Genomic DNA, 144,179 nt, shown 5'->3' on the forward strand with positions numbered 1-144,179 from the left:
TGGTTTTGCTTTTACCTTTACATAAACATTGCACTATATCAAATCTCATTTTCCATATTTTTTCTTCAGATGTCTCCTACTCCATCAGTTTCTCTTTAATTTGAGGGTGCATTGTTCCATCATACTGCGACATTACCAACTCCTTCACTTTTCAGGTAATCCATAACTTCATTTTCTATTTGTTTAACTTTTACTTTAATAATCCTCTGTTCTACATTCCTCCTTTGTTTTCTTAATTTTTTTGCATTATGAAATTTTCCATATTTGGGTGTCTTTGCCTGTATTTCTTTTCAAATATCTTTGCAGTTGTTTGTTTTGTATTGATTCATTTGGTTTTCTCCTTTGCATAAATATTGCACCATATCAGAGCACCTTTTTTCCATGTCTATGTTTCCTTTTTATACTTTTCAAAAATCTGTGGGTTTTGTTCTTTATATTGTTGCACGTCTTCTGTCACTTCTTTTTCCAGGCAGCCCAAAGTTTCTTCATCTATGCCATGTCATTCATTAATCTGATGTATTAATGAACACAAATTTGCATTTGACATTTTGACAGTTTTTCTTGTGCAATTATTTTTCGTTCCTCTAGTTTCTTTCTTAATCTTTCTGAATATCTTCTATTGGGAAATTCTGGGCTTCTTGTGTGGCAGTAACTATGCATATTTTTTTTTCCTTATCCTTAATAGTCTACTCTGTCATCAGTATGGCTGGTTTTTTTTTTTTTTTTTTGGCCTGTCAGTTTTTGTGGACTGCTCCTTCCTTCTACATCACAAGGGCCATCCTCCATCTGAGCCTGGCCTAACTTCTTTGTAGAAATGTTTCAGTGTCTTGAGAATTCTATACTACCATTTTTTCCAATCCTGGCACCAGTGCATTCACCAGGTTTGGGCACTTTTTTATCTTGTCCAAAATGTAAAAACAACCATACAGCTGGGATGAAGTTGTCACACCAGTACATAAGAAACAAGACCTGTTGAGGTCAATGTGAAAGCACTTACTAAGGGATAATAAAAGCTTTTTTATACATTTTACATAGCCGTGTTTGTTGTCACAGTTTTTATTCTGGTTTTATTTTTTTATCTTGGGACCTGGACACCTAGCTATCTTTTTTATTTTTTAATCTACCTCTTTCCTTAATATATGCTGTATAAATACAGTCTATATATCAGTGAGTGTCGTCTTGGTGAGATTTTGTGAAAACAGGGTCTACCACGTGAAGGTACTGACCAAAACTTGAGGAAGAATTCAGTTGCTGCAGTAATGTTCTCCTTTTTTTGCTGATTTTTCAACTCTCCATCAGATCCCTTTCTAACTTTTTAATTTCTCCAAGTCTTTTGGGTTTCTAATACCATGGTGGAAATGGACCCCATTCCTAAGTAAAAGTACATTTAAAGTTCATGAAATTAGTATTGTTTCAATCTTTATAACAATGAAGGATTACCAGTGCAGTGTAAGGGTAAAGTGTCTCTTGACTCATAGATTCATACTAAGTTCACTGCCCTTGTGGGCCAATTTAAGCCTAGCCAATTATCCCATATGAGAATCAAACCCTGCACCTTGTGTCTGTAAGGTAAACACCTTAACCATTATGCCAACCTCCCACCCAGCATCTAGATATGTCAACCATATATTGGTTTAGGTGACTACTAGACTGTGAGAAGAGGAGAATGAACTCAAAGTGTACTAAGCACATGCCCATTCTAGGTTCAGGTTATGAATTTGGGCAAATTTAATATAGGTTCATCGGTTATACCAGGATAATGACCACCAGGGTCTTTACAAGCCTAGTTGTGCAAGCCAACCCAGTTTTGTCCAAGAGTTTCTTGGATGCCTATATGGTGGGATATGTTATTAAAGAGGTAGCTATAAAGGTTATGTTAGTTGGGGATTAATTTACTTACTGTGGACTTCTGCCCATTAAAGACATGGTGGCCAGACCAGGATGAATTTGCGACTTCCCATCCAATGATCAAGGTTTTTTTTTAAATAGAATCAGGGATGGACTCTACTTCATGTAGATGGGGATCTTATCCCATAGTGTAGGGTTCCTTTAAGGCACATATTGGTCCCTCCAGAAGGTTCTACTTATGTTGCAGACAAAGTTCAGGTCCTTGGGTCTAGTGTCTGTGGTGATGATTGTCTTGTGGATGTGCAAGAGATCCATAAGATCCAAATCTGAGGAAGCCTTATATGCCCAGCACAGAGCTCCTCTCAGTAATCTATAGGAAACTGAATACATTGATGGGATCTTAAGGTCATCTGTGTAGGACTGGGTATTCATACCCTACCCTGGATTCTTTGGTGAGGAATCTTTGAGAGTGTTCCAACTGTTCTAAGTGCTTGGCTAGGTACACGCCAAAATGGGGTCATTGTACTCAATGATGGGTTTGATAAGGGTTGAGTAGAGTGGTACTATTACTTCCTTGGACCTGGATGCCATACCCTTGCTTATGGGTTGAGTGACATATAATGATTTTTTTTTACTATCTTGGCTATGTTTTGGTTGAACTCCAGACTGCTGTCTACATATGTTCCCTAATATACAAAAATATCGGGTCAACTCTTAAGGGTGTTTTATCAATGAAGCAATTAGCTTGGGTGAATGGTTTCTGAAAGGACACTATAATGCATTTCTTTGCACTGAGTTTTAATCCATGGCTTTCACACCAGTCATTTGTCTGTGTTAGACACTCTTGTAGGATGTTGGTGTCGTGGGGGGAAATCTATGATAGCTCCTAATTTGCAGTCATCTGCGAACTTGGTGAGCCAGAGGCCTTTGACATTAGCCTTGACTTCTGAGAAATAGATGCCAAACAGGAGCAGGCCCAGTAAAGAGCCCTGGTGTACTCAGCTGGCAATCCAACAAGTTATGTAGGGATTTATGCCTAGTTCTGAGAGTTTGTCAACAATGCTCTATGCCTCTCATCCTTTCCTAGATAATCTCTCTTTAATATCTTAGTTACTAAGTAAATAATACCTATTCATTCTACTATTCTACCTGCTGTGTTTTTGTAAGACTACATATTGACTGCAACGTAAATGATTTTTCTTTGTTATTTCAATATGTTATGTAACTTTGTAATGTGGTAATTCTATATCTTATGTAACTTGTTTTGTGGACCTTTTCTCCCCAGGCCTCCACTGAAAACGGTCTCTCTAGCCCAGTGGACCTCCCCGGTCACCAAACTGGAATAAATAAATAAATAATAAATAAATACCTATGAGGGATATTGTATCGAATGCCTTGGTGAGGTGAAGGTAGGTGGCATGGATCGTTTCCCCATCATCCACAGTCATAGTGACCCTTTTGAAGAAGTCTGCCAGGTTAAGTAGGCAAGACCTTCCCTTAACAAAGCCAAACTGGCATGGGTCCAGTGCTTGTAGATTGCCAATGTACTTGTTGATCTTTTTGATGAAAATTTGTTCCATGGCTTTGCATATTAGACGTCAGACTGAGGGTCTGTATTTCCTGAAGTCACCCTGGTAAGTGAAGATTGTGATATTTACCACCAGTTCTGCACACTGCTGAGTACTACCTTTAAGATTCCTGACATAGCTGAAGAAGGCCTTGTGATTTTCCTTAGTCTGAGAGGCTATCCTGACTTTGTAACTGCCCTTGCTGGACTTTATTAGACCGCTTAATTTTTTGTTTAATTGAATCAACGAGCTCTTGTCTCTGTAAGAGTTGAGCTTTCTGATTTTGGCCATGAATTTTTTCCTTTTGTTACATAGCCTATTAAGGTAAGGATTCCACTAGCGTGGTTTGTTTTTGGTGTAAGATTTGGGTTTACATCTGGTAGGTATGGTAGCCTCAATGCAGCAATTCACCTGTTTGTACAGGGCATTCTGTAAATAATTCTTTGACAAACCTTCGCTTTTTAGGATGTAGATTGCTTTAGTATAGTTCCTGTTATAGGTTTAGTTGGTTTTCCAGGTTGATTGTTATTTCAAGGGAGACAGCTTTGTGGTCCAACTTCACCAGTGACATGGGGGGAGGGTGTGCAATGATCTCTCATGTTGGTGAGTACTAGGTCCAATATGTTTGAGTCTGTGGTAGGAAAGTGCACTATCTTACTCAAGGTGTTTGTGTTGATAAAGTCCAGGAAATGTCACTTGTGAGTTAGATGCTGTCTACATTTCCCAGTCTATAGATGGGTTGTTAAAGTTTCCTATGAAGAGGGCATTTCGTTGGACGCTGAACACATTTAGTAGGTCTAGGTAAGAGTTGTAAGATTCATTTGTCATAGAAAGCGACTTGTAGCTGGCCAGTACATGGAAGGAAACCTCAGAGACTTGGACATGGATGAACTCTAGGGCATCAATTTAGACCCTCAGTCTGACAAGTCTACTATGCAACCTAGAGTTGTGTTTGCTGCTAACGTAGATAGAGACACCTCCAGCTTTAGTCTCTGACTATGCTGCTGTTGGTCTAAATGTGTAAAAGGTACTATAACCTTCCACTGCTGGAGTACTTTCTGAGGCTTTAAACCAAGTCTCACTGACAGCAGAGATGTCTACACTCTCCAGAGTGAGGAGAGCTTCTATGGTGTGGAGTTTTGTGTTTAGACTTCTAGCACTGAACAGCAACACCTTAAGGTTGCTTTGAGGTTTTTTTTTTGCTACATTGTTAGTTGACATTGCCTAAAATGTTGTAAGGGGATGGGCACATTTTTTGCCAATATCCAAAAGCCCAGGCTAAGCCATTTATTAAAATCAATCATTTTCTGTTCATACTATGGCATCATCCTTGGTGAAGGTAGAATGCTGCTCAATGCAAGGCACATACCTGTCTGTGACACATACTCAGAGAGATCCATAACGTCTCTTTTCATATAGTCCAGTGAGGTATGTCTCAGGTCATTTACACCTACATGGACTATGATAGAATCATGTTGGTACCTTCTTTGCAGTTACTTGAGTGTGTGTGTGTGTGTGATAATGCAGATCCTAGCTCCAGACAGGCAACTATCCATTATTTTCTCCTAGTCCAGCCTTGTGAAAGGATTATCTGGGTGTCATACAATAGGACCCCCTGTGACAAGAGTACCATGTAAAATGTTTTCTTGCCTTATGGGCTTCGTTCTTGAGGCATCATTGGATGTAAGCTTATGTGTAGCATTAGGTGTTGTTTTCGGTGTGTGCTTTAGTGATTGCTGAGGGTTGGTGTTATAATTTAACAGCTTTGGAGGTCTTTGAGGTTTGGAGAGGTTTCTTTTAAGAGCTTCAGCATGAGAAGGTCTGCGTGTTTTTGACAACCTTGTCTGAAAGTGAGATTTTTGCCTCTAAGAAAGTTATGCATGTACATTTCTCACATACTGTGTTTGTTTCTTTAAGGATCAAAAAGTTGTTTAATAGATGAGACAATTACTACATTGTCTCAGGATGCCCATATCTACCAAACTGTGCACAGAGACATTAGGAAACTACAAATCCATGTTGTCAGGACCTGTATTGGGTACTCCTGCCTGGGATGGTATATTTTGTTTACATCACTGAATAAGTGATGTTTGACTGAATCGGTCTTATTCTTTTATATATTATTTGGAACAAGGCACTAGTGCAGCAAACTCAGCCGATTTGCATAATGTACAGCCCAATCACTCACTAGGATCGATATTGCCAGCACTGTAATATGCTTGACATAACTGATTTTGTTCCTTAAATCTTGTTTTATAATAGCTTTTATGTGAATTAAGGATGCTGAGGCCGCTTTGCCAGCTACAATGCATCTCTTTACATTATTTAGGGGTCATGGAGTGTTATTTATCAAAATGTAACGCATTAGTTATAACAAGGGAAATGACTTTGCACTTTAGTTGTGCAACTGACACGATCTGCAGGTTAATTTTCATAGTTATAAGTAAAAATCAAACAGTTACACAAATTGTGCATGATCATTACCACTTCCTTGATGATGGCATTGTGCCTTGTTGCCGTTGCTACCGCTCTGCCATCAAGTAATACCCATCTGCCCACAAAATGGTTACAACACAGAGCTGCAGGACATTCAACAAACATGGTGACTTACCCAGGCACAGAGGCTTCTACCTGGCATGACATGCACAGACTGACAGAACAGAATAAGTGATGAAGTCAGTAGAAGCTATAGACAACTGAATGGTGTGAAATATGGAAAAGTTTAAGTATTATGCAGGGTTGTGACATGTGAAATTTATCCTAGTAAGTACTATATGCACATTATTGCACAGGGTGCCCTATGCTGATTTTTATTTTTCTCTTCATTAATTTCTTCACTCATTTACAACATGTAATACTTTTTTCTTTGCTTATACTAGTTATCTCAACAGGACATATCTGGCTGTCCTGAATGGGATAAACTGAGTCCTCCAATTAGGGTTGGTGCCTCCTAAACCCAATTACTGGTTGGGATAAGAGAAACATGTACTGTAGTAGTATGTTTGATTTCAGAAACAAGGAGAATTCCCCTCTACCATACGTACAAGCAGAAAGGTACAATGTTTCAGTTGCCTGTATACTGCATTTGTGCTGCCTGTATTACCTCACTTCAGAATTAGAAAAGAGGTGCATGGATGGGTTCCTCTACATTTCCGAGTTTCAGCTACCCGAAGCTCTAACCAGATGAAATAAATGGGGACATTTCAGACCACTGAAACCACAACATTTTTTGCTGGGGGGGGTGCTGATGGAGGTGACTGGAGCCTCAAACTAGCTTGCAATGACTACAGACCTGCTTCAATAAGCAGAAAGAGACTTAAAGAAATATGCTTTGGTTATCGTAGATTTTGAGCAGCTTAAAGACAGGCAAATAGATCAGGAAAATAGAACTTGCAGGAAAAGTAATTCAATCGTTGGTGTATCAAAGTAAGAGGAATATTTGGAATGAGTTGCTTTATTCAACAAAAATTGGCATTCTTAACGAACTTACAGGAGAGTTAAAGATTAAATGGACTTACTGTTCTTTATACCTTGTGATGTCTGCAGCTGATATGTTAGACAAAGTTTGTTTTGTTTTGAGATTTACCAAATTGACGTTTTAGGTTTGACTTTGTTATGTTGACATGGAAAGACATATCATTTGGGAGATAAGCACATTTTATGATAATGGCTGTTGTGCCAGACGAGGAAAATAGCAGGTAATGTTTGCTACATTTGTTTGATAATATAATCTGAGGAAACCTTGATTTTGCTTATTATATTCTCCATTGTTTAGTGTACTTTCCAATGGGATATTAGTTTTTCCTTGGCTATGAGGAAGATTTGAGGGCTATAAGGTACTATGTTCCCCAGATATGCAGAGGAGACTTTTATATGGGAAGGAAGGTATGGGAGGTGAACCAGATGAGATAAAGAACGTTATTTCAAAAAAAAAAAAAAAAAAAAAAAGATGGTGCAAGCAAACTCAGGCTTTGAAATAAGTGACTGATAAAAAAGAGGCCTTTCTGATTTCCAGAAGAAATAACACAGCAGCAGCAGCAAGCACTGAAAGTTGATGAATCCCCGTTTCATTAGAAATGTGGTAACACCCTCTTCCTCCTATCTCAGCACCCTATAGATTTTTACAATAAATGCACAAAGTCTAAACAAGAAAGTACACCAATTTCATGCTTGGTTAAGCCGTAACAGCCATCTCTAAAACCTGGCTCAAGCCCTTTATCTCCGACTCTGAGAATCTGCCCCCAGGATTTCATTGTCTCAGACATGACTGACTAAATAAAAAAGGTGGAGGCACTGCCCTAGTCTACTCCAACCTTCTTACCTTAATTCCCCTCCAAATTCCAATTCCTGAATTCCAGAACACTGAACTGACTGCTGGAATTCTAAAATTAAATAAACATAAAATATCTGTATCATTGCCCTATATGTCTCACCTGGTAACAATATCTCTACACTCGAAAATATTCTCCTATGGGCCTCTACTGAAATTAACTATGAAACTTATATCCTTGGTGATGTGAATATTAACTGGAATAAAATCAATTGCTCCTCTCCCTCCCTATCCATTAACCTCTATAACTTCACTCAAATAATCCTCTCCATCACTCGACCTAACAAAATAAACCCTCCTGGATCCATTATAGATTGGATCCTAGTCTCAGATCCAAATAAAATAACCAATTCTGGCACAATTCCTGATACCTTTGGCAACCACCTCCCAGCCTTCATGCATCGCTCAACTAGTTCCTCCCCACTCCAGCATCAGTACATTCAAACTCGTAACCTCAGTAGCTTCAACCCAAATACTTTCTCAAATACTTTCAAACAAATGAACTAGGAAATTCTAAACATCCTTCCTCTTGACAAGGCTATAGAATACTTCAACTCTGTCTTCCTTGACACTTTAAACTCACTAGCCCCACAAAGAAACAAAAGGATAAAAACTAAAACTGCTCCTTGGCTATCCAAAGAGACAAAACAGATTATGCACCACAGAGACAAACTATGGAAGCTTTGCCAAGACAATAAACTGGCCAATACCTTGTTCCAATATAAACAGCTCCACAACCGTGCAAAACGACTAATCACCAAATATCAAACTTCAGTCCAATAACAATAAAACCCCCCAAAAATTCTGGAACTCTGTAAACTCACTCCTCAATCCAGGCTCCAAGAATAATCTCTGTCCTGACCCAAGTAAATCTGATCTCGAACTAAGCTCTGAATTTAACTAATTTTTCATAGACACTATTACTACCTTCACCAAGACATTTCCCAATAATAACACAACTGCTCTACACTCTCCCGCTTCGAACTCACCTCATCTGTTTGAACTCAAACCTATCTCCACTAACTTTATAAAAAAACTTTTGTCCAAACTTAAACCTTGCTCTAACGCTCCTGACAATATTCTCTCTTCCTTCCTAAAATGTGCTGCTGATGGCATTGCACTCCCAGTCAGCATCATTATCAATTGATCCATAAAAGAATCATACATCCCCAAACTCTGGCGCTCAGCTTATATTCTTCCTCTTCATAAAGGAGGCAAAAATACCAGCATCTCAAACTTTTGCCCTATTGATTTGCTCTCACCAATCTCCAAAATCCTAGAAAAATGCATCCACGTCCAACTTATGCCTTTCCTGACCCAAAACAATCTTCTCACTCTTACCCAGCATGGCTTCTGTCCAGGCCATAGCACAATAACCACTCTACACTCTTTCCTAGAAACTGTCAATCAAGCCCGAGATTCAGGCCACTTAGTTTCTACTGTTTTACTCGATCTGTCTAAAGCCTTTGATACTGTTTCCCACAAGCACCTTCTCTGTCATCTCTCAAACCTTAATCTCTCACATAATGCTTTATCCTGGTCCTCCAGCTATATATCAGACAAATCACAGGCAGTCAAATGGAAGAACTCCATCTCTTCCTTCCTACCTACCCCAAATGGCATACCACAGGGATCCATCCTTGGGCCAATGCTTTTTAACATCTTCATCAATAACTTTCACACTGCTATTCCTGATGCTAAAATCATTCAATACGTAGATGATTCAACCTTAGTCTGCGCTGCCTCAAACCTCTCTGAAATGCTGACTAAAACCCAAACTGCCTTCTCAAAAACTGAAAACTGGATGTGCCAAAACCACCTCTCTATCAATGCAAATAAATCAAAGATTCTACAATTCCCTCCCACAAAGACCCTCTCCTATGATAAAAACAACTTCAAAGTCTATAGTCAAACCAGCTCACCTATAGAAGTAGTCCCCTCTGCCAAACTACTTGGCATTACTGTAGATGAACACCTCAAGTTTGATATTCATATTCAACAAAATATTAAGCAAACCCACCAAAAGCTAGGTATGCTGTATAGGAATAATTGCTTTCGCTCCGACTCTACCAGGCAAACTCTGGCCTCGACTTATCTTCTTCCTTCCTTATTATACGGAGCCCCTCTCCTAACCAACCTGTCCTCCTCTATCACCTCTAAACTTTAAAACTGCTACAACAAAATCTCCAAATTTGCCTCTAAATCTAAAAATAACACCCATCACTGCCTAACCCTACAATCCCTGAATTGGCTTAAACTCCCAAACTATCTAGACTATCTCCAACTCACTACTGCACATAGATTCATGTTTCACTCAACAAAATGTCCCGCTCTAACTAACATCCTTCCCCCTTATACACCCAATAGAGCTCTCAGATCTGAAAATCAGAACTTAATTACTATCCATAAACCTAAACGTCCTGCTGGCCAACTTCTCCTATCTTTCTCACTAGGTAAAAAATGGAATTCCATTCCCTCCACACTAAGAACCATACCAAACTCAGAAAACCTCAAAACCCAACTATTTAAACACCTGTCCACTAAATGGAAATGTACCTTGCCTTCACTCAACCTAATCCAAGGGGGTTCTCGCTTTGGTTTCCAAGCTCTACACTCTCATAGTTATCTTCCTATGAGCCTATCTAAGCTCTCAACAATTTCTATAGCTTCTCTTTAAGCTCTCACCTCCTACAGCTACCCTCACACAGCCTAACCTTGTAAATATTGTAAATAGCATTCTACTGTTGATGTGTGTATGTAAAGTGTATTTACATTTTCTTAAAAGGTTTATATGTGAACTGTTTCCACACCTAACCCATATCTGTTTTCCACAAATGAAACTGTGTGATCCCTACCTTCAAGCTTAATGAATTTAACTATGCATGATATTGAATGTATTTATGAGTAACTATTCTACATAAGATCTTTAATATTAACTATCATTTGTCTCTAAATTGTATAATGCATCTTGGAGCTTTTCTCCCCGGGCCTCCACTGAAAATGGGTCAGTTCGGCCCAGTGGACTTCCCCAGTAATCAACTTGCAAATAAATAAATAAATACACTTGCTTGCATTGTGCAGTGCATAAACTCCACGTTTAGATGTTGTAGGCTGTGATATAAAAAGGATACAGTTGTGGTGGGCTATTTCAAAGTTATGTAAAATCATATAAAACTGGACCAACCACGAACAGCAGTAGAACTTTATTGAAACGGTGAGCCCTTTCATGCCCAACAGAGCACTTCTTCATATCATATTTAAATAGTAGTACATCAATATAAAACAAGTCACATTATTGCATCAATGAGGTCATTTAAATAAATTACGAGCTTTAAGAAATGGTTTTAACGGAACTTTTCCATTTAAACCTGGGTGCCTATTTGATTGAAATCTAATGATCCATTGTGTTTCATGCTGTTCAGTGACATTTTTGATGTCACCAAGACGTTTACTGTCATTTAGACATTCTAACACTTTAAACTTAAAAGTGTGAGATAGACCATTCTGTTGTACATGTTTAGCCAAAGCATTCCTTAAATCTGCTTTCTTGATGGCAGTGGTGTGTTTTCTGATTCTCTCCTTCAGTATCCTGTTTGTCTTCCCTATATAAAAGGAAAAACAAATGCCACAGCATGCTATGTACACCACATTTAAAGTAGTTCAATCAGCTCTAGTCTTAATACTGAACATCTGATTAGTTACTGGATGTTTAAAATAAACATTCTTATCTATCAGTGAACAAAAATTACTCCTCCCACATGGCTTTGTACCTGGCTCAGTGTCCCTACTTATATCTCTATTATTGCCATAGCATAATAGTCTCTTAAGCAATTTTTTGTTCTTGAATGTAAAATGTGGGTATTTCTCTACAATACAACTACTTTTGTCATCAGATAATAATACCGACCAATTTTTCTTAATTATCTCACAGAATACATTTACGTTGTTAGTATAGTGTAGATAGAAGTTCACCCTTGAAATAAGGTGTTACTTGTGGCAACATCCCTATCCCTTCCATGGCTTGAGAAATAGGGTTGGGCATGTCCCCTTCTTAACATCCTAGTGTTGGTCATCATATTTTCAACTTCTCTACCACTGTAACCCATTTCTCTAAATTCTTGTTGAATCTGGTGTAATTTAGATTCAAACACATTATCTACATTGTAAATAAATAAGTAGAACCTTGTCTTGCTTCAGGTTAGCGCTAGGGTTTTCCAAAAACAAATCGATTAACAAAGACACAACGAAATCCCCAGCGTTAGCAGGTGCTGTAGTTCTGAATGGTATAATCCAACAAGGCACTGAAAAAGTGAGTAAAATCACTATTTATTCAGAAAATAAAACATCAGATAAGCGCTTTTGCATTACTGCTTCATCAGATCAAGGACAAATCAACATTAAACTCACTGCATTAAATACTATAGCAGTCAATCAATCATTGAATAAACAGTATAAAACCCATTAGCATTTCAAAGGGCAATGCTCTTGAAGGATTTAAAGCATTCATGCGGTGCATATACTTGTCAAGCATGAACATGAAATCAAACACTCAATTAAAAAACTATAAAAAACTATAGAAAGACTATATATATATGCCATTATTAAAAGAATTCTACATATAAAAATTGAATGCATGAAGTATACATGAAATAGTAGATTAAAATATGTGAAACAGTACAAAGATAACACATGCTGCCCTGTGTTGCTTGTGGTACAAGAAATGTATACAAACAAAATCACTGATAGGGAAAAAGTGCATATGATAAAGGGGATATACAAGGGACAGGACACTGGTTATCCTACACTTTTATTTAACATTTCTCCTTTGCCTCAACTTGGGTCTAATTGAGGCTCTCTCATTTAAACCTGAACCTTTGTCCGCTTTCAATGTTATTATCCATTCTGTTTCTTTCCCTTCAGTGTATGTTCTAATATCACCCCTCTCGGATTGGGATATATCACTTCCAATGCTTTAAAAGAAAATTTGTGTTGTGCATTTGTCATAATGATATGCTTGGCCAAGGCATTTTGCGTGGTACCCTTCTTCATGTGATAAATATGTTCCCTCATCCGATCCCTGAGGGGGCGATTAGTTTTGCCAACATAAAAAGAAGTGCAAAGTTGGCATCTAGCTAAATAAATAACATGTGATGTCATGCAATCAGCTGTAACAGGTGTTTGGTAATACTTTCCATTGTCTGGATGAAGAAAACCAGGTGTACTATCTATGTAGCAACAAAAATTGCAACGCCCACATGGTTGGGTATAACCATCTCTCATGTTAATACCACTGTTAACAGTGTGACAAAGTCTCCTTTTCAAATTATTCTTGTTTTTGTATAGGAATCTTGGTTTGTCTCCTACTATACTTTTAATGTCATCATCTGTACATAATATTTCCCAATGTTTACTTATTACCTCTCTGAGTTCAAAATAGTCAGAGGAATAATAAGTCGGAAATTTAAGGCCTTGAGTGACGCCAGTGTCGACAACTGGCGAAGATACTAACTCAGCCGGTCCAAAGTATGGTAACCCTTTGGTGGATCTTAATTCTGACACATCGCAAAGATGTCTATTAACTTCTTTATTGCTATAGCCTCTAAGAGACAGTCTATTTCTCAGGTCATTCAATTCTGTCTCAAACCCAGAATCCAGAGGATTGAGCCTCGAGGCTCTGATGGCTTGTCCTCTAATTATGTTTCTAAAAACTTGGGGAGGATGCATACTCGATCTAATAAGTAGGTTGTTGCTATAACAACTCTTCCGAAATACACCTGTATTGATATTATTATCATCAATCCTCTCTATGTACATATCAAGGAAATCTATTCTGTACTGTGAGTGTTTCATAGTAAATTTAAGACAGGTGGTAAGACCATTCATGGTTATAAAGAATGTTTCTAGTTGTTCCAAAGTGCCTCTCCACAAAACAAACAAATCATCAACAAAACGACGATAAAAAACTACATGCTGTTATAATAATTCTTCTTTGAATAGAACATGTTCTTCCCAGTAAGCCAAATACATATTGGCGTAGCTGTTGGCACAAGGAGTGCCCATAGCTACGCCGTCTTTTTGTTTACATACACAATCGTTAAATGTGAAAAGATTATGTTCCAAGACCAACTCAAGAAAACAAGTTACCAAATCAATGTTCACAGAGGTGTAATTGCTATGTTCCCTTAGGTAATCAGTGACATATGATAACCCTGTACTGTTCGGTATGACTGTGAATAAGGATTGAATGTCAAATGTGACAAAAAAGTAATCAAATGTAATACTCATATCTTTAACACAGTCATATAAATCAAGTAAAAACTGTTTGGAATCTTTTAAAATAATTCTGCAATTTCTTAAGGCTGGCTCTTTCTCTGTATGTAAGGTTGTCTCTTTTGAGATAGCGTTTATTAATGACTCTGTTCTCATAGTAACTAGATTTTTTTCTTAGTGAATACACGCCTATTAACCACCCCTTAGTTGAGGCATATATGAGACTTACTGAAGAAGAGCTATATAGCTACTATGAGAACAGAGTCATTAATAAACGCTATCTCAAAAGAGACAACCTTACATACAGAGAAAGAGCCAGCCTTAAGAAATTGCAGAATAATCCAGACATCATTATTAGACCTGCAGACAAAGGTGGGAAGGTAGTTGTTATGGACATCTCTGATTACACTGCACGGATGACATCTATGTTAAGTGATGATTTCTATGTAAAAACTACATCACAGAATGTGGAATTAACTATCAGATATGTACATGACACTATACAAGATATATTTATGGGGAAGTTAATAGACAAGGACCTATACGAGTACCTTATAATCCATCACCCCATGACACCCACTATACATGGTCTCCCCAAAATACATAAGGACTTAGCCAACCCACCCATGAGACCGATAGTGTCAGGTCGAGGCTGGGTGACTGAGCACTTATCTGTTTATGTAGAAAAGCATCTTAGACAAGTGTTAAACTTTAACAGAATTATTTTAAAAGATTCCAAACAGTTTTTACTTGATTTATATGACTGTGTTAAAGATATGAGTATTACATTTGATTACTTTTTTGTCACATTTGACATTCAATCCTTATTCACAGTCATACCGAACAGTACAGGGTTATCATATGTCACTGATTACCTAAGGGAACATAGCAATTACACCTCTGTGAACATTGATTTGGTAACTTGTTTTCTTGAGTTGGTCTTGGAACATAATCTTTTCACATTTAACGATTGTGTATATAAACAAAAAGACGGCGTAGCTATGGGCACTCCTTGTGCCAACAGCTACGCCAATATGTATTTGGCTTACTGGGAAGAACATGTTCCATTCAAAGAAGAATTATTTCAACAGCATGTAGTTTTTTATCGTCGTTTTGTTGATGATTTGTTTGTTTTGTGGAGAGGCACTTTGGAACAACTAGAAACATTCTTTATAACCATGAATGGTCTTACCACCTGTCTTAAATTTACTATGAAACACTCACAGTACAGAATAGATTTCCTTGATATGTACATAGAGAGGATTGATGATAATAATATCAATACAGGTGTATTTCGGAAGAGTTGTTATAGCAACAACCTACTTATTAGATCGAGTATGCATCCTCCCCAAGTTTTTAGAAACATAATTAGAGGACAAGCCATCAGAGCCTCGAGGCTCAATCCTCTGGATTCTGGGTTTGAGACAGAATTGAATGACCTGAGAAATAGACTGTCTCTTAGAGGCTATAGCAATAAAGAAGTTAATAGACATCTTTGCGATGTGTCAGAATTAAGATCCACCAAAGGGTTACCATACTTTGGACCGGCTGAGTTAGTATCTTCGCCAGTTGTTGACACTGGCATCACTCAAGGCCTTAAATTTCCGACTTATTATTCCTCTGACTATTTTGAACTCAGAGAGGTAATAAGTAAACATTGGGAAATATTATGTACAGATGATGACATTAAAAGTATAGTAGGAGAAAAACCAAGATTCCTATACAAAAACAAGAATAATTTGAAAAGGAGACTTTGTCACACTGTTAACAGTGGTATTAACATGAGAGATGGTTATACCCAACCATGTGGGCGTTGCAATTTTTGTTGCTACATAGATAGTACACCTGGTTTTCTTCATCCAGACAATGGAAAGTATTACCAAACACCTGTTACAGCTGATTGCATGACATCACATGTTATTTATTTAGCTAGATGCCAACTTTGCACTTCTTTTTATGTTGGCAAAACTAATCGCCCCCTCAGGGATCGGATGAGGGAACATATTTATCACATGAAGAAGGGTACCATGCAAAATGCCTTGGCCAAGCATATCATTATGACAAATGCACAACACAAATTTTCTTTTAAAGCATTGGAAGTGATATATCCCAATCCGAGAGGGGGTGATATTAGAACATACACTGAAGGGAAAGAAACAGAATGGATAATAACATTGAAAGCGGACAAAGGTTCAGGTTTAAATGAGAGAGCCTCAATTAGACCCAAGTTGAGGCAAAGGAGAAATGTTAAATAAAAGTGTAGGATAACCAGTGTCCTGTCCCTTGTATATCCCCTTTATCATATGCACTTTTTCCCTATCAGTGATTTTGTTTGTATACATTTCTTGTACCACAAGCAACACAGGGCAGCATGTGTTATCTTTGTACTGTTTCACATATTTTAATCTACTATTTCATGTATACTTCATGCATTCAATTTTTATATGTAGAATTCTTTTAATAATGGCATATATATATAGTCTTTCTATAGTTTTTTATAGTTTTTTAATTGAGTGTTTGATTTCATGTTCATGCTTGACAAGTATATGCACCGCATGAATGCTTTAAATCCTTCAAGAGCATTGCCCTTTGAAATGCTAATGGGTTTTATACTGTTTATTCAATGATTGATTGACTGCTATAGTATTTAATGCAGTGAGTTTAATGTTGATTTGTCCTTGATCTGATGAAGCAGTAATGCGAAAGCGCTTATCTGATGTTTTATTTTCTGAATAAATAGTGATTTTACTCACTTTTTCAGTGCCTTGTTGGATTATACCATTCAGAACTACATTATCTACATTGTTCAGTCTGGAAACCCTCATTCCCTGTCCTCTTAATACATTCCTGAAGACTCTGGAGGGATGCATGCTGTCTCTCCTTAATGTTGTGTTCATATGGCATGGTTTCCTATATAGCGTAGTATTGATAGTAGTGTCTTCAGATCTGTAACTCTCTACTTCCAAAACTCCATGATTTCCATGGAACTTTTAAAGGTAAATCTCAAGAATGAGGTTGTGCTATGTAAATAATCAATAAAATCATGGCTTCACTAGGACCTGCCCACAATAGAAAAATATCATCCACAAATTTCTTAAAGAATTTGATATACTGTGAAAACCTATTCCCTTTCAAAACAAAAGTGTCTTCCCAGTAAGCCATCACTAAGTTGGCATAACTGCTGGGACAGGATGTGGCCATGGCTATACCCCGTTTCTGCCAATAATACTTTTATCCAAATAGGAAGACATTGTTATCAAGAGTTAATTTAATGAAATAACAAATTAAATCAATCTTTCTATCACTAAAATTACTATATTTCTCCAAATAAGCACTTGTAAAGTCCCTATATTATTGGGAATGCAAGTGAACAAAGTCTGTATGTCCAAAGTAATCAAACACTAACTAACACCCAACTAAATCCCTAAAAAGCCCTCTGGCCGATGAAACAATCTCACTTTAAGCCTCCCTGTGCTTTTCCCAACTCAGACTGACCAGGCTACTTTACTACTGCACTAGATTAATAGTCCCAGGCTTCTTAATGTAAAAACACACTTTTGTTGACCAAAAGTGAAAAGGTACCAACTAGCTACCACAAGTAATTGTCACTTTAAGCACCCTTGTATGTTTCCCAGCTTGGACACACCAGGATGCCTTTCTACTCCCACTAGAATTGCAGTCCTACCCTTCTTAATGTAAAAACACACTTTAGTTAGCCAAAAGTGAAAAGATCTTGGAAACAAATCTAATAACAAATACCAAAAGATTGCCAAATTCTGGTAATCACGGCCACACAGGTAGCAACCACACTCTCCAAAGCTAAGAATACAGCATCCATGGGACCAGATGACATCCCGGGGGCTGTGTGCTACATGAACTACAAAATGAACTGGCACTTCACTTAAGTGTCATGTTTAATCATAGCCTCACCTCAGGCTTCATGCCCACTGAGTGGCACACAGCTACAGTTATCCCACTCCACAAGGGGAGAGCCACCTTGGATCTTGTGAACTACTGTCCTATCAGTCTGCTGAGCCTGATCTGCAAAGGCATGGAACGCATTATCATGGAACTTATAAACAAATACATTGGCAACCTTCAAACACTGGACCCCACCCAGTTTGGGTTCGTGAAGGGCTGATCTTGTCTCCTGAACCTGATTGACTTCTTCTAATCAGTCTCCAGAGCTGTGGACTAGGGTAAAATGGTCCACACAGCCTATCTGGACTTTGCCAAGGCCTTCAACACCATCCCCAACTCTGGAATAATAGATAAACTTACTAAGCTGGGCATAAATCCCTACGTCACTCAATGCGTGGACAACTGGCTTACTGACAGAACCCAGACTGTAAAAGTCGTCAACTCCAAATCCAGCTCCAGACAAATGACAAGTGACAAGTGCAGTACCTCAGGGTTCAGTCCTGGGACCACTCTTGTTTGGCATCTATTTCTCTGAAGTACAGGCCAACACTAAGGGGCTCTGGCTAACAAAGTTCACAGATGACTGCAAACTGGGAGCCATAATTGAATCCCCAAATTATGTGGATACTCTACAAAATGGCTTTACAGAAACAGATGCTTGGTGCCAGAGCCATGGGCTCAAGCTTAATGCCAAGAAATGTATAGTTATCCCCTTTGGGAAAAAACACATGCCCATGAATTACCTCATAGGTGGCAGTACACTAAACACCGAAAGTGTGATGAGAGACTTAGGGACACAGGTGGACAGTGGTCTCACCTTCGATAACCACATCACCACAACAGTCAGGAAATCCTTTTATGTGGCACACCTCATCACTAAGGGCTTTTCATCCAGAAAAAAGGAGGTTATTGTCCCACTGTACTCATCCTCATTAGACCCATTATAGAGTACAACGCCCCATTTGGTATGTACTTCACAAGACATCTGCAACAGCTGGATAGGCCGCAGAAATACCTCACTAAAGGAATCACAGGCCTAAAGCAGATGCCCTATGCTGACCATCTAATAAAACTCCAGATATACTCTGTGGCATATCGTCTACTCAGAGGTGATCCCTGCTTAACATACAAGGCCATGTCAAACCTTGAGCTGCTGGATATGCTCCACTTAAAGAAATCCCAATCCCTCATTGCCACACGCTCCAGGGATCTAAAGCTTGTCACCACAATAAACAAAACATGCTGGAGGGATAGGTTCCTGACCCAGAGACTCCCCATACTCTGGAATAGACTGCCCATACATGTCAAGCACAGTGTCTCCTTGGCCCTCTTCAAAAGGAACGTTGATGATTGGATGGGAGATAGGAAATTCACCCTGGGGATCACTTCAGTCACCCTGCTAGACAGGGATCCAGGGAAGTAAATATTGTGGGAAGAATTATCCAAGGAATTGTAATGGCTAGGCTTGTATAGGTCCTAGGGCCGATAGCCTAGTACCAACCTATGAACCTATGAACTAGCTACAAAAAAATATTCTCACTTTAAGCCTCCCTGTGTGCTTTCCAACTCTGACAGTCCAGGCTGCCTCACTACTCCCACTAGAATTGCAGTTTGAATCTTCTTAATGTAAAAACACACTTTAGTTAGCCACAAGCAGAAGCAAGTCTAACAACTAGCTACAATTAATTACGAGGCTATTCAAAGGCAGACAAGTCAGCAATGAGGAGCACATACTTCAAGGCAATTTCAAAGTACACTAACAGTCTAAGGGAGGGCTTTCCCAGTTTCTTATAGGTTCATAGGTTCATAGGTAGGTAATAGGCTATCTGCCCGAGGGAATTTATAAGCCTAGCCAGAGTGTGTCAGCTTTCGCCACCCCATTGATTAATTAACTGAGTCTCTGTCAAGAAAAGCCAATGAAGTGATCCCAGGGGTGTATTTTCTGTTACCCATCCACTCATCAAGGTTTCTCTTGAAGAGTGTTAGTGAGGGGCTCTGCCTAATGTAGTTAGGAATTTTGTTCCAAAGCATGTGGAGTCTCTGTGACAGGAATCTATCCCTCCAGCATGTCCTATTTATTGTTGTGGCGAGGTTTAGCTCACTAGAGTGAGTGGCTCGCAGTGACTTGGATTTCTTTAGGTGGAGCATGTTCATCAATTCTGAGTTGGACATGGCTTTGTAAGTCAGGCAGATATCACCTCTGAGTAAGCGATATGCCACAGAGTACAGCTGGAGTTTTTCCAGTCGGGCTGCATAGGACATATGTTTGAGACCAGTAATCCTCTTGGTGAGGTACTTTTGTGGTCTTTCCAGCTGTCGGAAGTGTCTTGTGAGCTACATCCCAAACGGGACATTGTACTCTATGATGGGTTTGATGAGTGACAAGTAGAGGGGCACTATAACCTCTTTATTTCTAGATGTGAACCCTTTAGTAATTAGATGGGCTACAAAGAAGGATTTCCTAACTACTTTGGTGATATGATTGCCAAAGGAAAGATTACTATCTACCTGGGTCCCCAGATCTCTTATTAGATCTTCTGTATTAAGGGGGCTGCCACCTATGTGGTAATTCATGGGTGTTTTGTTTTTCCCAAATGGGATGACTATGCATATTTTAGCATTTAGTTTGAGACCATGACTTCGACACCAGGTGTCCATCTCAGTAAGGCCCTTTAGGAGAATGTCTGTGTCAGCCGGTGAGTCAATTATGGCTCCCAGTTTGCAGTCATCGGCGAACTTGGTTAGCCATAGTCCTCCTGTGTTTGCCTGTACATCTGAGAAGTATATGCTTCACAGTAGGCATCCCAGGACCGAGCCTTGTGGGACACCACTTGTGACTGGTTTAGAGTCGGACCTGGAGCCTGCTATTCTTACTGTGTGAGTTCTGTCTGTAAGCCAGTTGGCAACCCATCTCGTGATGCAGGGGTTTATGTTCAGGATGGTGAGTTTTTCTATAATTCCCAAGTGGGGAATGGTGTCAAAAGCATTGGCAATGTCAAGGTAGGATAGGTGAACTACCTTCCCCTCATCTATGGCCTTGGTGACTGCCTCGAAGAAGTCATCCAGGTTTAGTAGGCATGATCTGCCCTTAACAAAGCCGAACTGGGTCGGGTCAAGTGTTCGGAGGTTTCCAATGTCTTTGTTAATGAGTTCCATGATGATGCGCTCCATAGCCTTGCAGACCAGGCTAGTCAGGCTTATGGGGTGATAGTTACCAGGGTCAGTTGTGGCCCCTCCTTTGTGGAGTGGAATAACTGTTGCTGTGCACCATTTTATGGGCATGTAGCCTGTGGAGAGGCTGAGGTTGAACAGTGTGTTTAGCTGGGGGGTTAGTTCATTCTGTAGTTCATGCAAGACGCAGCCTGGGACACCATCTGGCCCCATTGACGCTGTGTTTTTGGCTTTTGAAAGGGCTGTTTTCACCTGTGCATCTGTGATTTCTGGGACACTGTACTTTTCCGGTATTGTTGTGGGCCCTTTTGGGGGTGAGAAGGGGGTGTAGTTTGCACATAATCTATCTGCCAGGATGTTGGCAATATCAGTAGGTTCAGTATATTTTGTGCTATTTTGCACTAGCTCAGAGGGTTTACTATTAAAATTTCGAACGTCACTACGTCGACTGTACTATAGTCGAACACGGAAGTTCGAAAATAGTAATGTCGACGACAAAAAAACAATCTAGGACTGTGTTTTAACATGGGTCGAGGTAGGGGAGATGTTTGTAGTTCTGAATAATACTGAACACCTACCTCGACCCATGTTAAAACCATTCCTAGATTGCTTTTTTGACGTCGACATTACTATTTTCGAACTTCCTTGTTCGACTATAGTACAGTCGACGTAGTGCCGTTCGACATTTTAATAGTAAACCGCTCAGAGCATATCTGCAAGTTGCCACTTAGATTCTTGACATAGCTAAAGAAGGCTTTTTGTCTATCTTTCGAAACCTTGGCTATTTTTCTTTCGAAGTTAGCCTTGGAGGATTTTATGAGGGACCTTAGTTTCTTATTGATACTGAGCAGGGATGTCTTTCCTTCTTGGGATTTGCTTTTTTTCTGAACTAGTTTCCTCCTTCTATTGTGTAGCCTGTTTATGGCAAGGGTCCACCAGACTGGCTTCCTTCTCTTAGGGGAGTGAGTCTTGGTTTTGCTAGGGGATGGCATGATCCATGCATACTTGTAGGTGCTCATATAGTGCATTTGTAAAGGTTTCTGCAAATTGGGCAGCATTATCCTTTAGCGGGGGGGCTGTGAAACTTACCACCTCTGTCTTAAGTAAGGTGAAGTTTGCTTTAGAAAAGTTTTTTTACTGTGGTTTCCTTAGTTGTGGGTGGTGGTGAGGTGTGGACATCCAGAGTGATTAGTTTATGGTCTGATCTAACCAGTGATGGCTTGACCTCTGGTGTGGAGCACTTGTCACCCATGTTGGTGATGACCAGGTCCAATATGTTTTCACCTCTGGCAGGGGAGTTTACCAACTGATCCAGTGCATTTGAGTTCATAAATTCCAGCAAGCGCTGGACCTGGGAGTTTGTACTTGAGTAGTTTTCCCAGTTAACGGTAGGGTAATTGAAATTGCCCAATATGAGGGTGTTCGGTAGGACCTTCATGTTTTCCAGTGTCTTCAGAAAGGCGGAGTGGTGGTCCTGGGTCATGCAGGATGATCTGTAGCAGGCCACAATTTGCATTGCAGATTTGCCTGATGTTAGTTGCACATGGATGATCTCAGAGGTATCATGCTGTGCCACTAACCTGGAGGTGTAGGTATCCTTGACGAATATGGATACACCCCCACCTTTTGTTTTTCGGTCCATGTTCTGTGTCTGAAATGTGTGGTATGAGTTGTAGCCCGGTAGTGCTGGGGTGCTCTGTGGAGCCTTGAACCAGGTTTCAGTTACTGCACAGATGTCGACATTCTCCATACTGAGGAGTACTTCGAGCGCATGCATTTTGAGATTTATACTCCTGGCATTGAGTAGCATAACCCTCATTTTTTTATTTGTGCTGTTTACAGAGGTGGGTTTGACTTTTGAGCCTTGCCTAAAAAGGCACTATGGAGGCAGCAAGAGCCTTGGATAGTATTCGAAAGCCTAGGGGTGACAGGTGCAATCCGTCTCTTGTGAAGCAATGAGGCCTGTCGAGCATGTCGTCCTAGGCTGACAGACACTGGATCCCCTTTGAATGACACCAGAAGCTTAGCCAATTGTTGAAATTGATCATTTTTCTTTTTACTGCGGTATCATTCTTGGTGAGGGCAGGATGCTACTCAGGGTCAGGGTCATACCCACCTGGGCTACATGATCAGAGAGCTCTTCCATGTCTCGTTAACTAGTAAAACAAGCAGATAAGATAAGACTGGGAGGAGCTTCTAGGATTAGGTGTACAGAAGATGAGACTGGGATAGGGCCAGCTGTATAGTAGGGGCAGGAAACTCAAAAGTTTCAAAGTTTAAAACAACTGGAATAGGGAAGCTGGGAAAGAACACCTAGGCCTAGTAGAGAAACCAAAGAGCAACACAGACTATAAATAGGCATTATATAAATAGCTTTAACTTCAGATAAAGAGCAAAAAGCACATAAAACTGATTTAAATAATAAGATTAGTGCAATTATAAATGTACTTAAAATGTTTTTCTCTGAATGTAAAAATGTAGTCCAAAAGATGGCAGACTGCACATGTTGTGTAAAATGCCAAGTATATGTGTTTGTGGGAGTGGAGCTGGTTAATTACCACAGAATCTAATTACACTTAGCTACAACAAAATCAGAAAAATGCCTAGGCTCACAAAGAAACCAAAAAGTAATGCAGGCTATAAAAATGCCTTACATTAGTAGCTTTAACTTCAGATAAAGAGCAAATAACACGCAAAACCGATTTAAATGATAAGTGCAATTATAAATGTACTTTTCTGAATTGAAAAAAATGTAGTTCAAATGCTTTTATCAAGCTTGTAGCAGTCTCAAGATGAGAATATATTCTGAGGGGTAGTCCATTCCATCCATTCATTCAAATCCATCCATCTAGCTATCCAGACATCCATTCATCCATCCACCCAGCTAGGCATCCAGCCATACATCCAGCCATCCAGCCATCCAGCCACCAATGATGTTGATGTATTTATTATTTTTGCTGCAGTTTTTGCCTTGTTACTTGCTGTGTAGGTGTTGTCATGCTGGCAAATTTGAATGTGTTTGCTTTCTAGGCTTTTTGCATTGGTAATTATAGATTTCCTTGGGTCAAAAGGCTCAATTTAACCAATGAAATTGCCAAGTTTAGTTTGTTTTTGTCAAATAGCACATAATTTCCTATTCATTAACTTGCAAGTGATCAACCCTGAATGAAGAGAGTTTGTAGGTTTATAGGTTCATAGATAAGTATTAGGTAATCATTCTGCAAACCATTATAAACCTAGCCAAATGCCCTTTTTAAAATTTCCCACAAGCCTCAAGCAGACTAAGATAAGCTAGATCAAGGGAACAATTTGAGAATGCCATATAATTATCTAGGCTTATCTTGAAGATGGCAGCGGTGCTACTCTGCTTGACAAGTAGTGGACATTTGTTTCAGGTGTAAGAATACCCTGGGATGTGAATCTAGCTTACCAATGTATCTTATTCATCTGATGATGGAGTTTTATTTCCTTTAATAGGTATTTGAGGTGCTATTTATTCTGTGAAGGAACAGGAAGTCAAAGAAGGTTGGATATTTCATGGCTCAAAAGGTTAGACACAGATCTCCATGGAGGAGTCTATAAGAGACTAAGCACAGAGAGAAGGCTGCCAGTCTGTTCTGATAACTAAGATTTTTGAGGCCACTGATCAATTTTCGTTGTGAATCTCAGGGGTCTCTCAAGCTGATTAATATACTTAGACAAATATATGCCAAAAGGTGCATTATTTTTAATATTGGGTCTGATGAGAAACTGGTAAAAGGGAATTAAGGCTGCTTGGATGTAATGAAGATGCCTTTGGAAATTAGATGAGCCATGTGAAAGGCTTTCTGAACTACTGTAGAGACTTGACGGTCAGATGATGAGGAATAATTGACAAGAGTGCCTAGATCTGTTATGACAATGTCTGATTGGAGGGATGTATAACTTACATGGTATGCAAAAGTCTTTTGTTTATCAAAATGAGCTATACTACATTTGTTTTTGCATTTAATTTGAGACCCTTATCCTTGCACTAACTGTTAACGTAGTCTAACCTGTGCTAGAGCAATTATGAATCAGTACAGGATAGAATTATAGCAACTAGATTACAGTTGTCTGCAAAGTTAGATAACCATAGAGCAAAACAGTTGCCCTGGAGATCTGAGATATATTCGAAATAGAAGAGGGCCCAACACTGTGCTCTGTGGTGTACCACGCTTTTTTTTTTTTTTTTTTTTTTTTACTTTCAGTGAAGCATTTTAAGAAGTTCAGGCATTTATTCTGGCTCAATAAATATCTATAAACACTGTTCTTGTATGCTTTTTCTTGGACAGATTCTTTAGTTAAAAGGCAAGGCATCTTGTTTCAAAATTTTATGCCTAAATAAATATATATATATATATATATATATATATATATATATATATATATATATATATACATATATATATTAGTTTTTTTATTATTGTTTTGGATACATTTAGTGGTAATCTTGAGATCTCTAATCATAATTAAATCTTAAAAAAATCTTGGTTTGTTTTTTTACTGTCAGCTTGAGATATAATGCTGGAATCATCTGCATTTTGAAGAAGGAACACAACTTTACAGTGAATTGAAGTCTATTTCACATGTACAATAAAAAGAAGAGGACCTAATATAGATCCTTATGGACCACCTTTTCATGCAAGAATGCGTACTTCTGTTTATATCTGTAGATTCTTCCGGGAAGCAATCCTTAACTCGTTCCATCTACTAAAGATCTTGAAGTTGGGGGCAGAGCCTAGATGGCTAACTGAAAGCAATGAATTTTGAGAGCTCCATAAACTAATATAATAATATAGGAACATTTTATTATTTTCAAGTTGAAAACATCAGAAATCTATAGATTAACTACTAAACTACATAAATATCAATTTTGGTGGAGATATACACAAATTTTCCTGTCAAGTAACTTGGAGATATATTGAGTCACTGAATATTAACAACTCAAGGAATTCTAAACCAGATGCTGCTTTGAAAAAGTGACTGAAATTGATGACATCTACCTTACAAAAACTATCTTTGAAGATAGATGGCTTTAAAAATGACTTAGAAAACCTCAAATTTAAATTCTCAAAAATAGACTGATACTCTTAAGGAGCTATTAGAGAAACACCATACAAAAATAACAAACATAGAGACTTCTCTAAATTACATTGAAGGGAGACTCAAAGAGGAAGAATTCCAAAAAGAATTTCTGCTTAAACAGATTACATGGCTGCTTAACAAAATAGATGACTTAGAAAACAGGGAAAGGAGAAACAACATAAGGATCTTTGGTCTGCCTGAAAACACTGAAGGAGAAGACATTATTTCATTCTTAACCTGGATTAGTGAATGTTTAGACTTGAAAGAGGGACTTTCATCTGGAATTGAAAGGGCGCATAGAGCACTGAGGAAACCTGCTTCTAACTCAACAAATACTCCACCTAGATCCATAGTTATAAAATGTCTTTCATTTCTGGACAAGGAACTAATATTAAAATCTGCTTGGAGAAAACCACCCTTAAAATACAATCAAAGCCTGATAAGGTTTGACAATGATTATTCTTCCAGAATACTAGAACAGAGGAAAAAAGTCTGGCCAATAATAAAACTGTTGAAACAAAACAACATCAAAGCACAGCTTGCCTTTCCAGCCAAGATAAAAATATTTTTTGCCAATGAGATGAGAACCTGTAATGACTTAGAAGAAGCTACTATATTCATCAAAAACAACATAGTGTCTATCCCAGAAGCAATGGAATGGATGGCCCTTACTCTTAAAAGAATAAAAGAAACAAATCCTTAGACTGATGCTAGAAAGAAGAAACAAAAAACTGATTCCAAGATAGCTGTCCCAAAAAAATAACTCTTACAACTACATCTCTCAAAGTATCAACTGATATGGTACATCACTTGTCACCTGTTCTATTTTTTAAAATAGGAGGGATTCTTAAACAAATGAGAAACAGTAATGATTTATTCAGAATGTTCAAAGAGTCCAATAATTCTTCACAAGCAAAGGTAGGTCAAGATGGGCTACTATTTACATTATATATAAGCCAAACAAAGCAACATATAATACAAACACAGACAGTTCTATTCCCCTAGTTGAACTCAATGAATACTTATCTTGTTCATTTTTCATTAATTTTACTTATAATAATTTAAGTAATTGATTAATTAACTAATTCAACAAGGTACCATTCATATTTAAAATGTATTTTGGTCCAGTCATATTAAGGACTTACATAAGAGTGGAAGTCTGAGTTACTGTAAAAGACTAAGAGTACTTGGTGTTGTGCAGTACCCTTTGCATTGGTCTGTGAGGTGAGCTTGCTTGGACGTATTGGGCATATGGGGATTGATGATTCTAGTGGTGTTTGGGGTTGCTTGGAAGTGCTAGAGAGTCATCAGATTTCCTTTGTGGAAATATCTGTGGGAATGGAAGGTGTGTTGAGTGGTTCACTGGCAGTGGCCACTGCATGGAACAGGCTGGTAAAATGGAACAGGACAAATATTGGTTGGGATATTTTAAGAACAGCCTGGAAACACACCATATGAATTAATGAATGGTATTCTGGCAAAACTGATATGTGTGTATGTAAGGATGGAAATATACTTATAGGTTCATAGGTTCATATTAGGCTATCTGCCCTAGGGCATTTATAAGCCTAGCCAGTGTGTGTTTGGCTTTTGCCACCCATTTTACATTAATTTTGCTACGCCCTTTTTCGAGGTTAGTATACTGTGCCTCTGTCTAACAGTGACACAGAAGTAATACCCAGGGTAAACCTACGATCTCCCATCCACTCATCAAGATTCCTCTTGAAGAGAGTCAATGAGGGACTCTGCCTAACCTGGACTGGGATTTTATTCCAGAGTGATGGGAGCCTCTGGGTTATGAATCTGTCCCTCCAGCATGTCCTATTTATTTCAGTACTGAGGTTCAAGTCTCTCAAGCGCGTAGCTCAATGGGATTTGGATTTTCTGAGGTGCAGCATGTCCATTAATTCCGGGTTGGACATGGCTTTATACGTCAGGCACAGATCGCCTCTGAGCAGGTGCTATGCCACTGAGTAGAGCTGGAGTTTCTTTAACCAGGCAGCATGTGGCATCTGTTTGAGCCCTATGATCCTCTTGGTGAGGTACTTTTGGAGTCTTTCCAGTTGCTGCAGGTGTCTGGTAAGGTACATCCCAAAAGGGGCATTGTACTCAATTATGGGCCTGATGAGGGATGAGTAAAGAGGCACGATGACCTCCCCTGATCTAGATGTGAATCCCTTCATGATTAGGTGGGCTATATAAAATGTTTTTCTAACCACTTTGGCCACGTGGTTGTCAAATGAGAGATTGCTATCAACTTGGGTCCCCAGGTCCCTAATTACTTCTTCTGTACTTAATGGATTACCACCTATGTGGTAATTTGTGGGCACTTTATTTTTGCCAAAGGGGATGGCTATACACTTTTTGGTGTTTAGCTTGAGGCCATGGCTCTGGCACCAGTTGCCTGTTTCTATGAGGATCTTTTGGAGGATGCTTGTGTCAGCTGGAGAGTCGATTATGGTGCCCAGTTTGCAGTCATCTGCGAACTTGGTCAGCCACAGTCCTTCCGTGTAGGCTTGTACCTCCAAGAAATATATACCGAACAAGAGAGGTCCCAGGACTGAGCCTTGTGGGACGCCACTTGTAACTGGTTTGGAGTCTGACATGGCTCCAGCAATTCTAATCATGTGGGTTCTGTCTTTGAGCCAGTTTGCAACCCATCTAGTGATGTAGGGGTTTATATTTAAGCTGGTGAGCTTATCTATAATGCCTGAGTGGGGTATTGTATCGAAGGCTTTTGAGAGGTCCAGGTAGGCTGTGTGGACCACCTTCCCCTCGTCAATGGCCTTGGTGACTGTTTCAAAGAAATCAACCAGGTTTAAGAGGCAGGATCTGCCCTTAACAAAGCCGAACTGGGTAGGATCCAGTGTCTGTAGGTCCCCAATATCTTTATTTATGAGGTCCATGATGATCCTTTCCATAGCTTTGCAGACTAAGCTAGTCAGGCTTATGGGCGATAGTTTCCAGGATCCGTTGAGGCACCACCTTTGTGGAGAGGGACCACTGTTGCTGTACGCCACTCTTTGGATACATATCCTGTAGTAAGGCTAAGATTGAACAGTAGTTTTATGTTTGGGTTTAGCTCTTCTTGGAGTTCATGTAGGACGCAGCCCGGGACACCGTCTGGTCCCATTGATGCTGTGTTTTTTGCTTTGGAGAGGGCAGCTCTTACCTGAGCATCTGAGATGTCAGGGGGGCAGCACTCTGCTGGGATAAATATTTGCCCTTTTGGTGGGGAGGGGGGGAGAAGTTTGCGCTGAACCTGTCAGCTAGGATGTTGGCAATGTCTGTCGGTTCGGTGTATTTTTTGCCATTTTGGACTAATTCTGAGCATATCTGGGAATTCCAACCCAGGTTCCGAACATAACTAAAGAGAGCCTTGTGATTATCTTTAGTGTCCTGTGCAATTTTTCTGTTGAAGCTGGCCTTAGACAATTTTATGAATGCCCATAGTTTTTTGCTAATACTGATCAGAGATGCCTTCCCTTTATGAGGATTTTGCTCTATCATGTAGTAGCTTCCTCCTTATAACAAATAAGAAACTAGAAGGGTCTCATAATTTAAAGCCTATGGACTGTATAAACATGCTTAGAAGGAGCTAATAATAAGAATAAACATTACAGCTTGTGGTCTCTCAAATAACTAAGCAACAGCCAAAAAAATAAAAAAAACACACACACAATAGTTATGCAATGTATGATTGTATGAATGTATAAAATATATCATCATCATATAAGATAAAACAGTCTGCTGAATTTACATATCAAATACAGGATTTAATAACACGGGCTTGTGTATAATAACACTACTGTCTTAACTTGTCACAAATGACATAAATTACATTGAATATCAAGGGGAAGCATGATGATCTTCTTATATAAGTAAATATACATAACAAGTCATGTAATTGCGTTAACTTGAATTGTAGTTTTTGTAACCCATCTTGACCATATATAATACTTAAGCGGTTACCAAGATAACTAATGTTTTATACATGACATCAAACTGACAAAGTTGTTTAAGGGGATCAGTAGAAGCCTGAACTAGGAATGCCACAGAATGTAACAATCACATTCTGAACAAATAGTATTAAATTGACAATAATCACTCAGTTTAACCTCTGCTGATTATACAAAATAGAATGTTGCCATTTAAATCTAAAAACTTTCAGTATATGCCATAACATGGCAGTTTATGAATATGGAAAGTGAACTTGTAATCATTAATCACAATAAGTGAATTTGTTGCTTTTAACCTATAATTTCACTCATTTTATAATAAGAAATGACAGATATGAAAATCGTTATGTGCAGGAAAGGAGAGGAAGAGGGATGCACTGATAATTAAAATGCACTAACTTTCATTCATGTTTACATAAAACAAACTTGATGCTTTAAGTAAGTTAGCAACAAAGTGATTACTTAAATGCTGGCAAACAATGAAATATAACTTCTGATATATCCAGTAAAATACATTGTATTATAAACATTAGGTATAAATATTATTACTATCCATTTATATTAAGTAATACGTTTTGAAAGACTTCATCAATAAGGGTGAATATGTTAAATAGTTATGTGCTATAATCTTTTACTGAGGCTTTATTTATGATACATCCTACTTTACTATGATTGAATTGCTTGTCATCTATCTTTCATGTAAATATTAATTGCTTATACAATCAGTAGACATTTATATTGTATTAAAATTCTGTCCAATCTACAATAGTACTATATCTGTTCAAAATAATATAAATATTGCTTATTCCTATTACAAATATTCTCCATATGATAATTAAATTTATAGAGCTCAGATGTTCTGGATTGTCAAGGTATGATTGATAATTTGATGGACTTAGGTTTATCTATCAGATTAGGAATGATTTTCATTCCATGTCTTGTGCAGATCTTAGTTTTGTTAACATTTATTAATTTAAATTTATTTCATAAAACATTTTTAGTATGCCTGACCAAAACATTACTTTATTGGTAAACACTCATAGTATAAAACTGATTTTTTTTTAAAAGCTCAAACATATACTTTATAGTTATCAGAGGAAAATGTTTAATAGTCACAATAAAACAAAAAAATACATAGTCTAAATAACCTGAGATGGGTTTAACGTTATTATCTTTAAATACCAATGGCTAAAAAAACCCTAGCAAAAGATCAAATCTACTGAAATATTTAAAACTGAACAAAGCACAAACTGTCTTCCTTCAAGAAACTCATTTCAAAACAAATGACAATTATCAATGGAATCCTAAGGAATATAGGATATTGGTGCAATCCACTTATAAGACAAAGGTAAAAAGGGTAACAGTTTTATGGAAAACAAATGTGATTAACCCAGAAATCATTTATAAGTATAAAGCTAAAGAAGGCCTTATGGGATTCGTAATAGTTAAATATAATAACAGAATATGGACCCGAGCCAATCTATACTGGTTCCCAGGCATTGGATCAGGAACTGTTAAAAACACTTCAATTTCATTTCCAATAATTATAAAGGCAACGTAATATTAGGAGGAGATTTTAACTGCATATTTGATATTTCTGAAACTACAAATAAAAGACTGCTGTGTACATCTGCTGTATCAAAAGCTTTAAACAAGTGGGTAGAATAATTTCATCCTGTAGATACTTTCAAATTTAAAGAAGATAAATCTTTGTTGTTTTCCCATCAAGATCACAGATTTGGTACCCAAACTAGAATAGATAAAATATTTGCTGCCCATGACTTACACTCTAAAATCATTAATTTCTCAATCAATCACTCCCTGCCCTTTTTCAGACCACAGTTCATTGATACTAAAACTTCAAAATAGGTACAAACCATTAATCTTTAACGTCAGAATTCCAGCATATATAACTAAAATTAAAGAGTTCAAACCCTGGTTATTATCTGAATTACAGTTCTTCTTAGATATTAATTACACCACAGAGATAAATAAAATATTGACATGGGACTCATTAAAAGCTTACATATATGGTAAAACCCTAATTTGGTATAAAAAAATCAGAGAATGGGATTATGAATTATTAGATCTACAATCCAAACTTTTGTCAGTAAAAGCTGAAAAAAATCAAAATCATTTGGAGATGAAAAAGAAAGTAGAAGTATTAAACAATAAATGCAACTAAATTTGAACACATAAAACTGGTTTAGTTTTAGAAAAACTAAAAATTAATACCTTGGCCACTTCTCACAAATAGCTACATAATTTATCCATGAGAATTAAAATACAATCAAAAGCTAATAACATTAAAAGTATCTTCCATGAAAAGAAAGGGGAAAATGTCTCTGATATTGGTGACATTCCTGATGCCTATAGAAATCACTATATGGAACATTTCCAAAAAGAAAATATACATATCAATCAATTAAATCTAGATAAAAATGTTCTAATAAAAAAAAAAAACAGAAAAATTAAAACTAGATCTGCAAGCACCCATATCCTACAAAGAAATTACAGATACAATAAAAGAGGGTAAAAATAATAAAGCTCCAGGTACAGATGGCATAATTATGGAATTATATAAACTTTTTCCTTCAAAGATACTATCTCTCTTCCATGAAACCCTATTAGAAATTTAGTTACAAGCTTTAATGCCACCCTCTTGGAGATATTCCTTAATCACACCAATCCTAAAAGAAAACAAATCCCTAAACCTCTGTGCCTCATATAGACCTATATCATTATTAAATAATGACTATAAGATATTTATGGCAATATTAACTAACAGAATGAAAATACCACTATCCAAAACAATAAATAATGATCAAACTGGATTTATATATCATAGACACACACATGACAATATTAAAAGGATAATTTCTCTTATAGATTATTTTAATAAAGAAAATAAACACTCATAATTGGCTTAGATATAGAGAAAGCCTTTGATTCCCTAAATTGGGACTATTTATTCAACATTCTGGTGTTATTTGAATTTCCTCCTTCCTTTGTTCTTCTACTAAAGAATATATATATATATATATATATATATATATATATATATATATATATATATATATATATATATATATATATATATATATATATATATATATATATATATATATACAAATACAAATAATTTAGTGTATGTTAAGCTATGTCCTTTCGCCTCTGGATCTATAAATATAACAAAGGGTACTAAACAAGGATGTCCCATGTTACTGATTCTATTTGCTTTGGCTATTGAAATATTGGCAAATTCAATATGCAACAATACTAAAATCAGAGGGGTAGATGTTTATGAACAATATAATTCTAAAGTAATGCTCTTTGCAGATGACATATTATTAACATTATCCAATACAAAAGAGACATTAGAAGAATTAGATATTTTAATTGACACATTTTACAGGACTTCAGGACTCCATTTCAATAAATCAAAATCAAAATATTTATTTTTAAATAATAAAAAAAAAGAATTGCAGATGAAAGGGAATCACATTATAGGGAAACAAGAATCTACCTTAAAATATTTAGAAATTGAGTTATGTAAGTATTATAATGAATTTGTCTCAAAAAGTACAATAATATCATCAATACAATTAAAATCTCTGTGGAAAAGTGGAATAAAATAATATTAACATTTGAAGATAGACTACAGTTAATAAAAATGGTTTTACTACCCAAGATTATATATATAGCGTTGGCAATACAACTGTTACCAGAAAGGAACATACTCAAAGACATAAACTCATGCCTAATAACATTTTTATGGTTTCCCAAAAGAAACAGAATAGCTTTAATACATCATATCAGACCAGGGAGGATTAAACTTTCCTGATATAGAAACATATATAAAAGCATCAATATCTAAAACAATCTCAGATTGGATAAATCCAAGTTATTCTCCAAATTGGAAAGAATTACTAACTGTAACATCAATAAATTAATTTGATGTACAAAAACATTTCAAATGACAGATAAAAACAATTTGCCATGGCACATATGTATTATTATGCAATATAATATAACTAAGCCCACTAAAACTCATATGATTAATTATTACATTGACTCATTTAGGAAAATTATAATGCAAATGTAGATTTAAAAATCAGGTTTGATCTTTCAACACCATTCATTGTTACAAAGAGTTATCCACATGAAATATATAGAGAAATAATTAATTCCTGGGAACAGAAAGGATTTGTTTGCTGGTTTCAATGTATCAAAGAACTAAAAGTTCTGGATATGCAAACAATAGAAACAACATACAAAATTTCACAACAAGATTGGCTAACTATGCAAAGCATTCTGACGTATTCGCAAGATTTATGCAGAATAATTAGTAATTCCTCATTTAAAGAAATACCTAAACTTATGAAATACCTATATGAAATCATATATAATGATTATGGCATGGGAAATCATATTTTGAAATTTTACAAGATAGTGATAAATTATAAAACAACACCTAAATCCTCATATTGGAATTATATAACAAAACGACACTCATTACAGCTAACTGAAGAAATTAAATCAAATATTTTATTATCAATAAAACATACATCCTTTACACAATACTGGAAAGTTTTTAATTGGAAATGCTTGAACAGAGCATTCTTAACTCCAGATAGAATTATTAAAATTAATTCTTCCACAAAGGGAATATGTTGGAGGTGTGATCAAATACACAATGCATATTGGAATCACATTTTTTTGACTATGTTAAAATTAAGCCATTTTTGAATGGTATTAAAAACTTTTTTCAAGCTTTATTTAATGAATTGTTTAACGTATCTAAAGCTCTAGTATTATTAAATGTGTACAAAGGTCCTCATTTGAATGAGTCAAATATGTATCTAGTATAGACAATATTTGCAATCTCAAGGAAGTGTATAACAAGAAGATGGAATACAAACACAATACCAACTTTGGAAGACTTCTACAGCCTACTGAAGACCACAGCATTGTTGGAAATTAAAATTAAATTAAATAATTGTGGATTCATCCTAAGCCATTTATTAACAATTCATGGAAAAAGTCTTATCCTTGATTGACACTTTACAATAACTGAACAGATACACTCTGATAACTGGATTGTTATACCAAAGTAATTGTATATATATTGAGCTCTGTTATAGTGTCAGGCTGATTTAAATAGTGTACATAGTTATTTAAGATGTTATATACAAATATTATAGAATTGATTCAACTGTATTTGAAAAATAAAAATTTTTTTGGGAAAAAAAAAGATCTTGAAGTTTTTATTCTGTCTTCCGGTGTCTACATCCTGACTCTTTTGACAAAATTTAGTTATAGCCTAACAGTTCAAACAAATAGTCCTATCTCTAGAACTGTAACTGTTAATAAAGAAGTGCAAACAGCAAGATGGTCTGCGCAAACTAATCTTTACATATTGGTCACATATATTAGATTCTAACACTTAAAATGAATTTATAAGTCACGATAAATACATTAAATATTAAGTTCAGATTTTTTGTAAACAAATTCCACTATATCAGAAGCCACTCATGCTGTAAATGTACTGCCAACATTTTGTGTATCCAGCTACTTGCTTTTGTACAGGGTAAACAGACATTTTTGTGCCTCTTCACTCTTGAGATATTTAAAGAATGATGAAAATTATTACAGATAAACAGCACATGAACAACAGTCCATATCAATTTATCTGTGCTAAGCAGAGGTCGAGTATCAATGCATCAAGCTGTCAGGGGATATCTTTCAACAGCTTGTACATTGTATGCATTTAGAATTAATAATGCAAATATGAACAGGTAATATCTGACATTCAGAGGCATCGTAAGGATGACCCTAGAGAAACACCTGTAGGTATCATTAGAGTTTACTGAGTTAATGTATATATATTCATGCCTTGAACAGTTCCTGCTAACAAATGTAATATGGATGGTGTTAAAGGATTTGGACAACTTGAGGAAAATGTCTGTTCTGATTTGACAAACCTGTATTTAGGAAAATTCTAATGCGCTCACAATAGTTCTGAAGATGAAGAGTTAATCCTGTTAGAGCTGAGAAAGTTCATAAGCTGGGAGTTAATTATCCTTTCAAAGGTTTTTATATGGAGAGTTTAATATGAAACTACATCAAAAGTTAAATACCTTAAAAAAACGTGATGACTTTGTGTATTGGAACAACAAAAGATTATTTCCACAAATTAAGAAGTGTCTCTTCTGAGATGCTTCTGTTTATTATTTTTGTCACAGGAATAGCTAAGGAATTAAAAAAAACATCTTTATGAACATGGCCCATATTTATTTAGTTTTGCTACCAAAAGAACATTCATGATTTACCGTAGATAAATGTTCTTGATTCCCCAATACATTTTTTCTGTTTAGATGGAAACTGAGTTGTGCTAAGTTAATGTATTCAAGAGAGTTGTTTTCTGATGGAGTGGGGAAAATGTGGCACTCCTAAATTAAATTCTTCAACAAGTTTGCTACCTTTTCATTTTTTAGAATCAGCTAAAGTGAGTGCAAAAGTAATATGCTCTTTTCCTGAATTCTTTGGATAAGGCATGTTTATTCTGCTTTGGTAAAAAGTAATTACATTTACTAGATCTGGCAACAGCCTTCCACTAATATCTTAGTTCTCTGTACAAAATTTTGAAGTATCCAGCATCACAAGAAAAACTATTAACTCTTGTGTTATAACAGCTCAGTCTGACATTGCTGTGTTGACTTGTACAGGAAGCAGATTAGCTCACAGCTGTTTGAGATTTATAAAAACACAGCAACAAAAAAAATAAGCAGGTTGTATATCTGTCTATATATCTATATCTATACCTGTGTGTGTGTGTGTGTGTGTGTGTGTGTGTGTGTGTGTGTGTGTGTGCGTGCGTGCATGTGTGTGTATGTGTGTGTGTGTGTTTGTATATATATATATTTATATATATATATATATATATATATATATATATATGTATGTATATATATATATATATATATATATATATATATATATATATATGTGTATGTATATATATATATATATATATATATATATATATATATAGATATGTGTGTATGTATATATATATATATATATATATATATATATGTATATATATATATATATATATATATATAGGTCCACTATAGAATTTCGAAATTCCACAGTCCCTGCATTCTAAATACTGATGCTCAGAACCTCGAGATTGTGGAATCTCAAAACCTGTAAATTAAGATCGCCATACAGTGCGGAACGAGAACACTACTATTCTCTTCACTGTACTGTAATCTTGGAGTTAGTATATTTAAGTTGCAGCAGGTGTGGGGGTTGCAAGGGGGCTTGCCTCCTGCAACAACGTGTTTTTTATATGTTCTTGTTTGCATTTTTTCTTTTTAATTTCAAGATTCCACAATCTCGGGGTTCTGAGCATTGGTATTTCGAATGTCGGGATTGTAAAATTTTGAAATTCTATAGTGGACCTGTATATATATATATATATATATATATATATATATATATATATATATGTAGAGAGAGAGAGAGAGGAAGACACACAACATTATATTATATTATATTATATTATTTTATATTATATTATATTATATTATATTATATTATATTATATTATATTATCATAGGTGACTCTATAGTCAGGCACACTGATGTCCCACTCACCAGGCTAAATAAGGAGAAAGTTATTGTCAGCTGCCTGTCGGGTGCCAGGATCCGCCACATAACCCAAGCACTCAGGTCAATCCACAACAAGTACAAATATGACTCTGTCATTGTCCATGTTGGTGTGAATGACCTGAGATGTACCTCCCTGGACTACATGAAAAGAAACATGGAAGAGCTCTCCAATCTTGTAGCCCAGGCAGGTATGACCCTAGCCCTGAGTAGCATTCTGCCATCATCCAGAATGATACCGCAGTACAAGGACAAAATGATTGACTTCAACAATTGGCTAAGCTTCTGGTGTCATTCTAAGGGGATCCAGTATCTGTCTGCTTGGCATGACATGGTGGATAGACCACAATGCTTTGCCGCAGATGGCCTGCACCTGTCGCCCCTGGGATTCCGGATACTATCTAAGGCTCCTGCTGCCCCTATAGTGCCTTTTTTTAGGAAGGATTCAAATAACAAATTCACCACCATAACCGGAACAGGCAAGCAAAAACTGAGGGTGATGCTACTCATTGCCAGAAGTCTAAATCTCAAAATGCACTCACTCGAGGCACTCCTTAAAATGGAGAACATCGATATCTGTGCAGTGATTGAGACCTGGTTCAAGGCTCCAGAGAGCACCCCTGCACTACCAGGCTATAACTCATACCACACTTTTTGGCCATGTAACCTGGTCCGAAACACCAAAGGTGGAGGTGTGTCCATATTTATTAAGGATCTCCACACCTCCAGTCTAGTTGCTCAGCATAATGCATCCAAGGTTATCCAAGTGCAACTAAATCTGGGCAGAACTGCAATCCAAGTTGTAGCTTGCTACAGATCCCCCTCCATGCCCCAGGATTCCCACTCCTTTTTTCTTTATGTACTGGAAAATATTAGGGTTTAACCAAACACCCTAATAATGGGTGAATTTAACTACCCCACCATTAACTGGGAAAACTACTCATATGCCAACTCCTTAGCTCAACGCTTTCTGGAATTCATAAACCCCAATGCCCTATATCAACTTATCCACACCCCCAGCAGGGCAACAATATCCTAGACCTAGTCATTACCAGCATGAGTGACCGGTGTTCCACACCTGATGTCAACTCCTCGTTGGTCTGATCAGACCATAGGCTTATCAACCTTGATATCCACATCCCACCCCCACCCCCCATTAAGGAATCCACAGTAAAAAAATTCTCCAAAGCCAACTTCCTGCTTCTTAAGACAGAAGTGGTGAACTTCATGACACCCATGCAGATGGACAATACAGTTACAACTGCTGAATCCTACACAAATGCACTGTATAAGCACTCACACAAGTGCATGGATCGTGCTATCCCAAACAAAACCAAGATGCTATCCTCCAAAAAAAGGAAGCCAATCTGGTGGTCCCCTGCCATAAACAAGCTATACAACAGAAGAAAAAAAACTGTTGCAAAAGAGAGTAAAATTCCATGAGTGGAGGAGCTCTCTGGTCAGCCTCAGTAAGATGCTGAGATCCCTTATAAGATCCTCCAAAGCTAGCTACAAAAACAAAATCACCAAAAAATCCAAAGACAACCACAAAGCATTCTATAGCTATGTCAAGAATCTAGATGGCAACACACAGATCTGCTCTGAGTTACAGCACAAAGGCACGAAAATTACAGAACCAACTGATATTGCCAACATCCTGGCAGATAGGTTCAGTGCTAACTTTACCCCCCCCCCATAAAGGGCCCATATCTATACAGGAAGAATGCAGAGTCCCTGTAATCACAACTACGGAGGTAAAAGCTGCACTCTCTAAAGCCAAAAACACAGCATCCATGGGACCGGACAACATCCCAGGCTGCGTTTTACATGAACTTCAGAACAAACTGGTTCCCCACTTAAGCACAATGTTCAATAATAGCCTCACAGCAGGCTTTGTACCCACTGAATGGAGCACAGCAACAATTATCCCAATCCACAAAGGGGGAGCCACCACTGATCCCGGGAACTATCAAACTATTAGCCTGATGAGCCTGGTCTGCAAAGCCATGGAATGTATCATCATGGAACTCATAAACAAAGACATTGGTAACCTCCAAACTCTGGATCCCACCCAGTTCGGGTTTGTGAAAGGCAGATCATGCCTCCTGAACCTGATCAACTTCTTTGAGGCAGTCACCAAATCCATGGATGAGGGTAAGGTGGTTCACACAGCCTATCTTGACCTCACCAAGGCATTCAACACCATCCCCCATTCTGGAATTATAGCTAAACTCACTAAACTAGGTATAAATCCCTATGTCATAAGATGGGTTGCCAACTGGCTCACTGACAGAACCCACACTGTAAAAGTTGCAGACTCCAAATCTGACCTCAAAGCAGTGACAAGTGGAGTACCACAGGGTTCCATCCTGGGACCTCTCCTGTTTGGTATCTACTTCTCTGAAGTACAGGCTAACGCAGAAGGCCTCTGGCTAACAAAGTTTGCAGATGACTGCAAACTAGGAGTCATAGTTAAGTCCCCAAATGATGTGGACATCCTACAGAAGGGCCTCACTGAGACAGATGCCTGGTGTCAGAGCCATGGCCTCAAGCTCAATGCCAAAAAGTGCAGTGTCATCCCCTTTGGTAAAAACTCTGTACCCATAAACTAGCACATAGTCCTTCTATGTAACCCATCTGATCACGAAAGGGTTCACATCAACATCTAAGGATGTAATGGTGCCCCTCTATTCTTCCCTCATTAGACCCATTATTGAGTACAATGCACCAATTGGAATGTACCTGGCAAGACATCTCAAGCAGCTGGAGAGACCACAGAGGTACCTAACCAAGAGGATTACTGGCCTCAAACAGTTGCCCTATGCAGCACGATTGAAAAAGCTAAGACTGTTCTCTGTTGTATACCACTTTCTCAGAGGTGATCTCTGTCTAACGTACAGAGCCATGTCCAACCCAGAATTATTGAACATGCTCCATCTTAGCAAAACCAAATCTACTCGAGCTACACACTCTAGGGATATAAACCTCAAAACAACAATGAATAGAACATGCTGGAGGGATAGATTCCTTTCACAGAGACTTCCATTACGAAAAGAGCAAGTATCTATCCCGGCAGAGTGCAGCGTCCCAAACATCTCTGATGCTCAGGTGAAGGCCACCCTCTCCAAAGCAAAAAACACTGCTTCCATGGGACCAGATGGTGTCCCGGGTTGCATCCTACATGAACTCCAAGAAGAACTAATCCCTCAAGTAAAACTGCTGTACAATCTCAGCCTCACTACATGATATGTGCCCAAAGAATGGTGTACAGCAACAATGGTCCCACTCCACAAAGGTGGCGCCTCTGCGGACCCTGGAAACTATTGCTACATAAGCCTGACTAGCCTAGTCTGCAAAGCTATGGAGAAGATCATCATGGAACTCATAAATAAAGACATTGGGGACCTACAGACACTAAATCCTACCCAATTTGGCTTCATCAAGGGCAGATCCTGCCCTTTGAACCTGGTCGACTTCTTCGAAACAGTCACCAAGGCCATAGATGAAGGGAAGGTAGTCCACACAGCCTATCTGGACCTCGCAAAGGCATTTGACACAATACCGCACTCGGGCATCATAGATAAGCTATCCAGCCTAAATATAAACCCCTATGTCACAAGATGGGTCGCAAACTGGCTCAAAGACAGAACCCACAGAGTCAGAGTTGCTGGAGCCATGTCAGACTCGAAACTGGTCACAAGTGGCATCCCACAAGGTTCAGTCCTGGGACCTCTGTTGTTCGGTGTTTACTTTTCTGAGGTACAGGCCAACGTGGGAGGACTATGGCTCACCAAGTTCGCAGATGACTGCAAACTAGGCGCCATAATCAACTCTCCAGCTGACACAAACATCCTTCAAAAAGGTCTCGCAGAGATGGATAACTGGTGCCAGAGCCATGGTCTAAAGTTAAATGCCAAAAGTGTATAGTCATACCCTTTGGCAAAAACAATGTGACCACAAATTACCACATAGGTGGTAACCCATTAAGTACAGAGAAAGTAATTAGGGATCTGGGGACCCAAGTTGATAGCAATCTCTCCTTTGACAACCACATTGCCAAAGTGGTTAGAAAGACCTTCTACATAGCCCACCTCATCATGAAAGGATTCACATCTAGATCAAGAGAGGTAATTGTGCTCCTTTATTCATCCCTCATCAGGCCCATCATAGAATACAATGCCCCCTTTGGGATGTACCTTACCCGAAACCTGTAGCAATTAGAAAGACCCCAAAAGTACCCCACCAAGAGGATCAAGGGACTCAAGCAGATGCCATATGCTGCTCGGTTAAAAAAACTCCAGCTCTAATCAGTTGCATACTGCCTACTTAGAGGCGATCTATGCCTGACATATAAAGCTATGTCCAACCCAGAATTAATGGACATGCTCCACCTCAGTAAATCTAAATCCCTTAGAGCCACGCGCTCGAGGGACTTGAACCTCAGCACAGAAATAAATAGAACATGCTGGAGGGACAGATTCATAACCCAGAGGCTCCCTTCACTCTTGAATAAAATTCCAATTAATGTTAGGCAGAGCACCTCACTGACTCTCTTCAAGAAGAATCTTGATGAGTGGATGGGGGATCATAGGTTTGTCCCGGAGATTACTTCCGTGTCACTATTAGACAGAGGCTCAGTAAACTAAACTTTAAAAAGGGCACAGTATACTCAAATCAAGGGGTGGCGTAAGCCAAACACAATCGGGCTAGGCTTATAAATGCCCCAGGGCAGATAGCCTAGTATGAACCTATGAACCTATGAACCTATGAACCTATGGAACAGGGTCCCGATCTACATAAGATAGAGCCCCTCACTATCACTCTTCAAGAGGAACCTTGATGAGTGGATGGGTAACAGAAAGTTCACACCGGGGATCACAACAACAGCACTACTAGATAGGGGCCAAGGTTACTAGCTGCTAGTACAAGGATCTAGGGAACTACTAAAGGGGCAGTGAATACCGCACAAAGTGGCTGGGCTAGTATATGCCTTCGGGCAGATAGCCCAGTACCAACCTATGAACCTTTGAACCTATAGGTAGCAATCTAATTAACACCAAATGTGTGATAAGAGACCTTGAGACCCAGGTGGACAATAGTCTCTCTTTTGATAGTCACATCACCACAGTAGTCAGAAAGTCCTTCTACGTGGCACACCTCATCATAAAAGGGTTCATATCCAGAAAAAAAGAGGTCATTGTTCCTCTCTACTCATCACTCATTAGACCCATTATAGAGTATAACGCCCCTTTTGGAATGTACCTCACAAGACATCTGCAGCAGCTGGAAAGGCCACATTAGTACCTCACAAAGATGATTACTGGCCTCAAACAAATGCCCTGCATTGACTGCCTCAAAAAACTCCAGCTTTACTCCGTAGCATATCGCCTACTCTGAGGTGATCTCTGCCTAACATATAATGCTATGTCAAACTCAGAGCTGTTGGACATGCTACACCTAAAGAAATCCCAATCCCTCCAAGTTACACATTCTAGGGACCTAAACCTTGTCATCACAATAAACAGGACACGCTGGAGGGCTAGATTCCTGTCCCAGAGACTTCCTATACTCTGGAACAAGCTACCCATCTATGTCAAGCAAAGTTCTTCATTAGCACTCTTCAAGAAAAATCTTGATGAGTGGATGGGAAATAGGAAATACACCCCTGGGATCACTTCTGTGTCTCTGCTCGACATTGGCACAGGAAAATAACTTTCTCGGCTGGCGTAAGCCATGGAACATTGCTGGCTAGGCTTATGTTGGCCCTTGGGCCGATAGTCTAGTACCTACCTATGAACCTATGAACCTATGTGATGGTTTAGCCTATGAGTTTCATACACAGTGGTATGGTCTGCAGTGAGAAACCGTAAAGGTTTCTGGTGCCACTTCTCAGGTACTTCTGCCTGGGATGGTATATTTTGTTTACATCACTGAATAAGTGATGTTTGACTGAATCGGTCTTATTCTTCTATATATTATTTGGAACAAGGCACTAGTGCAGCAAACTCAGCCGATTTGCATAATGTACAGCCCAATCACTCACTAGGATCGATATTGCCAGCACTGTAATATGCTTGACATAACTGATTTTGTTCCTTAAATCTTGTTTTATACTAGCTTTTATGTGAATTAAGGATGCTGAGGCCACTTTGCCAGCTACAATGCATCTCTTTACATTATTTAGGGGTCATGGAGTGTTATTTATCAAAATGTAACGCATTAGTTATAACAAGGGAAATGACTTTGCACTTTAGTTGTGCAACTGACACGATCTGCAGGTTAATTTTCATAGTTATAAGTAAAAATCAAACAGTTACACAACTTGTGCATGATCATTACCACTTCCTCGATGATGGCATTGTGCCTTGTTGCCGTTGCTGCCGCTCTGCCATCAAGTAATACCCATCTGCCCACAAAATGGTTACAACACAGAGCTGCAGGTCATCCAACAAACATGGTGACTTACCCAGGCACAGAGGCTTCTACCTGGCATGACATGCACAGACTGACAGAGCAGAATAAGTGATGAAGTCAGTAGAAGCTATAGACAACTGAATGGTGTGAAATATGGAAAAGTTTAAGTATTACGCAAGGTTGTGACATGTGAAATTTATCCTAGCAAGTACTATATGCACATTATTGCACAGGGTGCCCTATGCTGATTTTTATTTTTCTCTTCGTTAATTTCTTCACTCATTTACAACATGTAATACTTTTTTCTTTGCTTATACTAGTTATCTCAAGAGGACATATCTGGCTGTCCTGAATGGGATAAACTGAGTCCTCCAATTAGGGTTGGTGCCTCCTAAACCCAATTAATGGTTGGGATAAGAGAAACATGTACTGTAGTAGTAAGTTTGATTTCAGAAACAAGGAGAATTCCCCTCTACCATATGTACAAGCAGAAATGTGCAATGTTTCAGTTGCCTGTATACTGCATTTGTGCAGCCTGTATTACCTCACTTCAGAATTAGAAAAGAGGTGCATGGATGGGTTCCTCTACATTTCCGAGTTTCAGCTACCTGAAGCTCTAACCAGATGAAATAAATGGGGACATTTCAGACCACTGAAACCACAACATTTTTTGCTGGGGGGGTGCTGATGGAGGTGACTGGAGCCTCAAACTAGCTTGCAATGACTACAGACCTGCTTCAATAAGCAGAAAGAGACTTAAAGAAATATGCTTTGGTTATCGTAGATTTTGAGCAGCTTAAAGACAGGCAAATAGATCAGGAAAATAGAACTTGCAGGAAAAGTAATTCAATCGTTGGTGTATCAAAGTAAGAGGAATATTTGGACTGAGTTGCTTTATTCAACAAAAATTGGTATTCTTAACGAACTTACAGGAGAGTTAAAGATTAAATGGACTTACTGTTCTTTATACCTTGTGATAAGTCTGCAGCTGATCATGTTAGACAAAGTTTGTTTTGTTTTGAGATTTACCAAATTGACGTTTTAGGTTTGACTTTGTTATGTTGACATGGAAAGACATATCATTTGGGAGATAAGCACATTTTATGATAATGGCTGTTGTGCCAGACGAGGAAAATAGCAGGTAATGTTTGCTACATTTGTTTGAGAATATAATCTGAGGAAACCTAGATTTTGCTTATTATATTCTCCATTGTTTAGTGTACTTTCCAATGGGATATTAGTTTTTCCTTGGCTATGAGGAAGATTTGAGGGCTATAAGGTACTATGTTCCCCAGATATGCAGAGGAGACTTTTATATGGGAAGGAAGGTATGGGAGGTGAACCAGATGAGATAAAGAACGTTATTTCAAAAAAAAAAAAAAAAAAAAAAAAGATGGTGCAAGCTAAACTCAGGCTTTGAAATAAGTGACTGATAAAAAAGAGGCCTTTCTGATTTCCAGAAGAAATAACACAGCAGCAGCAGCAAGCACTGAAAGTTGATGAATCCCTGTTTCATTAAAAATGCGGTAACACCCTCTTCCTCCTATCTCAACACCCTATAGATTTTTACAATAAATGCACAAAGTCTAAACAACAAAGTACACCATTTTCAAGCTTGGTTAAGCCGTAACAGCCATCTCTAAAACCTGGCTCAAGCCCTTTATCTCCGACTCTGAGATTCTGCCCCCAGTATTTCATTGTCTCAGACATGACTGACTAAATAAAAAAGGTGGAGGCACTGCCCTAGTCTACTCCAACCTTCTTACCTTAATTCCCCTCCAAATTCCAATTCCTTAATTGCAGAACACTGAACTGACTGCTGGAATTCTAAAATTAAATAAACATAAAATATCTGTATCATTGCCCTATATGTCTCACCTGGTAACAATATCTCTACACTCGAAAATATTCTCCTATGGGCCTCTACTGAAATTAACTATGAAACTTATATCCTTGGTGATGTGAATATTGACTGGAATATAATCAATTGCCCCCTCCCTCCCTATCCATTAACCTCTATAAATTCACTCAAATAATCCTCTTCATCACTCGACCTAACAAAATAAACCCTCCTGGATCCATTATAGATTGGATCCTAGTCTCAGATCCAAATAAAATAACCAATTCTGGCACAATTCCTGATACCTTTGGCGACCACCTCCCAGCCTTCATGCATCGCTCAACTAGTTCCTCCCCACTCCAGCATCAGTACATTCAAACTCGTAACCTCAGTAGCTTCAACCCAAATACTTTCTCAAATACTTTGAAACAAATGAACTGGCAAATTCTAAACATCCTTCCTCTTGACAAGGCTATAGAATACTTCAACTCTGTCTTCCTTGACACTTTAAACTCACTAGCCCCACTAAGAAACAAAAGGATAAAAACTAAAACTGCTCCTTGGCTATCCAAAGAGACAAAACAGATTATGCACCACAGAGACAAACTATGGAAGCTTTGCCAAGACAATAAACTGGCCAATACCTTGTTCCAATATAAACAGCTCCACAACCGTGCAAAACGACTAATCACCAAATATCAAACTTCAGTCCAATAACAATAAAACCCCCCAAAAATTCTGGAACTCTGTAAACTCACTCCTCAATCCAGGCTCCAAGAATAATCTCTGTCCTGACCCAAGTAAATCTGATCTCGAACTAAGCTCTGAATTTAACTCATTTTTCATAGACACTATTACTACCTTCACCAAGACATTTCCCAATAATAACTCAACTGCTCTACACTCTCCCGCTTCGAACTCACCTCATCTGTTTGAACTCAAACCTATCTCCACTAACTTTATAAAAAAACTTTTGTCCAAACTTAAACCTTGCTCTAACGCTCCTGACAATATTCTCTCTTCCTTCCTAAAATGTGCTGCTGATGGCATTGCACTCCCAATCAGCATCATTATCAACTGATCCATAAAAGAATCATACATCCCCAAACTCTGGCGCTCAGCTTATATTCTTCCTCTTCATAAAGGAGGCAAAAATACCAGCATCTCAAACTTTCACCCCATTGCTTTGCTCTCACCAATCTCCAAAATCCTAGAAAAATGCATCCGCCTCCAACTTATGCCTTTCCTGACCCAAAACAATCTTCTCACTCCTACCCAGCATGGCTTCTGTCCAGGCCATTGCACAATAACCTCTCTACTCTCTTTCCTAGAAACTGTCAATCAAGCCCGAGATTCAGGCCACTTAGTTTCTACTGTTTTACTTGATCTGTCTAAAGCCTTTGATACTGTTTCCCACAAGCACCTTCTCTGTCATCTCTCAAACCTTAATCTCTCACATAATGCTTTATCCTGGTCCTCCAGCTATATATCAGACAAATCACAGGCAGTCAAATGGAAGAACTCCATCTCTTCCTTCCTACCTACCCCAAATGGCATACCACAGGGATCCATCCTTGGGCCAATGCTTTTTAACATCTTCATCAATAACTTTCATACTGCTATTCCTGATACTAAAATCATTCAATACGCAGATGATTCAACCTTAGTCTGCTCTGCCTCAAACCTCTCTGAATTGCTGACTAAAACCCAAACTGCCTCCTCAACAACTGAAAACTGGATGTGCCAAAACCACCTCTATCAATGCAAATAAATCAAAGATTCTACTATTCCCTCCCACAAAGACCCTCTCCTATGATAAAAACAACTTCAAAGTCTATAGTCAAACCAGCTCACCTATAGAAGTAGTCCCCTCTGCCAAACTACTTGGCATTACTGTAGATGAACACCTCAAGTTTGATATTCATATTCAACAAAATATTAAGCAAACCCACCAAAAGCTAGGTATGCTGTATAGGAATAATTGCTTTCGCTCCGACTATCTCCAACTCACTACTGCACATAGATTCATATTTCACTCAACAAAATGTCCTGCTCTAACTAACATCCTTCCCCCTTATACACCCAATAGAGCTCTCAGATCTGAAAATCAGAACTTAATTACTATCCATAAACCTAAACGTCCTGCTGGCCAACTTCTCCTATCTTTCTCACTAGGTAAAAAATGGAATTCCCTTCCCTCCACACTAAGAACCATACCAAACTCAGAAAACCTCAAAACCCAACTATTCAAACACCTGTCCACTAAATGGAAATGTACCTTGCCTTCACCCAACCTAATCCAAGGGGGTTCTCGCTCTGGTTTCCAAGCTCTACAACTCTCATAGTTATCTTCCTATGAGCCTATCTAAGCTCTCAACAATTTCTATAGCTTCTCGTTAAGCTCTCACCTCCTACAGCTACCCTCACACAGACTAACCTTGTAAATATTGTAAATAGCATTCTACTGTTGATGTGTGTATGTAAAGTGTATTTACATTTTCTTAAAAGGTTTGTATGTAAACTGTTTCCACACCTAACCCATATCTGTTTTCCTCAAATGAAACTGTGTGATCCCTACCTTCAAGCTTAATGAATTTAACTATGCATGATATTGAATGTATTTATGAGTAGCTATTCTACATAAGATCTTTAATATTAACCATCATTTGTCTCTAAATTGTATAATGCATCTTGGAGCTTTTCTCCCCAGGCCTCCACTGAAAATGGGTCAGTTCGGCCCAGTGGACTTCCCCAGTAATCAACTTGCAAATAAATAAATAAATAAATAAATAAATACACTTGCTTGCATTGTGCAGTGCATAAACTCCACGTTTAGATGTTGTAGGCTGTGGTATAAAAAGGATACAGTTGTGGTGGGCTATTTCAAAGTTATGTAAAATCATATAAAACTGGACCAACCACGAACAGCAGTAGAACTTTATTGAAATGGTGAGCGCTTTCATGCCCAACAGAGCACTTCTTCATATCATGTTTAAATAGTAGTACATCAATATAAAACAAGTCACATTATTGCATCAATGAGGTCATTTAAATAAATTACGAGCTTTAAGAAATGGTTTTAACGGAACTTTTCCATTTAAACCTGGGTGCCTATTTGATTGAAATCTAATGATCCATTGTGTTTCATGCTGTTCAATGACATTTTTGATGTCACCAAGACGTTTACTGTCATTTAGACATTCTAACACTTTAAACTTAAAGTGTGAAATAGACCATTCTGTTGTGCATGTTTAGCCAAAGCATCCCTTAAATCTGCTTTCTTGATGGCAGTGGTGTGTTTTCTGATTCTCTCCTTCAGTATCCTGTTTGTCTTCCCTATATAAAAGGAAAAACAAATGCCACAGCATGCTATGTACACCACATTTAAAGTAGTTCAATCAGCTCTAGTCTTAATACTGAACATCTGATTAGTTACTGGATGTTTAAAATAAAGATTCTTATCTATCAGTGAACAAAAATTACTCCTCCCACATGGCTTTGTACCTGGCTCATTGTTCCTACTTATATCTCTATTATTGCCATAGCATAATAATCTCTTAAGCATTTTTTTGTTCTTGAATGTAAAATGTGGGTATTTCTCTACAATACAACTACTTTTGTCATCAGATAATAATACCGACCAATTTTTCTTAATTATCTCACAGAATACATTTACGTTGTTAGTATAGTGTAGATAGAAGTTCACCCTTGAAATAAGGTGTTACTTGTGGCAACATCCTTATCCCTTCCATGGCTTGAGAAATAGGTTTGGGCATGTCCCCTTCTTAACATCCTAGTGTTGGTCATCATATTTTTAACTTCTCTACCACTGTAAACCATTTCTCTAAATTCTTGTTGAATCTGGTGTAATTTAGATTCAAACACACTATCTACATTGTTCAGTCTGGAAACCCTCATTCCCTGTCCTCTTAATACATTCCTGAAGACTCTGGAGGGATGCATGCTGTCTCTCCTTAATGTTGTGTTCATATGGCATGGTTTCCTATATAGCGTAGTATTGATAGTAGTGTCTTCAGATCTGTAACTTTCTACTTCCAAAACTCCATGATTTCCATGGAACTTTTAAAGGTAAATCTCAAGAATGAGGTTGTGCTATGTAAATAATCAATAAAATCATGGCTTCACTAGGACCTGCCCACAATAGAAAAATATCATCCACAAATTTCTTAAAGAATTTGATATACTGTGAAAATCTATTCCCTTTCAAAACAAAAGTGTCTTCCCAGTAAGACATCACTAAGTTGGCATAACTGCTGGGACAGGATGTGGCCATGGCTATACCCCGTTTCTGCCAATAATACTTTTCTCCAAATAGGAAGACATTGTTATCAAGAGTTAATTTAATTAAAGAACAAATTAAATCAATCTTTCTATCACTAAAATTACTATATTTCTCCAAATAAGCACTTGTAAAGTCCCTATATTATTGGGAATGCAAGTGAACAAAGTCTGTATGTCCAAAGTAATCAAACATTAACTTTCACAACCATTTCCTTGATTTATACAACTATAAAGATCCTGTAAAAACTGTTTTGTATCTTTTAAAATAGTTTCAGACCTACCAACTAGTGGTCTTACTTCCTTTTTTACAAAAATTGAGAGACGTTTCATTAAGCACCCCTTCCCTGAAACAATAGGCCTCATTGGTGGCCTGCATAGATTTTTATGCAGTTTTGGCAACCCATGCAGAACAAGTATGAAAGCCATGCTAACTTTAAAATAGCTAAACAACTCTAGCGTAAGAAAATTAGGACTTAAATAGTCCTTTAACACATGATGAACAGAGGCTATTAAAAATTGCACTTTACAAATATCAATCACTTTATAAACACAATTATCAGACAGTATTTCATACATTAATTCAAAATAAAAATATTTATATAATACAACTGGGGAACCACCTTTCTTGGCAGGGTGAAAGGTGAGAGTCTCATCTGTTTGCAACTCAGAAAGGACTTTCCACTCAACATCTATTAATTTATAAAAGGTACCTCGTGTATAGCCATGATTAAAGGCTTCCCTGTATCACTATCACACATCCGACAGAACACCTCTAAAACAGAGTCTAAAACTGGCATGAAAGTGCTTGTTTTTTTATAAATACAAATCCAAGAGTTTACAGGAAATACACTCTTAAGCATCACATTGTGAGCAAACAGTTTTAAGTTAAATATAATATCTGTTAATGACATACCCCTAGCTGAAAGCGTCTATATCATAACATCAACAGCTTAGGTTGTCAAATCCTAAAACATTGACACCTAAGTGTCGAAAGCTATTAATAGTGAATGGCCACACATCGAATTCTTTCCTCGGGAAAGAATTCTGGTGGCCGTCCGTAAACAAAATAAACAAACACACCCAAACATAGTGGGGGGGGTTCGCCCCCACACCCCCGCAACTAAATATATCAAATCTGAGATTGCTCTACATTGGAGAAAGGGCAAATCCCCAATAATGGCCACGCAAATTCTTTCCCGAGGAAAGAATTCGATGATGTGGCCATTCACTATTGTAATCGTTTGACACTTAGGTGTCGATGATTAAGCGTTCAACAACCTAAGCTGTCAACAATTAAATAGGAACCCAGCTGGAATATATGTCAAGCCCTTCTGTAACAGTCAAAGTTGTCCTTCCATTAAAGTTTTAGAGGATAAATTAAATATTAGCTGTCTATCTGGCTTTGCTACATCTTCTTCATCGTTTGATAAGTCCCGGATTCTTGTCCTGAATGCTGCAAGTGGTGTTTCCTCACTCAACTCTGAGAACGATTGCATTTTGGTGAATCCATCTTTCTGATGGGGAGAAGAAAAGAAGGAAAAACCGAGGTGGGTTCCTTCTGTGAACCATCAGCCTTCCTCCTAACCACTGGTTGTTGTTGATTCATTGATGGAGAAGGTATAACTGCAGCTACTTCTTGATTCATCAGTTGTGGAGAATTGTCATGAGTTGTTGGAGAATTCAAAGTGTTAGTATTGAGTCACTTCACTACCCCATGTCCCAAGTGTGTGTCTCAATCCAACTGCTTTCACTCTACAAAACGTTAAACAAGCACAATATTCGTTCTGCAGCAGCAGCAGTAGTCAGACTTATCAATAGGGTTGCCAGCTGCCTGTTTTTTGACCGGACTGTCCGGTTTTCTGACAAATTGTCCGGTTACCAATTTCATTCAAAACCATACACGTGAAGTCCAGGTTTTGCGCCACTGCCACATCAAAGTGGACAGACTAGCGGTATCACAAAATAAATTATATACCAAAATGATCCATCCTTGCTTTAGTCGTTCACACACTGTGCTGTACAGACAAGTGTGTGAATGACTAAATGACTAAAGCAAGGATGGATTATTTAGTTTACAGTGTGGTATATAGTCATTGCACAAATGCACAGTCTGTACACAGCAGTACAGTTGGCCAGTCACTCAGATAAGTTAGGTCAGCTGCAGCAGCATCTTGAACTAGTGAGGTGACGTCAAGGCAAGCCGACGTTTGTTCATGTAATCCCGTGGCATGGTACTCGCAAAAGTAGTTGGCAGCCAGCATGCCACATTTACCTATAACCCCTCAGGAGTACTTGAGATGGGTGCAGTGAGTTTTCCTGTTTTGTTTCTACTTTGCAAAGTCCATTTCTACAGCTAGTTAACTCAGTTGTATGTCAGGGAAATTTTAGGCAGTGCATTCCCCTTCCTTAACTGGTATAATCATACACTCATGGCTTATAAAAAGCACTTACTTTTAAAGTCACTGTTTCAGCACTTGTTAACTGTTTTGTAATAGCATACTTTACTCACTTGTAACAAATGAAAGTCGACGTAGTCGCACTTTTTCATCAAATGCAGTCATATTAAAACCAAAACAAACAAACCAGCAGCTGACGTCAACCGGTGACTGAAATATAAAAGGACATATCATGCATACCTCTCAAGTAGGGTTGCCACCCCTCCGTTTTTTTCTCTGGTATTCTGTTTCAAAAAGGAAACAGACTACTGGAGTTTGTAAATCGGCTGATTTACTATGCTTTTTTTATAGAAAAGCATAGTAAGTCAGCCGAAAGCACGCAGCAAGAATGGAAAAAAAAGAGGGCGTTCCCTGCCAGGTTATGTCATCATGATGTCACAAAATGAGCGGAATGTGGGTGGGAGAGGGGGTAGGATGTGCGGGGTTACTGGTGACACGAGGGGTGTGGCTTTACTCTGGTTTTAGCCACGAAGAAAGGTGGCAACCCTGTTATCATATCACACTACCTAAAGGACTTGCACAGCTGAATTTCACCTGCAGTTGGCATGAAATACACAAGCAACAAATAAAGTTAAGTCTATGTAAGGCAATATGCAATAGCTAGTGTGCATTGTTTTGTAGTGTTGAATCTGCTGGAAGGATATCCCCACCCCTGCTAACTCACCCACACTCATAGGCCTTTAACTGCTGAAGGTGAAGCTACATTAACACTTCAGTATATTTCAGTCTTATTAGTGTAATATATCCCTGGAAAGACATTGAAAAGCCCATAACTATAAAATTAGATGCTGTGACTAGAGACAAGTGTTTAGAGTTCACACAGCTTGTCTTTTGTATCCATGAACATCCTACCTCACTGATTGTTTATGTTGGTAAACCATCTGGGGGGGAGAAACTGCTTTCCACTCAAGGAACTGAATGCTTCTCCCTGCATCATAGCTGTTCTCCCACTAAATTTGGCACTGTGGCTCCAACTTCAGAGTCACTTCACTACTCCATGTCCCAAGTTTGTGTCTACATCCAGCTGCTTTCATTCTACAAAAAAGGTACATTGAATTCTTGTGTTTTCGTAATCACTATGGTTTATTTCATTTTGGTTCAAACTTGTATTAGAAATATATAACTAAGATGTCACTGTGTTTAATTGTGGCTAAGTGTTGTGTCTTTGCTGTTAATGTGCAGTACATTTATCGGTACGTCTACTGACTTTTTACTCTAGGTTGCAGTAATAGCATCAAAGTTTGTCTTTCTGCTATTAATGTGTAGTAGTTGAATTAGTGAGTTTCTACTGGCTGGGTGTTTTACAGTAGGATTCAGTGAAACCATCAACATTTTTCTTGTTGTTTGTACTGCAGTTACATCAAGTAAGTCTATAGTCTGTTTCCATCTGGCTACGTGTTCTTTCTTGTTTTTCTCTTTTCTTTCTCCCTGCTAATCTGTAGTACATATGTTTATGTTATGTATATATGTTTCCACTCACTTATCCTGAAGGCTTCTATTGTAATACCTGATTTTTAGTTTGTATGAACAGCACAGTTACTGGATAATGTAGGTGATTATTAGTATATAGGTTCATAGGTTCATAGGTTGGTACTGGGCTATCTGCCCGAAGGCATATATTAGCCCAGCCACATTGTGAGGTATTCACCGCCCCTTTAGTAGTTCCCTAGACCCTTGTACTAGCAGCTAGTGCCCTTGGCCCCTATCTAGTAGTGCTGTTGGTCTGATTCCTGGTGTGAAGTTTCTGTTACCCATCCACTCATCAAGGTTCCTCTTGAAGAGTGATAGTGAGGGGCTCTGTCTTATGTAGATTGGGACCCTGTTCCATAGTAAGGGAAGTCTCTGCGAAGGGAATCTATCCCTCCAGTATGTTCTATTCATTGTTGTGTTGAGGTTTATATCCCTAGAGCGTGTAGCTCGAGTAGATTTGGTTTTGCTAAGATGGAGCATGTTCAACAATTCTGGGTTGGACATGGCTCTGTATGTTAGACAGAGATTGCCTCTGAGAAAGCAGTATGCAACAGAGAACAGTTTTAGCTTTTTCAATTGTGCTGCATAGGGCAACTGTTTGAGGCCAGTAATCCTCTTGGTTAGGTACTTCTGTGGTCTCTCCAGCTGCTGGAGATGTCTAGCCAGGTACATTCCAATTGGTGCATTGTACTCAATAATGGGTCTGATGAGGGAAGAGTAGAGGGGCACCATTACATCCTTAGATCTTGATGCAAACCCTTTCGTGATCAGATGGGTCACATAGAAGGATTTTCTAACCACTTTGGCAACATGGTTATCAAAGGAAAGCTGACTATCTACTTGGGTCCCTAGATCCCTTATTTCTTCTTCAGATTTCAGGGGAATGAGAGTATGAGAGTTTCTGTTTGTGAAGAGTTTTGTCATTCTCTAGAGTTGCTTCCTTTTTTGTTTTTATATATGTTACACTGTCTATCTGGCTGCCATTTCTAAGTGCTTAAATATTAGATTTACAGGTTGTATGTTGTGTAGCAAAGAGTGGGGACTAATGGATAGGCTTGCCTCCTGTCCCTCTAACATCTGTAAACCTACCACACTTGCATGCATACACATATCTCTTATTAGAAGTTAGTAAGTAGTTGTTGTGTAGCAAACAGTGGAAACTAACGGATAGGCTTGCCTCCTGTCCCTCTATGATCTGTAAACCTACATCTCCGTAACCCCACACTTGCATGCAAACACATATCTCTTGTTAGTTTAGTCCATTTTTCTTTCTGTCCTTCTATACTTTGGAAGCCAACATTTTTGTTTTTAGTAATCCCAAACTAGCATACCTACAAGTATCTCCTGTAAGCTTATTGTCCTGTTTAAAGGCTAGAAAGCTGAAATGCAAAACTGTGATATATAGTGCACTACTCTTGTTTGCCAAACATTACTTAAGGTGGATGAGTATAGACAAATAGTTATGTACCTAACTAGTTCAACCAAGAAATCCTTAACTCTCTCTCTCTCTCTCTCTCTCTCTCTCTCTCCCTCGCAGTGAAACAAGCACATGTACCTTCTGCAGCAGTAGTCAGACTTATCATATCACACTACCTGAAGAACCTGCACAGCAGAATTTCACCAGCAGTTGGCAAAAAGTAGACAAGCAAGAAATAAAGGTAAATCTATCTAAGGCAATATGCAAATAACTTAATTTGTTAAGTCTAGTGTGCATTGTTTTGTAGTGTTGAATCTGCTGGAAGGATATCCCACCCCCACTCACTCACCCACACTCCGTTTTCTCCGCTCACTCAGCTCCCCTGCCTTTCCCCCATATCTCACCCTCCCCCAGCACCAATACTCTTATCCTAAGCAAACCACTCCCCCTCATTGCTATGATCCAGTTACATACAACCCAACCTTGTCCACACCCACATTTCATGCACAACTTACTTTCTTTTATTTAGCCAAACTTATCTGCTGTCCCTTACATCCATCCCCTTGAACTCACTTGCCCACTACTATACTTTTTTGCATCTTACTCTACTCTACCATCACAATACAATCACCACCTCAAACTATTTTAAATTAACTCCAGGCTTTTCACATTCTCTTCTACTATACACACAAACTAGCATTGGACCATCATTTTACCACTGACCAATCACATCAACCCCACACATCTTTATCACAAACTGCAAGGTAAAACGTCTAACCACATTATCAAAGCACACTCTGAAGTCAAAACATTTCCAAACTTACCTTCACCTGCACACATATCACATGATAACAATCTTTATTTACACATGTACTACATTCAAACACACAAATTCCACTTTTACTATTTTTAAACCCACTATCACAGTTGACATGCTCTTCCTAACTTGTATAGCCTCTTTACTCTTAATTCTCAACCTCACTATGGGCTAAATCTTTGCATACCCCCACACATCAACACACAACAACCTCCTCTAACCCTCTCCCCAATAAACAACACAGATGCTCACATATCTTCTCTCAGCTTTTCCCCCCTATTCTCTCCCATTCTATTCAAGCCACAGACTGGCCTCCTCACCTCCTATGAAACCACACTTGTCACCAGTTCTGTTACCCAGGAATAAAAAACACTTCCCATGGTACACATTCCTCATTACCTATCTACTCAAATGTGGAGACATACATCCCAACCCTGGCCCACCCTCTAATCCTAACCACAAGAGTAATCTCAAAGATTTAAGCATACTTACACTTCACCTTAGAAGTATATGTAATAAAATAGCCCCACTGCATGCCTGGATTGATCAAAATAAACCTGACATACTAGCCCTTACTGAAACATGGCTACATCCCAATGTAAAAGACTCAGAAATAATACCTCCAAACTTTGCAATAACCAGAAGAAATAAATCTAAAAAAAAAGGGGGAGGGATAGCACTTCTATATCCCTCTACACTCAACATCACACCCTATACCAGTAATATACCCATCTTTTCCAATGCTGAGGTACTAATCTCCTTTTTAGGGTCTATATTATTAAAGCAAAAGATGATTTAAGCAAATGTGTCTTGCACGACACATAAATACCAAAGTGCATGAAAGATGAACTGCTAAAAGAGCGTAAAAAAGAAAACCAAATTGTCATAGTTGGCCAAATGCCATCTGTGACGTAAGTGCATCAACGGGCAATATTTTTACACAATACTGGAATTATTTTACTTTAAAAAGTAAAATAGGAAATATTTCTCACATTTGCTGAAATAAATAGTATAATTATACACTTATAAAGCACAGTAAAATTTAGAAATGTCTAAAACATTTCAATAAACCTGCACTATTCCGTTACTGCAGAAAGTACTTAAGTTAAATAATCAGAGGACTTAGTCGCGCGTATAGCATGTTGTGCATACTAGTATGGCTTCCGCTGCGCCAACCGGACCTGGTGTGATAGGTAAAAGCTATTGTACTGTAAAGTCACAAAAAAGAAAAGATACGCTAGTGATAGACGTTTACTTGTACCTCTTAGAAAAAGAGCTAAAGACAAGGAAATACTGGTGCTGTCGACTAAAAAATAGTCAGAGATGTAAGGGTAGGGCAATAACTACAGCAACAGGAGTAGAGGAAATCCTATTAAAATCAAACTGTCATGATCATGCCTCTGATCCCACAGAAATTGAGAAGTATAAGGCTTGTCAAAAGTTAAAGGAAATGTCTAAAGATTGCAGAAGCACCTCTGCATTACTTGTGGATGACATCTTAGCTAGCACTTTTGTTGAAAGTGTAGTGACATTATCTACACGAAGGTCACTGTTACAGCGTGTAAACAGGGTATGGTGAATTAGCATGTTAACTCACTCTGCACCCTGTACTACTCTTAGTAATGTTTCCTTAGATGATTTTAAGCTGAAACAATTTAGTTTTGTGCAACAACAAACGGTAGACATACACTCCAATGTACATGTATTAGTCTTCACAACAAGAGAAAACCTTGCTGATATGTGCAAAAGAGAAATATGGCTTATGGATGGTGTGTTCCTAACTAAAGGAAAATTCTGCAGACAACTTTACAGCATACACGCACTAATTTGTCATAATGGTAAACAAAAATGTCTTCCTTTGCTTTACTGTTTGATGATGAAGAAATCTTTTAAGTCGTATAACTTTATGTGGGACTGTGTGTTTAATTTATGTACTACATTACATTTAACCCCTACAGTGAAGCTTCTGTTGTGTGACTTTGAACTGGCAGCAATAAAATGTATTGCAACAAATTTTGCTGATGTAAGTAGCAAAGGGTACTTATTTCATTTTTCTCAAAGTGTATGGCAGAAAGTTCAGCAGCTAAAACTGTCACATTTGTATGGAACATCTGTTGAATGCCAACGTGCAGTGAAGGAATTAATAGCTTTGATCTTACTTCCTGAGAGTGATGTGATTCCAGCCTTTAAACAGTTATGTAAAACTTTCCCTACTAAAGGTAAAGAACTGATTAATTGATTTCTCTGATGTATACGTATTGGGTTGTGTAAGGAAACAACTTACACGTAATGTAGCACCTACACAATTCCCTCCAGTTTACCCTATTTCATTCTGGAATGTGTCATCTTTAAATAACAATGCTTTGCCATGAACCCAGAATTATGTGGAGGGGTGGCACAGACGAATTAGGTCTTTACTTGGTAGGCATATTTCTGATATTTCTTGTGTACTGTCTGCGTTAGTTCATGAACAGAACAGAGTTGACGAAATATGTCTACAACTTATGTTAGCTTGTGCAGTTTCTCCTAAAAAAGGAAAACTTTGGAACTGGAAGAATGTTTACAGAGTGTACTTCAAAGGAAACATGAGTATAGTACTGGAGAGTTTTTACGTGCATTTGCTATGTTGCTGAAAGTCTAGTTTCATATGCATGCCTGGTCCAGGTGTATGCATCATAACGTCTTGCTTTTTTGTTTATGATGTTACAAACACAGGCTATTTAATTTATATTAGGTATATTTATTTCACATTTATGCACAGTTAAGGTGTAGTAGACTAGTTTTTGTGTGTAGTCGGGAGTTTTTTGTACACGTTGTCACATTTGAAGTTCATACTTGTTATGAACTAAACAAGTTACTTAAGTTTTTCCTTAGTTTGAAAATCACACTGGGTTTCCGAGGTTGGCCAAACAAAACTTTTCTCTCTTTTACATTTCGGTAGTAATGTGCTTCGCTATGCTTTTTGTTTAATGTATTTGTGTCACTCAAGATGCATTCGCTTAAATCATCTTTCGTTTTAATAATATAGACCCTCCTTTTTCTACCTCAATATATCAAAAAGAATTTGCATAATAGTAATATATATCCCACCAGGTAACAATATGCCAGTGATGGAAAATATTTTATCCTGGACATCGCAAACAATAAACCTTGAAACGATAATCTTAGGAGACATAAATATAGATTGGCAAACCATAGCTTCTGACTCCCCCACAAATAGTATAAATCTATATGTTTTTTCTCAGCTTATCAATGCTCCAACAAGATGCAGTAAAGAGCTTGCCTGCCAATCCACCTTAGAGTGGATTCTAGTACCCCAGCCTGCTAATTACCCCTCTTCTGGTACACTGCCTAGCTCCCTGAGCGATCATCTATCAGTTTACTCCCTTAGAACAAACTCCCAACAACTAAAAATACATGCTATAAAATCAGTTAGAAACTCGATTAATTTTTGTCAGCATAAATTTAACGATCTCCTACAACAAATAGACTGGACACTCCTTAAACAACTCCCCCTTAATGATGCTGTACTATACTTTAATAACACCTTCCTTCACATACTTACTACACTAGCTCCCAAACTACCCCTTAATGATGCTGTACTATACTTTAATAACACCTTCCTTTACATACTTAGTACACTAGCTCCCAAACTACCCCTTAATGATACTGTACTATACTTTAATAACCCCTTCCTTCACATACTTAATACACCAGCTCCCAAACTACCCCTTAATGATGCTGTGCTATACTTTAATAACACCTTCCTTCACATGCTTAATACACCAGCTCCCAAACTACCCCTTAATGCTGCTGTACTATACTTTAATAACCCCTTCCTTCACATACTTAATACACCAGCTCCCAAACTACCCCTTAATGATGCTGTGCTATACTTTAATAACACCTTCCTTCACATACTTACTACACCAGCTCCCATTTGTATGAAAAGAATCAAACAGAACTCAGCACCATGGCTCTCTAAGGAATGTAAACACCTGATGAAGCACCATGGCTCTCTAAGGAATGTAAACACCTGATGAAGCACCATGACTCTCTAAGGAATGTAAACACCTGATGAAGCAAAGGGATCTGGCCTGGTCATCCTGGAAACAAAACAAAAATGAACAAAATCATGTTAATTTCAAAACACTACGTAACAAAATGACAAAACTAATCAACAGAGATAAGAAGTCATATTATTCCCATCTTCAATTCCAGCATAAAATCAACCCCAGTAAATGTTGGCACTCCATATCTTCTCTACTTAACCCTGGAAGAAATGGAGAGCACACCCTATCACCTGATACCCCTCCATCACAAATAGCTGAAAACTTTAACAAGCACTTCATCACATCAATTTCAGACTTATTAACTAACACCCCTAATGCTAGACCCCCCCACCCTTCAGCCTATTCAGACAACTTTACCAAGCACTTCATCAAATCAATTTCACACCTATTAACTAACACCACTAATACTGGACCCCCCCACCCTTCAACCTATTCAGACACCGACCCCAGACCATCAACTAATTCTACCCTGTCATTACTAACCCCCATACTCAAGAAAATGTCATACAAACCCCATTCTCATTTCAGCCCATACCCACTGACATCATTAAGAAACTGCTACAAAAACTAAAACCTGGCTCTACTTCAGCTGACAATACCCCCCCCCATACTACCTCATGCTGTCTGCTAACTCAGTCACCTACCCAATCAGTATCCTTATAAATAAATCTTTATCTAAATCAGAAACAATCTCACATCACCCCCATCCACAAAGGAGGCAACTCTTTTGATCCATCCAATTTCCGTCCTATATCCATCTTGTCACCCATATCCAAAATTCTCAAGAGAGGTATCCATCAGCAGGTAATGCAATAACTATTGCAAAACTATCTTTTAACCAAAACCCAACATGGTTTCCAACCTAACCACAACACAGCTACAGCCCTATTATTTTTTACAGACACCATGAACAAGGCCAGAGATGCAAGATGGTATACAGCCTCAGTATTCCTCGATTTCTCCAAGGCCTTTGACACAGTGTCTCACCCCTTACTTTTGAACACACTGTCTAACTTAGGCTTCTTACATAACACAGTAAAATGGTTTCAGAGCTACCTCAAGGATTGTAAACAAGCAGTGAAATGGTATAACAAACTCTCACCCTTTCTCCACAAACCTACTGGAGTCCCCCAAGGCTCCATCCTAGGATCCCTACTCTTCAACATTTTCACAAACAACCTTCACACTGCCTCCCACCCTGGGACCCTCATTCAATACGCTGATGATTCCGCCATAATCTTAACTGCTCAATCACTACCAGAACTACTCTCAAAAACCCAACAGTCCTTTACAGCAGTTAAATCCTGGCTAACACATGCCCAACTCTTTCTTAATCCAAAAAAAAAAAAACAAAACTAGTACTCTTTCATCCCAAAAACACCTCCCTTGTCACTGATCATTTCAACATCCTTGTATATGACAACACTGCCATAGAAATAGTGCAGAAACCAAACTTCTATGTGTTATCATTGACAATAAACTTTCATTTGACCCCCATATACAGCAAAATATAAAGAAAACTCATCAAAAACTGGGACTTTTAAATAGAAACAAACATTTTTTTTTACTGCATCAACCAAAGCTACCCTTGCGAAAACATTTTTACTTCCCTCTCTTATTGGTGCCCCTATCTTAACAAACTTACAAAATTCTACCCTAAGCAAGTTGGAACAGCGCTACAACAAAGTTGCAAAGTTTGTCATAAAACTCTAAATATCACACACATCATCATAAACCACTCCTGGCATGAAAGTGGCTTGAACTATCTAACCAACTTGCCTTTATTCAACTATCCATCTTGCACAACCTTATTTTCAAGCCTACTGCCTGCCCTGCACTAGCCAATTTAGAGGCACCTTACACACCAAATCGATCCCTACAATAAGAAGACAAAAATGTCTTAGCTATCTCAAAACCCACAATAAAACCTGGTCACTCTCTGTATTCATACTCTGTCTCTATACATTGGAATTCACTACCTCTAGCTACCAGGTTTATTCCTGGCCTAACCCATTTCAAAGCCTCTTTAAAAAATCATCTCAAAAATACATGGCTCTGCTCCTTCATAAAGCCTGCCTAATGCTCAGGTCTTCCTCTTCTCTCACATTTCAATCCCTCACAGACTGCAAGATCCTAAAGCTCTTCTAACTCCTTCTCTATACCATATATCCTTAAGCTGCTGCTCAGGCTTTATTGATTCTATTCTTCTTAACTCTCTCTCGCTATATGTCTGCATCACTAACTTTCTGGCTGCTATTTCTACATTATGTATGATGAGAGTGACTATTATCGTCTGTAATATTTTAACTGTATAGAACTGTTTAGATGTGTAGTAATATATTACATCTTGTAGCAGTTTGTTCTTTCAACTTATTTTTTGTATAGTATTTCTAATGTAATCTTTATTGTTTTGGATTATACTGTATTTGTATTGTACTGTATGTGGCGCTGTTCTCCTTGGGCCTCTGCTGAAAACGGGTTCTGTAGACCCAGTCAGACCACCCTGGTAAACAACTGTCAAATAAATAGTAAATAAATAAATATTGGCCACCTCCTTACTGGTGGCCATGGTAGCTGCATTGAATTTTGAATTACATTCATAACTGAGCTGAAGTTTTGGGCCATGAAAAAAACATGCCCATGTCTAAAATCGGAAAGATTTCTGCCCAATTTCTTCTGCTTCTGAGCAATTAGTCATCTTTCATAAGCAGCCACACTATCACTTCATCCACAGTCTTTAGATATATTTCATTTGGAGCTAAGTCAAGCAAGGCTTGTTGCTGTTCGCATATTTCACGTAATAATGAATGTTCTATTGGTAAAAAATTCAATTAACAGCTTGATATAGCTGAAACTCAATTCTAAATTTAGATGTTGTCAATCCTTCAATAATTCAACAAATGTATTGCCATAGGTGGGCACTTTTAGCACTCGAAGTCCCCTGGGCACAACTTTATAGTGTATACAGGCTTCTAAATGGAGCCGTAGATATTGGCATCTTTTAAGTTTAAATAAATCATTCTCTAATGTTTTGACATCTTTATGAAACAATTCTTTATCAAAATTGCTTGTTATAGTCTCAGTTTCACCAGAGTCCAGGACATATGTTAATAGCGGATTGTGGCTTACCTGAACTAACTTATCAACACAATCCAAATTCAAATGTTTATTCACTAAATATTCACAATAGTATAATTAAGTTCAATGTTAAACCCATCTGCCATGGTCCACAGGTATCCCAACAAACAAATAAATCCAACACAAGCTAGAAGGTAATACACTGTGAAAAAGGTCCTCACATCAACAAAATAAAAGCATGTAAAATCATATAAAACTGGACCAACCAAGAACAGCAGGAGTAATAGAACTTTAACTTCTAGCACAATCGCTTAAGAGACTATTATGCTATGGCAATTATAGAGCTATAAGTAGGGACAACGAGCCAGGTGCAAAGCCATGTGGGAGGAGTAATTTTTGTTCACTGATAGATAAGAATGTTTATTTTAAACATCCAGTAACTAATCAGATGTTCAGTATTAAGACTAGAGCTGATTGTACTACTTTAAATGTGGTGTACATAGCATGCTGTGGCATTTATTTTTCCTTTTATATAGGGAAGACAAACAGGATGCTGAAGGAGAGAGTCAGAGAAAACACCACTGCCATTAAGAAAGCGGATTTAAGGAATGCTTTGGCTAAACATGCACAAGAAAATGGTCCATCTCACACTTTTAGGTTTAAAGTGTTAGAATGTTTAAATGAGAGTAAATGTCTTGGTGACATCAAAAATGTCACTGAACAGCATGAAACACAATGGATCATTAGATTTAAATCAGATAGGCACCCAGGTTTAAATGGAAAAGTTCCTTTAAAAACATTTCTTAAAGCTCGTAACTTATTTAAATGACCTCATTGATGCAATAATGTGACTTGTTTTATACTGATGTACTACTATTTAAACAGTTTTAGATGTTACTGGTTTTATATGGTCTGAAGAAGTGCTCTGTTTGGCATGAAAGGGCTCACCATTTGAATAAAGTTCTATTATTCCTGCTGTTTGTGGTTGGTCCAGTTTTATATGATTTTACATGCTTTTATTTTGTTGATGTCATGATCTTTTCCACAGTGGATTACCTTCTAGCTTGTATTCTCAAGTTATATTCATGATTATGTACATGGTTCAATCCTGACATCTGGCAAATGACTGCATGGATTTTGCATGTTCTTTCTGCATCTCTGTGGGGTTCTTCTCTCTTCCTAGAAATATGCTGTTTCCACCTCAAACTCACCCAAGAATGATGTGGGCAGCAGCACAGACTCTAGATGGTGCTCTATATGGGGAAAAGCTGCATAGACCAACCACTTTGGGCATCAACTGTGGTGTGCAGTATCCTCTAGACAGGAGAACATGGATCACATATTGTGCTCTGTGGCAGGGCTAGCCTCTTGATAGTGTAAAAATTGACTCTAGGTGATCTGGCATGTTGACTAATGTCTCCAAAAATGGATATGGGTATTTGTTGTTGATAAGTGGGTTGAGGTCCTGGCCTACTCTGATCCATACCAGGGATCCATGCTAATGGTAAAAAGGGTGTATGTGCAATATTGTCCAGTAAATGCCTGCCATAATGCCCAGCAGTCCTGGTTTAATAGGCTTATTGCCAGCTGTTATCCAGTTGCCCAGCCTAGGTTACCTGGGACAGATCTGTTGAGTAAAAGCTGGAAGTAAAAACAATCAACCTGCCAAACATTAACTAAAAATTGCTACACTCAGTGTAGGTCCACTGTCAGGATGCAACTTGGAAGTAGATGACATGATACTAAGGAGCAGGCTGGACATCCTATGTATCCAGGAGTCAAAATGAAAGGGCAGTGCAGCAATACCACTTGGCTAGGGATCCAGATTCTGCTATTCAAGAGAAGGATAGATAAGAAATGGTGTGGGGACTGTGGTAAGGGAGAGGATTTAGAAGACATGATGGGTGCCATCAGAATTAGTGACAGACTATTGGCAACCACACCCAAGTGTAAGGATAGGGCAGTATTCATAATCTCAGCCTATTCCCCACAGCAGGGTTGTGATAGTGAGGAAAACAGTACATTCAGACAGCAGTTAGACCTGCTAGATAAAGCAGGACAACATGAATGGGTGTTGATAAAGGGAGCCTAAAGCACATACATAGGGACAGACAGAACAGGATATGAGGACTGCCTGGGTCCACATGGTTGGGGCTACAACAATAAAGAATGAGAGACCATTCCAGACTTCTATCTGACAAATGGCTTGATGGTGCCTAACACATAGTTCAGCAAGAGAGACAGTCACAAGATTATTTACAAGAATTGCCAACATGCAACTCAGGTAGACAACCTCCTAGTAAGGAAAGGGCATTGGGGTAGAATCAATGACTGCAAAATCATCTCTAGTTAAACAGTAAGACCATAGCATAAATGGCACAGTGGTGCAATGGTTTGCATTGTCATCTCATAGCAAGAGGTTCTCTGGTTTGATTCTCAGCTGGGGTGCCTTCTGTGTGGAGTCTGCATTTCCTCTCTGTGTTCATGGGGGTTTCCTTTGGGTGTTCCAGTTTCCTCCTATGTTACAAAGACATGAGTCTGGAACATTTCACCCTGGGCCTCCACTGAAAATTGACTGGTTTCAAGTCAGAATTTCCATGTGAACAAATGTTAAATAAATTAATAAATAAATAAAATAAACCACTGGTTGCCATAATCAGCTGTAAGCAATGATTAGAGAGGGTCTAAGGCCAACAGAAACTAGGCTAAAGAACAGGATGTTGACTGGAGAGAAAGTACATGAATTTAAGGAATTTCTGAGGGCTCTAGCACCCCATGAACAGGATGAAATAGGTGGAGTTGAAGAAGAATGGCAGAACCTCAACACAGCATGTGTGAGGTCTATATATCAGATGTGTGGCTGCTCCAGGTATGGAAATATAGTACATAAGGAAAGCCAGAGGTGGAATGCAGAAGTCCAAGAAGTCACCAAGAGAAAGAAGGAGTGCAGGAAAAAGTGAGAGATAGAAAAGATAGACCAGGTTAAGAAGGAATACTGGTTATCTAACAAAGAAGCTAAGAGATGATTTGCTTTATCAAAGACAAGGCATCAGAGACACTCTACCAGCTTCTAGAATGTGACTCAGTAGGTGGCACAAAAAAACTTTACTAAGTTGCAAGGCAAAGGCTGAAAGATAAAGAAGATAGTCAGACTCCCTTCATAAGGGATGACAATAACAACCTGGTAACCAGTCTACAGGACATCAAAGGCAGGTGGAAGGAGTACTCTTGCACAGAAGCTGTACTGCTCCAGACATAGTCTCTGATGAAAGAAGAGGAAAACCCCACCCTAGAAGAAGTAAGAACAGCACTAAGGAAAATGAAGTCAGGGAAAGCAGCAGGCTCAGATGAGGAGAAAGCAGATATGATAAAGATGCTGGGTGAGAGAGGGGTAAAATAACTCTTGAGTGTACCCATAGAACTATGTAGAGAAAGGTGTATCCCAGATAAATGGAGACTATGCATACCTGCGGCATTGTACAAGAACAAAGGTGACGTCAACAACTTTGGGCAGTACAGAGCTATCAAACAACTGTCACACTGAGTGAAAGTTCTGGGGAGGATATTGATAAATGAATATGCAGATTAGTAGAACATAAGATGGGAGATCAGCAGTTTGGATTCAGTGTAGCAGTAAAGCTGGATTAATATAACAGTTACTGAGTCTGCGGAACTATAAAAAAACAACCAGATTAAAACTCCAGACTCTGGAAACACCAAAACTAGTTTATCTGAAGCAACACATGTTCATAAAAGACATGTAATCTTTCTTGTTTAAAACCACAGTAGCACCACCCTTATCAGCTTGCTTTATGACGTTATCTGTATTGTCTTGTAATTTTACTAAAGCTTCATGTTCCTCTTAGTTACATTATAAAGTTTATTTTTTCTCTCTCTTCATAAAGTTGATGAAGTTGTTCACAGGCATTGTAAAAGACAGTTACAACTGGAGTAGTGGGTACAATTTTAACAAGAGGGAGGAGCATAGGGTGACATACAAGAGTGGAGGAAGATGCGCACAGGTGGATTATATCTTATGTAGAAGGGCCAGTCTGAAGGAGATTGGAGACTGTAAAGTGGTGGCAGGGGAAAGTGTAGTTAAGCAGCATAGGATAGTGGTTTGTAGGATGACATTGGTGATCAAGAAGAGGAGGATGAGTTTGAGGGCAGCACCAAGGAACAAGTGGTGGAAACTGAAAAAGGGTAATTGTGAGGTGATGTTCAGGGAAGAGTTAAGACAGGCACTAGGTGGCAGTGAAGAGTTACCAAATAGCTGGGAAACTACAGCAGAGCTAGTAAGAGAGATGGCTAGAAAGGTGCTTGGTGTGACATCTGGAAAGAGGAAGGAGGACAAGGACACCTGGTGGTGGAATGAGGAAGTACAGGAGAGTATACAGAGAAAGAGGTTGGTGAAGAAGAAGTGGGATTGTTAGAGAGATGAAGAAAGTAGACAAGAGTATAAGGAGATGAGGTGTATGGCAAAGAGAGAGGTGGCGAAGGCTAAGGATAAGGCGTATGACGAGTTGTATAAAAGGTTGGACACCAAGGAGGAAAAAAAGGACCTGTACCGACTGGCTAGACAGAGGGACTGAGCTAGTAAAGATGTGCAGCAGGTAAGGGTGATAAAGGATAATGAGGGAAACATACTCACAAGCGAGGATAGTGTGTTGAGCAGATGGAAAGAGTACTTTGAGGGGCTGATGAATGAAGAGAATGAGAGGGAGAGAAGGTTGGATGATGTGCGGATAGTGAATCATGAAGTGCAGTGGATTAGCAAGGAGGAAGTAAGGATAGCTATGAAGAGGATGAAGAACGGAAAGGCTGTTGGTCCAGATGACATACCTGTGGAAGCATGGAGGTGTTTAGGTGAAATGGCAGTGGAGTTTTTAACTAGATTGTTTAATGAAATCTTGGAAAGTGAGAGGATGCCTGAGGAATGGAGAAAAAGTGTTTTGGTACCAATTTTTAAGAATAAGGGTGATGTGCAGAGCTGTAGTAACTACAGAGGGATTAAATTGATCAGTCACAGCATGAAGTTATAGGAAAGAGTAGTGGAAGCTAGGTTAAGCAGGGAGGTTATGATTAGTGATCAGCAGTATGGTTTCATGCCAGGAAAGAGCACTACAGATGTGATGTTTGTTTTGAGAGTGTTAATGGAGAAGTACAGAGAAGGTCAGAAGGAGTTGCATTGTGTCTTTGTGGATTTAGAGAAAGCATATGACAGGGTGCCTAGAGAGGAGTTGTGGTATTGTAAGGAAGTCGGGAGTGTCAGAGAAGTATGTAAGAGTGGTACAGGATATGTACGAGGGTAGTGTGACAGCGGTGAGGTCTGCGGTGGGAGTGACAGATGCATTTAATGTGGAGGTGGGATTACATCAAGGATCAGCTCTGAGCCCTTTCTTATTTGTAATGGTGATGGACAGGTTGACAGACGAGATCAGACAGGAGTCCCCGTGGACTATGATGTTTGCAAATGACATTGTGATCTGTAGTGGGAGTAGGGAACAGGTGGAGGAGACCCTGGAGAGGTGGAGATATGCTCTATTGAGAAGGGGAATGAAGGTCAGCAGGACTAAGACAGAATATATGTGTGAATGAGAGGGAGGATAGAGGAATGGTGAGGATGCAGAGAGTAGAGGTGGCAAAGGTGGATGAGTTTAAATACTTGGGATCAGCAGTTCAGAGTAATGGTGAATGTGGAAGAGATGTGAATAAGAGAGTACAGGCAGGATGGAGTGGGTGTAGAAGAGTGTCAGGAATGATTTGTGACAGACAAGTACCAGTAAGAGTGAAAGGGAAGGTCTACAAGAGGGTAGTATGACCAGCTATGTTATATGGGTTGGAAACAGTGGCATTGACAAAAAGGCAGGAGTCAGAGCTTGACGTGGCAGAGTTGAAGATGTTAAGATTTGCACTGGGTGTGATGAGGATGGACAGGATTAGGAATAAGTATATTACAGGGTCAGCCCAGGTTGGAAGGTTTGGAGACAAAGCCAGAGAGGCAAGATTACGTTGGTTTGGACATGTGCGGAGGAGGGATGCAGAGTATATTGGGAAAAAGATGCTAAGGATGAAGCTGCCAGGTAACAGGAAAAGCGGAAGGCCTAAGATAAGGTTTATGGATGTGGTGAGAGAGGACATGCAGGTGGTTGGTGTGACAGAGTAAGATGTAGAGGACAGAAAGAAATGGAAATAGTTGATCTGCTGTGGCAACCCCTGATGGGAGCAGCCGAAAGAAGAAGAAGATTTAAAAATTATATTTAGAGATTCTTCATCAGTAGTTACTCAGGCATGTAAAAAATAAGTGTCGTTGTACCCACTAGTTGCCCAGTTATAACTGCTTTTTACAATGTCTGTGAACCACGACTTTGCAAACTTTATGAAGAGCGAGAAAAAAATAAACTTTATAATTTAACTTATGAGGAACATGAAGCTTTAGTAAAATTGTAAGACAATACAGACATTGTCATAAAGCAAGCTGATAAGGGTGGTGCTACTGTGGTTTTAGACAAGAAAGATTACATGTCTTTTATGAACTTGTGTTGGTTTAATTTAAACTAATTTTGGCATTTCCAGAGTCTGGAGTTTTAATCTGGAAGTTTGGATTCAGATCAGGATGTAGCACAACTGTCCCAATGTTTGCAGTGAGATAGGTAATTGAGATGAAGCTAGAAATGAGGGAACAGTCCGACTGGGCATTCCCAGATTTGTAGAAAGCATATGACAAGATCCCAAGAAAGCTGATTTGGGCAGTACTGTGGTGGTTCAAAGTCCCAAAAACATTGGTTGAATTAGTGCAGGCTATGTACAAGCATCCAATGATTCAAGTATGAACAGTGCTTGTTCTCACAGAGGGGTTCCCAGTGGGAGTGGGTATGCATCAGGGTTCAGCTCTGAGCCCACTGCTGTTCATACTGGTGATGAACTACATTAGCAAACAGGTCAGGGGGAAAGATCAACAAAGATGCTGTATGCAGCCAATGTTGCATTACAGGCAGTCTCTGAGTAAGAACTCCAGCAAAGCAGAGGAGAAAGGAATGCAAATCTGAAGGCACACTGGATGAAACTGAGAATAGATACAACAGTTGTAATGGCAACACATGGGGGAAAAAGCTGAGAATTAGGATAGAAGGTAAGATAGTGGAACAAGTTAGCAGCTTCAAGTATCTAAAGGATTGGCTGAGGAGAAGGAAAGTCTGAATGAGGAGGTCATAGCAAGAACCAGAGGGTCTGCAGCCAGCTGTCACATTGTGTTAGGGGTAGTGTATGACAGAAGAATGCCAAAGAAACTTAAAAGTAAGGAGTGCAAAACAGTGGTGTAACCAGTACTACTGTATGGTACAGAAGCCTGGGCAGTAAAGGCAGAGCAGTTGAGGAAGCTAGATGTGATGTAGAAATGTCTGAGGCAGGTGGTAGGATGCACACGGCGGGACAGATGAAGAAATGAGGACATCAAAGCAGACGTCAGAGTAGCTGCAATTGCAAAGAAGGTCAAAGAGAACAGATTACAGAGAGAGTCTATTCCACAGATGAGGAAGTCTTTGGGACACAATTCTATCCCGCCAACAAGTTCTGTTAATGTCACAGACCAGGTTAAGGCCTTGCATATGGGTTGCATGAGTGGAGTTTGTCTTATGGATATGCAGCAATTCCATCAAGGCTGAGCCTGAAATGGCCTTGTATAAGTTCATAGGTAGGTACTAGGCTATCTGCCCGAGGGCATTTATAAGCCCAGCCAGAGTGTGTTGGCTTTCGCCACCCTATTGATTAATTAACCGATCCTCTGTCAAGCAGAGCCAATGAAGTGATCCCAGGGGTGTATTTTCTGTTAGTTAAAACACGCTTAGTTGTTCAGCAAAATCCAAAAAACACACGAAAGTCACCACATGTCAAGATTTAATGAAGCTTTCAGGTCTACACCCTTCCTCAGCATATAAAAAATACATCCATTCATTACTTTTAAATAGAGGATTAATTCTATCACATGATTAAGCCAGCCAAAATACTTAAAGGAACATGAACAATTAACTTATCCTAAACATTAGTTAAAATCTAACTTTTATAAGCATTCATTGAAAACATTCATTAAAAAGATTGTTATAAATACTAAACATTTACATATACAGTATAAAATATAAAAATGTAAACAATATATAAACATATAGGAAGTAACAGCCACAAACATTCAAAGATATTGTTTTTGCCTATTTATCAAAATTGGTTTTATACTAACAGCACTATTAAGACCAGGTGGTTTATCTGCTTGTAACGAACTATCCATTCATATTCCCTTGTTTGTAGATAGTTATCTAGATCACCTCCCTTGGTCCTAGAGTTAACACACAAATAACTCTAAATTTAAAAGTGTGATCTGGGAAGTCCATTATATGCCTATACAACCCATTTGATTCAACTTTTCTTTTCATTTCAGACTTGTGCTCTATTATTCTATCCTTTAATTTCCTACATGTTTTCCCACATAAAATACATTACATTGTGTGCACGTTGCTAAATAAACTAATTTTGTCGTATTACAGTCAGCCCTACATTTAAAGGTGAATTCTTCATTTGTTAAGGGATGCTGAAAATATCCTATTGTTTCATATATATCCATACAACAAGTGCAATTATGACACTTATTTGTTCCTATTTTAGTTGGTATATTTTTTGGAACATCAATAAAATCTTTATAACAGAGCATCTGTTTTATTGATTGCCCATTCCTGTAGGCAAATCTTGGTCTCAAACCCAGGATGTCCCTCAATTCCGGTTGGGCCATCAGTATCATCCGGTTCTTTTCAATAATCTTACGAACTTTAATGGTGTTGGTGTTATAACTTGTAACAAATCTTACAACATTATCTTTTATTTTATTTTCACCACCTTCTGTTATTTGATCTTGATGTTCCGTATTTGTGAATCCAAAGATAGGTTTATATATGTTTTTTCTTCCTTGTATAACCTCATCATATGCTTGATTTACATCTGTTAACAGATAACCACTTTTCACAAATTCATCCTTCATTTTATTAAGCTGCTCTATAAAACTATTTTCCTCAGTAGTAAGTCTACTAACCCTTATTAATTGCGACTTTAAAATTCCCTTGTAAATATGTGGTGGTGCATACTGTTCATCTTAAGATATCTTTCAGCATATACTTCCTTCTTATGTACCCTAGTTACTACTCTATCTACCCTAGTTACTACTCTATCATAGTTTTTTTTTTTGAATTAGAGAGTTTTGTGCAGTATTTGAATAGTACTACAGATTTTTTTGAGTTTAAAATGGAATACTCATTACATGAGATAGTTTTTTTAGATGTGAGTATTCAGAAAAACTATGATAGAGTAGTAACTAGGGTAGATAGAGTAGTAACTAGGGTACATAAGAAGGAAGTAATGCTGAAAGATATCTTAAGATGAACAGTATGCATCACCACATATTTACAAGGGAATTTTAAAGTCGCAATTAATAAGGGTTAGTAGACTTACTACTGAGGAAAATAGTTTTATAGAGCAGCTTAATAAAATGAAGGATGAATTTGTGAAAAGTGGTTATCTGTTAACAGATGTAAATCAAGCATAAGAAAAAACATATATAAACCTATCTTTGGATTTACAAATACGGAACATCAAGATCAAATAACAGAAGGTGGTGAAAATAAAATAAAAGATAATGTTGTAAGATTTGTTACAAGTTATAGCACCAACACCATAAAAGTTCGTAAGATTATTGAAAAGAACTGGGTGATACTGATGGCCCAACCAGAATTGAGGGACATCCTGGGTTTGAGACCAAGATTTGCCTACAGGAATGGGCAATCAATAAAACAGATGCTCTGTTATAAAGATTTTATTGATGTTCCAAAAAATATACCAACTAAAATAGGAACAAATAAGTGTCATAATTGCACTTGTTGTATGGATATATATGAAACAATAGGATATTTTCAGCATCCCTTAACAAATGAAGAATTCACCTTTAAATGTAGGGCTGACTGTAATGACAAAATTAGTTTATTTAGCAACGCACACAATGTAATGTATTTTATGTGGGAAAACATGTAGGAAATTAAAGGATAGAATAATAGAGCACAAGTCTGAAATGAAAAGAAAAGTTGAATCAAATGGGTTGTATAGGCATATAATGGACTTCCCAGATCACACTTTTAAATTTAGAGTTATTTGTGTGTTAACTCTAGGACCAAGTGAGGTGATCTAGATAACTATCTACAAACAAGGGAATATGAATGGATAGTTCATTTACAAGCAGATAAACCACCTGGTCTTAATAGTGCTGTTAGTATAAAACCAATTTTGATAAATAGGCAAAAACAATATCTTTGAATGTTTGTGGCTCTGTTACTTCCTATATGTTTATATATTGTTTACATTTTTATATTTTATACTGTATATGTAAATGTTTAGTATTTATAACAATCTTTTTAATGAATGTTTTCAATGAATGCTTATAAAAGTTAGATTTTAACTAATGTTTAGGATAGGTTAATTGTTCAAGTATTTTGGCTGGCTTAATCATGTGATAGAATTAATCCTCTATTTAAAAGTAATGAATGGATGTATTTTTTATATGCTGAGGAAGGGTGTAGACCTGAAAGCTTCATTAAATCTTGACGTGTGGTGACTTTTGTGTATTTTCTGTTACCCATCCACTCATCAAGGTTTCTCTTGAAGAGTGTTAGTGAGGGGTTCTGCCTGATGTAATTTGGAATTTTGTTCCAAAGCATGGGGAGTCTCTGTGACAGGAATCTATCCCTCCAGCATGTTCTATTTATTGTTGTGGAGTGGTTTAGCTCACTAGAGCGTGTGGCTCACAGTGACTTGGATTTCTTTAGGTGGAGCATGTCCATCAATTCTGAGTTGGACATGGCTTTGTAAGTCAGGCAGAGATCACCTCTGAGTAAGTGATATGCCACTGAGTACAGTCGGAGTTTTTTCAGTCGGGCTGCATAGGACATATGTTTGAGACCAGTAATCCTCTTGGTGAGGTACTTTTTTGGTCTTTCCAGCTGTTGGAAGTGTCTTGTGAGGTACATCCCAAATGGGGCATTGTACTCTATGATGGGTCTAATGAGTGACGAGTAGAGGGGCACTATAACCTCTTTATTTCTAGATGCGAACCCTTTAGTAATTAGATGGGCCACATAGAAGGATTTCCTAACTACTTTGGAAATATTATTGTCAAAGGAGAGATTACTGTCTACCTGGGTCCCCAGATCTCTTATTACCTCTTCTGTATTAAGGGGGCTGCCACCTATGTGGCAATTCGTGGGTGTTTTGTTTTTCCCAAATGGGATGACTATGCATTTTTTGGCATTTAGCTTGAGGCCATGACTTTGACACCAGGTGTTTGTCTCAGTAAGGCCATTTTGGAGGATGTCCATGTCAGCCAGAGAGTCAATTATGGCTCCCAGTTTGCAGCCATCGGTGAACTTGGTTAGCCATAGTCCTTCTGTGTTTGCCTGTACTTCTGAGAAGTATATGTTGATCAGGAGGGATCCCAGGACCGAGCCTTGCGGGACACCACTTATGACTGGTTTAGAGTCGGACCTGGAGCCCGGTATTCTTACCGTGTGAGTTCTGTCTGTAATCCAGTTGGCAACCCATCTCGTGACATAGGGGTTTATGTTCAGGCTGGTGGGTTTTTCTGTAATATCTGAGTGGGGAATGGTGTTGAAAGCCTTGGCAAGGTCAAGATAGGCTGTGTGAACCACCTTTTCCTCATCTATGGCCTTGGTGACTGTCTTGAAGAAGTCAACCAGGTTTAGTAGGCATGATCTGCCCTTAACAAAGCTGAACTGGGTTGGGTCAAGTGTTTGGAGGTTCCCAGTGTCTTTGCTAATGAGTTCCATGATGATGTGCTCCATAGCCTTGCAGACCAGGCTAGTCAGGCTTATGGGGTGATAGTTACCAGGGTCAGTTGTGGCCCCTCCTTTGTGGAGAGGAATAACCATTGTTGTGCGCCATTCTATGGGCACGTAGCCTATGGAGAGGCTGAGGTTGAACAGCGTGTTTAAGTGGGGGGTTAGTTCATTCTGTAGTTCGTGCAAAATGCAGCCTGAGACACCATCTGGTCCCATTGATGCTGTGTTTTTGGCTTTTAAAAGGGCTGTTTTCACCTGTGCCTCTGTGATTTTTGGGACACTACACTTTTCCGTTGTTGTTGTAGGCCCTTTTGGAGGTGAGAATGGGGTGAAGTTTGCACTGAATCTATCTGCCAGGATGTTGGCCATATCAGTAGGTTCAGTATATTTTGTGCTATTTTGCACTAGTTCAGTGCATATCTACGAGTTGCCACTTAGATTCTTAACATAGCTAAAGAAGGCTTTGTGGTTATCTTTTGAATACTTGGCTAGTTTTCTTTTGAAGTTAGCCTTGGATGATTTCATGAGGGACATCAGTTTCTTACTGATACTGATCAGGGATGTCTTTCCTTCTTGGGATTTTCTTTTTTTCTGAACTAGTTTCCTCCTTCGATTGTATAACCTGTTTATTGCAGGTGTCCACCAAACTGGTTTCCTTCTCTTAGAGGAGTGAGTGTTGGTTTTGCTTGGGATGGCACAATCCATGCATCCTTGTAGGTGCTTATAGAGTGCATTTGTTAAGGTTTCTGCATCTTGGGCAGCATTATCCTTTAGCATGGGGGCTGTGAAACTTACCACCTCTGTCTTAAGTAAGGTGAAGTTTGCTTTAGAAAAGTTTTTTACTATGGTTTCCTTAGTTGGAGGTGGTGGTGGGGTGTGGACATCCAGAGTTATTAGTTTATGGTCTGATCTAACCAGTGTGGAACACCTGTCGCCCATGTTGGTGAAGACTATGTCCAAAATGTTTTTACCTCTGGTAGGGGAGTTTACCAGCTGATCCAGGGCATTTGAGTTGATGAATTCCAGTAAGCGCTGGGCCTGGGAATTTATACTTGAGTAGTTTTCCCAGTGAATGGTAGGGTAGTTGAAATCACCCAATATCAGGGTGTTTGGTAGGACCTTCATGTTTTCCAGTGTCTCCAGAAAGGTGGAGTGGTGGTTCTGGGTCATGGAGGGTGATCTGTAGCAGACCACAATTTGCACTGCAGATTTGCCCGGTGTTAGTTGCACATGGATGATCTCAGAAGTATAATTCTGCGCCACTAACCTGGAGGTGTAGCTATCCTTGATGAATATGGATACACCCCCTCCTTTTGTGTTTCAGTCCATGTTCTGTGGCCGAAACATGTGGTATGAGTTGTAGCCCAGTAGTGCTGGGGTGCTCTCTGGAGCCTTGAACCAAGTGTCAGTTACTGCACAGATGTTGATGCTCTCCATACTGAGGAGTGCTGCGAGCGTGTGCATTTTGAGATTTAAACTGGTGAAGAAGGTTTGGGACAGACAGGAAGTAGCCAAGAGGAAACAAGGTGTGACTGTCAAAAAAGGTAGGAGATGGTGACAGTTGACATGACACCCCAGTCCTACGTGGAGAGAGATGGTGACAGTTGATATGAGACCCCAGTCCTACGTAGAAAATGGGAAAAGGGAGGTTGATGGTGATGATGATGTTCATGATAATGCAGGGATCTTTTGACTGGTATTGCAAAACTGTGTCTTTAAGGACATAACATTATATGATTAATGTAACATGATGTGTAAACTCATTTATACAGTTCTTGTCTGACTTGTGGTGACAGTCATTATTTCACAGAATGGAACTGAATTTAAGTTGTATAACAAGTGATTGAAATTATTCAATTTCATTATAAATCACCAATGGTGGCATATATGAAATAAATATATAGTACCATTCAACAGTGTTATCTCTGAAATCATCTTCTGTGAATTTATTAGGCTTTGGACATAATTTACAGGTTGTAGGGTTTTATAGGTGCCATTCCCAATGTCTGGAGGAAAGACCTGAGCATTAAGGCTATAATCTGTCAACAAGCTGCTTCCTATAGTACAGAGTTTGATTCTCTCAGCCTTCATTTGCCTACTGTGCGACCATGAGCAAGTCACGTATCTGCACAGTGCTTTGAGGCAACTGGGAATTTGGGTTAGGCTCTTTAATGGTCTCCTGGACTCTAATCTTACTTACTACCTATTAAAATCCTATGAACCAATGAATATGACTGATTTCATAAAAATGGCTCTAAATACAGTTGCCTTTATGCTTGGGATTTAAATGCACCTGGAATTTTCTAGAATACATCATCATCATCTTCATCATTAATAACCTTCTTTTTCCCATTTCTTCATGGATGTGGTATGCCATGTCAGCTGGTGTCACATCTCATTTCAAAGCCACTCTCCTGTTGCAGGTGTTATCTCTAATAATATGGTAGATGTAATAATTATAGATACTTTGAACACCTTGTACTTTACCTAGCATGTTTGTTTTCAAACAAGAACTGACCACTTTAGACATGGCTCTCTTTCCTAGTACACTTATGGTTTCTGATGCCTCTGTAATCCCCTTACAGGGAGCTCTGATCACATGAGGATTCATTTTTATTCACAGGATGATTTTACTAGTAAAGAAATAAATGTGTGCAGACTGATTCTGATAATAAAGAAATAAGTTATCTGTTAGAGAAGATATTCTGGGAAGCCTGACTTTTAGCTACTTAGAATTGGAAAAGTGAATTTGCAAGAAGATCTAAGTGGACAACTGGGAAAAATCTTTTATTATAATCTGGATACCCAATTGATTTATACAATGCAGGAAAGGCACTTGTAAATACTAAAGACCTTCCCTCATGATAGGCATTTGTTACAACTCTTTAGAAATAAGAGCTGTAGATGGGCAACTCATGTCCATATGAAGGGAGCACCCTGAGATATTGAGAAAGTATTCATAATTTAAAAACAGCTACTAAAAAGGCTAAAGGAAGACATGAGAATTCCCTAGCAAGGAACATCAAATATTATACTTGGGTATTACCGGCCAATGGTCAGTTGTGATCAATGTACTACTCCAGTAAACAAACGTGAAATAAAATAAATAACATGAAATCATTTTTAAACATATTAGGGGCTATAAAGGCACATCAACAACCAACATTACAGGACAGGAATTTGCTGTAACCAAACTGAAGGTCATAACCAAATTATTTTCTTATATTTATGAGACTGAATACTAAGTGCCACAAACTGTTTGAGGATATAAAATTCCAGCAGATAGTGAATGTCCTCATACCTTGGAGTGGGTTATTGAAACTTGTAGTAAAATTAGCAAGTACCTTGCTTCAGAGCCCAGTAATATTGATGACCACTTTCTAAGGTATGTAACCGATTAGATTTACCATTCGACTTTGTTATTCAAAAAGTCTGCTGGAAATGGTTTTGTCCTTATTATATAGAAACAAGCTTATGTCATGTCTTTTCTTGAAATGGGGAGGGGGGGATAGTAAATGTGAAAACTTTAGACCTATCAATCTTACAAGTATTACTGGAAGTACTTTCATATTTTGAGAGGGCACCTGTAAAATCTGTGGAAATGCTTTCACAGGTGCTGGTAAAAATTTATATAATCATCTGCCATTATTTTGTCTTTGCTATGACACAGCTCAGTGAGGTTTTACATAAGGTTTGTCACATGCTTCTTGCTATCATTTTACACTGATGTGGTTCTGGCATATGATGAAGGAATTTCAGTGGGCATTATTTTGTATTTATTTCTTTTTTTTTTGTGATTTTTATTTTATTTATTTTATTTCCAGTTTGATTACCAGGGAAGTCCACTGGGCCGAAATGATCCATTTTCAGTGGAGGCCCGGGGAGAAAAGCTCCAAGTTGCATATTACATTTACAATACAAGTGGTACATACGTATAACAGATACATTATACAATAGTAAGAGTTAACACATTTGGAGTCATGTAACAGAGTTCAGGGTTTTACAATTTAATTTAAGGAGCTCTCTAATGTGTGGAGTTTGACAACAATATGAACATGAGTAGAGGGAGAGACAACAGATAAAAGACATCGAGAATATACTCTGCTTATGCACAATTAAACATGGATGCTATTTACACTATTTACAGGTTGAGTCACGTCAGAGTAGCTAAAGTGTTATCCAAAGCATAGAGAGCTCAGGAGAAAGACGGAGGACACACTGGGAGCAGAAGGTTTAACTTGGATTAGGTAGGGTGAAGGCAGGTACATTTTCGCTTGGAGGACAGGTGTTTGAAAAGCAGATTCTTAACGTTTTCAGAGTTTGGCATAGATCTTAGAGTAGATGGAAGGGACTTCCATTTTTTGCCAAGTGAGTAAAAGAGAAGAAGTTGGCCAGCAGTATGTTTAGGTTTATTGATAGCTATTAGATTCTGATGTTCAGATCTTAGTGTTCTTTTGGGTATATAGGGGAAGGGGATTAGTTAGGGCAGGGCATTTTGCTGGGTGAAATATGATTCTGTGAGCAGAGGTGAGTTGGGGATAGTCTAGGTAGGTAGTTTGACTAAAACATTTGACACGGTCCCACACATTGCAATAATTATAAGCATTGAGACCTGGGATCAACATTTCTATATAATAAGATGGATCTCTAACTGGTAAAAAGGAATTAAATCCCCTGTGTTTGTTAAAAGGGTTGCATTTCAGTATTTTGAAACAATGAGTGGTATTCCACATGGTTCTTTTTAGGGACATTTTTTGATTCATGTTTTCATGCCAATGGTGCAAACAGGCCTCAAATGTTGCATGTCAATTTTTGTGGATGATCCAATTTGGAAGAAACTCCCACTAGAAATAAGGAACCTCACTGACCCCAAACAATTTAAATGAGCTACCAAAGACTATTTTAAAAAACACTGGACCTGCCACTGCTCACAACCACCTTGACCACAACCAACTTACTTTGAACTGTATAACAATTACACACCACCTAACATAATAACTTACTCCCTTTACTTCCTAAGAAATTCTCCTAAAGTATTGTCTGTACTCTGCTTTGTATTGTTAGATTCCCTAACCTAATGAAACTAAAACATTTAACTTCCTATGTTTTACACTTTTTATCTTTTTGATTTGTATAGTTTAATCTTGTCAACTACTTTACCAGAATGGTAACCTTTTTGTATATTTCTATGAGTGTAATAACTGTTATTAAAATGTTTTCTATATTGGATCTTTTCTCCCTGGGCCTCCGCTGAAAAAGAGCCTCACCTCAGTCAGACATTCCCAGTCAAGAAATGTAAAATAAATAAATAAATTAATTAAATAAACCAGTATGGTCACAACTTTTGATGATCATCGATATTTACAGGAGTATTTAGATAAACTGTATGCATGGGTGTCAACAAATAAAATCACTTTTAACAGTAAAACACATAAGGCAATGCATGTTGGGCCAATGAAAAATAATTATAATTCTCCATTAAATAATGATACCATTTCAGCTTGTTCAAGCTTCAAGGATCTAGGTGATATGGTATCAAATAAGTTAAATTATTATTAACATGTGAGTTAGGTAATTAGGAAATCATTGTGTACTACAAAGTTATCCTATGTTCTATTGATTTGAGGAATAAGACTGTACAACTTCCACTGTTTAAAGGCTTAATTTGACCTATTATTGAGAACAGTACTGATTAACATACTGGAAAGGATTCAAAAGGTTTTCATAAGACATAGTTAGGGTCTTAGATATGAAGGTCAATTAAATATCTTATTTTGCACTCTCTTAAAATGGGTTATTAAGGAGTAATTTAATTTGCTCTTCCAAGTGCATTAAAGGTAATGCATTTCAGGCAACCATAGACATTTATTTTGTGAATCATAGTTTAGTAATTCAGAATATGAATTTGATATTTTTTGTAAATGGCCAGTAGGGTCTGTTGGGAGGAAATTTTTATCAAACATTTGGAATAAGATTCCTCATGGTATTATGCATACGGATTCACTGTTTAGCTTTAAAGCTAAAATAAACTCTTGGTTTGGGGACAAAGCATTTTAGGTCCTCATGGAACAAGGTTTGCAATAAAATACTGTGAGGTACTTAGCCTGTTGAAACGTTATAATTTTGATGATTAAAGTAGGTAAATGAGAAATTGTTGAAGTGCATTTGTGGGTGAGTGGGAATTTCTGAGTATGTACACTCTATTTTCAGAAGTGCTTAGTGACACCTGCAGTTCTGGTTATCAATCGATAATTGTTTGGGCATGATTTTGTATAACTGGCTGGGAAAAGTCACTTTCACTTTATGTCATGTATGATTATGTTAATAATAGGCAGTTGAGTCTGTTTTACATTTCTGGTGTTTGTTATAATTAATACATATTAATTTTACAAACATTTAATGGAGTGGGTTTGTTATCGTGACCTCTTTTAAAGTATTTATGCTATTCAGGCACAGGTCAGTTATGTGCATAGCTGGCAGTGAAAGGTGACTACAGTCTTTGGAAATAGGATATTTATTGTCATGTCAAATATCAACAGATATTTGCCCTTATTTACTGCAAATGAGACCATGGATAGGAGCATTATAGGAAGCCTGCTGTGATAAGTAAGGGTATGAGGCATCAGTAAGAGGTTAATTAAGTAGGTTTCTAGGCTTTAGGAGAAGGAGTTTTAGGGGATCAAGGCACATGGTGCAATGTTATTAATTTCTCATTCTTGCCCATCAGTAGCGGACTTGTTGAAAAAATGACCAAGGGTAATATGTGAGATTAAAGAGTTGTAGATGAACAACCCATGTTTTGATTTACAGTGTTTATTTACCATCAGGCACTGCACAGAATTAATTCCATATTAAGATAAGAAGGATGTTGGATTTTATGGAATGTGTGATGATGATATTTATTGGAGACCAGAATACAGTCACTCATGTTAGGAATGTGCGAGTTGTCCCATAGATATTAAGGTTACAGAGACTAAGACATTATGTGGTTCTTTATGATATGGTAATAGATCTCACAGATGTAGTAAAAGTTATAGAACATGGTACACAATATATATATATATATATATATATATATATATATATATATATATATATATATATATATGGATCTCTGTAGATACTTTTTTATTGCAAAGGAGGATACTTTTATGATTAAATTGGCATACGCCCATCCAGCTGTGATTTATGACTATGTCTTTTTGAATAATGGGTAATGGGGATGGAATAAAATTAATTACTGCTTTTTGAAAAGAGATGTCTGTTGAATTGTTGTAATGAGTGTTTGATAATACTTTGAATATGTTGCAGATGGGACATTTTCTTGGTATTGGAGTGGACAGTTTAAAGAAGGAATTTAGGAGAATGGTTTCAGAGTGTGCTGATCATTTCCAGAAAAATGGAAAATATGTATTAAAGATAAAGTCAGCAGACCTGGTGGCAGTTTGACACAGATTCCATTATGGTGAAAGGGAGACAGTTGTCGATATTGATAAATGAATTCTAGAAATCAAATCACTGTTAGATAACTTTCTTAAGGCAAACCTTGTGGGAAAAGGATTTTTATAATTTTCTGGTATATGAAAAAGATTTAGTAGCAAGAATAAGGCATTATAAACTGTCAAGAATAATAGCTGAGTTACAAAGTGACACAAATAGCATAATATGTAAGGAAGCTGTAGTCACAGCAGAAATATTCTGAGGTTATTAAGGAGCACTTTATTCAGGGCAGACCACATTGGGAGAAGGAGACTATTTAGGATTACTTTCCCCGCCTGCATTTGCCATAAGTGACTAGTGAATGCACAGATATGGCAGTTAGCCTAGTTATATATGAGGAGGTGCCTGAGACATTAAAAAGACAAGCAACAGGATTAGAAACCTGGTAGTGATAACATTTAAGCTGATGCATGAAGAATGAATAAGTAAAAACTAGTTACATGTTAGTTAATCTGGTATTATGAAATAAAGATATTCCTCTTTCTTGGAATAGGACAGTTGTGGCAGTTAAATATAAAGACGATAATTATCCTAGCTTGTCTTCCTAATATATCCCATTAGAGTGCTGCATCATGATTGCACATCACATCTATACCAGTACACAACTGGTGCAGTGTGTACCTCAGTTGAAAGATGACAATAAGTGTAGTTTTGTTGATGGTATTCAAACTTTTGGAACCATATTGAAAACAGGAAAATTAAAGACAAGAGTCCAAGGGGAGTGGAAGACTCCAGTGGTAGTTAAAGCATTTTACACCGAGTCTAAAGCTAAGGTAAAGATCCACATGGTTGTCACAGTCATTTTCTTTATCCAAGTAGAGTAGGACAGCATGTCTCTTCTTTTTGCTGTTTATCTGGAACCTTTGACAGTAAAGATTAAGTAATCTGGGCTGCATGGTTAAAAAACAGGGGAAGAAGATGTGAAAATGTACTTTTTGTTGATTATATTTGGATTTATGCAGCTGAGCCTGTTGAGAATTTGGACTCAAAACAGAGGTTTACAGAGAGAGGGTGTATGCATCAGGGTTTAGCACTGAGTCCACTGCTAGTCATACTGGTGATGGACTACATTAGCAAACAGGTCAGATGGGACAGATCAACAAAGTTGCTGTATGCAGACAATGTGGCATTATAAGCAGACACCTAACAAGAGCATCAAAAAATGATAGGGGGATGGAATGCAAAAGTGAAGGCACAGGTGTGACAACTGTCATGGCAGCAAATGGGGCAAATCAGCAGATAAAGAAGCTGAAAACTGAGAAAGAAGGGAAAACAATGGAAGAGGTAAATAGCTTCAAGGATGTGGGAGGGTGGTTGAGGAGAAGGGAAGTTTGAATGAGGAGGTCAAGGCTGAAGTCAGATGTACTGCGGACAGCTGTCACAGAATGTCAGGAGTACTGAGTGAGAGATGAATTCTAACAAAGCTGAAAAACGAAGAGTACAAAGCAGTGGTGTGACCAGTATTACTGCATGGTGCAGAGATGGGTGGCAGGGTGAACACTGTGGGCCAGAAAAAGAAATGATGACATTAGAACAGAAATCAAATTAACTCTGATTGTAAAGAGCATCAAAGAGAACAGATTATATGTGCAGGAAGTAGAAGATAGTTTGGTCAGGAAGATTTTGGAGAGACAGGAAGAAGGCAAGGGGAAATGGAGATGGTCCAGCTAATAGAGGGATGGATTATATGAGAAGTGACATGTGACAGTCAGGCATTACTGTTGAAGAAGGCAGGGGAATGACACTGAATGAAGAGAAGTGGCAACACTTCATGAGACACCCCCACCCCATGTAGAAAAAAATGAGAAAAAGAAGGTAGATGGTGATGATGATGATGGACCTTTTAAAGATACTCTTTATCTTTTCTTAATGTTTAGATGATGTTGGGATTTGCTTGAGGTTATAAGTTAAACAAAGTTATGAAGCTGTGCTAGAGCTGAGAAGGTAGTATTTTTATGGGTTGAAGTCTTCAGATAGTATTTTTATGGGTTGAAGGCTTCAGATAGTACTTTTATGGACTGAAGGCTTCAGATAGTATTTTTATGGGTTGAAGGCTTCTTTAATTAAGCATTTTGAAAGCTGGTTGGGTAGTACAATGGATGATCTGGCTACTAAGAAGTATGAAAAGCTGAAAAATGTTGAAAAATAATTTTAAGAGATAGCAAATGGTAAGAAAAGAGCAAACTTTATACAAGCTTTAGATCTTTTAGTACTTCTTCTCTGATGTTTTTCAGCACTTCCCACCCTATGATCCCTTCAAATTCTGAAGAAATGAAGAACATAAAGATAGATTTTTTTTGTTATAATTTCTCCAAATGTTTAATATTTCTAATGCATTCTTTTAGGAATGGATCCTGTATCCTAAGTCAGGTCACAAATAAAGACCATAAAATTAGTATTGCTTCAGTCATTAGTGCTTGCCAAGAGTGTACTTCTCAGCACTGTAGTGGGCACAGAATTGCCTCCTTTTACAGCTCAAATGCATTTACATGTATTGGTAGCATATTTAAGTATGTTTGAGCATTTTTTACTTATTCAATTGTCCCTGCTATGAATGGATTTGTCTGGGTGCCTTTATCCTGTATTACTCTAGTTTCTGCTTGCATATCCTAGTGGATCTAGGACTGCTGAATGAAAGTTCAACAGTCCGAATCCACTATCAACGAACACACTTTAATGAAAGCGCTTTCACCGAAAAAGCACTTTCGCTAAAGTATGTTAAAAAAATAAAAAAAACATTAAATCTACTTTTATGCAGGGGGGCAAACCCCCCTGCACACCCCACTTTAATATTCTCACTCTGAGATCACACTACAGTGGGGAAAAGGGAATTTTCCCTTATCCACACCATAGTACGACAGGCACAACAGGCATACTTATACGAAAATGCTGCTTCGGTGAAAAGCATTTTCGTGTAGGTATGCCCGCCCATTCGTGATTTGGCAAAAAGTGCGTTCGTGCAAGAGTCCTAGACCCATTCTAGTATTGTATGATTTTATATCTCACAGTGCACAAAGCACTATAGTCAGTCGGTGTAGATAGTACAATGAGTAACAGAAATTGTGTCTTTTTTATTTTATTACAATATTTGTTTTTCTTGCTTCTGCTTCCTTAACTGCTGGTTTTGGGTAATCTGATGTAAGCAGTATGTCTTAATTTTCAGTAACTCTTTGTGGTTTGTGGTTCCTATGTTTCCCTGGTAAGGGCATGTTATAATGTTTGCACAATCTCCCATGTAGCAGCCTTGTGCCATTGTTGTTCCTTTTAGTATACAGACCATCAGTCATACGTATATCAAAACCATCAATGAGATGTGCAACTGTTTCTAGTTCTCTACTGCAGAATTTACAGTTGTATGCATCATCCATTTTTTCCATAGATTTTATAAACTAACATGTACATAGTCTGCTATTGTTAACTGCAATTATTATATTATTATCCTTTCATCTTTTGGTTTAAATTCAGCTCTACTTAACCAATTGTGCATCAAATTTTGAGCACCATGTGGTTGTTCTAGCTGTTCTCTGCACAGACCACTATATTTGTGGGTTTTCCAGTCATCTTTCAGTTTTTTCTGGTCATGATCCTTTTCCATTCTTTTGTTCTTTCTTTTGCTTTTGGCATTTTCAGTTGTTACCTGCTTTTGTCCTTTTGTGTTGTTTTTACGTGGAGGAAAAACTGGTCTCTTGGGAGAAATTAATTTTATCTAAGGATGAGGAATGTTTGAATGCCAAAGAAAATTACAGTGCAGTACACCATGCAAAGACGTTTAATTAAGCAGAAATAAATGAACAGAATGCAAAAGGAAAAAACATTTTCACATTAAGCTTCATCAGGTTGCCATCAATTTAAAATAACACCACCTAATATAACATTATTCAAGTTACATGCCCAGTGGCATCACAGTTCAAAAACCCTTCATTTACAAAACACAGTACTAATCCATATAGAATATGTAACATAAAATGTTCCACAATATTAATTACTAAAAAAGAATAAAAAATATGTTTACTGTTTCAATGGACATTTTTCCAAGATAGGTTTCATTAGAACACAATCATCTAACTCTGGATATTTGTATGCTTGTAATTCTAATATCCCTCTATTAATTAATTAATAATAGCATGGGGGAAAGGATGGATTAGGGAATGTATTACTGAACTTAGAATATTAATGAAGACAGTGAGTTTGAATATGAATAAGAATAACAATAAAGGCTTTGGGCAATCAATAAGGATAGTTGGTGTCATTTTTTTGAAGGTAGGTTTGAAGTTATTGGATGTGGAATATTAGAAAAACAATGGAAAGATGTTCTACAGGATATTATTACTATGATAAATATGTGGAAAACCTTTAGTTGCCATACAGTAAAAAGGCTTATTTAATTCATTATTATTGTCTGGAAAATGAGGGTGTTTGGGGGAAATGTTAATTTTCAAAAAAAATGGAAAAAGACTTGTTGGAGTTGATTTTTTTTTCATTGGGGTTTTAGGCTTATTCCATTTAAGTGATGAATAATATATTGTGATAGACACAATGATAGGTTAAATTTACAAAATGCTTGTTTTGCTTCATTGCATATCCGTTGCATGTTTAATAAGATAATCAGAAAAAGAAAAGTTTGTGTAGGGCAAATTATACAGGAGAACTATAAGAAGGTATTCATGATGAATGGAAAAAAAGTTTAAAGAAGGTGATGAAAAGGAGTTTTATGAAGTACTAAAAAGATGGGAATTAATGTGGGGGGTTAAAATGACTAGAAAGAAATGGTGTGATACAATTATGACAAAATGTTATTATTTGAAACTTTGGGATGGTTTGGTTATAAGGATTTTAAAAACTATAGGAAAGAGACAAGAAAAATGTTTTAATGTTTTTGAGTTAATTTTTTTTATGGAGATTTATGATAACAAAGACACTTGTTAAGGCTGAAATGAAATATTAAAAAAGGATGATAGGCTATGTAGGGTATGTAAGATAGTGGAAACTATGGCAAATTTGATTAGTGAATATGTTAGGGTAAAACAGACTTTGCATTTATATTTTAAAGAATTTCAGAAATAAATGTTTAATAAAATGACTGTGAATATGGTGGTATATGGTTATTATAAAAATGTAAAAGGGAGCATCCTGATGAGCTAGATAAATTGATTATACTTGTAATTTGAAATGGGTCTATAATAGAATCTCGACCACTTAGCTTGTCGAATGCCAAAACGTCGACAGCTAAATGTCAAAACCTTAAAATCATGACTGGCCACTTACGTGAATTTTTTCATCATGAAAAATTCGCTTGGGCATTGCAAATTAAAATAAACTTTCAAATCCTAACAAACTGGGGGGTTTGACCCCCACACACACACCCTAACTAAATATACCAACTCTGAGATTGCTCTACATTGGGGAAAGGGCAAATTCCCTATAACAGCCAAACAAATTCTTTCCTGATGAAAAAATTAATGTATTTGGCCATTTGTGATTTTAAGCTTTCGCCGTTTAGCTTGTTGATGTTTCAGCATTCAACAAGCTAAGGGGTCGAGCTTATAATATAGACCTTTTGAAATGTATGGAGTATGAGATGTAAGGAATTATTATTTAATTAAGTTTGGGGGAGCCTTTTTTTGCTATGTCTAAGATAAAACATTGTTGTGGATAGAAAATGGGGGGATGAAATTGTAATATTATGGTGTATATTATATTAATACTATATAAAGAATGATGTGCAATTTTGTTATGAGGAAGTATAAATAAGAAGTGAGCAAAAATTAAAGTTGACTACTGTTTCCAATAGCTGCTGTAGGATGTTTTACATCCATCTGAGCTATGACTATATCAAGCAGATTAGACCTTGGTTTAACATCTCATCTAAAGGATGATACACTCATGAGTTCAGCATCCACCTAACCCTGCACTGCAGTGTCAGTAATCTTAACACCTAAACATTACCATACTTTACATAGATTGTGAATAAAAGTAATGTATTTTGGCTTTTCCCTGTCAGGGGTCGCCACAGTGGAACTCTGGTCTGCTAATGATTGGCAGTGGATTTTTACTGTACTGAGTTGCCAGCCCGATGCCTAACCCTCAAAGAAGGAACACCCATTCATGCATGCACCTACCTGCATGTCACTATACATCACTCGAGCATGGGGAGGATATGCAGACTTCACACAGAAGGCGCTCCAGCCGAGAATCGAATTGGAGAACCTCTTGCTGTAAAGTGACATTGCTAACCACTGCACCACCACGGCCACAACTTTACATAGATTGTGAATAATGTTCCCAAATGTATTTATTCATATTTTTCTTGACCAGGTAGGCCCTGCTGGGCAATGTCAATTTTCTGAGGGAACCCCAAGTATTAAATAGCATAAGACAGAACAATGTCTTATAATGGCTTATTAACAAAGTTTTGATGATGTCTGAGGTACTGACGGTTGTATATAAACATAAACATGAGTTTTATTTGCTGATAAAGTGTTATATTTTTAACGTTGGAGATTTGAGAAATAGCAGAGGTTAGATAAGGTAAAACATATAATGATAAATGCATAAGGCTTGGTTGGGAATGTGAACAGGGTATTTTGGGCACTTGGGAACATTTCTTTGGTCTTGTTGGAAATTCTGTGAATTCAAGACAGCTATAGTACAAGTGATATGTGGGGTTTTATAGGTTCATAGGTAGGTAATAGGCTACTGGCCCTATGGCATAATTAAGCCTAGCCAAAAATGTTCTGCTTTCACTTCCCTCCCACTTGTTTTAATTACCTGTGCCCCTGTTTAGCAGGGCCACAGAAGTAATTCCCGGGGTGAATTTCTGTTTCCCATCCACTGATCAAGATTCCTCTTGAAGAGCACTAATGAGGAACTCTGCCTCACATATATGGGGACCTTATTCCAGAGCAAGGGGAGTCTCTGGGACACAAATCTGTCCCTCCAACAAGTCCTGTTTATTGTTGATGTCAGGTTTATGTCCCTTGATTGTGTAGCTCTGGTGGATTGAGTTTTCTTTAGGTGGAGCATTTCTAGCAATTCTGGGTTTGACATAGCCTTGTATGTCAGGCAGAGATCATCCTCTGAGTAGCCGGAACGTGACTGAGTACAGTCTGAGTTTTTTTAGCCTCATGGCATAGGGCATCTGTTTGAAGCCTGTTAACATCTTTGTGAGGCACTTTTGAGGCCTCTCCAGTTGTTGCAGATGTCTTGTTAGGTACATCCTGAATGGGGCATTACACTCAATAATGGGTATGATGAGTGATGAGTAGAGGGGGACAATAACTTCTTTTCATGCTAACCCCTTTGTGATAAGGTGGGCCATGTAGAAGGATTTTCTAACCACTTTAGCAATACGGTTGTCGAAGGATAGGTTACTATCCACCCGAGTCCCTGGGTCTCTTATCACACTCTCTGTGGTAAGTGGGCTACCACGTATGTTGTAATTCATAGGTACTTGTTTTTTCCCAAAGGGGATGATGATGCACGTTTTGGCATTTAGCTTAAGGCCGTGGTTTTGGCATCACATATCTGTATCCTTAAGACTCTTTTGAAGGCTGTCTACATCAGTAGGAGTCTCAATTATGGCACCCAGTTTGCAGTCATCTGCGAACTTTGTTAGCCATAGTCTGTCCGTGTTTGCTTGTACCTCCGAGAAGTAGATACCGAACAGGAGGGGTCCCAGGACTGAGCCCTGTGGTACACCTGTTAATAACAGCCTGCATTTAAATTGGAACCTGTGTTATGAGAGACAGCCTTACAAGATTATCTGCAAATATACAGAGCTGAGTATATTTTTCTTTATTATAGAGTTTAATTGTTGCTTAGATACTGATCTGCAAATATACAGAGCTGAGTATATTTTTTTGGTTTTATAGTTTTTACTGTTAGTGGTTGCTCAAATCTCTGCTGAAACTGTCTTCCCCAGCCCCCCACCCCCATTTTCTGCCTTGTCTTCAGCTGATATAACTGGTTTTTATAGCTTGTGTGTTACCTAACTCAAGGTTCCCTTAATTTGACCTGTTAATAACAGCCTGCATTTAAATTGGAACCTGTGTTCTGAGAGACAGCCTTACAAGATTATCTGCAAATATACAGAGCTGAGTATATTTTTCTTTATTATAGAGTTTAATTGTTGCTTAGATACTGATCTGCAAATATACAGAGCTGAGTATATATTTTTGGTTTTATAGTTCATACTGTTAGTGGTTGCTCAAATCTCTGCTGAAACTGTCTTCCCCAGCCCTCCACCCCCATTTTCTGCCTTGTCTTCAGCTGATATAACTGTTTTCTATAGCTTGTGTGTTACCTAACTCAAGGTTCCTTTAATTTGACCTGTTAATAACAGCCTGCATTTAAATTGGAACCTGTGTACTGAGAGACAGCCTTACCAGATTATCTGCAGATATACAGAGCTGGGTATATTTTTCTTTATTATAGAGTTTAATTGTTGCTTAGATACTGATCTGCAAATATACAGAGCTGAGTATATTTTTTTGGTTTTATAGTTTATACTGTTAGTGGTTGCTCAAATATCTGCTGAAACTGTATTCCCCAGCCCCCCACCCCCATTTTCTGCCTTGTCTTCAGCTGATATAACTGGTTTTTATAGCTTGTGTGTTACCTAACTCAAGGTTCCCTTAATTTGACCTGTTAATAACAGCCTGTATTTAAATTGGAGCCTGTGTTCTGAGAGACAGCCTTACAAGATTATCTGCAAATATACAAAGCTGAGTATATTTTTCTTTATTATAGAGTTTAATTGTTGCTTAGATACTGATCTGCAAATATACAGAGCTCAGTATATATTTTTTGGTTTTATAGTTTATACTGCTACTGGTTGCTCAAATCTCTGTTGAAACTATCTTCCCCACCCCCTCCCTATTTTTGGTTTGTAGTTAAATTTGGTGTCTTTTGCAGTGCCCGCCCCACTGTAGATTTGATCTAGGACACTCCCCCAGTCTCATCTGTTTACCGCATTCTACTTAATAAACCCTTTCTGCACTTGCTTTTAGTCCTTTTTAATTTGATTGCATTTTTCAAAGTGTGTGTGGTCTAATAATGCTACATACTCGTGTCCTAGTTTGCACTGCATGTGAATTGTTTTTACTACTGTTTTTGCTACTTTTCTGTAAAAAAAAAAAAAAAAAAAGAACTGTAAGCCTGTTTCCTACCTTTCCTGTAACTAGTGTTCAAGCTGGAGATTTGCTGTATCCAGGACTGTTTGTAAGCTTCTGAGCCCCGCAAGCCTTTCTGTGTTGGAGAGAAGCCTTCTAGCTTATCAGTGGGAGTGGTAAGCATTAGGTAACCTGTCTACCACATAAGGAGTTGTTCTGGCCCAGAATTTTTAGTTATTGGCCATTTGGCCAATCTTCCATCTCTCTCAACTTTCTGATTTGAAAGCCTGCATTTGCACTTGTTTCTGTAACTCGTCTAGTGCAGATACATATTCTTAGTTTTAGCACTTAAATTTGCTTATTCATACTCAGCACTTGTTCAGAACTTGTAAGCACTAAATAAGTTACTAATTACTATAACACTCAATCTTCCTCATTACCTTGAGGAAAACAGTTTTTGTACTTACTTTCCTCCCTTATCTAGAGGAAAATAGTTTTTATTCAGGCATGTCCAAGGGTCAGCTTCCAGTGTTCTCCCCGTCTATCTGATGACTCTGGGCATCTTGAGGCAATGTAGAAATTGCCTCATGTACACAGACAACCCTCTCCTCCTACCACCCAACACTACAACCTGTGAGAGATGCACTTATCTAGCCAAACTGGAGGTAAAGCTCTCTCCAACCAAGACTGAACCTGACAGTCATGAGGAGAAGGTAAACATTTGCACCACACCACACTCATCACATAGTCTCACTACGTCTACACCACCAAAATCCACACATAGAAACTCAAAAACATTCGCAGAGGCTCTCAATAATAATCTGCCTAAGCAACAGAGACCTCCAAAGCAGAAACACAAGCAACCTCCATTCCCCAACACAACCCAAATGACACATAGCCCTCAGACTCAGTGTGCCACTCAAACACAGCCAATAAGGCAAAACAACATACCCAACACACTAGTCATAGGTGACTCTATAGTCAGGCACACTGATGTCACACTCACCAGGCTAAACAAGGAGATGGTTACTGTCAGCTGCCTGTCGGGTGCCAGGATCCGCCACATAACCCACACACTCAGGTCACTCCACAACAAGTACAAATATGACTCTGTCATTGTCCATGTTGGTGTGAATGACCTGAGACGTACCTCCCTGGACTACATGAAAAGAGACATGGAAGAACTCTGTGATCTTGTAGCCCAGTCAGGTATGACCCTAGCCCTGAGTAGCATTCTGCTATCACCCAGAATGATACCTCAGTACAAGGACAAAATGATTGACTTCAACAATTGGCTAAGCTTTTGGTGTCATTCTGAGGGGATCCAGTATCTGTCTGCTTGGGATGACATGGTCGACAGACCACGATGCTTTGCCACAGATGGCCTGCACTTGTCGCCCCTGGGATTCGGATACTGGCTAAGGCTCTTGCTGCTCCTATAGTGCCTTTTTAGGCAGGGTTCAAATAACAAATTCACCACCATAACAGGAACAGGCAAGCAAAACTGAGGGTAATGCTACTCAATGCTAGAAGTCTAAATTTCAAAATGCACTCACTAGAGGCACTCCTTAAACTGGAGAACATTGATATCTGTGCAATGACTGAGACCTGGTTCAAGGCTCCAGAGAGCACCCCTGCACTACCAGGCTATAACTCATACCACACTTTTCGGCCATGTAACCTGGACGAAACATCAAAGGTGGGGGTGTGTCCATATTCATTAAGGATATCCACACCTCCAGGCTAGTTGCTCAGCATAATGCATCCAAGGTTATCCAAGTGCAACTAACTCTTGGCAAAACTGCAATCCAAATTGTAGCTTGCTACAGATCCCCCAGCATGCCCCAGGATTCCCACTCCTCTTTTCTTGATGCACTGGAAAATATTAAGGTTCAACCAAACACCCTAATAATGGGCGACTTCAACTACCCCACCATTAACTGGGAAAACTACTCATGTACCAACTCCTTAGTGCAACGCTTTCTGTAATTCATAAACTCCAGTGCCCTAGATCAACTTATCCACACCCCCACCAGGGGCAACAATATCCTAGACCTAGTCATTACCAACATGAGTGACCGGTGTTCCACACCTGAACTCAACTCCTCGTTGATCCGATCCGACCATAAGCTAATCACCCTTGATATCCACATCCCACCCCCACCCCCCATTAAGGAAACCACAGTAAGAAATTTCGCCAAAGCCAACTTCATGCTTCTTAAGACAGAAGTAGTGAACTTCATGACACCCATGCAGATGGACAATACAGTTACAACTGCTGAATCCTACACAAATGCACTCTATAAGCACTTACATGAGTGCATGGATCATGCTATCCCAAACAGAACCAAGATGCTATCCTCCAAAAAAAGGAAGCCAATCTGGTGGTCCCTGCCATAAACAAACTGTACAACAGAAGGAAGAAACTGTTGCAAAAGAGAGTAAAATCCCATGAGTGGAGGAGCTACCTGGTCAGCCTCAGTAAGAAGCTGATATCCCTTATAAGATCCTCCATAGCTAGCTATGAAAATAAAATCGCCACTAATTCCAAGGACAACCACAAAGCATTCTATAGCTATGTCAAGAATCTCAATGGCAACACCCATATCTGCTCTGAGTTACAGCACAAAGGCATGAAAATTACAGAACCAGCTGATATTGCCAACATCCTGGCAGATAGGTTCAGTGCTAACTTTACCCCGCTCACCCCTAAAGGGCCCATATCTATACAGGAAGAATGCAGAGTCCCTGTAATCACAACTATGCAGGTGAAAGCTGCACTCTGTAAAGCCAAAAATACAGCATCCATGGGACCGGACAACATCCCAGGCTGCATTTTACACGAACTTCAGAATGAACTGGCTCCCCACTTAAGCACCATGTTCAATAATAGCCTCGCATCAGGCTTTGTGCCCACTGAATGGCGCACAGCAACAGTTATCCCACTCCACAAAGGGGGAGCCACCACTGATTCTGGGAACTATAGACCTATTAGCCTGACGAGCCTGGTCTGCAAAGCCATGGAATGTATCATCATGGAACTCATAAACAAAGACATTGATAACCTCCAAACTCTGTATCCCACCCAGTTCAGGTTTGTGAAAGGCAGATCATACCTCCTGAACCTGATCAACTTCTTTGAGGCAGTCACCAAAACTGTAGATGAGGGTAAGGTGGTTCACAAAGCCTATCTTGTCCTCGCCAAGGCTTTCAACACCATCCCCCATTCTGGAATTATAGCTAAACTCAATAAACTAGGCATAAATCCCTACGTCACAAGATGGGTTGTCAACTGGCTCACTGACAGAACCCACACTGTAAAAGTTGCAGACTCCAAATCTGACCTCAAACCAGTGACAAGTGGAGCACCACAGTGTTCCATCCTGGGACCGCTCCTGTTTGGTATCTACTTCTCTGAAGTACAGGCTAACACAGAAGGCCTCTGGCTAATGAAGTTCGTAGATGACTGCAAACTAGGAGCCATAGTCAAGTCCCCAAATGATGTGAACATCCTTCAGAAGGGCCTCTCTGAGACAGATGCCTGGTGTCAGAGCCATGGCCTCAAGCTCAATGCCAAAAAGTGCAGTGTCATCCCCTTTGGTAAAAACTCTGTGCCCATGAACTACCACACAGGCAGCAATCTACTTAACACCGAATGCGTGATAAGAGACCTTGGGACCCAGGTGGACAGTAGTCTCTGCTTTGATAGTCACATCGCCACAGTAGTCAAGAAGTTCTTCTACATGGCACACCTCATCATAAAAGGGTTCTCATCCAGGAAAAAAGAAGTCATCGTTCCCCTCTACTTGACACTCATTAGACCCACTATAGAGTACAACGTCCCTTTTGGAATGTACCTCACAAGACATCTGCAGCAGCTGGAAAGGCCACAGAAGTACCTCACAAAGAGAATTACTGGACTCAAACAAATGCCCTACACTGACCGCCTCAAAAACTCCAGTTTTACTCTCTAGCATATCGCCTACTCAGAGGTGATCTCTGCCTTACATATAAAGCTATGTCAAACCCAGAGCTGTTGGACACGCTACACCTAAAGAAATCCCAATCCCACTGAGCTACACGCTCTAGGGACCTAAACCTTGTCACCACAATAAACAGGACATGCTGGAGGTATAGATTCCTATCCCAGAGACTTCCCATACTCTGGAACAGGCTATCCATCTATGTCAAGCAAAGTTCTTCATTAGCACTCTTCAAGAAAAATCTTGATGAGTGGATGGGAAATAGGAAATACACCCCGGGGATCACTTCTGTGTCTCTGCTCGACAGTGGCACAGGAAAATAACTTTCTTGAGTGGCGTAAGTCAGGGAACCTTGTTGGCTAGGCTTACATAGGCCCTTGGGCCGATAGCCTAGTACCTACTTATGAACCTATGAACCACTAGACACAGGTTTGGAGTTGGATCTAGCGTTTCCTATTCTCACTGAGTGGGTTCTATCCGTGAGCCAGTTAGCAACTCATCTCATAACGCAGGGTTTATATTTAGGTTGGTGAGTTTGTCTATAATTCTTGAGTGAGGAATGGTATTGAAGGCCTTTGCAAGATCAAGGTATGCTGTATGAACCACCTTTCCCTCATCTGTTGCTTTAGTGACCATTTCAAAAAAGTCAATCAGATTTAGGAGACATGATCTTCCCTTTACGAACCCAAACTGGGTGGGGTCTAGGGTTTGTAGGTTCGCAATGTCATTGTTTATGAGTTCTGTGATGATACACTCCATGGCCTTGAAGACGAGACTTATCAGGCTGATGGGGTGGTAATTTCTGGGGTCAGTGGTGGCACCTCCTTCATAGAGTGGTATAACTGTTGCCATGTGCCACTCTGTGGGCACATAGCCTGAGGTGAGGCTGTGGTTAAACATGGTATTAAGGTGAGGGATTTATTTGTTTTGGAGTTCATGTAGTGCACAGCCTGGGATGCTGTCTGGCCCCATGGATGCTGTGTTTCTTGCCTTGGAGAGTGCTGTTTTCACCTGGGTGTCTGTGATTTTAGGGGCAGTACAATCTTCTGGTATGGAAATGGGCCCTTTGGGGGGTGAGGGTGGGGTGAAATTTGCACTGAACCTATCTGCCAGTATATTGGCGATGTCAGTTGGTTCCGTGCATTTTGAACCATTATGCTGTAGCTCAGAGCAGATCAGTGAGTTGTTATTTAGGTTTATGACATAGCTAAAAAATGCTTTGTGATTGTCTTTCGTGTCTGTTGCGATTTTTCTTTCAAAGTTCGCCTTACGGGTTTTTATGAGGGTTCTTAGCTTTTTGCTAAAGTTGGTCAGGGTGCCCCTCCATTCCTGGGTTTTTCCTCTTTTTTGCAATAATTTCTTCCTTCTATTATAGACCTTATAAAGATGTGGGAGTAGCTTAAATACTGTTCTTGTTAGGATGTGATATTGATATGTGAAGAAAGAAAGTGCCACTCTGTTCATATTTAAAGAGTCTTGCCAGGACCACAATTACATGTAAATGGAAGATTAGTCACACATCAGTTATCAAAGCTGTTATACAAATCGTGGATGAACTGAATAAGAAAATGCATTAGCTAAGAAAAATAATGGAATAACTGTGCATTTTGACTACTGAGGCATATGTATAAAGAATCCTTATAAATTAGTAAGTGCTGTTAAGAGCAATGTGTCACTTGTCTTGTGTATATTAAGAAGACGTTGAGGCTTGGGTGTTCTTTTAAGTAGTTTATTGCATTCAAACACATCAGGATGGATGGCTGGAACATTGAACTTAAACTATCTAACTAACTGACTGACTACATACTTTCATGCTCTCACTCTGACTGCTCACTCAAAATGGCACTCTTGCTTGTGCGTGCTCAGTACTTATATGCATATGCTCACTGACTGAAATACTTAAAGATATATCACACACTCTGATCTACATCCTCCCGCTTTACTGAGCTGTCTCATATAAGCAATGACATTTGAATAGGCATGCAATTATACAGACACTAATAAAGAAAACAACAGTCAAGTCCAGGTTGCCATGTATCTGGAACAAGGTTTTGAGATGTGACCTGATCTTGTAACATAATAGGACTGGGTTTAGCAGCAGGGACAGTCATCAGGGAATGTTCTGCTTAAGGACTCTCAGGGATTTTCTCAGGAACAGGGATTGCTGACAAAATGTCCTCTGGAAAAGAAACATTGGATAAATCACTCTGAGAACTAGAGTCTTTGTCACAGGCAAGATGCTGTGACACTGGTTCAGACACTGGTAACAAATGCTTCCGATTTCTTTTGATTCCACAATGTACAGTCTTGCCTCTTGACACAAACATTTCACAGATCTGATGCGGTCAAAACCTTTTGACATCTGTATCCTCACTGTCTCCCGTTTTTTCAATGAACTGAGCGGTTTGCTGGTTTTATCATAGTAAGACTTTAGGAAGAAATGTTTCTTCAACAGTTGGGCTTTTACTGCTTTGTCATTTTTAGCATGTGGAACCAATAAATTACTGCTGATTGGTAATGTGGTTCTGGTTTGTCTCAACATAAGTCTCCAGGCAGGTGAACCAAGATAATTATCATGACGAATGTTTCTGAAATTTAACAAGTTTAGAAAAACATAGGTATTGTCATATCTAGATTTCTCTAACAGCTGTTTTGCACTTTGAACTGCACATTCAGCCAAACCGTTTAACTGGGAATATACAGGACTACTCATAATAAGAACAAAGTCACACGCTTCTGCAAATTTCTTGAACTGCTGACTTATAAACTGTGCACTATTGTCAGAAATACCTCTGTGTGGACTACCATGTTCAGAAGAATTTCTCTTCACTTTAGTAATGACGGTACTGGAAGTTAGATTGCGAAGTAGGTCAATCTCAAACAAATTTGAATAAGAGCCTGCAAACACCAAGTAATGTTGACCATTCCACTCAAAGATATCTGTGGCTACTGTCGACCAGGGTAGTTCAGGAATCTGGCTTTACTGAAGTGCTTCTTTTTGTTGATGCACCTTTGTACTATTACATACTGAACAAGATGAAAGTACTTTCTTGATATCTCTTTACATAGAAGGCCAAAATGCTAGTCATCTCACCCTTCTTTTGGTAGAATCAGTTCCTGGATGGCCACTATCAAAATCTTAATGTACTCTTGTTGCAAGGATTTCAGAACAATCACTTTAGAACCTTTCATGATGATACCATTGTCCGACAAAATCTCATCTCTGTATGAAAATACTGCTGCACTTGTACTGGTAAACACAATTGCTTTGAAGGTCATCCTTGACTGATAAAGAAGTTTAGCTTCTGGAGAATTGGATCTAAACTGTGTGAGTTCTCAGCTCATCAAGACGTGGAAGAAAAATTTCTCACTTTCATGACTTCAAAATCAAGTTGCTCATTGTTATGCTGTTCTGTGGCTTTTCTGGGTGATCTGGATAAAGTATCAGCAAGATAAAGAAGTTTGCCTTTCATGTAAACAAGATAGAAATTGTACTTCTGCAGTTTGAGCATCATATGTTGCAATCTGGCAGGAGCTGTATGCATAGGCTTTCTCAAAATAGTAACCAAATGTTGGTGATGTTTCGATCTGGATAGGTCAGCCATAAATATAATCATGAAACTTCGAACATGCAAACACAATCATCAAAAGTTCTTTCTCAATCTAGGCATATTGCATCTCAGTTTGGGTAAGAGTTCTTGATGCACAGGCTACTGGTCTACCCTCTTGAAGAATGACTACACTTAGACCAAACTTAGAAGCATCACAGGAAAGAGTAACTGGTTTGTGAACATCAGTTGAGATTTGGTGGATTGGCAATTTTCTGTTTCAGGATATCAAATATTTTTGGTGCTGTACTGACCATGGCCAAATTACATCTTTGTGTGTCAGCTCTCTTAGTGGTGCCGAAAATTTGCTTAAATCTGGAATAAACTTACCTAGATAGTTGACCATGCCAAGAAAACATTGGAGGGCTTGAACATTGTCTGGAACTGGCATCTCGAGAATTGGTGTTTGCTTGCAAGTATCTGGTCGTAAGTCTGAACTGGTAAACAAGTGACCAACATAAGTAGCTACTTGTAGCCTAAATTTACATTTCTAAGGATTCAGCTTAAGATTCACTTTACATGCTCTTTCCATAACTTTCTTGAGGTTTCTGTCATGTTTGACTTCACTATTGCCTCCTACTAGAATATCATCTACTATAAAAGCACATGGATAACCCGAAAAAATTTGCTCCATTGCAAGCTGAAAGACTTCACTGGCAGAATTTATTCGAAATGGCAATCTCAGAAATCTAAATCTTCCAAATGGCATGCCAAATATGGTTAACAATGAAAATTTTTGATCAGCGCAATTTGCCAAAATGAACTCTTTGCATCTAAGACAGAAAAACAGTGGTGTTTGGCATGTGGGTAACAACCTCTTTGACTGTGCACATTGGATGATGAGGCCTTCTTAATGTTTTGTTCAAACTCTTTGATCAATTCATATTCTGATATCATCTGAGCTTTTCTTACGAGCTATTACCATGGAGGATACCCTGCTCAGTAGATTCTTCTACTGGACAAATTGCTGCTAGCTGCACCATTTTGTCTAGCTCGGCTTTGACTCTGTTCTGCATAGCTACTGGAACTTTCCATGTTAGCCTGATAATTGGGCTGACCTCTCGATCTAACTTCATAGAGTACACAGCTGATAGTTTGACTAGTTTGTTTGCAAAATTATCAACATACTCAGAAAAAATAGTTTGGGTGAATTTTGAGCTGTTGTTGTTCAGGCTTACATGGTGGACTTCTTTATTAAATGAAAACAGTCCCATTTTCAAACTGGCTCTGAGGCCTAATAATTACTGCATGTGTCCCCTGATCATGTAAAACTGCAAGTCATAGCTATTCCCAGCAAAGTAACATGAAAGCACTACTGAGTCTTTGGTTTGAATCTCTTCACCACCATAAGCAACACGCTTAGCACACTTTGCCATATCACGTTATTCTGTAGATTTGACTCTAGAAAATGTTTCTGCTGAAATAACATTTCACTTTGAGCCAGTAACTTTGAGCTCTATGGGACTCCCATTAATCCAAACAGTACAAAAGATTCTGTTCTTTGCCCACAAATCTACTGCATTGACTGTTTCACCAAGCACAGACACCAGCAACATAAAAAGTAGAGTCGCAGCTTTCTAATTGATCAACTTGCCTCTTGGAATACCCTCTTTAAATAAAAGAATGTGCCTTATTTGATTTACAAAACCTTTTGAAATGATTCCACTTATTGCAAGAATGACACTGCTGACCAAAAGCTAAGCAGTTTTTCATTTGACTTCATGATTACCACCACAATTATGAAAGTTAACTGTGAGATTTGCTATGGGTTTTGTTGAGTCATCCCTGTGCTTTGCTGTGTGCACCTTAGGCCTTAGTGAAGTAGCTCTGGGTTTTACTGAAATTAGGGCTGTGGCAACTCCTCCTTTTTGCCTGTATCTTTTAACCTCATGCTGCATACTATCTACATTAGCTGCGGAAGGTATTGGAAGGCTTGCCATCTCATTTGTAAGCATACTTGTGTGCCTTTCTGTAAGCTCGTATATCTGACAAATCTCAATGGCCTTATTTAATGTCAAATCACTCTCTCAAAGCTAAATCTTTCTCACTGTGTCATTATTAATACCACACACAAACCTGTCTTTTGTCAACTCATCTCTCAAATCAAATCTGCACATTTTAGCCATATTTCTCAAGTCAGTTATATATGCTGCAAATATTTCGCCAAGCTTTTGATCTCTTGTGTAAAATAAGTGCTTTTCCATTGTAATATTCGTTTGGCGGTTACACATTTCTCTAAATTTACATTTTTAAACACTCAGAGTCTTCCTGCATTTCAGCCGGTACCACAATATGGCAGTCTTCCCCCTCCCTTGCAAACACAGCTGGTGCATACACAAATGAACACTCTCTTTCAATGTCCTCTGAACCAGCTAAATTAAGTAGAATAAATGCTTTTGTGCATACATCTTTGTCATGAAAAGCAGCCTGTATGAAAATATTGTATTCCTGCTCAAACACTCTCCAGTTCTCTGAAATATTGTTATCAAACACAAGCGGTGTGGGTCTGCGAAATCCTTCTGCCATGCCCACAGATTATAGTAAAACACAATGCAGTCTTGGCCCTTGTAATTATGTACAAACATGCACACATACCAGGTACTTGTAATAATATTCAAATACACAATAAACTCTTCGAAAGACTGTATTCTGCGAAATATTCTTTAAATAACTGTACTTTGTGAAATAACTGCACCGTAATACTGCACATACTTGCAAACACTTTGCACACTTTGGATATTTTGAATAGCTTTAGTTAATGCGAACAAATAGTACAAAGCAAAAAAATACAGTCATTTTCCTTTTTTTGTATATTTTATGTGATTCTGATATTGTTTCAAACATTTTTATAATTATTTTGAATATTTTTATTAATATGTCACAGTTTCAGACATTTTGTTTAGTAAGAAATTTATTTTGAGCGTTCTGAGTACTTTGTTTTATATTTGTAGCAAAATAAATCATTTAAGTGAGTTTTAATAACTGGAATTTGTTTCTGACTGTTTGTGAGTTATTTGAGCAGTTGGAATGATCCACTTGTATGTATTCCTCCACTTCTAACCGGTTGCCTCATGGCTGTGACTCTGGATCCCATTCTGACACCATGTCACTCGTCTTGTGCACATTAAGAAGACATTGAGGCTTGGGTGTTCATTTAAGTAGTTTATTGCATACAAAGACATCAGGATAGATGGCAGGAACATTGAACTTAAACTACATAATTAATTGACTGACTGCATACATGCATGTTTTCACTCTGGCTGCTCACTCAAAATGGCAGTCTTGCTTGCACGTGCTCAGTACTTATATTGCATGTGCCCACTGACTGGAATGCGTCTTAAAGATGTATCACACACTCTGATCTACACAACATACTGTATTATTGTTGAACATAGAACATAAATATTAGCATTTCTCTGTGTTTGTATTTGAGTAGAAGATTATAATCCTAAAATGAGACTTGACTGAAATTTGATGATGAATGTAGCTATTGTTCCTAATTTTAGTGTTTCTACTAAAATAAACAAAGGTAGTATAGTGCAAGGCAAGCTATCATTGTGTGCAGAGAATACGAAACACAACATCCAACAATATCTGACATGTTTTGGGTACAGAAGGCATGCTAATATGCCCTTGTTCTAACCCTGACTAACTACCTTGATTTGCTCAAAGTATTTATTTCCATACCTGTATAAACTAGTTACTTTTCTGTTACCTACTAGAGAGTGTATATAGCTACCTACTTTTATATTAACGACTTCTCTGTTAAAAAAAAAATATTCTCTTATATTAAATTTTTATTAGGAAATTTTTGAAATGTACCCTGATCCTGTTTACATTAATGCAACAAAATGTAATGAATGAGATGAGTATCTGTAAATTTAGCTGTATTTGTAAATGTCTCATATTATAAATGATATTGTGTTTTTTTGTGTATGTTGGACCTTTTCTCCCTGGGCCTCTACTGAAAATGGACATATAATGTAAAATAAAATAAATAAGTAATAATGATATTACAAAAGTAACTAGTAGACCTCTAATGTGCAATTGCTATGTTATGTACAAGTGATGCCCTGCTATGTTATGAAATGATGCCTGCAGATGTTAAACAGTATTGTTAAATGCAGTGTTTGTTGCAGATTAATAGATGCTGAATACTAAAAAAATTAAATTTTGCAGCTGGGCAAGCCTTGCCCCCAAACCTCCTAATTAAATATATTCACCCTTCAGTCATACAGCTACAGGGAGAAGATCACAAGCAGCACATCACTACAGTGTGCAAACTAAACATGCACTGGCAGTAATTTTCTATAGCAAACAGCAGATGAGTTCATCACTGGCAATTTGAAACTGTCAGTTTAAAACCTAATCCAGCTGAAGCTTGAAGAACAGTATGGTGGGAGGTGATCTTATTAAACCTGCTTAGTTCATCCTCCCTCAAAGAAATAAAGGCAGTTCTCCCCAATGCATTGCTATTTAGTAAGTTTAATAATTCCTAAATCTATTTTTAGCTCTTTATCTGGAAATATCTATGACAATGAACTCTTCTTGAAGATGTGTGAGTGGGGGGTGGGGGGTGGGGTGGGAATGTACATTTTTACAAAGCTGTACATTACAACACCACACTCTCACACTTCTGCTTTTGTAATGCCAAAACTTAGTGACCAGCTAACAAAACAGGAACAGGTATTACATAGAATTCCTTGTTAATTCTGGTGTAGAACACATGCTATGCAAATAGCACTATACTCGTTTATATATTACGTTTATTATTTTTATTTATTTATTTTTCTAACTTGACAGTGCCATAAGCCAATGATTGTATGTCCACAGACAGTGTTAACATTAATGCATTTAAATGTGTGCACAGTAAATACAATGATTTAGGTTACTGTTTATCTTTTACAAGTAATATGTAATGGAACTGCATTTGAGATAAAGTAGTTGCACAAATAGCTTTACACCATTATATGTCAGCTAAGAAAATAAAATGTGCAAATACCTTTTCACTAGAATCATGCATGCTTAGAGCAACACTTAAAGGATAAATGCAAAAGTAACTTGTGTGTGTGTGTGTGTGTGTGTGTGTGTGTGTGTGTGTGTGTGTGTGTGTGTGTATTGAAGTATAGCCCAAAGTAGTGTCATGTTAGTTACTGGTGGTCTGTAGCATTAGTTTTGAGGACAAAATGGGAGATGAAGGATGGGAGGCTAATGTAAACCCTCCTGCAATTTTAGCATAACATCTCTATGTTATACAGATACAGGCTACTGTATTGTTCTTCCTCATCCCCGTGATAGAATAAATAGTTTTTTGTAAACATATAGTGTAGTACAGAAAAAGGCCACTTCAGTATAAAATATTCACAGCAGCAAGCTGAAATAGGAAGTTATGAGAATTTCCCACAGCAGGTGACAAACTACATGACGGATATAGGATTTAAACCTGAGCCTTCATATATGTGAGTCTATCTTCTCATCACTGTAGCCAACAACCTTCTTGTATATGGGCTACAATAATTGAATCAAAGAGTTAATCAGTTCAAACTTACCTTTACCTTGTCTGTCTTACATAGCTCTAGTCTAACTTTTTGCAACCTCCGCAGGAGCTATGGGCTATATTTAAGGCCAAGGTCAGCAGCCAGGAAATGACCATCAATGGTCAGTCTAAATGCTTTGATGGTGGCAATATAAAAGTTGGGCCACTGGAATACAATAATTTGTTTATTTGTTTATTTAAGTCTGTTTACCAGGGTAGTGCACCAATCTCAGAGCACCAATTTAAGGCACAGACTAGGTGATTACAGTCACAAGGAAAAAATAAGGACATGAGTAAAAGCAATAAACAATATGCAGTTTAGAACAAAGCAGTTTTCACAGGATCATTGGAAAATATGAGAACACTATGCTAACAACCTTAAAGGGGCTTTTGAAGCCTTGCCAAACTTTCCAGAAATATTAGAAAGGTATTGGTCCTTTAGGCTTTTAAAGGGGGTGGGTATATAAACTTCTGTAGGCTTAAGTGGTCAAGCATTTACGAGCTTCCTCTAATAGAGACATAGGTACCAGACTCCAGGTAAGTTTATGATTCTCCATCCACCATTCCATTTGAATAAGTACAGGGAGGAACTTTGTTTCACATGCATGGGAATCCAGTTCCAAAGGAGGGGTAGCCTCTGAGATGCATACCTGTCCCTTTAGCATGTTCTGTTTATGTTGCAGACTAGGCTTAGGTCCTTGGATGGGGTGTTTCTAGTGCTGTTTGTTTTGCAGATATGTGACAGGTCTACTAATGCTAGATCAGAGATGCTTTGTAGGCTAGGCATAAGTTGCTCCTCAGCGGGTCTATATCACTTCAGCGAACTGTCACTTCAATGAATAGCATTTCATCAGAAATGCCATTCATTGAATTCCCCTCATGTGGAAGACTGCACCTCCCCACACATCCCCCGCTAATTATATATACAAACTCTGACACCGCACTACAGTGGGGAAAGGGCAATGCTCCAGATCCTCACTGTACTGCAGTCTCAGTGTGAACAGTTTGACGAACAGCATTTTCGATGTAATTACACTGAAAATGCTGTTTGATGAACTGATTTTTCACTGAACTGATAGGGACCCTCCTCAGCACATGTCTGGTCAGGTACATGCTGAAGGGGGCATTGAAATGCCTTCAATGAGAAACGTGAGTGATGAGTTGTTCACTAGTCACATGGTAGTTACAAACAAGAATTGAAGCTGGTACATTACATTTGCATAGTAATTACAAGCAAGAATAAAAGATAATGAGCTTGGCATTCCTGAGCAAACGAAGACAGAGATGAGACTATTAAAGGAAAGTACGGGAAGTGATAAGCGTGCAGAGGTTATGTGGGTGGCCTGAAAGCATTTACATTAGGCTTGTTTGTGGCGATGTGTTTTGAAGCATCTATGTCATACGCTCGACTTTTTAAATATTTGAATTTCATATGATTGAACTCATATGATTGACTATTTAAAAAGTCGGATGTAAAAACTCAAAAACTGCATTTTAGGAGAGGGCATGCCCACTACACCCCCTTCACCACCTGATAATTATATGTACCAACTCCAGGATCATACTACAGTAGGGTAAAGGGCATATTTCCTTATACCTACTGTAATGTGATCTCAAAACAATTAGTTGTTTAAGCGAATAGGAATACATTCAACTTTTTAAGTAATTAGTCATATGAGGTCAACCATACGAAATTCAGCTATTTAACAAATTGATCTTCTAACAGTGATTCATTTTGAACTGTGAGAGATCTTTCATATGGAGAGGTAGAGATTCTCTTAGTTTAGGTACTAGAACTGAAAATGCATGAGTGGCATCGGGTTAGCAACTTGACACCGTAAAAACTCCACTGACAACCAATCTGCAGACCGGTGATCCGCTGTGGTGACCCTTAACCAGGAAAAGCCGAAAGACATTGCTCATGCATTGTAGCTTGGTTTTTAGGGGGTTGTAGAACAGGGTTAGTGCGGTAATGAGCTTTTGGACTATGAGAGATTATAAGGACGGAGAAAGATTCTCTGGTCAGCTTTACAGCAAGTGGAGAGTATGTTTGAGATAGAAGAATCTGAAGAGAAATGAATCAAATAGGAGGTTTGTTCTGCTTTAATGCAAACCACATGGTTTTAGTTAGAGTAAGGGGGACAGTGTGAGAGGAACTAACATTTTATTTGTGACAGTCTGTAGTGAGGGCATGTTCTTGCAGGAGGCAGCAACTAAAATGGGTAGGCCATATTCACATTGATCTAAAAGCACTCACTTGTCAGCAGCTTCTCTAACTGGTTTTGACAGCATGGAAAATGTTCCTGTTTTTGTGTGTAGAGTTACAAGTTAAGTTTTTATTCTAACCAGATACCAAGATATTTAAAAACTGATAAAGTTTCATTTGTGGTATTTTTATTATCCTTAATATTAGGGTTTGTCGGAAATTTAAAGAGTTTCTAATATGTACTGAAGTGTTGGAGGCATTGGCAGTCTAGTACAGGGTATTAAGAATATAAGCTGCAAATATGCTTTACCTTGTAGTCTTGGGTTTGATTCCTTTAGTATCCATTTGTCTACTTTATGACTGTGTCTCTGAGCAAGTCACTTAACCCAATAGCACTCTTAGGTCATTCTTGTTAAAAAAAATCAGTACCAGCTCTGCAATTCATTAGGCCTCTCTTATTCCACTTAGGTTTTCTCTCATACTTGAAGATTCTGTAGACAGTGACCTCTTTATGGTATTCATTTATTGCTCTAGTATTTTAAAATTAGAGGGAGAAAGAGGATCATTTCTTATATTAATTGTATTATTGTTTTCTATTTGACTAATATAAACAGTTGTATAAAACATTAAGATTTCATTAATTTTGCATGCAGTTACGGTAATGTTGCATCTCAGCAAAGAAGTGGCAGCCACAGGTGCTAGAACCCCTTCCCCCAGAGCCCAACACACACCATACAACTTCCTTATGTTTACTTTCTCTTACTTAATCACTTCCTGTTTCACTCTTCACTCTGCTCATCTTTCTGAATTTCCTGTAACCACCTCAGACTTTCCTAAATGTGGCAGCTGTATTTCCCACAGGCTTTCTGCAGCATCTGTATGCCAAGTAAGTTTCCCTAATCTCTCTTTTCATATCACTTCTGACTTTCCTTTTTCAGGAAGTGGGTTTGTTTGAAATTCTGCAAAAGAAATTCCTAGGGTGTGCTGCTGTTCTAACAATCATAGTTCTATTTTTATTTGACACGACTGTGGTTAAGAAATGTGAGCAATTCTAGAGGAATGGCAGACATTCTAGTTAGTTCTGCTTCACAAAAATGCTAATATGTTGAAAGGCAGCAATTATGAGAAAGCAACCTGTTTCTCTTAGTGATAAATCTAGCAGAATCATACCTGAAGGAAACAGTTGTGTAATATATTGAATACATGAACTTAAATTACCTGGGCAGAGCTTGAAATTGGTCAGTACTGACCAGTGTAATATCCTAGTAAATATATAAATAAATAAATAAATATATATATATATATATATATATATATATATATATATATATATATATATATATATATATATATATATATATATATATATCAAGAGAGAGAATCAGTGTAACGTAGTACCAAGGTAGTACCAAGGAAATGTAGCTTTCCAGCCTTAAGGGTAGTACAGACTTTTCTTAAGGAACAAAAAAAAAAAGGGAAACATATTTTTACAACAATGATATTGTCATACAAATTACTAAAAAATACTGTTCTCATAACTTCTTATTTAAGATCCGTGTCAAAAATCACTTTGGATTCTTATTAAAAATAAGTAAACAGGCTTCAAGCTGGCATTGCTTGTTTAAACTATGGCTTGTTACGTTAAAACAAAATATTTTATATATATATATATATATATATATATATATATATATATATATATATATATATATATATATATATATATATATATATATATATATATATATATATATATATATATATATCTGTGTGTGTGTGTATATGTGTATATGTATATATATTCATGCATATGGGAGCATTTATAAGAAGCACTCCCAAATGTCAATATCTGTTTTGTGTAAAATCAATAGTCCTGAGGTTGGGGAATATTTATTTATTTTTTTTATTTCATATTTGTTTACCAAGGAAATCTGACTTGGAACAAGACAGTTTTCAGCAGGGACCCAGGGAGGAATGCTCCAGATGCATGTCTTTGTAACATGGGAGGAAACCAGAGCACCCTGAGGAAACCCACATGAACACAGGGAGGACATGCAGACTCTGTACAGAATGTGCAATATGCTATTTCCCTTGGGACTGTGCAGTCTTGGAGTTAGTATATGTAATTAGCAGGAGGTATGGGGTGAAGGAAGGGTCCCCCTTGCAAGAACAGCAGATATATTTTGCATAGTCTGATGTTGTGCATAAGACCACAAGCATTAGGGTGTCAATCTTTCTATGCATTTAGTAGCGATCTACTGAAGTTTAGACTAACTTCAGATATATACATGTATATAAATATATATATATATATATATATATATATATATATATATATATATATATATATATATATATATATATATATATATATATATGTGTGTGTATATATTTCTATATATATGTGTGTATATACATATATATATATATATATATATATACATATATACATATATATATATACATATATATATATATATATATATATATATATATATATATATATATATATATATATATATATATATATATATATATATATATATATATAATATATGTATTATACATATACTGACAAGGAAATACATAAATTAATAAATAAATGAATATATAAACTTGCAAAACCTACCTTTGAATATTGATTAACTATCTTCAGATTCTGGGCTGGATTCCAAAAGCTATTTGTAGACAGCTATTTGTAGCTATTTGTAGACAGTACAGCATGCTGAAGGAAAACTTCAGTGCACTAGCTGCGGACACAATTTCAGAAGACATGCTGAAAACAGTCTGAGTACTTAGCTATTTAGAGTTGTATAATTATGGATTCTGCACATGCCCGTTGGATTCCAAAATACATTGTACATGCCCAACACAATTAAAGTGTGACAAACTGACAACTCTTTTTCTGAAATCCTCAGAGTATGCTATATGGCATGACAAGGAAACCGAGGCTAATACTATGCATTCCATCATATTACATAATAGTACTGCAAAAAAAATAAATAATGCAACCTGCAGTGAATGAACTGCAACAGGCTGCAGTAATGCAAGAAGTCTACTCAGAGGCGATCTTTGCTTAACATACAATGCCATGTCAAACTAAGAGCTGTTGGACATGCTACACTTAAAGAAATCCCAATCCCTCAGAGCCACACACTCCAGGGATCTAAACCTTGTCATCACAATAAACAAAACATGCTGGAGGGATAGGTTCCTGACCCAGAGACTCCTCAGACTCTGGAATAGATTGCCCATACATGTCAAGCAGAGTGCCTCTTTGGTCCTCTTCAAAAGGAACCTTGACGATTGGATGGGAGAAAGGAAATTCACCCCAGGGATCAGTCAGTCGCCCTGCTAGACAGGGGTCCAGGGAAGTAAATAGTGTGGGAAGAAATAGCCAGGGAATTGTTATGGCTAGGCTTGTATAGGCCCTAGGGCTGATAGCCTAGTACCAACCTATGAACCTATAAGTGGATGATGATGAGGCTCTGTGCTCTAGGAGACAGCCAGTTAGATTGAGATCAAGTTTGCAAAGAAGCAATTTTTCAGATCAACAAATAATTGACAGGTGCAGCTTAGACAGACAGCTGGTGTAGGCTGTGTGCAACATGCATGCCTCACACATGCCTATGCATAACTTGTGGGGCAACCCCATCCCCCTTGAAACCATACTGTGTCTCAACATGGGTGTACTTGCATCTGGGAAATTCCAAAGGCACACAGCAGATGCTGTGGGGGTGTCAAGGACAGCTGCCAAAATTCCTGGCAGCAATGTGCAGCAAGATTAATGACTATATACACTTTTTATCCAATCCCTTGCAGTGGAGAACTGTAATGCATCTGTTCTATAAACGTGCAAACTTCCTACATGTACTGGGTGCAATAGAATTCACCTACATCCCTATCAAGACCCAAGTTCATCCAGAAGCAGACAGATACATTAACAAAAAGGGTTTGGCTATCTCTAATGGCAGCATAACAGTCCTCATGGCAACATACCCTGGAAATGTCCATGATGCTGCGATATCTATGGACAGTGATCTGAGGGCTGGATTCTAGCAAGCTGAAATACCTGAGAGACTATTACTGAGTAAGTATAGGAACACAGCTAGGCTATAAGCTAAGGACATACCTCCCAACATCAATACTGACAACATGTGTGTTTACTCTCCACAACAGGTGAGTGTGGTTATCCACTTGAGCTGTGGCTAATGACCCTGTATCATGAACCATCAAACCCTGCACAGGAGGCCTACAGTAGAGCACATGCAAGAACCAGAAAGACCACAGAGCACGTGTTTGGTGTACTGATAGTTAGATTCAGATGTCCGGACACATCCAGTGGTGCACTACAATACACATCAGGTAAGGCAGCACAGATGATAACTGTGTGCGCCATGCTACACAATATGCTAACAACAGCAGATGATGGTCTTCCAGCTGCAGGTGTGGGTGAACTACCCTAAGAGCCCCAGATATATGAAGATGACATCCCACAGGTATCAGAGGAGGAGCAGGTGAATACAGGGGACAGACAAAACAGGCATGGGTGACAGAGGGTGTGACCACAAGTGCAGGCCCAGGCAGCATGACAGCATCTGACATGGAACTTTGAGTCATGAAAGCCACATGTACATGAGTACACAGATTGAAAATTGATGTTCAGTTGTTGCTCCACTACAGCAACACGGATTACATCTAATGATAATTACCCACTAGATGTACATGTTGAGCATCAGACATTACAACATAATTGTAACATATACCAATAGGAACATATGCAAATCTATTACAACAGGGATCTTCAACTCAGGGCACAAGTGACACAGGTATGCGTGTAGACTTATATTGGTATATCTGTGTATGGCAGACAATAAGTGACACACATCAGTGCAACACATTCCTATCTTTCCACTATAAAAAGCTGCAAATAGGTAAGAAACTCAGGACATAATGCAGAACTACTGTTAATATCACAAGCAAAGTACATCACTGTACAGTATGGATAAAGTAACATAACCCAGATAAATGGGGAAAGTTACGTCAGGGAGGGCATCCGGCATAAAACATTTGCCAAATGAGATATGCAGAAAACAATACTGATTTAGATACCGGATCGGTCGAGGCCCAGCTTAACAATGATCACCACCAGTACTGTTAGCCAACAGGGTGCTGGCGGAAATTGGGCTACTGTTGGGTGAAGGAGGCGAAGGAGAAAAAGAGGGGGAAGGCATGCCCGAATGCAGGAAGAGAGGAGAAAGGTTAGGAGTGTGGTAGTGAGGATAGGAACTTTGAATGTTGGCAGTATGACTGGTATAGGGAGAGAGCTAGCTGATATGATGGGCAGAAGGAAGGTTGATATATTGTGTGTGCAAGAGACCAGGTGAAAGGGAAGTAGGGCCAGGTGTATTGGAGGTGGGTTCAAATTGTTCTATCATGGTGTGGATGGGAGGAGAAATATTGTAGGGGTTATCCTGAAGGAACAGTATGTCAAGAGTGTGTTGGAGGTGAAAAGGGTGTCGGAGTGATGTTTATGAATCTGGAAACTGATGCTGTAATGATGAATGTTGTTAGTGCATATGCTCCGCAAGTTGGTGTGGGATGAGTGAGAAAGAAACATTTTGGAGTGAGTTGGATGAAGTGGTGATGACTATACCCAAGGGTGAGAGTGGTGATTGGAGCAGATTTCAATGGGCATTTTGGTGAAGGGAACAGAGGGGATTAGGAAGTGATAGGTAGGTATGGTGTTAAGGAAAGGAATGCAGAAGGTCAGATGGTAGTGAATTTTACAAAAAGGATGGACATGGCTGTGGTGAATACATATTTTTAACAAGAGGGAGGAGCATAGGGTGACATATAAGAGTGGAGGAAGATGCACACAGGTGGATTATATCCTATGCAAGAAGGCCAGTTTGAAGGAGATTGGAGACTGTTAAGTGGTGACAGGGGAAAGTGTAGTTAGGCAGCATAGAATGGTGGTCTGTAGAATGATGCTGATGATCAAGAAGAGGAGGAAGAGTGTGAGGGAAGCCCCAAGGATTAAATGGTGGAAACTGAAAAAGGGTGATTGTGAGGTGGCATTCAGAGAAGAGTTAAGACGGTCACTGGGTGGCAGTGAAGAGTAACCGAACAGCTGGGTAATTACAGCAGAGCTGCTAAGGGAGACTGCTAGAAAGGTGCTTGGTGTGACATCTGGACAGAGGAAGGAGGACAAGGAGACCTGGTGGTGGAATGAGGACGTACAGGAGAGTATACAAAGAAAGAGTTTGGTGAAGAAGAAGTGGGATTGTCAGAGAGATGAAGAAAGTAGACAGGAGCATAAGGAGATTAGGTGCACAGCAAAGAGAGGTGGTGAAGGCTAAGGATAAGGTGTATGAAGAGTTGTATGAAAGGTTGGACACTAAGGAGGGAGAAAAGGACCTGTACCGATTGGCTAGACAGTGGGACCAAGCTAGGAAAGATATGCAGCTGGTAAGGGTGATAAAGGATAATGAGGGAAATGTACTCAAGTGAGGAGAGTGTTTTGAGCAGATGGAAAGAGCACTTTGAGGGGCTGATGAATGAAGAGAATGAGAGAGAGAGAAAGTTGGATGATGTGAGGATAGTGAATCAGGAAGTGAAACAGATTAGCAAGGAGGAAGTACGAACAGCTATGATGAGGATGAAGAATGGAAAGGCTGTTGGTCCAGATGACATACCTTTGGAAGCTTGGAGGTGTTTAGGAGAAATAGCAGTGGAATTTTTAACCAGATTATTTAATGAAATCTTGGAAAGTGAGAGGATGCCTGAGGAGTGGAGAAAAAGTGTTTTGGTACTGATTTTTAAGAATAAGGGTGATGTGCAGAGCTATAGTAACTACAGAGGGGTAAAATTGATCAGTCACAGCATGAAAGTATGGGAAAGAGTAGTAGAAGCTAGGTTAAGAAGGGAGGTGATGATTAGTGATCAGCAGTATGGTTTCATGCCAGGAAAGACCGCTACAGATGCGATGTTTGCTCTGAGAGTGTTGATGGAGAAGTACAGAGATGGTCAGAAAGAGTTGCATTGTGTCTTTATGGACTTACAGAAAGCATATGACAGGGTATCTAGAGAGGAGTTGTGGTACTGTATGAGGAAGTCTGGAGTGGCAGAGAAGTATGTAAGAGTGGTACAGGATATGTACATGGATAGTGTGACAGCAGTGAGATCTGTAATGGGAGTGACAGATGCATTTAAGGTGGAGGTGGAATTACATCAAGGACCAGCTCTAAGCCTTTTCTTATTTGCAGTGGTGATGGACAGGTTGACAGACGAGTTCAGACAGGAGTCCCTGTGGACTATGATGTTTGCAGATGACATTGTGATATGTAGTGAGAGTAGGGAACAGGCTGAGGAGACCCTGGAGAGATGGAGATATGTTCTAGAGAGGAGAGGAATGAAGGTCAGCAGGACTAAGACAGAATATATGTGTGTGAATGAGAGGGAGGATAGCGGAATGGTGAGGATGCAGGGAGTAGAGCTGGTGAAGGTGGATGAGTTTAAATACTTGGGATCAACAGTTCAGAGTAATGTCATGTGTGGAAGAGAGGTGAAGAAGAGAGTACAGGCAGGGTGGAGTAGGTGGAGAAGAGTGTCAGGAGTGATTTGTGACAGATGAGTACCAGTAAGAGTGAAAGGGAAGGTCTGCAAGAGGGTAGTGAGACCAGCTATGTTATATGGGCTGGAGACAGTGGCATTGACAAAAAGCAGGAGTCAGAGCTGGATGAGGGAGAGTTAAATATGTTAAGATTTTTACTGGGTGTGAAGAGGGTAGGCAGGATTAGGAATAAGTATATTAGAGGGTCAGCCCAGGTTGGACAGTTTGGAAACAAAGCCAGAGAGGTGAGATTGCACTGGTTTGGACATATGCTGAGGAGGGATGCTGGGTATATTGGGAAAAGGATGCTAAGGATGAAGCTGCCAGGTAAGAGGAAAAGAGGAAGGCCCAAGATAAGGTTTATGGATGTGGTGAGACAGAATATGCAGGTGGTTGGTGTGACAGAGCAAGATGCAGGGGACAGGAAGAAATGGAAACAGATGATCTGCTGTGGCAACCCCTAATGGGAGCAGCTAAAAGAAAAAGAAGAATAAATGGAGTCAGCTATGGTTAGTAAAACTGGTGGATTCCTGTATCATCAGACTTGTCAATAAACACAGATAGATGACATTGTCAGTGTTCTGCACAGCAATCATCATCCCCACTGCATGAGAATGACAGTATCAGACTGAGTAGATCAACTGTCTGTGTTACTCTAATGTAGTCTAGGGTGCCCACGCTGATGGCTTACATCACAGTCTGGTCTGCTATGGAAACCCTTGTCTGAGGTTGCTCCACAGAGGAGACTGATGGGTTGACACCAGCATGTGGAGGTGAAGGAGCAGGACTGCAAATTGACTATCTGGTTGTGACTGTCAAGCTCACAGCAGATGGGCCAGCAGCAGAAGGGTGTGCACTTTGGAGCACAGACATTGATGCTTGATGGGCAGAGTTGGTTCTGCTAAAGGGGGGGGGTTTGCCTCTCCCATTTGGCAATTGGCTACTCACAGTCAGAGCACGCAGAACCCAGCTTGTATTATGGCACTCCTGTAGTAGTGTAGAGGCCAGGGATTCTACAGATCATGCAACAGATAACATACATTCATTCTGTGCAGCCAATGACATCATTCCCTCACCATGTCTGTGCTCCTGTCCTGCATGCTGCACACCCGGCTGTCCATAACATCACTGGGAATGTTCATTTGCCTCTAGAAGTTGGTAGACACCCTCTGACACAAGCCCATGCACATGAGCTGCGCACATACATCTACTGCGATGGGCATTATCAATGTGTTGTCATGAACTGTCAGTATGGATCTGTTGCCACAGGCCTCATCCTGTCAACCACCTGATGCCGCTTCATTGTTAGAATGGCTGGACAAGTTATCCTCCACATTTCAGGCTACAGCTGCAGTCACATGACTGTCACAATCTTGGCTGGAGTGTATCACTATATCACTGTCCTGTGTACCAGGGACCCTGCTACCATACTCAGACAGATCAAATTGCACAATGGGATCAGTAGACTAGCTAATGGAGGATACAGGCATTTGATGTGCTAAAAGAAGAGTCAGATGACATAGATCAAGACAATGTGCTTACATCACATGCTAGATATCATTAAAGACAGATGACACTTATATATCACTGTGATGTTACAGATAATACTGACTTATCGTTAGGTCTAGTCTGTGTATGGGTCACATTATCTACATAACAGGGATTTGATAATTACAGTAGAACCTCTGTAAATTGACCACCCAAAGGACTGTAAAAAATGGTCAACATACAGAGGAGGTCAATAGAAGGAACTAGGTCTCCTGTACCCAAACGTACATATACTTTAGATTCTTGTACAGCTTTTATTAGAGAATATTTTTCTTTTGGTTTTTCCTGTTTAGGGGTTGCCACAGTGGATCACCTGTCTGCTCATGGTTGGCAGTGGAGTTTTACTGTGTTGAGTTGCCAGCCTGGCACCCAACCTTCCACAGAAGGCACATACACACACATGCACTCACACCTAGGGCCAATTTAGAGTGCCCAGTCCACCTACAGCATGTCTTTGTGATGTGGGAGGAATCTGTAACACCCGGAGGAAACCCATATGACCACAGGGAGGACATGCAGACTCCGCACAGAAGGCACCCCAGCCAAGGATTGAACCAGAGAACCTCTTGCTGTAATGCGACAATGCTAACCGCTGCACCACCGTGGCTGCCCACAGCTTTTATTAGAGAATATCATATGAAATAATACATAATCATACATGATCAAAACACAGTAAAATCATACATACAGCATCATACAAAATTAATACATTTACTGTTTTCTCATGGTCTAATCATTCTTTCTGAAAAAAGGGTCAGTCTTGGTCTGTTTCTTATTCTTATTGCAAAGGTAAGTGGAGAAAGCACTCTCAATGCTGGCTACACCACTCAGCATACCTGGGCCTTTTTCCACAGCAAATAACTTCAACTGCATTATCAGATGCCTGACATCCTCTTCTTTTGGAGTCACTGCAATTTTGTGTCATCCGCACTTGCTTCATCCACTTCATCAACTGCTTCATGCACTTTTACACTGGTCTGTACTTTGGTCAATATCTCTTGGAAAATTGCTTCTGGGTCAGGTCCATTACAGATTACCATTGTATCATCCACTGGAACAAAACCTAGATAACATGTGTCATCGTAAGACTGTATGAAGACACTCACCTGCTATTTCTTGCTGTTGTACAGAAGTAGACAGACCTGTTAACATTAATGCAGGCAACATTACACATTTTGGTTGCACTGTTCTGTCTGTACTGCAGTTGCATGTGGGCATGTCATTACACTTACATTAACTGTCATCACCCTTTGTGGATCTGTGTGCGTATTTCAATTCCCCTGATGAACATCAAAAATTACAATATATGAATATGCATGCAACAGTAGTATGCAATGATTTACTCTATAGTCATCCATGCCATGCAAAGAAAAGCATACATGTTCAGCATGAAACTCCTGTTTCTATCCCACCCCCAAGTATGCATCACTCTCCACTCACCATATGCAAGGATGCAACAAATATTGTAATCTCATTGGGGGTGGTCAATGGTGGGCCACCCTGTGGCATCCCTCAATCCCCAATACTGTCATAACCTATTGGCTGCATGGAGGATCATGTCAGTGCAGCATTGGTGACAGGCCTCATGGGGATCTATTGTGATCTATTGTGACTTCCCACTGTACTTATCATATCGGTGAGGTTGGCCCACACTTCATTCTTCCATTCTGTATTCCTTGCCCATCCAAGGAGTCTCTGTCCATGTTGTCACAGAACATCTATTATAGTCTCATTCTGCCATCTGAAAGACAGTGATATGTGCATGTTCATATTCATGTGGGGGCTCAGTTATGGAGATGATTGTGTGAACAGCTTATGGCACCATAAACACTATGCATTCCTGTGTAATGCAAAATTCTATGAAGCACTCAATGTGACCTATAGTAATGTGACACATAAAAACTTGCAACAATGCCTGCATGCAGAACAATTGTAAAAGCAACATAACCTGTGATACCTGTAGAGGCTGCCTGTGGGATTCAGACTCCTTATAGTACATATCTGTTGAATTCCAAAAAAAAAAAATAGCAGCATGCCACAGCTCACATGCATTTCACATTAAAGTACTACACAAACATATATGTATAACAAGAAATGTGTATTGCTATAGCTGTAGTACAATTGCAGCCTAAATAGACAAGTATTAAAAACAATCTGTCATATGACTTGTTATACATGATGATCTCAGATCAGCACAATCATTACTGAGCAGTGAATGCCATCCACTTCAGCACAGGGTATCTGTAAATTATCAGTTGAACAACTTACGGAAAGTGCCAGATAACCTCAGGATTTGTAAGCAGGCCACAGATAGTAAGGATACTTATTGTATTAACCCAGTAGTTATAATACTTGTTTTATGAAATATCAAAGATTAAATATCCATAACAACAAAAGGAATACATAGTACATTATGATACTGTCAGAGTCAGTAGTTTTCCATATGTACACCACAGAGTATATAGAGTCACTCACAAGATAAACAGATAATCTGTAAATCCATCTTTATGTACTGTTCACTTTTGCTGTGTAAATCTGTGTGTACAATTGCATACAGGTTCATAGATGTGTACTAGGCTAATGGCCCTGGAGCCTTTACAAGCCTAGCCCATGACTTCTTTCTTCCTGGATGCAAAACCCTTAGTAATGAGATGTGCTACATAGAAGGACTTTCTGACCACAATGGCAATGTGGTGGTCAAAAGAGAGGTTGCTGTCAACCCTTGTTCCCAGATCTCTTATAACGCCTTCTGTGTTCAGTGGGCTACCATCAATGTGGTAATTCAAGGGAACTGGGTTTTTCCCAAAGAGGATGAAGATACATTTTCTGGCATTGAGCTTAAGGTCATGGTTCTGACACCAGTCATTGGTCTCATTTAGGCCTTTCTGCAGGATGTCAACATTACTTGGGGAGTTAATAATAGCTCCCAACTTGCAATAATCTGCAAACTTTGTCAGCCAGAGTCCTTTCATGTTGGCCTGGATATCAGAGAAGTAGATACCAAACAGGAGAGGAACCAGTACCAAACCCTGTGGGACTCCACTCATGACTAGTCAGCAGTCTGACTTGGTGTCAGCTACTTTCACACTGTGGGCTCTGTCTGTGAGCCAGTTTGCAACCCACCTAGTGATATAGGGGTTGATGCCTAGCTTAGTAAGTTTCTCTATGATTCCTGAGTGGGGAATGGTATCAAAGGCCTTAGCCAGATCAAGGTAGTCTGTATGAGCCACCTTACCTTCATCCCCAGCTATGGTGATTGACTCAAAGAAGTCAATCAAGTTGAGCAGAAATGATCTACACTTCACAAAACCAAACTGTGTAGGATTCAGAGTTTGGAGATTCCCTATATTCTTGTTTATTAGGTGCATGATGACGTGTTCCATAGCTTTGCATATCAGACTCATCAGGCTAATGGGGCAATAGTTCCTGGGGTCTGTAGTTGCTCCTCCTTTGTGGAGAGTTATTACTGGAGCAGTGCACCATTTGGTAGGGACAAAGCCTAAGGTGAGGCTGTGATTGAACAGGGCACACAGGTGTGGTGCCAGTTCACTCTGCAGTTTATGTAGAACACAGCCAGGGATACTGTCAGGTCCCATAGAAGCTGTATTCTTGGCCTTGGGACAGTGCTGTTTTAACCTGTGCAGCAGTAACACTGGGTGCCTAGCAATCTACTGGTATTGTGATTGGTCCTTTGGGGGGAGGAATAAAGTTAGCACTGAATCTATTCGCCAATATATTTGCAATATCTGTTGGCTCGGTATAGGAGATACCATTGTGCAGTAGCTCAGAGCAAATCTGGGTATTGCCATGGAGATTCTTTACATAACTATAGAAGGCCTTGTGGTTGTCTTTACGATCTGCTGCAATTCTGCTTTCATAGCTAGCTTTAGAGGATTTGATGAGGGACCTCAACCTTTTGCTGAGGCTGATAAGGGAGTTTTTCCAGTCTTTGGATTTCACCTTATTCCGCATCAGTTTCCTCCTTCTATTGTAGAGTTTCTTTATGGCAGGGGACCACCAGATTGGCTTCCTTTTTTTGAGGAGAGCATTTTAGTTCTTTTGGGTATGGCGAGATCCATGCATTTGTGTACATGATCATACAGTGCATTGGTGTATGATATGGCGGTCATGCAACTATTCTCCATTTGCATGGGTGCCATGAAGTTAGCAACCTCTGATTTTAGGAGCCCAAAGTTAGCTTTGGGGAAGATTTACATGGTGGTTTCCCTTGTTGGGGGGGTGGGAGGGATGTGGACTTCCAAGGTGATTAGCTTGTGATCGATTACAACCAAGGAGAAGTTGACTATTGGTGTAGAGCAACAGTAACCCATGTTAGTAATGACCAGGTCAAGGATGTTGTTACCTCTAGTCGGGGGAAGAATGAGTTGGTCCAGGGCATTGAAATTAATGAATTCCAGAAAGCATTGGGCAAGTGTATTGGTACATGAGTAGTTTTCCCAGTTAATGGAGGGGTAGCCGAAGTCACCCAGTATGAGAGTGTTAGGTTGGACCCTAATATTCTCCAAGGTGCTTAGGAATGTGGAGTGTGAATCTTGGGACATGGTTGGGGACCTGTAGCAGGCTATGACCTGAATTGCTGTCTTACCCAATGTTAGCTGCACCTGAAGTATCTCAGATGCATTATGTCAGGCTACCAGTCGGGAGGTGTGCGCATCCTTTATGAATATGGAAACACCACTGCCTTTGGAGCTTCAGTCCAAGTTCTGGGGCCGAAAGCTGTGGAATGAGTTGTAGTCTGGTAGTGCAGGGGTGCTTTCTGCTGCCTTGAACCAGGTCTCTGTTACAGCACAAATGTCAATGTTCACCATTTTAAGGAGTACGTCAAGTGAGTGCATTTTGAGATTTAGACTTTTTGCATTGAGCAGCATGACCCTCAAATTGCATTTGTTTGTAGCTGTTACAGTGGTAATTTGGCCTTTGGAACACCGCCTAAAAAAGTCACTATAGGAGTGGCAAGAGCCTTGGCCAGTATTTGGAACCCCAGGGGTGACAGATGCAGGCCATCTCTGGCAAAGCATCGAGGTCTGTCAATCATGTCATCCCAGGCAGACAGATAGTGGATCCCCTTAGAATGACACCAGAAACTTAGCCAAGTGTTGAAATCAATCATTTTCTGCTTGTACTGTGGTATCATTCTGGGTGGTAGAAGGATGCTGCTCAGGGCTAGGGTCATACCCGCCTGGGCTACATAATCTGAGAGCTTCTCCATGTCTCTTTTCATGTAGTACAGGGAGGTACATCTCAGGTCATTCACACCCACATGTACTATGATAGAGTCATATTTGTACCTGTTGTTGAGGGACCTGAGTGCGTGAGTTATGTGTCAGATCCTGGCACCTGACAGGCAGCTGACTGTTACTTTCTCCTTATTCAACCTAGTGAGTGGGACATCAGTGTGCCTCACTATTGAGTCACCTATGACTAGTATGTTGGGCATGCTGTTTTGCCTCAGGGGCTTTGGTTGAGTGGCACACTGTTTAGGAGAGTTATGTGTCTCGTGATTAGTGTTGTGTTGTGGTGATCGAGTGCATTTCTGCCTTGGAGGTCTCTGCTGTTTGGTTAGATTTTTATTGAGAGCCTCCATGAAGGTGGGTGTGTGGGTTTTGTTTTTATGTAAAGCCAATGCTGGTGTGTGTTTCTGGAGGGCTATGTGTTCCATGTGGTGTGGTGCAAGTGCTGACCTTCTCCTCTTGACCAGCTATTCCGGTCTTGGCTGGAGAGTGTGTGGCTTCCAATTTGGATATGTAAGTGCATCTCTCACAAGTCTGAGTGTTGGGAGGTAAGAGGAGAGGGTTGTCAGTGTACATGAGGCAGTTGCTACATTGTCTCAGGATGCCCAAGTTCACCAGGTTAATAATGGAAAGCACAGGGAACTGACCTTTAGACATGCCTGGAGGGGTGGGGATTAATAAGTACTGGCGCTGTTTCCTTGTAGAATGCTTAGTGCTGGTAGCACTTTTGTGTACTACAATAATTGCTACAAGAAGTCTGGTAAAGTGCTTAACTAACAAGCTAGTAAAAGTGTAGGAGAGGAGAGAACTAGCAGATCTAAGGGGAAAATTTGAAGAACAGACTTTGGAACTCCTCAGAAGCTTACAAACATGGGAAATTACTGCATGTCCTTTTTTGCAGATGTTAACACCTATATGCATACAGTAAATCACACACCACTCCATTGACGTACAAGCATTTGATATAATGCACACATTTACCATTAAAGCATAAATCTAAACAGATACATTTGAGAATGACTAATGTTAACACAGTGTATAATGAGCTAATATTCCCCAAAACAGAAATGCTAGCAGGTGCAAATTTACCTTATCAGCTATGTATGACTCAGGTATAACTGAAAGTAGGAGCAGCTAATGTGCATCCATATTTTAAGTACCATTTATTCCATACATAATTAATGAGGTTCATTAAAAATTCCTGGTTTTGGAATCCAGTTTGGGCACATCAGCATAAGTTCTCAAAAATTTGATGCATTCACCAATAGCTTTGCATAATGGGAAGGTGCCCTGTGCAAGTATGCAGTAGGTATCGATAAATGGTACCATGTGTAGCTCATGCCTGTTATCTGCCAATGATCTGATATGATATAAGCACCACTCTTAAATATTAATTTTGATATATTTACAGATCAGACCATTGCAACCTGCAAACTGAGTGGGACCTCACTGAGCAGTTTTCAGATCTGACGACTGTGTCCAGTGGAGTATCAACATTATCAAGATGGCTACTTCTATGAGGCTTTGACGTGTCTGGACATCCAATTGGATCTATGCTGGAGTGGAGCATCGCATGACAGCCACATCATGGAACTTTGTGACTATTGACATTTGGAATAGGATTACAAGGGCACATCAAAAATGTACAGGAACTTGTCTACAGTACAGATTCACCACCACTATGATGACCTGCATTGGAGGGACACAGAAGAACTTCATCGGAAGATCACCAAGTGTATCCACAGCCTACATTAAAAGTCATAATATTATGTATACTTAAGCATTCCTGCAGAATTTAGAGATAGAGCTGTGTCCCAAATATATCGGATACATGACTTTTATAACCAGAAAGTAGCTGTTCTGACAGCTAGCTCATCAGGATAACTAAGACGACATATGACTGCTCACCATATAAGTATTGTTTCTATTCCCATTCTGTTAATTTATTTACTAATGTTTATATTGTACATAACACTGAGCATTATAGATGTACATCTGTTTTCCAACATATATCAACATCATTTTACACATCCACTATAGTCATGTATCACGGATGCTTATAGTGTCTGAGACGCTAATGTGTATGCATTTCATAGTTATCCATTACACAATAAAAGTATCACCTAGTCTACCTGTATGGTGTGAATAGTAATTCATAAGTAACTTCTTTACTTCCTTCCTCTTAATAAAGTGAACATTCGTTCCATTTGTTTAAGCCAAGAGGAATGTCTGTCTGACTGCTTACACCTATATTTTCATTTATGTGTTATTTCTATAGATTATAATGGCCAATAGTGATTATGTGTTGGCTGTTTCTGTATTCATCTGTTACATGCACACACACACACACACACACACACACACACACACACACACACACACACACACACACACACACACACACACACACACACACACACACACACACACACACACACACACACACACACACACACACACACTTAAGAAGATCTATGTGTTAGTTGTTAGCTTGGCCTGTAAAGCAATAGGCCAGCAGGTCTATATTTGGCAGGCTGTGGGTTCAACTCCACATAGGGGAAATATAATTTCATTGTTATCTTTGTGTATTTCACACATTGTGATACATTTTTTCTACATATCTGATTGTTGATATTTATTTTTCCTATATATATCTGATTATTGATATTAACAGTTATTTGTGTTACAAATAACTTGGTTATTTACTGAATTTCTATGAATATCTTTGTGATCTGTAATGTTTTGCTAACAGCAACTCATTAAATACAGTGTTGTGTATAAAGCTTGGAACAGATCATTATATTTAACATTTTGTGGAATATGGTATTATTTACAAAAGTGCTGTCAAGTGTTGTTTTGTCATTCATTATTAAATTAAATTCACTTCAAGAACCACCTCATCCTTATCTATGAGGGAGTCAGATGGTCAGACTTACAGCTGAAATGCAGAACAAGGAGATACAGTGATGTATGCATTTGATTTGTGATGTGCACTTTGCCAAATAATATATTTAAATGTAGTCCTCCCACATAGCTTACTGTGTCCCTGACATACACCACCTTTTATGTTTTTGTTAACAGAAGCTATGTCATACATGACACTGTCCGACTGTCCGAGGGACAAAGGTTTTCACTTGCTGTTACTGGCTATAAACACTGTCCTGACATGACATGAACTTCTTGCAAATTGTTTACCTAAATGCCAAGCACATTGTCATTTTTGAAATCCTAAGCTGTGATCCACATTAGAAACCCATCTTTGCACATTCATATCCCCAAGACTTTTCACTACATTCACATGTACTGTCAGAGGAGATGGATTACCTAGGCAACTAAATGCTAGGATTATAGTGAAGGCATAGATATAAGTTGCAAGTTTGAATCTTAGAGCCTCTAATCTGTTTTCAACTATGTTCAAAGATGCATTAACACCTATGCGTAACATTCCAAAATGTATATGGTGATTCTCTGATGCTTCAAAACTACAGTTTTTAGAACTTGATCTGAGTGATGTGTATCCCTGTTATTTGAGGACTACATCATTCATAGTTGGTCTTTTCTTTTTGTAGACGATTAGGACAGGACCCAAAATTGTGCCCTGTACATTAAGTGAATGCATATGCTTTTGGAGCAGTGGAGGAGAGAGGTATGTTGCTTAATGTTTCTCTTTTGTTACTAAAATGTATAGATCCTTGTTAAAGGCCCATATTTTTACATTACCATGTCTATTGCTAAGAATGCTATAATACCCATCATGCATCAGTAAGGTAAGTGCATCAATCACACAATAATTGTGCTTACAAGTCTGATTGAAATAGAAATATGTATGAATATCATTTAGCACCAAGCCATGTTTTCTGACAATAGTTTCTGAAATGTAGGCCACAACCTAAATGACAATCAAGTTTGTGTAACTGTCATGCTTATGTTAAGACATGTTTTACATGCAAGTTACTAGTGCTTCAACTGCTTTTTGTAATGTATTATCACTCTTGTAGGTGTAGATGTGGTTCCCAGTGACTGATCTGTTGTGCATAGCCTGCCTGTTTGCATACAAAATGGGTGTCTGCTGTGTCATTGTTTACTCTGTTGTTGGCAGACTATGTGATATGACCTTCAGTTCAACATTGGTATTGCATCTGTATATAACACCTTGGGTGTTTTTGTTATGACATACTTGTATGTTTATGGATACTTGTACACCTAGACATTTCTGTGCACCATTTTTATAATGAGCAAGCATCATCAGGATGTTTCCATTTTGCAGGGTACTATTTGCTTATAAATATAATTAGGTCATACATACAGTTGTAGACAGACAATACTGTTTGTACAACATTTACTAGATTCTCATGTGTCACAGGCTGTGACTGTGTTTATGACTGAACATTTTAACTATTTGTTACTGTTGTATTCCTTATACTGATGTGGGGTCAGGCAATTATCATGCTGCCTGGCTCAGATGTCAATCATATGGCTTGTATAGTTTCCACAATATTGTCATCTCACCAAATGCCGTGGTGGTATGGTGGTAGCGGTGTTACCTCACAGCAAGAGGTTCTCCCGTTCAATTCTCGGCGTGGCTTGGGAGTGCCTTCTGTGTGGAGTCTGCATGTCCTCCCCGTGGTTGGGTAGTGTTCGAAAGACATGCGTGCATAAATGGACGTGCCTTTGTTGAAGGTTCAGCGTCGAGCTGGCAACTCGGCGTTTCGTAAAAATCTACTGCCAATCATTAGCGGACCGGAGTTCCGCTGTGGCAACCCCTTACCAGGAAAAAGCCGAAAGACAAACAACAACAACTTTGTCTTCATTTTAATGGTGTCATTTGGTGTCTTTTCTTATGATATGCAGAGTCTACAATGTACATTCTCATACAGACATAACTGCCGAGGGGACACATGCAAGGGAAAAAGAATGGAAATAATGAAATCCAGTCAGACACTTAGCTGGACAGTTTACTAAGGCAGACATCATTATTAAACAGAGCAGGTAGGTTGGCATAATGGTTAAGGTGTTTGCCTTATAAACCAAAGGTGTAGGGTTTGATTCTCACATGGGGTAATTGGCTAGGCTTAAAATGACCCATAAAGGCAGTTAGCTTAGTACTAATCTATGAACTAATGTTATCTTGTCGCTCACAAGCTTTTATTTTATCAAATTTCAGTTATGATAATGTTGCATGAGGCAGTGTTGGGCATGCTTCCATTCAAATGTCAGGATATGTTACATGTGCTTCCATTGGATATGCTTGCGATGCTTCCTGCTGGCCAGTAGACAGTTGTTCAGGTCATGTCATGATTTCCACTGGTAAGCTGTGTTATGCATGCCATTGCACAGCCTTGATTGAAATGCTCACATTGTGTGATGTATACAGTCTTCCTTACATGTTATGTTATTGGACACACCCATAACTATAGATAAAGTGATATAGGGAAGGTGTTGTGTGCATTAGGAGCCATTTCAACTTGAACTGTGTTTTAAATAAGAACTCCAGTGTATGCTAATACACCTTCAGTCTTACATTTGCAGATTCTGTGGCCATAGGTGTAAGTGTAGGGCTAGAGTACAGATGATCATGGGTTCTAGTACAGGGTGTGCAGCCTTTGTTTTACTGTTGTGATATTGCAGTGTATAGCAGTGAACTGCAACATAGGCAAGTGTTTTCCATCATAGACAAGTGTTTTCTTAACCTTGTTTTGGCAACAGGTAGAAGTGTAAGACTGCCATACACATGGCCCTGGGTTCAAATATAGCACATTCCATACACTTTTACTGCTGTTCCACTTCCCATTATAGTCACTCTCACATCTAACATTTGACATAGTGTAGCTGGTATTAATTATATGTATGAGGGCTGAGACACTAATACTGTGTCAGTTATTTCTTTATTTAGCTATGTGTTATCACACTTATTATCAAATGTATGACTGTGGGTAAAATGTGCACTATGTCCCTGTTAATATATTTCTGCTCTCTGGACTGGCATAACCTTCTCTTCACATTTGACTAACACACTTACGCAAGTTCTTGTACAACAAATAACTCTGAAATTGCATTGCTTGCCACTGTTGTGTATCACTTACTATCTCGCACCCTGGAGAACTGTGTTTGTGTGATGGTGCATGGTGCACAACATTTTCAAGCAGTGTGCACATTGCCAGTAAATGTGATAACTGGATTTGGCAGGAAACCATCCATCTTCATTGCTTTTGAACCATGATAGACATGGCAGACATTCATGGAGAGGGTGTGAGATTTAGGGCTCAGAGATGGGGTGTCTAGGAGTCAAAGATTTTTGTTGGACTCCTAGTGAAACACCAAAGTAGTGCCAGATTGCTGCAGGGGAACTATTCTGGGTCCCAGTATAAGACAGAGGCTTGGGACGGTTTGGCCTGGGCTGTAACCAAAGCCACCGGTATCCTCCAAACTGATGAATAATGTAGGCAGCTCCACAATGACTTCCAGAAGAGGAAGATAGGTACCCTTGATGCTTGGATCAAGGAATTTAGAGCTGAGGGCATCCCACACATGTGTAAGTATCAACTGCAGAGAGTACTTGTAAGGCTTAAAAGTTGAATATAGGCAAGACTGGTATTAATAATAGTATTCTAGTCTATTCTGTTTTTTTCACAGCTGCCATGGAGAGAGAGAGAGAGAGTGTAATATTAGGACCCATGTTACAAGACTGGTGAGGATGAGGGAGGCATATGGTATGTATGCAGAATAAGAGTAGTGTTATTGTAGCATTAACAGTTAAAGATAACTGTATCAAATTAAGCATGCATATCTCAACTGTAAAAGCAAGTGTACATGTATTAGTCTGTAACACAAACAAAGATAGCTTATTTGATATTTTGTACAGTTGTATCAAATTAAACAGGCATATTCCAACTGTAAAAGCAAGTATGTATGCATTAGCCTGCAGCACAAACCAAGAGTACAATATTATACTTTAGTCAGAGGTGGTAGGTGTGTTTCTGCACAGCTAGGATTTAAAGATCCTAGTGCTGTTAATCTAGTAGCCTCATATGAACCTATGAAGTTATGTGCCTATGCAGGCCTCACAATCTGTTGTCAACCACATGGCCTGCTGATGTCATCTACTATAAGTTCACCTACACTCTTGTATAACACATACCTGTACTGCGGTGCTTGCATAACATACCGTGTTCTGTAGTCTATGTGCTTAGGTAAGGATTCTGTTCTCACTGCAGTATACTGTGTGTGTGTGTGTGTGTGTGTGTGTGTGTGTGTGTGTGTGTGTGTGTGTGTGTGTGTGTGTGTGTGTGTGTGTGTGTGCGTGCATGTGTAGACAGCAGAGCAGACGTGTGTATCCTACATTTACTTCTCTAATTACATAGATTGCCTGTATTTTGATACCTGCTCAAGGATACACACCAATTTCATATAGGCCTCCCAACCTATTGTCTCCCACATGGCCTGCTGATGTCATTGACTATAAGTTCACCTCACTTCAGTATAAATAAGATTTGATCTGTGGCACTTGCATTAAGTACTGTCCTCTGCAGTCTGTGTACTTAAAAAGGTAGGGCATCTGTTCTCACTATAGTCGACTGTGTGTGTGTGTGTGTCTAGACTTCAGAGCAGATGTATGTATCCTACAGTTACTTCTACAATTACATAGATTGCCAGTATTTTGATACTTGCTGAAAGCTACACATCCATTTCATACAGGCCTACCAACCTCTTGTCTTCCACATGACCTGCTGATGTTATCTACTATAAATTCACCTGCACTCTTACATAAATCAAACTTGTGCCATATGACTTGCACAACATACTATGTTCTATAGTCTGTGTTCTTAGATATGTAGGGGTTCTATTCTCACTGCAGTCAACTCTGTGTGTGTGTGTGTGTGTGTGTGTGTGTGTGTGTGTGTGTGTGTGTGTGTGTGTGTGTGTGTGTGTGTGTGTGTGTGTGTGTGTGTGTGTGTGTGTGCATGAGCTGTTGCTTGACATTACAGAGAGCATTTTACACCAGCATGTGGGACACTGTATTCCTGCTACAGAGAGCATTTTACACCAGCATGTGGGATGCTGTTATCTTTTCCTGAATAGGCACTGCTGATGTCATCAGCTATAAAGTGTTATCTGACACACTCCAAGTCAGACTTGAGCTGTGGTACTTGTGTAAAGTACTGTACTTTGTAGTCTGTGTTCTTGGATAGGTAGAAGTTCTTTAATCACTGCAGTCAACTGTGTGTGTGTGTGTGTGTGTGTGTGTGTGTGTGTGTGTGTGTGTGTGTGTGTGTGTATGTGTCTGTTTCTGTTTCTTGACATTACAGAGAGCATTTTACAGCAACGTGTGGGACACTGTCATCTTCTCCTCAGTAGACAATGCTGATGTCATCAGCTATATCACATTTTCAGATATGCAGTACTCTGACCAGGGCAGGGTCAGGTAGAAGTCACTTCATCCTGTACAATAAAGTTTACAGTAACATGGATTTCATTCTATCCACATACATGATGGCATGGTGTGTAGACCATATGTTATCCTGCTGTGAAAGCCCTGTGGTCTCTTCAGTTATTACATGTGTCTGGTGAGGTACATGTAAAAAAGAGCATTATACTCTATTAGTGCTGTAATGAGGATTGACTACAGTGCTGTCATACAATTTTAAGGTATCATAGGATGTGCACAGCATAAGCTTTCAATAGCAGTGTGGACTGTTGATGGTCAAATTCAGATTGCTATCTAAATGTGTTCCCAGTGCTTGCATCACTGGCTTCTGCATAGCAGGACTTTTGTGAATGCTGTAAATACACGGAACTCCACCTTTCAGATGCACAACATTACAAACACACACTTCTGCATTTATTTGTAGATCATGTGCCTTTGTCTCCATTCAGTTGTGTGTGTTAGATCTTCCTGTACTATGTTATCACTATTGGTGGACTCAATGATTGCACACAATATGCAAGAATCAGCAAACTTGGTAAGCCAAAGGCCATATACTTTAGCCTGAACTGTTGAGAAATACAATTCAAACAGTGAAGGGCCAAGCAGAGATCCCTGCGTTTGCCAGTGGTGACAGCTCTACTGGTACCGGTTGATTCTTCAACTTTTACATGACGTGTTCGGTCAGTGAGTCAGTTCTTTACCTATCAACTGATGTAAGGTTTAATCCCCAGCCATACCTCTCAACCTCTTAGAGCTAGAAACATGGACAAAGCCTGACATAATAGGGGGACAAAAGCCCCAAACTAGCGACAGATGTTAGATATTGCTCTTACAAACTTGTCTTAGCATGCATTTTTCTGAAGAATATGAAGTCTGAACCTCAAAGGTATATCATTATTTATTGACTTCAATTCTCAGATCATTCCTGTGAGTTGTCAGAAAACCACAGATTGTATGAGAAATGGACCAAAATATGAGGCAAAAATCGGGATATTCTGTAAAAATCTGGACAGTTGAGAGGTAAGTCCCCAGCTTGTGTTTTTTCTCAATTATACCTGCATGTGTGATTGTGTCAAAACCTTAGACAGGATCACAATAAGCAATATGCACTGGCTTACCTTCATCCAGGCCTATAACAGAGAATCAATGTGCTGTGGCAACATCACAGATCACCTATGGTGTGACCCATACCTCTCAACTGTCTAGATTTTCACAGAATGTCCAGATTTTTGCCTCATATATTTTACCGTACCTCATAAAATTTGTGGTTTTCTGGCAAACCACTCAGATGATCTGAGGATTGATGTAACCAAATGGTGACATATATTTGAGTTGCAGACTTCAAATCCTTCAGAAAATGTTTGTTAATACAAACCCTGTTATTCTAGCAACATTCTAGATTTGTAAGAGCAATATTTAAAATATGTCCGTATGTTTACACCTTTAACCCCACTTTTTGTCAGGCTTTGTCCAGATTTTTTGCACTAACAGGTTGAGAGCTATGATGTGACCCAGCACATACACTTTCCTGATATGGTTGAATATACAGTTCAACTCACTCTCCACACAGCCTGTGTTCCCATACAAGGGTGCACCTGATGCATGCATGTATAGAGACATCCTGACTCTCCTTGACTGTGAGGTTGACCAATATGTCCATGGACCTCCTCTACATGTACACTATAGTAATATTCCAGGTATGTGCAACAGACCTGTGTGAACTGTTACAACTATATCCTCAAAGAGGTCATCAAGGGCCTGCATGATGACAACAGTATCATCATGTATCATGTGGTACTTAAACAGGTCAAGCCATTTGACAAAATTCCACACTGAGGTATCCAATCAGCACTGTCATATGTAGCCATAAAAAGCTGTATCACCAAATGGGTAGACCAGTGTTATGACATATGTGACATCTCAGTATGTTGAAATGTCAAATGTGACATATATATCACGTCCAGTGATCAAGTCAGGACATCAGGGATGTCTACCAGACCCTTTCCTGCCCATTAGTTCAGTGACTCACATAGGACTACAGCATGGGTGCAATCATTGACTCCAGCTGTGATATTAGTATAATACAAACAGTATCAACACATACCAGAGACTGCTGCCACAGGCATGACAGCACCTGCATTGACGAGTCACATGGAGGGATTTGTTGAATCAGGGAACAGACACACTATCCAAATATAATGTGGACATCACACCCTATTATTAGACCTATAGGTATGTGACTTGTGTCCTGGGGTAAAGGGTAAGTGGTATATCCACCAGCATGTGGTCACAGTGCTGACTACTCCCTTGAATGTAACAGAACTACTGGGTATGTGATGGGCATGCATGTCAGGTACCATAATAACGTCATGGTTCCCAGATGTCATCACACCAATAACTGAGTACAATGCATCCTTTCCCATGTACCTCCCTACACATCCTCCAGTGATGCATAACTGAAATGTGCCACCTTTGTCACAGTGTGCTGTCACACAGCTGATTGGCCATACTTAGGTATTCTTTATGGGGAATATACATGACTGTTCAGATGGTGCAGAGCAACAACAGGTTCATAAGTGTTCTCTAGGCTAAGGACCACAGAGCACTTTTTAAGCCTAGCCATGCATCCAAAATCTCTGATAAGTTCTGATACCCTTGATAAGTGTAAGCAGGGGCCTGGGAGATGAACCATTTACAGGTTGCCTGTGTCCATTAGAGACATAGGTGCCAAACCAGAGATGAATTTCCTGCTCCCCATCCAGTTGTCCTAGTTACACTTGAAGTGAGTTAGGGGGAAACTCTGCTTCAAGTGGATGGGGAGCCTGTTCCACAGATGGGGTAGTCTCTGGGATACATACCTGTCTCTCCAGTAGATCCTATTTATATCACAGGCAAGGTTTAAGTCTTTAAAATGGGTAATTCTAGTGCTATTTGTTTTGTGGATATGCAAGGGGTCCATCAGAGTGGGGTCTGGAATGCCCTGTATGCCAGGCATAGATCTCTCCTCAAAAGCCTGTATGAGATAGAATACAGGGATAGGGCCTTGAGGTGGTCTGCATAGGACATTTTACGTATGCCCTGTATTCTTTTAGTGAGGGACTTCTGTGGACATTCCAATTTTAGGATATGCCTGGCTAGGTACATACCAAAGGGGGCATTGTACTCAATGATAGGTATGATGAATGCAGAATACAGTGGAACAATGACTTCTTAGGCCCTAGATGCCATACCTTTTTTCTAAGTTGCACTACATAGAATGATTTCCTTACTACTGTAGACATGTGATGGTCAAAGGCTATATTACTGTCTATGTCTGCCCCTAAGTCCCTGAGTACTGGGTCAACTCTAAAGAGTGCGTTGTCAGTATGATAGTTACCAGGGATGGATGATTTCCTAATGGATGCTATTATGTATTCCTTGTCATTTAGTTTTAGTCCATGGCTCTGACACCAGTTGGTTATCTGTGTAAGCCCCTCCTGGAGAACATTTGTGTCAGTGTGGGATTCAATGACATTGGCCTTGATTTCAGAGAAGTAAGTGCCAAAAAGGAGTAGTCCAAGGACAGATTCTTGAGAGACTCTATTTGTGACTGACCACTTTGTAGAGGTGGACTCTCCAATTCTAACTGTGTGGGTCCTGTCTGTGAGGCAGTTGGCTATCCACCTGGTGATATATGGGTTTGTACTCAGTCTTTTGAATTGTCAGCAATGCCTGAGTTGGGTATTGTGTCAAATGCCTTGGCCAGGTAAAAGTAGGTAGTGTGAACCATTTTGCCCTCATCCATTGCTTTGGTGACCTTCTCAAACAAGTCCAACAGGTTGAGTAGGCATGTTCTGCCCTTGATGAAATCAAACTGGCTTGGGTCCAGTTTCTGGAGATTTACTATATCTCTATTGATCATCTCCATGATAATTCTTTCCATGGCTTTACATATAAGACTAGTGAGACTTATGGGTCTGTAGTTTCCAGGGTCTCATGATAGGCCACCTTTCTGCAGACAGATGACTGTTGCTGTTCTCCATTCATGAGGCATGAAGCCTGCTTGGAGGCTACAGTTAAATAACAATTCCAAAGGGCCTGATAGGTCATGTTTCATGCTATTTAAATGGCATGCTGGGATATTTTCTTGGGCCATTGATGCAGTGTTCTTGGCCTTAGAGAGTTGTTACACCAAGTGCATGTATGCTACCTGTTCAACTTATATACACACTGACAGACATAGGTGTTTGACAACATTAATGGCATGTTTATCATTCATGACAGTGTAAATTGTGCCATAGATACATTCCATGCACATAAGGCAAGTAGCCCATATTGACCACATACAGGTAGAGCAGTGTCCCTCCTAACACCTCCTGCAGATGTTACAGTGCCAGGACAGTGGGTGCGTGGTTACCCTCATGGAGTGTGGATTTATCATAATAGCTGTCAAGTGTGTGCGCAGGTACATGTGTTATCACCCCACATCACACATGTTACATCAGAGGCATGGGATTAGTGGTTGTATTATTCTGATCCATGATTGTAGTTGGTTCTTGTAATGTTTACCATGTTTTTTTACCTGTGCTCACCTTGCTGGAGACCTCTGCTGAGAGTACACTCATATTCAGGTGTAACAGTTTGCACAGCTTCCAAATATGCACCCTACCCAGTTGTATGTCAGATCCCTGATAGATGTCCTCTGCATTATTCATGTAAGGATACTTATCTCACACAGAAATCCTCCCTATTGTTATGTCACCTTGTATGACAGTCACAGACTACACATTTTCACTGCACAGTCCATATTGTGTCATATAGATATGTGTTTGGTGTTGCTGCTGCAACCATCTTCCATTGACATGCCCTCCTCTGCTGTACATGTGGGAGTTTGACCTATATTCTTTCCCTGTGTTCATTCTTACAATTCATCTGTGTGTCCCTATTCAATATACACACTTCTCATGAGTGATCATTTTATGTGGCAGTCCCATGTCCTGTTACAGATCATTAATACAGCTTCAGTACAGAATGCCAGGAATGGGATATTACAATACTCTGCATTGTAGCTACACTGTCCTGTACTGTGTCTGGACCATGTACTTCACATTCACACCTCTCAACTGTCCAGATATCACCAGGGCGTTCAGATGTTTTCCTTAACAAATATGTGGCTTCCTGCCATATCACTGGGATGATCTCTGGACTGATGTGACCCAATATTACATACATTTGTGTGAATACCTCTCAACTGTTCTGATCTGTGCAGAATGTCCATTTTTGTCTCATATTTGTGATTTTTTTCCTCATAACATTTTTTTCCTGGCAAATCATTGGCATGTCATTGCAGAGTGCAGTCAGAAACTGATGACTGACATTTGAGTTTCAGACTTCGTGTCTTCATGAAGTTCATGCTAATGTACAGTCTATATATTCTATCAACTACCTACATTTGTCAATGTTAATATTAAAAATATATCCCTATTTCTGGCCATTTATCCCCCCATTATTATGGCTTTCTCCACATTTGTCACTCTAAGAGGTTGTGAATGTTACATTCTAACACACTTCTATGTGCCATCTATGCCAAATATGTCCCTAGCAGTGGTTATTTGTCCTCTTTTTAAGTTGGTCTTAGTGCAGATGTGTTGCACTAATATAATGACAGCTATTTTCAAAACCCCTGGTGATCGTTGTGGTATTGCATGCAAATCTGCACACCATAGGTGCTCTTCCTTACACGGAATTGTTCTCCGTGTTTACTTATGAGGTTTCGTGGCCAGCAACACTGTTACAAGCCATGAATCTTAGCTTAGGCGCACCACTCCTCATTAATATGTATTGTGCACTGCAACGCAAACATGTAAACTTTGTGTAGGCTCTGCATGAAACTTACATGGAGTTTATTGAATCCCCGGGCTTAAAAATATTATTCAGTATTTTAATATCATGATTTCTAAATGCAGTAACATGCTTTTTGCTTACAAAGATGGGCTAAACTTAAAATCCTATTATCCAACATATCATATATAACACAAACAGCTTCTTTAATATCTATCATAAGGAAAATAAATACAATGTTGCCTCTTTTTTAGCATCCAGTTGGAACAAGGATTGCTTACAAAAGTCTTTGCAAAACCTGGAATAATGCTGGTATATTTATGCTTGGTGCAGAGGTCTATGCAAATGCTGCAGTTTTTAAAGTCAGAATGCAATAGATTAACACTTTTTGTAACAGAAAATGGAAACAAATTCATCTAAACTTGCACAATGACTAAAGAGCAAAACCATCCAAACAGAATATTAAAATACGAACAAGAATAAAACGGTCTTGAGCACACTGGTTAACTGAAAATTAGTACAGGAAAAAACAATATAACCAGTATAAAGCAAAGATACACTTTAATAAAACAACAAAACACAATAAAATCCAATAAAATCAGTGAGATGAGCGCTTTCGCAACAGATGTGGCTTCCTCAGATCTACCACATGCGTAATTCACAATCATTTTGTAGGGGAGCACTTAAACAGTTATTAAGGTCTAATTATCTTAAAGCCCTAGATCTCAAAGCAGGATTTAAGGGAACACTGCAGTTCAAACCCTTCCCTTTATTTGCAACTAGATTACATATCCATTTTATTTCTAAGCACTTAATGTGGGTCTTAACATCACCACCTCTACCTGACATTTTGCCAAGTTCCAAAACCAAAAATTTAAACACATGATCACGCCCCTCTTTTAATACATGCTTGGCTAGAGCATTCCTGTTATCCTTCCTGACTTTGATCGATGTATGGTAAATCTGTAGAGATGCCTGCATTGTTTAAAAAACCCATCCAATTTGTAACTATTAATCCATCCCTGGTAGAAGCATTTTCAAAGTTATGTGAAGATGAGATTTATGAATTATTTAATGATTGTGATGGAAAATATGAATGGAAAGTTTATTATAATTTAAGTAAGGACCAACTGGCTGCTCTGAATGAGTTGATAGAGTGAGATGATATATACATTCGACCAGCAGATAAGGGTGGGTCCATCGTAGTAATGGACACGACAGCATATGTGAAAGCTATGAATGATATGTTGCTGCATGAGAATGTTTATTTAGAATGTGATTTAGAGCAAGCATCTTCCATGACAGGAAGGCTAAGTTCGTATCTATAGGGCCTTCTGCTAGAGGGGAGGATAGATAAAGATTTATATGACTATTAAAACCACTCACGATAATAGTTGAAAAAGCACTACAAAAGACCAGGAACCAGTTCCTTCCAAACAGACTTCTTTATTGTAGCGGCAAGTAAATTGTTTAGCAGCAAAATAATCCTCTTAGCACCTCGAAAAGAAAACAGCTTTTACAGAGTAAATACACCTTTAAAATGAATTACTTTTATATAGCAGCAATTACTTAATTAACAAACCAATCATTCAATAATACATTCAATTAACCTCTAAAAATCTTGTTTTTTTTAAAGAAACATTCATTTAAATAAAACTTCCAGTTACACTCCTTATTCATACCATTTGGTTGGAGTGTATTATATTTTAATATAAAAATTGATTCTTTTTTTTCTCAACAAATATTTAACTGCATCTTCACTTAAAAAATCAGACTTCGTTTGCTCTAACACTGACACTTGTAAACTACTAAAATCAGCTTTATGTATATTATTAAAATGCTCTGCTATGAGACTAATAACCTTATTATTCTTAACATCCCTAATATGTTCCTTCACCCTCTTGCCTAAACTCCTTTTACTTTCTCCTATATAAAAGCTTCCACACGGACACTTAATGGCATAGGTAATATCTACGCTTCTGCAGGTGAAACAACCTTGTATTTGAAACCATATACCATTAATTTTTTCAAAAGTTGCCATTACATACTGACATATTGTGAAATTTCCACAGGGCAAAGTGCCCTTGCGGGCCACTTCTTGTGTTATATTTTCCAAGAGTCTCTTATAGGTGCTATGAACCAAGAAGTTCTTTAGGTTATGTCCCCTTTGATAAGAAAATCTTAATTTTACTTCCTTAAGGGAAGCAACCTCTCTCTTCACTATGTTCCAAAATTCCCTTAACAATTTCTCCTGTTTAACCGAGAATAATATATATTTAGAAACATAAAACAAACTCTTGTCTGAGGCAAAATCTTTTGATGCTTTCCTATTAATATTACCTTTTCTATTGCCCCTATCATTATTTCTATCTATGAATACTTTATTAAAACTATCCATAACTATATTCTCGTTATATCCCCTGTTTAGGAACATAGTTACTGCTTTTTAGTTTCCTTTTCAGACTCTTGTCTGTCGCTACATAACCTACTTATCCTTAAAATTTCTCCACAGGGAATAGATACCAAGGTATGTTCAGAATGGCAATTAAAAGCATGTAGCATATAATTTGGCTGTTCGAATTTTCTGTATAATCTAATTCTAGGCCTTCCAAAGTAATATCCAAATAATCCACTCTTACTCCTTCATGTAAACCATCATCATATCTTATGTAATAACTATTTTCATTCAAAAATTTGATAAATAACTGCACCTCATTTCATCCCATTGACAAATAAATATGAGGTCATCTATAAACCTAAAGTACTTTTTGACATATTTCTTATAAAAGGAGCTTCTACATATATGGGCATATTCTACCAAACCAATAAAAAGACTTGCATACATGGGGGTGAAAGCCACCCCCATGGCTGTTCCCTGCATCTGCTTATACGAGTTGCTGTCAAATTCAAAGATGTTATTTGTCAAACAAAAATATACCAGTTCTTTTACATATTGTGTTCTGGGACTGTCTCCCAAAAAATAATCTAATGCCTCCATCCCAAATATATGCTGTATACTTGTATAGAGGCTTGTAACTTTCAACACCAAAAATACATGTCTTTATCCCATTTGAGTTCCCTCAATTTTTCCAACCAATGAAAGGAACCCTTGATGTAAGAAGACAGCTAAATTACTCCCTTTAACAAAAAATGGCGTAGGAAACCTCCTAAATTATGGATAAAATAACCACTTGCTGACACTATGGGGCGTCCCGGTGGATTTTCCAAATCCTTGTGTATTTTCGGAACACAAAAGAACTTGGCCATAGTCCTGTTTCTACTAGAGAATTTGTTAGCAACATCAGAAGCTGTTAAATGTTTTAAATGTACCCCTTTTTGTAATAAGTTTTCATATTCTCTTTTAGCCTGTTCATAAGTCTTCAAATTCACTCTTTTATAAACCTGTTCATTGTTCAGATGTATCATGCACATGTTATAATTATCACTAGACTTCATTAGGGTTTAAATATTAATTGATCATTACTCAGCTGCTTTAATTTAATCCATTCATTTTTAGACATGTTAAATACGTTCGTATCTTTGTTAAATTCACACATTTCCTTTTCCAACACAAAATGAAATACATGGTAAAACCGTTATATACTCTCATTTTTAAATGGTGGCATAAATGTGCTTTTAGATACTACATTGGTAGTATCTAACCTACTATAAGCATTCATTTCCATGTCTGAATCACATGGGTAATAACTATCATCACTTGAAGACATTGTTTCATTAGTACATAATTTGCACTCAACATCATTGGTAGCATTAAAATATTCTAAAATATGCATCTTATGCATCAGTCTGAACAAATCCCCCTTTAACTCATAAAGCCTGGGTAAAACTGTGGGGATGAGTTTCAAACCCCTCTTTAATATTGATATCTCAACATCATCAAAAAAATAACCTGACAAATTAACAACATAAGTATCATCTACAGATACAGTCCGTACTACCTTATTAATATGTCCACTTGCTACATTTGGTATAGGGGCCATATCCCTGGTCCCTGTTGACATCCTGTTCATGCCAAGAATGTTTCCTGGTACCATTTTTTGGCCCTGTGGAGTCCTGAAATGTTTTACAAAAATACTCCTCATTATTAGGTCTCGGCAACCCTGGAAACTGCTCACTATCTAGATCTCCCTCGTCTGTGGAAGACGCTGCACTTTCCCCTGGGAAAAAAAAAACTGTTATTTTTGGAACCTCACCCGGTGACGTTTAGGCTGTTAATTGGATGTTAACACAAATGCCTTCTTCCGGTCATAATCATGAAGATCTCTTTGTAGTTTATTCTTCTTTATATTAATTACGTCCTTTTCATAAGAGGACACACGATCATTCATGTTACACAAAAATTATTCCAAAGCAGAATTTGATGTCACTTTTACTATATCTGCACATAGATTTTTAGTTTCCTCCTTAAGTTTGCTCCTTTAGAGAGTATCTCTCTCAATTAATATTGCTACCCACTCACTACTGCATCAATGAGCAGCCGCAATCCACCTGTCATAGAACACATGTTCCTGCTCCTCAGACAGGTCAAATGGAGTGGATGGACTTTTAACAGCCTGGAGCCCACGAGGTGTTATTTTGAGCTCCTGATATCTTTGTAAGCAATGCAGATTGTAAAATACTGCAGTCCCTTTAAATATTAGTTTTTCTATTTGGGTACACAGTTCCTGAACTGCTGGTAAAGAGGAAAGTTCTGTTTTCTTACCCACTGCTGCAAACAAGTTAGATGAGGAATGGGGTCTGCCTTCTTCCCATTTGTTGAATACATTCAATTGGATATCTTGCCCATTGTTGATCGAAGGGCCCACCTTATCCATCTCCATAATACTTATTGCCCTGGGCCCTCTGCTGTAAACTCGTCCCACGATTACTTTGTGAGAAGTCCATCCACGTTTCGTGGGATATACGGGGCAAGGAGGTAAAGGATTCACTGGTCATAAAAAAAAATTATATGACTATTTTTATCCTAAAATACCCATAATTTATGGGTTACCTAAGGTACATAAGTCTCTCATCAATCCGCAGATGAGACCGATAGTTTCTAGAAGAGGCTGGGCTACTGAACCCATCTCAATTTATGTAGAGAAACAACTTTGACCTCTAATAGATAAAGTAGATAGTATACTACTAGGTACTAAATATTTCCTGAAAGGACTAGCAAACTAGTCAGAACTAAATGAAGGTCTAGATTATAGTTTAGTGACTATGGATGTTGTGTCACTGTTCACGTGCATTCCGAACAACACAGACATTGATTTTGATAGACAGTTTTTGATGGCTAGATCAGGATTTAATACAAGCAAAATTGAATTATTATGTTACTTATTAGAGCTCATTTTGACTAATTATGTTTTTATGTTTGATGATAAGTATTTTATTCAAAAAGTAGGAGTAGCTATGGGCACCATGTGTGCGAATAGCTATGCGAACATGGTGCTTGCCCAATGGGAATTTATGTATATTTTTAATGAATGCAACTCCTTCAGTGTATTATAATCAATTCATGAATGATGTGTTTCTTTTATGGGGAGGCACAACTCAGGAGATGAGGTCCTTTGTGAGCTATTTAGAGAGCAGTACAGACTTTTTGAAGTTCACATATAGTGAATCAAATACTAACACTGACTATTTAGATGTCAGTGTTGAAGAGCAGAAGGTGAAAACTAAAACAAATGCTATGAAGGGACAGTTCTATAGGTCAGCAAGGTTACACAACAGAGATAGTGATATGCTTGCCCACTGTGATATTCTGTCAGAAGATTATAAACAAAGAGGATACACACAGTTTGAAACTGGAACCATACAGAATGATGTTATAGTACATAGATGGGACAGAGCTAGATCTTACTTTAATATAGAGAATGTTGATATGAGTGAGCATGCAAAGTGGAATGACAGTCTTAGGATGCCCATTACATATTCGACAGATGGAGATTCTGTATGTAATATAATAAAGAGACACTGGAAAGTTCTTACTTCAGACCCTAAGTTAAGGGAGATTCTAGATGAACAACCACATTTTACATACAAGAGTAATGCTTCTTTGAAGAAACGTTTATGTTATAAACTTTTATCGCTAAATAGCTTTAGCCATGAAGCTAATATAGTTACATCAGGGACTTATGCCTGTGGAGAATGTAATGTCTGCAACTATATTAGGACTGATAATGTTTTTATGCATCCCCTGAATGGACGTTTGTACACATTTAATGCTTTTGCCGACTGTAATAGCAATAATTTGGTGTACCTGGCTGTATGTGAAATCTGTGATTCCTATTATGTGGGTATGACCACCAGACAACTTAGGAATCATATCAGGGAACACATCTATACTATTAACAGGAAGGATGACAGGAATGCTCTTGCCAAGCATGTATTAAAAGAGGGAGTGAACATGTGTTTAAATTTTTGGTTTTGGAACTTGGCAAAATGTCAGGTAGAGGTGGTGATGTTAAGACCCACATTGAGTGCTTAGAAATAAAATGGATATGCAGTCTAGTTGCAAATAAAGGGAAGGGTTTGAACTGCAGTGTTCCCTTAAAGCCTGCTTTGAGATCTAGGGTTTTAAGATAATTAGACCTTATTAACTGTTTAAGTGCTCCCCTATAAAATGATTGTGAATTACGCATGTGGTAGATCTGAGGAAGCCACATCTGTTGCGAAAGCGCTCATCTCACTGATTTTATTGTGTTTTATTGTGTTTTGTTGTTTTATTAAAGTGTATCTCTGCTGCATACTGGTTATATTGTTTTTCCAGAATATTAAAATAAAAAATGTGCAGGGCCGCCACTCACGTTAGAAGTGAGACTTCTGTAATGAAGTGCAAAAATGTACTTATTTGGAAAACCCTGTGTGTGTGTGTGTGTGTGTGTGTGTGTGTGTGTGTGTGTGTGTGTGTGTGTGTGTGTGTGTGTTCAGTTTTGCACTTCATTACAGAAGTTTCACTTCTAACATGCATGGTGGCCACACACATGTTTTTTCATTTCTCTCTTTTTCCTTTCTTTGTTGATATCTCTTGTTTAAAAACAAAATGAAAAGACCGAAGAGCAACAAAAAGTTTTTATTCTGGTGCATCACACAGTCAAGGCAAAGCAGATTATACTAAACTAGTGTCTATTCCTGGCAATCAGTCTACTCCATTGATACCTTTTTCAATGTCCTACTATGGTACACGTTTGAGTGGGCGATGTATGTTTGTATAATATCTGTTTTACTTTAATAATTCATGTTTGTCATGAAGTTATTACTTTAAAACATTATTTAATTAGCATTTATTGTGATTGTTTGACATTAATAAAGTTTATTAAAAATAGTATGAGTGAGAGTATATTGGTTACCTTTATGTGGCTTTTATCATTGACATGCACGTACAATGGTCAAATTAACTAAAAATGAATAGCCTGATCTGTGTACTTTCCAGTTTAATATTTAATGATAGTTATCTACATATCTGTATGTGGTGGTCATAATTAGAACAGAGATACCGCCCCTAGCCCTATAATAACCATAACAAAATGCTTAAATATGTCTGTTTCATTGCATTTGTGACAGTAAAAGTAGAGCAATAAATTTGAAAAAGAAGACAGAAGAAACTGATATCTCTCCTGTTTTTACAGTTCAGTAAGTTAATGAGGTGAAAGAGAAGTGCTAAAGGCAGATTCAAGTTTTCCTCTCACAAAGCACTTTTGCAGTTCGACCTATATACCTACCCGTGGTCAAACGAGGAAGGTAAAAAATGACAGATGTCGGTATTGGAATACTGGAGTGGAAGGTTGTTCAGCAAAGATTTGAAAGTTGTGCTTCAAGACACATTTGGTGCTTTGATAGGCATATCAGTCTGTTAAAAGATTTATTGCTGCATGCTGACATCACATTAAGGTTGATAGGTCATAGGTTCATAGGTAGGTCCTAGGCTATCTGCCCAAAGGCATTTATAAGCCTAGCCAGAATGTGTTG

This window comes from Protopterus annectens, chromosome 4.part0 (genome assembly GCF_019279795.1).
Source record: "Protopterus annectens isolate FY-2018-M chromosome 4.part0, PAN1.0, whole genome shotgun sequence".
Classification (NCBI taxonomy): domain Eukaryota; kingdom Metazoa; phylum Chordata; order Ceratodontiformes; family Protopteridae; genus Protopterus; species Protopterus annectens.